The sequence below is a fragment of the Haemorhous mexicanus genome, chromosome Z, assembly GCF_027477595.1.
Source record: "Haemorhous mexicanus isolate bHaeMex1 chromosome Z, bHaeMex1.pri, whole genome shotgun sequence".
NCBI lineage: Eukaryota > Metazoa > Chordata > Aves > Passeriformes > Fringillidae > Haemorhous > Haemorhous mexicanus.
The window spans coordinates 55,443,929-55,588,107 of NC_082381.1; the positions used below are offsets into that span (position 1 = coordinate 55,443,929).

General features: G+C 39.2%; 2 protein-coding genes across 3 annotated transcripts in view; one reads left to right on the forward strand and one right to left on the reverse strand.

The window, feature by feature from the left end:
* The first annotated feature begins 9,081 nt into the window (after window positions 1–9,081).
* SLC24A2 (solute carrier family 24 member 2) lies at window positions 9,082–117,664 on the forward strand. 2 transcript variants are annotated; one of them, XM_059836555.1, is made up of 10 exons: window positions 9,082–10,151; window positions 62,730–62,768; window positions 63,583–63,691; window positions 78,613–78,663; window positions 85,989–86,084; window positions 87,715–87,800; window positions 100,993–101,124; window positions 107,983–108,072; window positions 108,492–108,658; window positions 110,707–117,664. In XM_059836555.1, the coding sequence occupies exons 1-10, from the start codon at window positions 9,219–9,221 to the stop codon at window positions 110,954–110,956; spliced, it is 1,953 nt and encodes a 650-aa protein (XP_059692538.1). In that variant the 5' UTR covers window positions 9,082–9,218; the 3' UTR covers window positions 110,957–117,664. The 2 variants fall into 2 exon arrangements, with proteins under 2 accessions (XP_059692538.1, XP_059692537.1); XM_059836554.1 differs by lacking the exon at window positions 78,613–78,663.
* Window positions 117,665–143,265: 25,601 nt separating this feature from the next.
* ACER2 (alkaline ceramidase 2) overlaps window positions 143,266–144,179 on the reverse strand; it is a 19,206-nt gene continuing 18,292 nt past the window's right edge. Inside the window, exon 6 of the mRNA XM_059873871.1 lies at window positions 143,266–144,179. This exon is cut by the window's right edge and continues 2,613 nt beyond it. The gene's annotated coding sequence lies outside the window, so the exon portion shown is untranslated.

Here is a 144,179-nt window from a genome sequence, read left to right on the forward strand (position 1 = left end):
CTGGTTCCAGATCCCACTGTTAGTTTGACAGGTCTGGTTTTTTTCTTTTCATGGCACTGATTCCTTTGTGCTGGTTTAAATCATTCTTTCACCTTACTCTAAAATTCAATATAGCGCAACTCAGCGCTTTGACCACTACCAAATACAAAGCCCACTGTGTCAGCTGTTCTTTGAAAGATTTTTGTTCCTTTTGCAACCAGAGCAAATTCTGAAATTCTGTCGATAGATGGGGTTCTCTTGTCTACTGACCTGGGCATGTCCATGATATAAGCACTTTCAGTGCATGTGTGCAGGACTCTTTAACTGAGCAATACTAATTGGTGCTACGCATGCAAAGACCTAACAATGTAAGAGGGAAATGACTCATTAATTTCTTTTCTTTTCATAGGCAATGTCAAGGGGTTAGCATTGACTTCAGCCATAAAAAGATTTTCTTATCTCTTTCATTTTGCTTCCTCTGTATTCCAACTCTGCGCATAGTTAAGCATTGTTCATAAATTCTCACTGTTTCAAACCTCACTATTTGAGGACAAATTTTACTTCATATTTACTTCCCTGAAATAAATCCAAAAGAGTGTAAGAATTTACCTGAAAACTTGATTACTGCAGAGATGAAGACAAATAACCTGTAATTCACTGAGTGCAAGGATTATGAGAATATAAGTATAGAGAAATGGTAGAAAAAAGGAATTTCTGTGTGATGATACAGCAACAAAGACAATTTAGTTTGTGAGAGGAATATGGTCAGTAGGAGACCTTCCCTTCCTCTGGCCAGCTCTTTCTGGCCAATGGCCTAGCCATAAATATATTGTGTGAGAAACCAAGAATTGTAGCTAGTATCAAGTTTGACCTCTGCTCCTGAGGCACTCCTCAGTATTAGAAGTCACTGGGAACTGAGACTTTAAGCAATGTGGAACTGCTGGGCAATTGGCAAGGATGCTGGAGTTTATCCACCAAACCAACCAACATCCATTCCTAACTCTGCTGACTTGCCACCTTGCAGGTGTTCTTATAAATGGGGCTGGTAGTCCACAGATTATAGTGAAATAAACATTCTTGTTGATTTCAGGGCAGCTCACTGGGGTTGCATTAGATCCAAGGCACTTCAGAGGAGCAATTTATATCATCTGAAAGAGAATATAATGTGAAAGCTAAAGACATGTTGCTCCATGCTGCTGTGGTTTTTTTGGAATTACCCTATAATTAAAAATAATCATCTGTGTATAATATACCCAGATTCTTTTAGGGGAATTCAATAATGATATCCCACAGAGTATTTTCTTCTTTAATAGCGCTATTAGGCTGTTGTGGCTCTCTCTGAGATGGTCCTCTCAAGCCTAGGTAAAGAGATTTATACTTTCACTGAATTAGACAGTCCCTTAAGGAGACTGGCATGTTATAATGACAACATTTACAATTGCCTTATGTCTAAGTAGTAATTTAAATATTATATTAAAAAACCCATGTTATTCAGTGTTCTGAAAACATGGCCAAAAATCTTTTGCATTTAAAGTTTATATATTCTCAGTTTATATATTCTTGTCACTTTATTCACTAGCAAAAACTGGCATTTAAAAAAAAGCAGTTAGATTTAGCCTCCTTAATAAAGTTGTTCATGGTGCTCATTGTAACTATAGAGTAAAAAGGTACAGTCCCCAGATTTCTTATTTATTTCTAAAAACAAATTAATAAAATAGACTAAAAAAACCACAATAATACACCCAAACCAACGAACCAAAGAAACAAACAAAAAAACCCCAAACAACCCAACTGGAAACAAACAAAAAACCTCCTCAAAAACTCTCAAAGCCTTTTAAATTAGTTATTTATTATTAAATGTATGTTTTCATTACAACTGATTGTGATATATAATAATAGTACCAAGGCTATTTCAAAACAGACGTGGTAGCAAGTAATATTTTACCCACTGCAAGTTAAACAGAAATCTCAGATGATCTTTGAGGCTTAATAGAAAGCCAATACTAACAGTTGAAGGTAAAGCACATATTTTGCATCGTTTACAGTTAAATCCCAAAGTCAGGCTAGTTGGTGGTATGACAGCAAACTACAATAGTTACAGAGTGATACCAGTCTACATGCCATTTTAGCTTGTGGTATTGACTCTAGTGAAAAATATGTACAATTATGTATATGCTCATATTTTGTTCCCGAATATCCTGATTGCCAATAAGTAACACACCTGACTTAAGGCACTTGTAACATTTTGCTAGGAATTTTGCTTTCTGTATATTAACCTTAGATGTCCTCTTTAATATTGGCTACTGGAAACTTGTTACTGCAGGTAATTTAAAGAAGTTGGATTAATTTTGCTCAAAATATTCCTCAAGAACATATTAATCAGGTAATATAAACAGTTTCTGCTCTTTAAACACTATGGTTTATAAGCAGTGTGTTTGCTTATTATCACTAACAATTAAATTATTCAACATACTAATAATGAAGACCATATCCACATGTTCTAGTTTTTGTCTGGGATAAAGTTATCTAAAAGGGCTGTCTTTCGAACTTGTGTTGGAAACAGTGTTGATGACACAGGGATGCTTTCATTACTGCTGAGCAGGGCTGAAGCAGTGTCAGGCCTTTTCTGCTCCTCACAGCATCCTACCAGTGTGTGGGCTGGGGATACACAAGGAGCTGGGAGAGGACACAGTTGGGACAGCTGGCCCCAAATGACCAAAGGGATATTCCAGACCATATGGCATCATGCTCAGCACATAGAGCAGGGGGAAGGAGAAGGCAGGATTCCTCACCCACAGCTACCATCCTTTCAGGAGCAAACTGCTCCAACATAGCCTTACCCTTGGCTAAATACTGCCTCGTGGGGCATACCTTCTCTCCCTGGCTACACACATTGAGGTGCTCCAACATGACCTCATGCACCCTTCAAGGTGTTCTTGCTGCAGCATGGATTAATCCCTGGGCTACAGTCCTCTCAAAGGTGTACCTGCAGTGGTACACACAACCATGGCCACAGATGCTTCAAGATGTACCTACTGTGGCCACAGATACTTTGGGGTGCCCTGCTCCCTCCTGTGTGTACATACTCACAGGTCACAGCTGATTTCACAGTGGAGCTCCAGCCTGCACAGTACAGTAGCACAGAATGAGCAGTGATGCCCTGGCCATCTGCCAGCCCACGCACATCACCATGGCTGTTATCAGAATCCCAGGCAGAATAACATGATCAGCAGCACAGCCCTATGGTAAGCAGTGAAAAAAAGCAAAAAAGCAAAAAAAAAAAAAAAAAGAAAAAAAAAAAAAAAAAAAAAAAAAAAAAAAGCAGCCACTGACAAGCACTAGACTCTAATAGACTCTAATACACAGCCAGGCAACTCAGCCCCACGGCAAGCACAGGAGCCTGTTGATTAATAGCTAAGCAGCATAACTGCTAAAAATTCAATCTAGCATTTTCCAATCAAACATTATCTTGCATCCTTTAATACTCATGCTGGGTGACAAAAAGACTATTATGGTTTAACCCCAGCCATCAACTAGGCCCCACACAGCTACTGGCTTACTACCCTACATCAGGATTGGGGGCAGAAGCCGAACTATAAAAGTGAGAAAACTCCTGGGTTTGCAATAACAATGATTTAAACAATAAAGCAGAAGCTGCACATGCAGGCAAAGCAAAACAAGGAGTTCAATTGTCACCTCCCATGGGTAGGAAAGAGCTCATCCATCCCCAAGAAAGCAGGCCTCCATCATAAGTGATGGTGACTAGGGAAAACAAAGACACTAAGAACATTTCTTGCTTGTTCACCCCCCCAGCTCTATATGCTAAGCATGACACATATGATCTGGGATATCTTTTGGGTCAATGACATGCAGCTGTCTGAATGTTTTCCCTTCCAGCTCCTTGTGCACCCCTCAGCCTTCTTGCTGGTGGGGTGAGGAACAGTAAAGGCCTTGAGGCTGTGTAATAAAACCAGTAATAAAGCATCCTTGACTTATCAACATTGTTTCCACCACAAATCCAAAATATAACCCCATCGTGGCTGTTAGAAAGAAAATTAACTCTATCCCTGCTAAAACCAGAACCGGGGTTTATACTAACTCTAAGTTGTCACCTTTTTATCCTGTTTCACTTGTTAAAAATGGCAAAGTGTGAAATAATTTTGATATTTCAAATGTCACCTGTTCCCAACTGCAATTAGCATTTAAAAGCTTAACATCCATTTTCATTCAAATATGCCGCCTCTGTAGTCATGGTAACTTCCTCATCAGCTTTATCTTCCAGCTTTAGAAGGTACTGCTGGGGTACTTAGAGATGTTGTTATTTAGGATTTTTCATTTGACTCCCTCCTCCTTTCCTTTCCAGCGCAAAAACCACTTCTGTGCTTGCTTTCACCAAGTCTAAGGTTTACAACAGCAACAAAACAAAAATCCTGTTCCAAAAGAAAAACCAAAAACTACAAACAAACAAACAAACAAACAAACAAACAAAAGTTTTACTTCTTGCAGCTTCCTGGAAATAGGAATTGGTAAAGAAGAGTGGCTTATGAATTCAGATGACTCCTCACACATGATGCAGTAAATTACAGATAAGGTATTAAAAAGTATATATTCAGCAGAAATATAAATAAAAATGAAAACCTAGTCACACCCTCAAATGTGTAGGAATAGAATCCAAATACTTAGCAGAGGTGCCCTCTTTCCTCTTTTTAAAGCAAAAACACTGAACAGCTGTGAGGCGAATGCTGTTCCACGCAAATAATTTAGTTACTCTGTATTTAACCAGGATATACTCTGGTGTTTAATTTTGTGAGAAAAAAAAAAAAAGGATTTCTTTTATTGTTATTATCCTTCTTATACTAATGTAACTGTGCTTATTTAATTCTCTCCTGATTAATAGGCAGCATTTATATGACGATGGGTCAGCTGATTCAAAATGCCTAAGTCATTGGTAGAGATACCCATCTGTGAGCCACATAATTTTTGTTACAGATATTATTGTCCCTGGCTTGCATTTTTATTGTTGGGAGAAAAATCTTTGCAACTACAGAGAAACAGATGGATATTAGAATTCAGATACACGGACTTTCAGATAGTAGATAATATCATTACAGGGAATATAATAGCATAATTATATGGGATTTTCTACATATTCTCCCTGTGGTCATTTGTAAAAGTCACCTACAATTTTTAATTCATACATTGATAAAATCGGGATACTACACATATATCTCAGCTTGCCTCTGGACCATCTGTGAAGCTGTAAAACCATTTTTCATATTTTTCAAGTGTCCACTTCTCATAGACTGCACGCCAACAATCCAGCAGTCACAAGAAATTTTATAGGCATATCTACCCTTAATCCCTGTCTCACTGTATAGCAGGCACAGGTTGAACGTTTAGAGGCAGCTACTTCATTTAGGTCTTGCATATGTGGATACAGAAGTAAATCTACATTTTAATTAATTCCTATCTATGTGGGGTCTCTAGAAGCATTGTTAAAAGCAATCTCCACATGCGTCCTTGCATCATCCTGAGACTCAACAAAGGCAAGTTGTGATAATCAACAGGCCCCTCCATCAACTGTCAGCCACTAATGACCACCTCCCAATATGAAACATGAAATAAATGTACACTGCATGAGCAGACTCTGGCCTTAAAGTGCTTTGCGTGTGTGACTCAGCTGTGGCTCTCACTAGAAACTATTGAAATTTTGGCAATAACTTTGAAACCCTTTACATCTCTTTTGTGGCCACATGGTTTCTAAGATGCCTGCTGCACTTTGGTGTATCCCATTTTGCCATCTCCTAAGTCTTTAGAACTTATGAGTTCTAAATTAATTAAATTAATGCCAAGGGCAAACTAAACAGCCCAACTAGCCCAAACAGTCCTACAAAATGCCAGTGTGGAAATATAAACACACTGTGCATGCCAGGCTTACCCTAACAGCCCTTATTTTTCAAGTGATTCCTAATAATACCTATAATGTCCGTGTATTATCACTTAAGATAAACTCTTACATTTTTGTATTCTTTGTGAAGAACCAATTAACAGTTATTTTCTGTTTGCCAAAGGATGAAATCAGAGTTCAAAATGAAGAAAGTAGAAACTGTAAGAGGTTATTATTTACCCCAAAGAGACTGAGAGTTCACCTCTTACAGTAGGGCTTTTCAGAACATGCAAAGTATGCCACTGAAAGCAGAGAAGTGTTAGTGAGCTGTTTACCAAACTTTTCCCAGATCTCAATGGTTGTTCTTACCCAACCAACTCAAATATCCTTGCTCCTGTCTGGGCACTGCATTTTTCAAGGACTTCCACGTGAGGCTCTTCTTAAACTGCCCTGAACCAATCAGGGTCTTCCTGGGATGTTGACCCGCCTGCACTGGATTACTTTGGTTTATCCATGGATTACCAAATAGGTTTTTTTAACAATGGTGTAGAGGAGGAGCGCAACCGGTATTGCAAAAGAGCATCACCTGTGGACTCTAATAGATCACCAGCATGCAGCACAGGAAATTAGCTATGGCAGAGCTGCATAGTAACTGTTTCAATGTTTGAAGCCTTTGCTTAATGCAACACAGCTTTTTGGGGAACTACTAATGTTGAAAACAGAAGATCAAAATAGAAGGGGACAAATCTGGCTAAGGAATTCTCCTGTTTTCTCGTGTGTACAGGGCATCTTTCTCATTATCTTTGGCAACTTTGAAATGCAGTTTGAAGAAATTTCTGTTCAGCAGTAAATTAATCATGACAAATAACTTAATCATGGATATGTTGTCTTCCTTAAATCAAAACCAAAATGAAACGTCCTTATCTTTCATTTCCTGATTTCCCTTCATTTGGCATAAAGGATATTTTGAACAGAAGGCCTCACCTTTTTAAAAGAGCCCCGCTCTTCGAGGCTTATTACCTTTGCTAGATGCGCTGAATTTTACCTCGCTTGAAACGGCGCCAGCTAACCCAGGATGAAGGGGAAAGAGAAAAAAAAAAATTCCTCTCCCCCCTCGCTTGGCCGGTCACCCAACTCCCGTGGGAGCGCGGCGGGCGGGGGCGGGGCGCCGCCTGCCCCGCCTGCGCGGGGCGGATCCCGCTGCCGCCGCCCGCCGCAGTCGGTGCCGCGGGGCTGTGCTCGGGCCGCCCGTCCCCGTCCCCATCCCGCTCCTTGCCGTGCCCCTGCCGAGCGGCCGCGGGCCGGCGCGCAGCGCAGCGCAGCTCCGGGTGAGCGCCGGCGGAGGGCGCGGGCGGGGCTTGGGCTGCGGCGGTGCGGGGACTCCCATCCGCAAATTCCCGCCTCCATGGGCGGTACCGGCTGCCGAGGGGCGACCGGTGCCCCGAGCCCCCGGTCGGTGCCTCCGCGGCTCTCCGCTCTTGGGGCTGGACCCGCTCCCCTTTCGGAGGTGGAAAAAGTTTGTGCGGCGTGGAGCGGAGCTCGGCGGAGCGGTGCGAACTTGGGCTGAGTTAGGCGAGGCTCTGCGGCATCTCCGTGCGGGGACGGGGAAGAAGGCGGGGCGGCAGGGGGCTGCGCTGCGCTCCGTCGGGGTCTGGGGTCCGCCGTGTCGGGAGCGGTCTGGCTGAGCTGTGCCGTGCGAGTGCCAGGGTAGGGGACAGCAGGAGCGCTTCTCCTGTATCCCATTCGCGTAATGGTCAAGGGAGCGCGGACACCGGCCCGTCGCCGCCGGCTGTGCACGGCAGCGGTGGTGGTGCCGTTCCGGTGTCTTTACTGCTAAATGTTTTTGTGGCAGTCCGTCGAGTGGTAACTCTGGGGTGGAAAATAAATATCTCTGCTGTGCTGCTGCATCTTGCGGATGAAGTATGTCTCTATGACATCTTAGTGTGGAAACTGTTTGAAAAAATCAGGGGAAACTGAGAATGACTTAATAACTTCTAGGGAGATAACTGCATGTAATAGCTGTAATCCTGTATTTGGGAATACGAAGTCAGTTATTCTGCTGATTGATAGAATGTTCAGAATTCAGCACCTGCTACAAATGACTCGAATAAGAGATGTAACAAAGTATTTTTGAGCAGTAATTGTAAAGACTAAAATTCAGTTTTATTCAGAAAGTATCTTATATTTTGTTTCATATAAAATACGACTAACTGTGAAAGACAGATATGTAACTAACTTCTACATTACAAACGTTCTTCGAATTCCTTAAGTAAAACACCTGTTATTATCTAGAGATTTTTTTTCCTGTGTTAAGAGTGATGTTAGTCAAGAACGCTCATATCTGGCATATATGAATTGTCATTCTTGCATAATTCCTTACCATTTAATTTGTTTCAGGAACAAGTCTTGTGTAAATTCAAACAATTTTCTTAAGTATTAGTAAGAGGAGCACTTTTAAAAGGTATTCATAGGTATTCTTAGTAACATCCTACATTTATTTCTGAATGCATGACATAGATCAAAACAAAATGAGAGGAGACTGGAAATTTTGTCTTGACTCATCCAAGACAGTGTCCTAGCTCTGATCAGAAGGAAACCGAGTTCTCTCTGTAAACTTGAGTCGATTTTACAGTGGAGCTAAAGAAACTCCCATTTCAATCCTGTTCCAGCATCAGAGTGTTCTACTTACACGTCAATGACTGTTGCTCTGTGCACACGTAACATTTCAATTAATGCTGCCTCAGCTGTCTAAAGGTCTGATGAGATGCTTGTTAGCACTTTGATTGCTTTTCCTGGCACTATTGTCCCTGCATTTGGGATTTGGACATTACATCTTCATAGTGGAAAGTAATTACAGCAGGTAATAATCTTTGGTGTATCCACTAAAATAATAGTTTCTTCATTTTTGTACAACATCTGGAGACAGTTTTTACCTTCCACTAGGATTTTTTTTTTTTTTTTTTTTTTTTTTGTCGGCAACTTTGGAGAGCAGTGGCTCAGGGGCATATGAGAGGCATAAAATGAGTATTGGTAAATTTGTTATCCATGGGGTTACTACTTAAACATATAATTGCTGTGTCTGGGGGGATGTGACAGAGGTTTATGTTACATATTCTGCTTCAAATTTTAAATGTAACCCAGTCTGTAAAATGCTTTCATAAGTTTCTAACCACTTCCTGTTTCACTAATATCAATGTTTGTCCTTTTAAGACGAATGAAGAAAATACGTCCTGTGAAGAGTAAAAGTCCTTGATTCTGGGAAGACTCTTGCAGCACTTCTAACTTCAAAGCTGGAGAAAAGTATGAAGGAACAGTCCATCTGACTCCCTCAGCATCTCACACAGAACACAAAATGGCTCTGCAGAAAAAAACTGTTGTTGGTGTCTTGGAGGAGTGGTGTTTGGCGGAACCACTGTTCGGTTGCAGGTGGCACCAGAATGTCAGGAAAAAACTGAGACTGATACGAATTGTAGGGCTCCTTGTCAGTGTAGTGGCCATTAGTACTTTCTCACTTTCAATGAGTGCCTTTTTCAAGATGGAGCCACATAGCATGGCGCTCGTCAGCAGCCTAGATAGCCAAAAGCTGGTGCGTGGGCACCAAAGAACTCTCTTGGATTTCACAGAACAGAATGAAAATGGCACTCCAGATCCACATGCTTCTATGAAATATGAAGCTGGGCACGACAATGAAACAGATGATCATGCGAAGGGAGAGTACCCCGAGGACCTTTTCTCTCTTGAGGAGAGAAGACAGGGAGCAGTGATCCTCCATATAATTGGAATGATTTACATGTTTATAGCCTTAGCCATAGTCTGTGATGAGTTCTTTGTTCCTTCCTTGACTGTCATCACTGAAAAACTGGCCATTTCTGATGATGTGGCAGGGGCAACCTTCATGGCTGCTGGTGGGTCAGCCCCAGAACTCTTCACTTCTTTGATAGGAGTGTTTATATCCCACAGCAACGTTGGCATTGGTACAATAGTGGGATCTGCTGTGTTCAATATCCTATTTGTTATTGGAATGTGTGCTTTATTTTCTAAAGAGATCTTGAACCTTACTTGGTGGCCACTCTTTCGCGATATGTCCTTTTACATCATTGACTTGATCTTGCTAATCATCTTTTTTCTGGATAACTTCATAATGTGGTGGGAAAGCATAACACTCCTGACAGCATATTTTTTCTATGTGACATTTATGAAGTTCAATGTCCAAGTAGAAGAATTGGTGAAGAAATTTTTAAACAGGAACAAGGTTGAGAAGGTAACAACCGATGCTGAAGGAAAGGTTGGTCAATTTTTAGTTGAATTATATGTACTAATGTCCTTATAAGTGCTAAGTCCTTCTATAGCATAAGGTTTCTAATACAGCACAGTACTCAATATAGAAAAGTTCCATGTTTTGCTCAAATGTCTTTTTCTTTAATCAAACCAGTATTATTGAAAATAAAAAAAAACAAGTGGCCTTCTAGTAAATCAATAGCTTTTAACTCCAGAATTATCCTGATCACATAGAAAGCAAGAAACAAAGCGACAGCAAAAAGACATAAACCTTTACTCAGCATTTTGGCACATTGATGAGGTCTGAGCTATTTTTTCCCTCAGCTTTTGGATTAAGCAGTGACAATATCTGGGGAGGATCTTGTGACAAAATTTGGCTTTCTAAAGACTTTCAATGCACTTTTTTTCTTCAGAGAAGATGCAAATAATTCAAAAGGTATTTTTATACGTGCTTTTAATCTACCGATGCTGATAATGCAACATTAACTTTGTGTTGTAATTAGTGGCGCTTACATGAAAAAAATTCATGAAAAGAGTGAACACAGTGGCAAAAGTCATAAGTTCTCTGTTTAAGGAGGATGGTTTCCCATATGCTATTTGCAACTATACAAACTAATTTTTGTCCACAAGTAGATAATGAAATCTATGCACAGAGGTCTTGTTTAGTCTTCAGCAATTATGATAGTCTTTTAAACAGCTTTCTTCTTAAAGCAAGCAATATTTAAGGGACCTATGAAGCTGAGCTGGTTAATACTTATGCATGTAAGCAATGTGTTGCTTGGAATGTCTGGTTTTATATAACTTTGGGTATATTCATCAGATAAGGTTTTATTATGCAGTAATTATTCAAATAATCAGGGACCTAGCTGCTCACTGTTTTGTTTCTTTTGTTTAGCAGCCATATATGAAATTGTTCAGAAGAGGCACAGTCCACCAATATTAGTGCACAGGCATATAAGCAGGAGGAGAGAGACATAACAGAGCTGGATATTTTAAAAGTTGTGACAGGCACATTCAGTTTTAGGGCAAGCCAGAAACTACTAAAATTAAAACCCAAACACTCTCATTTTTTTTCCTTGTATTCTCTAACCAGGTTTAACAATTGTACACTTACTTGTAACCTTATCTTTTCCTTTTTGTTTTTTTTTTCCCCCAAATCAGCATGCTCACCTTTGTCTTTCTCAAAATGCATTATTGGGATTTTATAAGTAAATGAAAAGAAGGGTCCACACCAATGAAATGCTCACCTAATTAGGAAGGGGCTTCTTTAACTACATTAGTTGGTTTCTAAATAATCTGAGAGTTCATAAAGCACTGTAAATTCTTTGACAGTTAGTGCTAAAAATATGTGATGATAGAAAGACTATGGTATACAAAGCAAACTTCATCTGTCCAAAATTGGACAAAAAAAAAAAATTAATCTGTAAATCTGGGTCTGAAGCAATTATCAATCTGAAAAGCAACTGCCATGTGTTGTCCAGACTACAAGGTAAGGGAGAGTAGCTGTATATCACAGTGTTTAATTATTTTCAGCTGAGCAGGAGAACAAATCATTTGCGAGCCATATTGAACATTATTTATACTTGAAGTACTCTAGATGGACTTGATTTTAAAAGGATGCCATTAGGACCACTCATTTATTGTTTAATATTTTAATTACTTACAGTTTCTTTATAATACAGGTACACAGATTTCAGATGGGGTGAAAAAAAATCAAAAATTGGCTACTGTTCCTAAAACCACAAGCTTTGTGTTTTATGTTTCATGAAAATAGTTTTCCTGAATTAAATTTAATTAAAATGATAAAATAATGTATTCATAAATCATTGAGGGATGAAGAAAGATGAAAGATGTTCTAATTTTGTTGCAATTAAGCAAATACATATTTTGTACTTCCTGGCAAAAATAGCTTCTCAAGGTGTCAGACCATGTTTTTACTCTGTGAGCTATGCTGTAAAGACATATTTTTGAATATTCCACTTACACTTTGAAATGATAAGTCATTATGAATTATTTTATTCTTCAGTTGAACAGCATTAAGCAGGATGAATGAAATTTTTTTCTTATAGCAAGGATGTCACAGATTATGTTTGTTGGATAAAATCGCAGTGAAGTTCTCTCTTAATTTATTTGCTATTATTAGACTGCTTTTTAAATTAAAAAATAGAAAAAACCCTCAAAAAAGCAACAAAAAACCTCCCAAAACTATTATATATAGTCCTAAGCCTGATAGAGATGCTTAGGACTTTCAGCTTGAAGTTGTTGTCCAAAGCAAAGAATAAAGTGCTTTTACAGTCTGAGGTCTGGTGCCTCGTAGTGAATACAGTGCATATGGATGTTTATTTCCTAAACGCTGAGGTTTATAAGTATCACAGAAGTGATAGTCTTGTCTTTTGGTGGCAAAAAAAATTTCATTCCTACAGTGTTAACTGTTAGCCTAGATTGCTTCCACTCATCAAGAGTGTGTATGTACAATTGTATGTGTCAAATCAGTGTACTGAACACAAAATTTGCAATCTCAGTTGCTTCTGATGGAAACTTTTTCACTCTTTTCCCCCATTGAGCCAGCGAATTGCTAGGCAGCTATTTGGAACTGGGTGAGTTAAAATCTCTTGAAATATTTTAATTTCAGGAGAGTAGAGAAAATTCTCTTTCCTCTAACCAAAACTCCCTCTGCCTATCTGTTGTTGATTCAGCTGCTGCCAAACTGGGAAGTATTCTGCTAAAAAAACGTGTGTGTCGTATTTACCTTTAAGGCTGTTGTAATCTGAAAGCAGCTCAACAAATTTGAGAAGTCTAAATAAGGCATCATAAAGCTGGATAGTGAAGGGTTAGGTGGCTTATTAGCAAACAAGTACCAAAGAGTAGAAAACTGATCAGATGAGAGACCTCTTGAGATACTAAAATGCGTTTTAATGTTAATTTCAGTGCTTTTGTTTGCAGTCGTCTTGAGAGGTTGAAGAAAGTTTTATGTTCTCAAGGACAGTATTTCCCATGAGGAAAGATATGATCTGCTTTTTTTGTCTAGCTTTCATTTGCTCTAGGTGTATTCATCAGGCTGCTGGAATGCATCCATATCTCTGTAAATGCCTTTTAGATTCCTGTCTCCATTCTGAAAAATTAAAGTACATCTTTTTGTACTAGAAGACTGTGACTATTTGAACTTCCAATCTTATTTTCTTTAGTGTGTTGGTTGCTTGTACAAATGTGAATGCAGACAGAGTACTCTGTATGAATTTCATTGTGCTCACTATTTTCTTTCACATGCTTTCAAACATATACAGTCTGGATTATTAAAGTGTCAGGTTGAGAAAATCTGGTAGCTTCAGTTTTTGGAACAATTTTGTGGCACTGGTGAGAACAGACTGCAAATCTTTTTGCATTTAGAGTTCATAGGGTTCATTGGCAAGGCTCTCTTTGAACTGTGGATAGTTCTGTGCCTCATGCCACCCCCTAGGAAGCCTGATGGCAGTCTGATACTGATGAACTCCAGAGATCACTGTGAAAAGGATGAAAAAAAGGAGGATAGATGAAAAAGCAGGACAGCATTAAAAGACAAGATAAAAACCAGATGGCTGAGTTCCACAGTGTAGGATGGCATATGGAATATGCAGATCAAGATGGGTCCCTAACAAGTCTCACTGAATGGGACCTACAGTAGTAGGTGCCAACCTGCCACTGGATATCCCCAGAAGCCCCTTCCAGCTTAACCTATTCTGTGGTATGATTTTCAGATTTTAGGTAGCTATCCTGTGAAGAACAGATAGGTAAGAACTGAGGTGGAGGCTTTGGTATTAATTTGGTATCTTCCTCAGCTGAACAAAGATATTTAAAAACATAAACCTGAAATTTATTATAATAGACAGGAAGAGGAAAACAGAAGAAACTGATGGACAAACATCTTAAAAATAAGACTTTTTAAAATTTTCTGGTAAGATTTCAGTCTATTCTTCATCATCTATGTTGGTGAAGATATGTTGAATGTATTAAGTCAGGTTAAAACATCATGTGGAACTACATGTCAGTTTTAAGTACTTTTTTCCTTTAATGTAGCATGGAGATCATTGCAGAAATGCTTGAGTCTGATTGTTCAGTAAATAATTCAAAACAGTTCTGTTTGGCAACTAGGAGAACAGAATGTGGGTGGTGCAGGGATATTGTGCAATGACATCTGTTTCACTGACAGTACCATTTTAGATGAATAGCTTATGGTATATACAAGACAGTTGCAGTTTTTCTACATTTACAGAGAACTGCATTTGGAAAATGAGCTATTTTTACCAACACAGCGTAACTATTATTTTATTGCCAATTTTGTTGTCTTAAGAAACTTGAATAGTTTGTGTGTGATATTTTAGGATCCACAATGATCTCAACTGTTGCCACGGTGTATTTAATGACAGTATTTGCATTCTAAAGGAAAGTAACAGTTTTTTAGGTACTTTTTTGCTTGGTGGTTGTGTTAGCACCACACATGCACATTCACTATTATCATGTCTGATCTAATATGTGTTCAAGGTGCAACACAAATTATCTGCATGCACACAAGAAGAACTGAAACTTCCTTTTTCAGGGCTTCTTCATTTTGGATCCACAGACCCAGTAACTGTAACTCTATCCATAGAATAACCTTTCTTTTCTTTCTTTCTTTTCACTACCAAGAGAAGATTTTTTTTCATAGTTTTCGTTGTTCTTAGTGTTTCACTGTTCTTAGGAAGATTTGACTTTTATTCTAGAGACATTTCTCAGTTGGTCTACTTGTGCAAGCATGTGTATGGATACAGAGCTATGAGTATCTGGATCTTGCAAGATAGCTGCATTGTTTTAAGTACGTGTTTGAAGCAAAAACCTCAGCACTGACATTGAACCATCTCTTGTTTAGATAAATGTCTGGTTTTGTTTTGTCATGTTTTATCTGCTTTTATTCTCTCAGAAGCTTTCAATCTACTTCTGTTTTAATTTACTGCTACTCCAGTAGCAGTAACTATGAGTTAATTAGCCTTGAGTTTTTAGCATTGTTGTTTCAATTTAGGATTATTAACTAACATAACCATACGCTGATACTTTATATATGGAACCGTTAGTACAGTGAAATAGATACTATTCTCAGTTTCTTTTAGTGCTTCTCATAATTTATTGACCACAAAGCAACAATTATAGTTTTCACCCCTGAAGCATCTTGTTTTTTTATGTACGTACTTTGCTAACGAGCAAAAAGTGACAGCATGCAAATGTAGTGTAGATTAAATGCTCTTAACACACGGCCATCCACTAAGATGCCACCCTTGTTAAGTATGATGGGAAAAAGAAGTCTAGAACTGTGCTACCATTAATAAATAGCAAGGGGACAAAATATCCATCAATATATTTAAAAATAAAAAGCATTTGTAATTAAAAAGAAGTCAAATGGTGCAGCTTAGAGGCTGTGCAAAACCAGCTGTGCTGGCAAATGTTCACCATGCTGTGTTTCAGAAGAACTCCAGACATGGTTAAATTTGTTGTACCAGAAGCTATACAAAGAGAAGAAATCAGGGGACTTCATAAATGCTTTTCCCTCCATCATCTCAGTTTTGGATACTTTGTTCCAGATCCTCCACAGAATGTGAGAGGTAGACTGTAGGTGGAATTTCCCCCTTATCGGTATACCAGACCTCAAAATATTAGCCAGCTTTGGCATGCCTAATCTCTGGAGGAGCTTTAAAATAAAGTCAAAAAGAGGTTCAGAAGTCTGTTTTTTGCTTAGAGGCTTGCTCAGAAATGCCGGACACAGGTGCAGCAGTACGGTACTGCTTTTCTATCAGACCCATATTCCTCTACTTTCCCCCCCAGTATAGTTCTCCAGATTTACCTCTCAGATAAATATTTAACAAAATCCAAAAGCTTTTACGGAGTCTCAGGATTTTGGGGATAAGAGTGCTCAACTTTTATGAAATTACATACAGATCTCCCACATTCACTGCCCATTTTAAGTTGGTGCCGCACTCATCATGTAGAATTTTTGAGAGGCAAGGCACAGTTGGCTCCCCTGCTTTTCTGGTCTTGTTTAAAAGGCGATAGTGACCACTCCACAATATACATTCTAGATGTGGATGTGGTATGTGGGTGGTGGAAGCTGCCCAGGGCAGTGCTTGTTGCAGTGTTGAGGGTGCCACATTTGCAGTGTGTGATGCTCTGAGCACTGCTGACTTCAGAGTGACCTTGGCCTTTCTGAGTAGTGACATTCCCCAGGCAGCCAGCACTACACTGCCAGGGCCACAGGCCAAAAAATTAGGTTTGATGATGTGCTTCTTTCCTACTAATGATCTGTAGTTTTGTTCGTTGTATTAGCAGGAGTCAGTTCTCCACTGCCAGCTGTAGAGGTGTGAAAATAGGCTTTAGTGTGTCCTTTCTCCTCTGATTTTTTTCCCCCAAGAATTCATGGATTTTGCTTTTGTAACTATGGGATAAGATTATAACAAATTAGAATTTTTTTGTGGTAAGGGATAGTGTGTTCACAACAAAGAGAGCCCTGCAATAAAAGTGATAAAGAAGTGGAGATCAGGAAAGTTGTTAAAAATAAGGTACATGCCCATGCTTCTCTTGAAAAGATCTGTGTGGGATGAATGAGTATTAAAAGTGTTTTATACATGGCATGTAGAACAGATGGGAAGATGTGTCGGAGATGAGTGTAAATGAGCAGCTGTAAAACCTGTAACTCTTAAGACATTCTATCTAACAACCACTTTTTTACTGTTTATAAAATAAACTTCAATATAAAAAATAAGACATCCTTACTTCTCCCCAGGCATGTACCAAGTTTTGTCTAACCTGCAAAAGGTGACTAGTCTGATGTTAATAACTCTGCAAAATAAATGGTATTTCCTTCACCTTGACCTAAATCAGCCATGTTCTGTTGTTTTTCAGCCAGCTTTTATTTAAACATCACTTTTTATTATTTAACTTAATGGCTGCTTCCATTAATCTTTGCAGTTGTGTGTGTGCTATTGGCACAAACCAGAGATTCAAATGCTTTCTTGGCACTGACAAGTTTTTTTAGAACCTACAATGACAAGATTGACCAAATACCGGGTAATTATAATTAGTTTATCGTGCAGAAATATGTATAATGAGATTTAGGTGGCTTAGAAAAAGAAAGGTGACTGGTTTTGTGATTTTATTTTTTTTTTAATTCAAAACTGCTCATTACGTACTCCTGAATATCACTATCTTTCTGTATCAGTGGAAACCAAATATCTTAATAATACTTAGCTGTGCATTTCAAAATGCTGGAAATTTGTTCTCTCAAGTAGAATGCCTTACAGAATGCTCCCGACACTTTATTGTTCTGAGCCAGGCACATATTTTTTTACTATTTTTAATTTTCCTACCACAGTAATGAGATGATAACCTGGTCTCCCCTAGACTAGGCACTTGGATAACTGTATGAAATCACTGTTTCCTTCCTCGGGGAAAGAAATTCCTCATGGGAAAAAGATAAATGTGATTCACGGTACCTGATAGGAAGAATATGATTTGTCATGTATACAACTTTATGTACAGTTATCATACCATCAGTCTTTTCCTCCTCACCCAAGCTGTCATTGAGTTGCTGATTATTTATTAAATATAGATGTCCAAGAAGTGATTTAAAGTAGTAGCTTATTTCTCTGTATATCTTGCAATAGATCTTCGCAAGTGTCATCAATGAAATACCTGGTAGAAGGCAGCACCTTTTTGTATTGCAGGACCTAAGTCAAAACAGTACTGTTCATGCTCTATTTTGCTTTTGGGGAAAATAGTCGGATCAGGTGGTTTGAATTTAGTTTGGTCTTGTTGTAAAGTTGAGTATTTGAAATTGCAATTGTATTGTTAAGTGCAGGTCAGTGTCAGAGGCAAACTGAAAATCCTAAGTTAGAGCAGCCTTAGGGCATACTTTTGGCAAACAAATTGCATCTGACAGAATATATATTGTAGTACATTACCACATTTTGTTATTTTGCAGGCAATACCTGTACCTTTGAGGAAATTATTTATTTGCTCTCATTGGTGGTTTGTTCATTTACCTGTGTTCTGATCTGAAAAAAAAGAAAATGAAAAAAAAATGCTTTGTTGGAACAGCAGCCACTGTCTTGCTGGTAACAGAAGTGGGCCTCAGGGCTGGGGAGAGCAATGAGAATTCAGTGTGTTGATCATGTATTTGTTTCTGCAGCAGGTGGGGGTTTCAGAGCTCACGTTGCCTCTGAAGCAGCTTTATCTAGTGGTATAGCTACTGCCCTGCCCTAACCACTCACTCACTTCGGGTGGTTTGGGTGTCCCTGTCAGGTACAATTTCATTAGGGCAGCTCAAAGAACAATTACTGTGAAGTTACTGTGTTTTGCACTATTCCATAACCATTCCCTTGTCGTCCATATTGTGATTTACATGAACAGCCATAAATAGCTGTGATCTTGGATGACTTCCTTTAAGGTGAGTGTGCGAAAACAGGCCTAAAGGTGTGTCTGTGCAATGGTATTAAAACTATGAGGTCCTACTCTTAAGGGAATAACAGATTGGTGCAAAATGTTCTCCTGTATGAGGAAGAATAAAGGTAGCAGGGAATTTGTACTACAAACTATGCTGACAAATTAATAAAAAAAATTTCCTCAGGAATTAATCCTGCTTTATCACCTCTTAACCGCTTAATGCTGAGAGTCTAGTCTGAAGTCAGCAGTAATACCAGTGACATTTATTGCATAACCAGCTAGTGTAAACTCTTCACCCTCTCACATTGCTGTAAAACAGCTCTAGCTGATATAGATCACTGAGGAAAAAGCACGTCTGCAGTCACAGCCTGTGCTTGGTGACCTTCAGAGCATCATTTGAGCCCTGTCTAGTTATGTAGACTTTTACCCAAGGGAGAAAGTTGAAGTTTGCAGGGTTTGTAACATTAGAGGATGAGCTCCTCTTTGGGGATTAATCAGATGTTAATTTTGTTGTTTGTTTGTGCTGCAAGCTTTTATCAAATTGCTAATTAAAAAGTCCTTCTTTTGCTACTAGGCACAATCTTAAAGTTATCATCTAACTAAAATTTATGGCAATCAAATGTTTGAGTGGAAAACCCTCAGATTTTAAAACCCCAAAAATTTCTTTGACCAGGAGTTGTTTGAAATAATTCATATTATTAGTTACTTATGGATTTTTAAAGTCAACTGAAATAATTTGAAAGCATCATGCTGTCTTACAGCTAATTTTGTTTCCATATATTTTTATTTCAATATTCCTGTTTTTCTGCTTTATTCCTAGTATTAATTGTATTTATTTACTACAGTTTCTTTTCATTTAGAATGTTTCTGGGTAGAAGCATATTCTGTTTGAAGTCTTCATCTTGGCTGGATTTTTAAATACTGCAGTGATATAAATGTTATCAAATACTCTGCAAAGTCTGAGTTAAGAAGTAGTTAGTGTTTCCTCTTTATATTGCAAGTCCTGGAAAGCGGTTAAGTTTTCCAGATCTGAATGAATTTTTTGGAAGCAGATACAGCAATGCTAGTTTCTCTCCAGAAGTCACAGGCAGAATACCTGAGTCTCCTCTCAAAACCCTTGGAAAAAGTCCTTTGAAGTTTAGTCCCAGAATGATCCTGGGACTACATTGCAGAGGAATATTGCTGTTGTTTTTTGTGTTCCATTCCTGAAATAAAATCACTACTTGCTGCAGCTCCGAACCCTACTCTGGACATTATAATGAAGTGATTTTGTAGCCTTTTGATTGTCTCATTGTCAGTGTGTACCAGAGCCATCTCCCGTCCGTGTGTGTGCGTGGGCACAGCCACGTGTGCGTGTGTGCACACTGCGTCAGTCTGGAAGGCGCCGCGTGCGCCGTGCAGGAGGTGAATCAGAAATGGTGCTGCTCTCTAGGATGGTCATTCGCCTGCTTCCTACACCATCTCACCTGTCTTCTGCCTTGTAACCCTTTTCCGTAAGACTCATTCAAATACTTAGAGTTTGTGAGCAGCACATTCCTCGTAGGATTGTTCCAGATTAGTTATTCAGAGAAAAATGTCTGTGTTTTCTTCTTAAATATGGATTCTTTCCAAGCAACAAACAACAATCCTGCCTGAGGCTGAGCACACAATGTACTGAACTATGGACATATTTTACTGTACCTAATGTATCACATTAATGATTCTTGATCCTGTACCTCTACAGAGATAGAAGCAGGAGGTCTACATCACTGTACTGGGATGATTTCTTGCTTTACAGTGAGGTAATCATGATTTGATTCTATCATGGGAATGGCCTATGGTGCTATTCTTTGCTACATGACATTTCCTGCAGAGAAAAGGCATTTCTTATTCCGGTGAAAGGCCAACAGCTGTAATTACAGTAACTAAAATTTGTTACATAAGTAAGAAACTGTGCAGAAAGTTGGGGTGAGGATTTATTACTTTCTTCTTTTAAAGTTGCCTGTAAGGTGTAAGTCCTTTTAAGCAAAGTAATAGAAATGTTTCTGCACCCATTCCTAATTATCTCGTACAATACATTTGCAAATATATTATTAACTATTTACAAATATCAACCTAAAAATCGGTATTTTTCAAATAGATTAGTATTGAAATTACTTACTGAATTTTTTGGATAACTTCCTGTGTCCTTAGCGTTATGGAAACACTATAAGTGTTTCCATAAAATATAGTGTTTGTATATTTAGCATTTTAAAAAACCCCACCAAACCCAAAACAAAACATGCAGCCTCTTCTTTTAGGGCTGTGGGAAATAATTGTTGATTTATAATCTCATACATAGACATGTGTGAAGAAATACAGACTCTCATCTTAAAATAACAGCAATAGGCTTAGTAACAGGCTGGACTGAATTGCAAACTCATGCCTTAGCTTTGGATTTAAGGGTCAAGATGTGGTTCTCTCATTTAATTGTCTTAGAAACCTGTGGTTTTCAGGCATCATAGAGCATTGTACGGTGTGCTGAAGGAAAGTTTTATTTCTGGTTGCTTGATTGGATTACAGCACGCAAGAAAAAAAGATCTGCATATTGATGGCAGAATGGTCTTGAGGCAAAGCAAGAACATGGTGGCATCTGAGAAAAAGGTGGTCAGCCTTGGTGTAAAGAAGCCAGATAGCATAGGCTCTCATTTTGTATCATCCTGGTTTTCGAGCATCTTGGTAAGCATATCCTCTTTGCCAAAGCTTTAAATAAATGTTAGTACATTTTCTGCTTAAGGATTCTTCCCATCATTAGCATTTCTGTCCTTCTTTAAAATGTTAGGAAGGATAGTAGGGAAAAAAGTCAAATGGAACTTGAATAAATCCTATATGTACAGATTTTTATAATTTCAATAATTATTTTTTCTTCTTTTGTGAGGGAAAGGACTAAACTCAATGAAAGGTGGCTTTGAAGCTGATGACAAGTTTTCCTGTTGATTTTGATGAAAGTGAAATTGAGCCCAAAAGTCAGGACATTGAGATTTATGATCTGGATGCTTCTCTGATCTCTGTGTGCCACTGTATGATTCCAAGCTTCTGAACTGCTCTCCCTCCATATTAAATCACCTCTAGCAAACAAAGAAAGCAATTTCTTTTGTACTTGTAGCAAGCAAACAGGCTTTATAAGCTTTTTTTGCCCTTGGACTCAAACTGGAAAAGGGCACTCAGTGTTTCACAGCATGATCTGTCCTGTCATGTGGATTATTGATAAATATCAAAGCAATTATTATGTGGTGGGATCACAATTGTCTTTTTCCAGACCACTGCTAAAAACCACTGCTGGTTTCATCCTTCTCAAGGGGTGTGTCTGTTAAAGGAAAGAGTGGGCATGGGAAAAGTTAGTTAATTCCTTTCTGAAAGGTAGGAAAAGCTATTAGCTATTTCATTAATTAAGTACACATACAGGGACATTTTTGTGAGTGATCTAGTGGAAGAAAACTTTCCTCTGTGAATGACGTACTCTTCATATAGAAAACTACTCTGCAAAAATACAAAGACTAATTTTCAGATTTAGTTGATCTACATTCAGAATTAGCAATGAGAAGCTCAAGATGGAGACAATTGCAGAATCCAGCTCTCGGCTGCAGATTCACCTGGCTTAGCTCTGACCTATGAATATAGTCTCCTCATGTTACTTATGAAATCACTACAGAGAAATGGGCATTTCTGTAATGTCATAGATTCACTGAGGTTGAAAAAAGTGCTTAAGATTACTGAGTCCAGCTGTTAACATAACGTCATCTGCTCTAGCACTAAACCATGTCCCTAAGCACCACATCTACACTGTTTTCAAATATCTCCAGGGATGATGGAGACTTTCCTGGGCATCCTGTTCCAATGTCGGACCACCCTTTCAGTGAAGAAATTTTTCTTAGTACGCAGGTGCAACTCGAGTCCGTTTCCTATTGGCCTATCCACTGTTATTTGGGAGAATAAAATGGTGCCCACCTGGCTACACCCTCCTTTCAGGCTGTGTAGTGAGTGATAAGGTCATCCCTGAGCCTCCTTTTCTCCAGACTGAACAACCCCAGCTCTCTCAGCCACTCCTCACAGGACTTGTGCTCCAGACCCTTCCCCAGCTCCATTGCCCTTCTGTGGACACCCTCCAGCATCTCAATGTCTGTCCTGCAGTGAGGGGCCCAGAACTGAGCACAGGATTTGAGGTGTGACCTCACCAGTACTGAGTACAGGGGGACAATCCCTGCCCTGGTCTTGCTGGCCACACTATTGTTGGTACAGGCCAGAATGCCAGGGGCCTTCTTGGCCCCAGGACACACACAATGGCTCATGTTTGCCCAGCTGTGGGCCACTACTCCACCAGTAGGATCATTACTGTAATGTTTGATCCTCTCCTGACCTGGAACTGGGCAAAAATCTGGGCTATCGCTTGCAGCAATAGATGGGTAAAGCCTGAAAAGCCATCTCCTGTGCTTTTATTGCAACACTGTGAGTAATTGCCACAGTGCTGCCTTTTCTACAACCTGGAATTACATCAGGTTGTGTGAGGGTGATATCCTGGTGCCATTTAGCGCAGGGTCACCTTTGAGATAGAGGTAGTTTAAAGTTACTGTTTTTCTATGCTACCGCAGAAGCAAATAAAATATAAGCAAAATACAATGCTTATATTTAAGTGTTAATCTAGTCCGTGAATGTTTAATTTGCTCTCTTTCTATTCAGGTCAGTATGTAGATATTACATACAGTTCCAATCAGGTACTTGGGGCAAATAAGCTATTAAGTGAGTCTTACTGTTATTTATAGAAAAGTTATTGGCACTGCAGCCACAGATACTGTTAATGTACATGTTTCATAGCAGATTGTTCTGGATTATCTTTTTTATAAAATGAGGCATCCTTTTAACTTTGAGAGAATTACAGTATTGGTTAACTACATAATCCATTCTTTAATTGATCAAATTTCTAACCTTCCATGTGGATGACTGAACATTTACAACAAATTAATGAAATTACCTAAAATAGCAAGGAAACCCTTGTTAGGATCCAGCAACTCCAGCTTCCAATGGAAAAAAAAGAGTGGTTAATTATAAAAATTCAGATTACATTGTTCTTGCTCCATCTGCTTATAACTGGTTTTGGGTGTTTTTTCTTCACAATTAAACGGTAATTGTTGTTTTCAAATATTTCACAATTTAGTGTGGGAACAGAGCCTGCTGTAAGGAGGTGTGTACATACAGTCCTTAACAAAAGGAAATCAGTTTGCAGTCATGGCTCTTTCAAGCTTGTTTGTTGAATTTCAGCAAGTAATTGATTTTACAATGTCTCGGATCTCCTCACAGTTGTAAAATCCTATGCCTGCCTTATTCATTTGTGAAAAAGAACCCAAACCCTGAATGTCCTTGGATGTCATCCCATAAAACTAATCAGTGTTACAATTTCTGTGTGAAGCAAGAGGACAGTGGCATTTCACTGATGAAATATAGAGCATCGTCTGTTTCTTCCTGTTGCAGTGGTTCTGACCATCACCCTATTTTGACATTATGAATGCATCGTCAAAGTAATGATTGCCCTGTTGTATCAGTATAAGGGTAAAAGAATAAGGCATAAGTGTAGGAGATTAGTATTGAGAAATGGTATTTTTTAAAAGGTGAAATTCCTTCCATTACAATAAGGATTTCATGCCACATTTCATTGTTATGCCTGTGTTACTTCATCCTCTGATACTGTACCATACGTATCAGCGTCCATTTGTCATGGAAAACCTAAAATTTACTGTCTGCCCTTTGCCAATCCCTCCTTTGAGACATGAGTACCTTCTTTCTAAATATAGAATATGGGGTGTGGAGGATTGGCCAATTGTAAGCTTCAGTCCCTGCTCCCTGACCTCTTCTAGGGCCAATGCTGGCCAATTTGTTCACCAAGCTCTTAGAGCAAGGGAAGAATAAAGAAAACCATCAGGTTCTGGTCAAGGAGCCATTACTCACCTGATTTCCTAATATGTTGGAGCAGCATAAGCTGCTCCAATGTGTCAGCTTTGTCAAGTGCTGTCAGGGACTGAGATTGTTGCATTGCTCTTTCCCAAAGTGTGGGCCAAGAAACGCTTTCTGGCAGCCTGTGAAAGACTGCAATAGCAATAGCAAAGTGCATCTTGACATCAAGAGCAAAAGGATCTGTTCTTTCAACTCCAAATGTCAGCCAGGGATTGTGCACTGCAGAGAGCTAAACAGCTGCATGGGACTGGCTTTCTGCTCACAGTAGATGGATATCAGCATTGTTGGATTTAATAGGTTTGGATAGATTCAAAGTGCTAGAAGGACTTTGTGTAATTGCAGCATATTCTGTGCAGAAAGTGCTGACCATGATGACATTGTTTGGCATCAAATGTTGCTGAAAAAGGAAGCAGTATTTTCTAACTCATAATGATGTCCTGTACCTTTCCGACTTTTTTTGTTGCAGGGAAGCTATACTGGCCAATATTAACCCCTCCAGCAAGGAGAATTTTGATAGAAATACAGTTTTTCTAGGCTTGAACTATTACTATAATTTACAGTGCTCCTGATTTAGAAACTTACCTAAGTTCATGAAAGCATGTGGAATGAATATAAAGCTGAGTGTTGAGCAGAACTGCCAATTTATATGATCTGAAATAACTATGGAATGTATCTGTGTTTATGAATTTTACTTTTGCTAAAATGCAGCACCCATTCAAATAAAAAAAAGTACTTCTGCCTTTTTCAGTTTACTTTCAAAATATGGCACTGCTATATTGTCTGCTGGATGGATTTATTCCTTGTAAAATGAAGGGCTCTCCCAGGCCTGTCATGGCTATTCTGTTGCTTTTTGTTAGTTCCACTTGGGTACTGAATGTCCAGGGAAGCATGAACTCTCCAAACTGGAATTCAGGAGAAAACCTTTTGTTCAGATGACCAGTAATATTAGATACAATACTGAAAAACTAGGCTCCTTATCAGCACAAATAGTCATGCTTCAGGTGTTAGCCAGTGTTTTTCTTCAGCAAGGTTGCTAGCTTCTCCAGTGCAGAATGTATGCCAATAATACACTTGTCATGAAGTAAACTTCTTTCATTAATTCTGCTATCACATGAATCCCATTCAAGATTATGAAAAGGTGATTGCATTTTTTCAGAAAAAATTCAGTCAGCCTTGTGCAGGTCAGGACTTCTTGAAACAGTTGGCCATTTCCGTCCAAAGTTCATGGCCTGGTTTTTTTTCCAGTTTCAACCCTTATGAGTTTGTTGAAGATATAGTTAACCAAAAAAATGTGTTGTGAATGGGATATGTGAAAGCAAAATAATAATTTATTGAGTCTATTTCTTTTCCTGTGAGTCAGGAAAGAACTGTTAAGCAGCTTGTATAAGCTTTCAACAAAGCTGTATTTGAATGAAGCTAAAAAACATCCACAACCTTGAAGCATTAGCAAGTCTAAATTACTATTCTAAATTATGCTTTTAACAAGCTATAGAACTAATCATGGCACACATATCAGAGGATCACAGATTAGGAGCCACAGAAATGAGCAAAGGTTTTCTGTTGTAAAATACGCGTATCAGGAATTGTTCAGAACATTTGTACATGCTGAGGCAATTAGGAGTGTTAGGTTAATATTTCTGCTCATGTTGTTAAAAGATGAGCTGAGGACAATCAAGAGAGGTTCAAATGCCAGCTTTCACAGTGTGCAGTATTTTTCTGATAGGTGCGCAGATGCATTTTAATTTGGTCCAAGATGCACCTTGGATATGCTGGCTGTCTGTTAGTATAATAGAAAAAAGTAAGTATTACAAGTACGCCTAGGGCTTTTGATCTCTCTGCAATGACAGCAGAGGGTTTCTGCTTAGCAAAGAGGAAAAATCAGCATAGGCAAATGTGTGTGCGTTCCTGCTGTGATGTGCTCCCATTACATGCTAGTCCTTGAGCAGAGAAATACCTAAATAACAGAACAGTCCGTACCTTTCCTCTTTTTATGTCTGTATTTAAGCCTGCAAGAGAACATCTAGTTCTCAGAGGACAGTTCCTCTGGAAGAACTTGTTACAGCTGCAGAGATTAAAACAGAGATGCTACTTGTCATACTTGCCCCAAATTGATGTAATGCTACAGTAATAATAACACCAGTTCTTCCACAATTAAAAACTTTCTGTGTGTATTAAGAGACTGAAATCAGGATGACAATGTGTAATAGTGCCATCTGGTGACCTTCTTTCAGATTGTGCAGTGAAAATATGTGATTCAAGAAATTCCACTTAAAAATAAAACAAGCCTTTAGATTTAACTTTTTTTAAAATTCAAATCCCTTTGAAATTCAGAGTTATCAAGAGAAGATATTTTATCAGCTCATTAGAAATAAATGAGGTTATGCTGTTTAAGCATGTGTATAAAAAATTGGAGTGTTTGTTTCTCTAGTGATACTGATATTGAAAAAATACAATTTTAACATACACTGATAGGTATATGTGTCTTCTTACTTCAGCTGAAAACTGTGCCAGCCATTGAGTTTGATGAGGAATTCAGATTATTCCTAATGCTATAATGCCTGTTTCTTCAGCAAGTCAAATGGCACCTCCTGTACAGGCCAGCCTTGCTGTTGCTGATTAGAGCTGATCTGTCATGGCATTTGTCACAGGACTTAATCTCCTGTGGGAGCAGCAGATTCTCCATGCTGCTGCAAGGCGTGTGGCTCTCAGTCTCTTGCTTGATCCTGAGATAATAGGGCTGAAGATCCTTTTCAACTTCTCAACTGCGAAGAGCCACAAAAAAATAAAAATACAGCCCCCTAGCTTTGCAGATGGGTCACCTGGAGATCTCTGTATCCCTGCTGGGCCTACTTAGAGACAAAAGAAGAAATCTGATAATGCGTCAGCTAATTGCTCAGTAGCAGTTGGAAAACAAAAGATCATCTTAAACTTTTTCCTGAATATGTTTCCCATTTTCTCCACCTACTTGTTTCTGGAGCAGGGCAGAGGTAAAGGAGACACGGTTGAGACCTAAAGTAAAAGAAATGATTGCATGTACACTGTTATTACTATAAAATATGGTATCACATTTCCTGCTCTGTAATTACAGTAATTTGTAATAGGGAATGCCATTTACCTGTCTATGCAGATAATTAGTTATCCATGCTTTAGGCCAGAAAGCACAAAGTCCCATCACGGATCAGTCATCTTGTGTACAACAAATAAGTTCACATAAAGGCCCAGATTTTTGTGGGGTGATTTTCAGTAGGTTACCAATGTTGCTAGTATGAACAAAAATCTGCAAATAGATAACAACTTTTAGCAGGCAAGACTATACTCACAAACACTATGATCTTTTTTAATGGCAGTGGTAAAAAAAAGTCCTGCAAGGTACACACCAGCAAAAGTATTTTGTCCTTCAAGTCTTAAAATTCTGGAAGTCAGATGCCTTTGTTAAATTTTATAAGCTTGAAAGACAAAACTGATGTAAGTTCTGCTTTTAGCTTTCTCTTGTTATTGAAGGAGTTTGATAGAATATATTGCCCTTCTGAGCACAGAGACTGTAAGCAAGCTTATTGAAATAAACAGCTTTCATTAAAGTATCTCTAATGAGGTTCTCCATTTAGAATCACACCTGGGCTGAGGCTTACCTACCTCTGGAGATTGTCCAGACTCAGCCCACCTCAGGCAGCTCAGCTGCTATAGGTCATGTCAGGGCCATACATTGTTGAACTTAGGAACCTCAAAGGAGAGAGGATCCACACTGCCCTAGGAAATCTGTACCCCTGTTTGGCCACCCTCATAGTTCAAATTAATTTTCTTCCAAAGGTTAAGAAAAAATTTCTTGTATTTCAGTCCGTGCCATTGCCTTCTGTCCTTTCCCTGGGCACTGCTGAGGGGTCTGGCCCCTTTACACCCTCCTGTCAGGTCCTTATGCACATGTGAAAGCTGTGCCTGAACCTGCTCTGCTCCAGACAAATCATGCCCAGCTCACTCAGCCTCTCTTCCTATAACATGATCTGTTCTGCTTACTACCCTGAACATCTAGAATGGAAGCAGGCAATTATTTTTTCTTTCCTATGGGCAAATTTGAGAGTTCAGCCTCTTTCCTGAGGCTAAAAACTGTCAGTATTTTAAGGAGTTATTTTAATGTCTGGGTATTCTTTTTTTTTTTTTTTTTTTTTTTTTGATCCCACTAATAACTTCATACAGAATGCCCTCATATTTGCTTTATATTTGAAATTAAAAGGAAGCAAGAAGGGAGATTAGGCTGAGTTACGTACGCTGCATCAAAGTAACTAATTATGTATCAAGCAGAATTCTTGGTGGTAACCTCCCAGTCCAAAACCTCTATGTTTTCAGCCAGGGCAACATCTGTTTACATATTGTGGATTAAGTGTTATAATTGCTCTTGCTCTAGATCAATGTTTTAGAATTTGCAGAAAAAACTCATTCCAGTGTATTTCAGCTTAAATAACTGTTTGGGAAGGGCCAACTTGCTCTGCACAGCATGAGGTTTGGGGGAATGATCTGGAGAGTTAATGGTGATCTGGACTTCTTGCTGCCTGTTTGTGGTATCCTAGCAAAAGCATCAAAAAATGTGTCTATGGAGAGTCGATAAAAGAACTCATTAACTGATGTCCGTGAAGAGCATGGTATAAGCCAGAGGTGAACAGGTTGTCCTTCTAGTGCAGATGGAATGTGGATGAGTAGGGAATGCTGTACTTTTCTTACAGGGCCAATAAGTAAAAGATGTTTGTTGAAAATGCTTGAGATATGCTACTTTTTAATAGCACAAACCTATTCCTGCAGGTCACTTTGTCTGTCTTGCTTGGCACAGCCTCATGGCTTTCTCTTGCTGAAGAAACCTTGAGTAGTGCAGAGATGAGGTGCTGAAAGAGATTGAGTTGAGATTGAGAGATTGATTTTTTGAACAAAAAACAAGGTGCCCTAAGGCACCACTAATACCAAATTCTAGAACAGCTGATGTCCATTATGGAAATCGTTTTATATCTCTGATTTCTGTTGTTTCATGAGCCTGGTATGAGATATCCTTGCAATTATGACAAAAAAAGTTTAACTGAGACTAAACCTACTTATATTTTTTTGCGTGGTAGTATTTTAAACCAGTCAGCCTAATGGCAGTGTTGTGAAATTTTGCCTTTTTTAATTGTAGACATTTATATGAAATGGCAACAGTTAACATTTTGCTTGCAGAGTCATACCTTGGTACCTGGCCAGCCATAGGAGAAAACTGATGAAACAATGATGTGACTGTGTTCTGTAAGCAATTTTTTTACCTGCTCTCAAATCTTGTAGAAAAATGTACCAATCCCTGATGAACTTTTCTTCAGGCACAACATAAAGAAGAACTAAATGAGTTGTTTGATTATTTTGTACTGTCATGATAGGTGTCACAGAGGAAACCAAACAGTTTCTCTGTGAGCAATCTGAAGTATTAACTAGGACTAACTCAGTGGGTCTGTTTTCCATGGAAATGACATCTCATTGAAAACTTGGACTTCCAAGCAGCTTTTAACAGCATTAAAATTCAGAGGTTTACCCAACCTACCCCCATTTTATTTTTGGTAGAAATTACTTGTAACAGAGCTTATTCCTGAGAAGCTAATATTTTTGTTATGATATAAAAATAATTTTATTATCACATTTATTTTATCAACTGTTTCTTCCTATTTATCCTCTGAGCCTCACAGATTAAAATACTTTATACTGTATATATTGAAATACTTCATATACATTTATAATGCATTATATTTACTCACAGTTTCAGCAGCAGTTTATTTTGGAAGGCAATAAAAATACATAGAAAGCCACATGTGCTTGCTTTCATGTACACTAAGATGAGATTTATCTGGCATAAGACTCTTCTAGTATGGATACTATGACCTGACTCTATAGTCCACGAATAGAAGTAATGAATCTGCAGTGTATACCTAAGACAAAAATTCCTGTGTCACACCAAGGAAGTGTTTTTTTATTCTGTGATGTGCAAGGAAATGATAAAGGTCCATCAGAGTTATATTACTACATTTAAACTACCTCAGTGACCTGAGCAAAGTTTGTCTTTAGTTATGTACTCTCTGCAAGGAATGAAATGTCAATCAATTTCAGGGCTAACTTCAATTCATTCATAGTATCAGCTGATTTCCTTCCAGTTACTGGACATTTAGGGTCTTTCGGTCCCTAAATGTCCCTAAACATCCTTTGAAAGAGACAAATAATCAAGCAGGTATGTGAGACGTGAAGTGAGGAGCAATGGGGTGCTGCACTCCGCCTTTTTAAGGCCCACCTTATTGCCCAGGAAGGCTCTTCAGACATGGCTTCAGAAAGAGTCCTCAGAAGAGTGATCCAGGCTGCTAATACAGGATTGACCTGTGTCTGAGATCCTTTTAGCTAGCAGCCATGATGGGCAGGTAGGACACGGTTTTCTGGCTAATGTGTGGCAGGTGTTAGAATCACATTGCCATGAACTCTTCAATCAGACTGAATTTCAGCTATTGCAAGAAAGTGGCGAGTACCTTCAGCATCTAAATCACAGAGCCACAAGGGATACAAGAATTCACAAAGATTTACCATCCCCTTTGTTCCCCAGCAGAAAGCACATCACATCAGAAGGAGTAGAAAGGATTAAAATAATTGACTAGCAATGAGTGACTGCCAAATACAAACTGTAAATTATCAAGAGGTGGAAGAGGGAGTACAAAAATCATCTGGTAGATTGTTGTGGCATTGCCATGTTCTATCTTCTGTATGCTGACAACAGAAAAATGTCCTCAATCTTTGTGAAAATAGAACTAGTTTACTGGAGAGTTAAGCAAGATGAATGGCAGCTGTCAAGCAAAAGGGTTAATTTCAGTTTTAATGAGTTATTTAGAAATGGGCAGGATTTATGCCTATGTCCTAAATACAGAAACATTTATAAGAAATCCTCTGTAGATATGCCAGTGCTTAAACTTCCGTAGATATGAGAGCACATTATAAGCACTAGGGCATGATACTGAGAGCAGTGGAAACTGGTTTGCTCCTGTCTATCTCACCAATATTCAGTACACTGTAGTGGTTTCAGCTGTCTGCAGCAGCTTGCTGTGGCCTCGCAGTGTTCTTTGCATTCACTAATCAAGGGGCAATTTTAAAGCAGTTGCCTTGTTCAAATGAGGTAGAATTTAAATTGTTCTAGCAGGGAGATTTCTCTGTGTAGGAGGCCTCACTGAATTAGAGCTAACTAGGCATGCTGCATAAATCACAGTGGGACCACGTAATTTAGTAAAGGTCTCTATGGGGCTGTTTTCAGCAAGGGTGGCAGAAATGTATCTGTTCCACCAGGCACCGTTGTAGTTCTGTGAAGCAAGAACACTTTGTGACAAGACATACTTGCTGTTTGTAAGACCAGGTCCTTCTCTGGTAGCTTGTGCAGCCAGGGGCAGGGTGCCTCATGCTGATGGGCAGTGTGCAGTCACTCAAACTTGATGTAAATGGGAGTATTGTTGTAAAAGCCTGCCCAAAAGCAGCTGTGCATCTGAGGATGCTTTGGCATTTTATCTTTATGTATTACTATAAGATAAAGGCAATGGATGAAGGTAATGGTGAGCTAAGACTATATGATACCTGACTGAAAATGTTTGGGGAAAATTAATTCTTGGACAAGACCTAAGTACTGCTGGATCCTATGTTTATTTCTTCTTTCATGGAAATGTGCAAAATATCTGTGAAGTAGGTTCTTCCAAATACAAATAGGTATTTGGTGGTTCTCTGGGTAGAAGATAATCTTTCTGTCCTCACAGGTGTTTCACCCTGTATAAAGAACACGATGTAAAAACGGAGACTTTCAAAGTAATAGTACCTTCCATTTGTGACCCCTACTAGATTTAATCTTTTTAGGCTCCTATGGGAGGTTATTAAGACTTGTGTATGATAGCTGAGGCATAGAATGAAGAGAATATAGAGGAGAAGACAACTTTGTTATAAGGGTCCTTAAAGAGTCCTCATCTCTTGGTTCAGGAAAGAAGTCCTCAGACCGTGCATCATCATATTCTTTGCAAAAATCTGTGGAACATTGGTGAATAATAGGTAATTAATTTTAAGGAAGCTAGCCAGCAAGGATAATGATCCCTCTGTCATATTAAACATATAAAAAGCCTAGTAATTACTTCAAGTGAGTATCTACATGACATCTAGAAATTCAAAGCTGAATTGCTTTATTAACCAGCAGGTATCCACATACCTATCAGGTTAACCTACGCTGGGTAACAAAACTGGGAAGGGAGGCAAAATCATGTTTCACAGAATATGCAGTTCTGAAAAGGTCAGTATGTCCTGGTGATTCAAAGCAAAGCTGTCTTTTAACATGCCCTTGTCTTTCTGAAGAAGCATCATTTATTCCAGCCATCCAGCAGGAAGCAGAAATACTTGATTTAGTATCATTTTAATCTCTTCCTACTTTAGGCACTGCTCTGCACCTTACACAGACTTAGCATTCATCAGCGCTGTTATGTAAACTGAATTATACACCACTTTGTTGAGTGGAGCTTAGCAGAGCAGCTTGCAGCCACAGTTCTGGTACCTGAACAAACACCACACTCTGTAGGTTTAGCTTGGAATGGAATTGTTGACACTATGAGGAGCTGTTACTTGTTTTTTAATTAAAGTCTATATTTGGCAACACTGCCAATTTGGAAGGGTGATTCTTTCACAAAGTCAAACAGCTGCTTGAGTCTCTCAATAGAAGGAATAGAAACTACAGAATCTGTCAATAGAAACTATGAAATTTTAAATTAATTTTTAATTAAACTGCTTCATTACAGCATCTGTTATCTCATTTAGGTATTGTGCTGATTCTAACCATCAGATAAGCCGACAACAGCGCTATGATTCCTTATATTCATGAGTTGATTTTTCTGGAAACTTCAATATTATTTGGTCACTTGTAGGTGACTGACGTTAGCCAAGAGCAAATTTCTGAATTACAGTGAATATTGTTAAGAGACTTATTTATGTAGAAGTGTCTGTACCCCATCCTTTTTTAATCCTCCATTAATCCTTCATTAATCCTTCATTGCTCTGTTTGCGGGCAAGGGAGAGGCAGAGGATGCGGAGAACCAGTGAAGTGATCCCAAGGTCAGGGGGGCTGTCCTGCTGTAGTGCTACTGCTTTTCCTGGGCACCTTGGCAGCAGTGGCAGTGGTGGCTGCATGGTGCCTGCAAACCTGAACTGGATTGCTGCACCGTAGTGCTTCTGAGTGCTTCTGAAATGTGGGCAGCAGGAACAGAAGTGGCTCTTTGGCAGGCAGGAGCTTTCTCAGAGCCAGGGCTGACATTCAGGATCCAGCCATTAGCTGGGGCACAGAAGCAGAAAAGTGCATCTTCCTGGCAGGAAGGGTGAGGTACCAAAACTTTCTTCTGACTGTGTCACCACACTCACCATGTCCTACTGTCCGTCCCAGTAGGTTCCCCGCTCATGAACATGGACTGAGCAGGACTTCATTTAGATGCGCTTGTTCCGTGCACTGAATGGGAAGCCTGTAGGCCTCAGTTAGGAATTTGGTTCTGGGTTTCTGTCCCTAAGATCCTCCACTCTTGTGAGACCCCACCTGGAGTCTTGTGCTCAGCTCTGGAGTCCTCAGCAGAGGGAGGATATGGACCAGAGGAAACCACCAGGACACCAGGATGCTCAGAGGGCTGGAGCACCTCTTCCCTGTGGAAAAGCTGAGAGAGCTGGGATTGTTCATCCTGGAGATGAGAAGGCTTTGGGGTGACTTACTTGTAGCCTGCCAGAACCTGAAGGGAGCCTGTAAGAGGAATGAGGAGAGACTTTTTAGCAGGGCCTGTTGTAATAGAACCAGGGGTAATGGTTTTGAACTAAAAGAGGGTAGATTTGGATTAGATATTAGAAGGATTTTTTACAGTGAGGGTGGTGAAACCCTTGAACAGGATGCCCAGAGAAATTGTGCATGCCCCATCCCTGGAAACATTCAAGGCCAGATTGGATGGGGCTCTGAGCAATGTGGAAGATGTCCCTGCTTGTTGCAGGAATGTTCAACTCGACGACCTTTTAAAAGCCCCTTACTACCCAGACTGTTTGATAACTCTAAAATATGCTCACAGGCCTGAAGACTTTTGGAGCTGTCCACAAGTCTGTGTAGTCTCAAGTATGCTTTTGCTCAGTGTTTATTGCAATACAGCTTGTTTGCTGTGCTCTGCATGATAGTAAGGGAAGCTGTGGAAAGAGAGGTTATTGAAGGTGACATTACTTTCAGGAATTGATAAGTCTGCAGAGGAAAAGCCAAACAGATTTTTTTTTTCCCCCTCATTCATTTAAAATAGGATGGTTTAATCAGGCCTCAAATAGCTCACAATGGCAGTTTTTGCTACAGTGTGACTTGCAAGATAGATTAAATGAATGCTCCTGTTCCAAGAAAACGAGGCAACATGTTTAACTCCTGAAGTTCTTGGCTCACTTAGAGGCAATATTTTTAACTGAGGATTTTCCAAATTCTGCAAAGAATTATTGGTATGCATCTTTATGAGTAACTCCTGTATGTCCAAAGTACAAGCAGAAGTTTTTGTAAGATAGGAAAAAAAGCCTCTGCTTATATTGCTTTTATTGTTACAATGTATCTGATTTTATGATATTTATTTTATTTCCTGAGTCTTTTAAGTTTCCACTTATCATTAATGAACTGAGTTTGCAAATGAAGTTTTCTGTTATTTAATATTATTGTTTGAATACTCACTTCATATATAAAGAATATTGTAGATGTTAAGTAAAATTATTTCATGGTAAAATAATTTTTCCATAATATGATACAGTGCTTCATGTGATTTTCCAATTTATATTAAGTGCCTGTAGTAGATTTATGCAAGTAATTAACTGGCTGCTCCTATTGAAACATTGGCCATAAAATATTCTTCTATTAGTAAGATTACAATCTATTTTACTAGACAATAGGCTGCAATAATACAGTTGGTTAGAGTTTGACTGCTTTTATAAATTACATATTCAACAAAATATTTTGATATCATTGTATAAAACTGATTTGAAGTTAGTCAGCTGTTGTGGAAGTATTTAATTTTTAAAGATTAATTTATTATTTTTTTAATTAAGTGGAATCCGTTGGAATCTGTTAAAAATAGGATTAGTTTAAAAATAATTAAAATTTAAAAACTTACTTTAAAATGGTAATGCAGCAGACCCACAATGATCCGCATATTTCTAATTCACACAAAAATTGTCAGTGTCTCTCCTGTTCTCAGGAAAAGAGGAGAAAGACTTCCCATCAGGTTTCTGTGGCCAGGTTTGCTAAGCCATTGCTTTTTGCAATGTCTGTTTCATACAGCTAGTGCATTCTGATGTGTTACCATAAATAATTGCTGAACAGCATGTAATTCCTTGTGCCAGTGCTCTTTGTGGCACCACAGTGCACCTGTGGAGGTACTGAGCTACAGTTCCTTACAGAGCTCCCCGTTACCAGCTCTGATGTTGAACTGGTTCATTTATTCTTCTTGAAATGTGAAATCCCATTTTTGCCAGCAAGTGGAATAAATTTCGAGTATCCACATGAAAGGATTTCTCCCCTTTCTGCTCAGATTTTTAGGCCTCAGGCATTGCAGAAAAAACTTAAAATCACAGAATGGTTTGGTTTGAGAGGGATCCTAAAGATCATGGCATTCCAACCCCACTGACAATGGGCAGGGATGCTATTCTCTCTCTCACTCACTCACTCACTCACTCACTCACTCACTCACTCACTCACTCACTCACTCACTCACTCACTCCCTCACGCTGCTCAGGGCCCCATCCAACCTGCTCATGATGGGGCATCCACAGTTCCTCTGGGGAACCTGTTCCAGTGTCTCACTTACTGTTTGTAAATAATTTCTTCCTAACATGTTATCAAAATTTCTCTGTTTTTTAGTTAAAAACCATTGCCCCATGTCCTATTGCTCTCTGCCTGTGTGAAAAGTCCTTCTGCCTCTTTTTTATGAAATCTACAAGTTTATAAAATATTGATGCTATTGATGTTAAAATCACAGGAAGGGAAATTATTTCCAATAATGATAAGACTAAGGTGTGTCTGTTCAGTATCAGATAGTGCTTGGAAGTGGTTGTGTTTTATCTCACTTCATGCATTCTTACATTCAGGTGCAATAATGTGCACCAGTTTTATTAGCACATCTTATACCCCCTGTTTTAAAATAACACTAATGAATTTTTTGTTCACGTGATGCAATGTTCTGGGGGTTTAATAATATTGGAGGTTGCTACATGTGATACTGTGTCAGCAAAATGTCTCTGCTTGATTCGATGGGAGGTCCTCGGGGAAGGGTATCATCAGAAAGCTGTTGCACAATGGCTAATTGTGTCTGAAGCTCACTGTAAAAGTCATGAAATATAAATCAGGCTCTCTCACCAGACCTTGAAAAAGAAAAATAGGCATTCTAAACCATTCTTTTTCTAAAGAAACATTCATAGGTCATAATTTCTGATTTAATTCCTTCCTTCTCCTTGCTCCAGAGACATAACTGTTCACTGCTACAATCTATTCTAGCTTCCCCCACACACACTACCCCATCTCTGTAATAGCTTTATACATGCTTTTTGAATTTTGAAATATTAAATCAAAGGTCACAGTTTTCTAGAAGTCCATGTCTCTGTCTTAGCCAAAAACTTACCACCATGCCACGTGATCACATTGCAATACTATTGCTGGCAAAAGAATATAAAGGCAGAAGTAGTGAAAGAAGTAGATTGGCTATGCATTTTTCCCAGGACTATATATGTACATTTATAACAGAGATTTAGCTGCTATTCTTGCTTAAATTGATTTTCAGTCAAGGATTAAAAAGAAATCAATTATACATTTAAATAACTCTGTAGGAATGCTATGAAAATGTGAGTAGATGCCATCATCAAAAAAGCTTTTTTTGCAGTAACTCCCTGCTTAAACAATAGACAGATAAAACAGCTGGAAAAAGGGATAGACACTGCTACACAGTGAAGCCTTGCAGCAAGTAATCTCTGAGCTGCAGGGACTGAACTTCTGCTCCTTTCTGAAAAGAGGAGGAATAGAAAAAAGAGAGAATGGGGGGAGGAAAATTTTAGACATAGTTAACATTTTTCATGATAAAATTTAACGTTTACTTTTTTATGCCTGAGAGATAAAACCTAAGAGAACAGTCTCTTAAGAAGTGGATTGGGACAGAAGAACATTTGACCACTGGGAAAAGCAATATTCTCTTCTGGAATTTTGTATCACATGTGCAGTTTTTCCCAAAGACGCATCTGCTTGAACTTTCGTTGATCCCATTTCTAAAGGTTTAAAATTCTGCCTTATCAGAAGTTTTGGGGAAAAGTGAATGAGGGTTTTTGGAGAAAGTGGCAGAGATAGGAAGGTTTCTGAATCAGTTTCCTTGCCTGTCTGCTTATAAATTCTTAGCATCATGGATGAGACTGCAAAAGTGTTGGTGAAGACTTTTAAGGTACCTGCTGTGCAAGGCAAAATGGGACTATCTTAAAGGTGTCTTCAGCCACCCAGACTCCTTAAGGAGCCTGAGCTTTTGTAGTTTTAGATGTCATCTGGTTTCCACAGTTTGATGCCTGCCAGACCCCAGTGGTATGACTCAGAACAGTACACTGAATACTTGCTTTAAAACAGAAATTGAAGTTGGGGGTGATGGTGGGATTTTTAAATGGAAAAACAAAATTGAGAAATGGTGACATCTTCATCTTTTAGCACTCTTTTGAGGTACACTTTCTCAGCATCACTTGGACTTAAATCTAAGCATTTAGGTATTCGGTGCTTGCACACTTTTGCACTAGTGGTTTTGATGTTTTATAAAATTAGATAGAACTGACTTATTAGAATTAAATGGGGGTTTATGAGTTGGGGTTTTTTGGCTTTGCTAACTCTTTTTGAAACCATGGACAGTGCACCAGTGCCCGTGTATAACACCAGGAATAAGGTGTTGTGACATTAGACTTTCAATTGAAGGGTTACTTAAATATTCTCATGTTCAAATAAGAGTTTTCAAGGCAGTTGAATACTCCTGTTGTACAATGTTTTATTTCTTTTTAGTATTTGAAGGTCATTATTTCATATGAAAGCATATTATATCAGTATGGCCATAATTGCATTCTTCTTAAGTATCATATCAACTAATTTTCTCTATTAAACCCAAATTAAATAATATGTTTCTTATTGAAGCACTCCATTAATATTTTTTTGGGCGTCTTGTCATAATTTTTAGTTTGGCCGTGTGGGTTTATTTCACAAAATGTGCTAGGTGAACTTTTCATTTGAACACAACAATTCAAAGTATATTGTCAAGATATAAATTTTTAAGTAAATCATGTTTGTCTTTTAATTTTTGTTGTGACTTTTTAGTAATCTGTCAATATGGCTAAATGTTTTAGTGGGCATACGTTGTCATAAATTAAATACAATATTGCATTTATACACTTGACAAAGTCATCCAAATTATTTCCAAGGAAATATTTCCTGTTGCAACATATCTACATATGTACTGCCCTTAATTCTAAGTGCTAGTATAACACAGTAAAGATGGCCTTTTTCAATTGCTGTGACGGAAGGATTTAAAAGGCAATATGTGTATAGTCCCCTGCTGAGTCCTTGAAATAGTCACTGTCTTCCATGGCTTAAGCACAAAATATCCCACCTTGGTAGACATGAAATTACATATCATCTTAAATTAATGCTGATTGTCACTTCTCATCTAATTCTGGTTTGCCCGTAGTAATTCTGACTATAGTAAAAACCTGCAGAGGTGTTGGTTTCAAAATTACAATTTGGTGCACACAGAGAAAGCAACTATATGAACCGTATTGCTCTTCCATCATGAAAATAAGCAGATTTCTCAAAGTGACACATGAGCATCACTGAGATGCAAAAATGTACTCACTTTCTGTCACTGAGATTTATTTTTGTAGATGTCTACAAAGCTTTCTAAAATATCCTTTCTGTCCAGAGTTCCTTCCTGGGAAATAATTTACCCCATTTTTTCAATCTTCTCTTCCCCATTACCATACTCTAAATGGGGAACAGTGACAAGATCCCATCCTACCAGGAGTCTGCAGAAGTCTAAAAACTGTTGAGGTGATGAATCATCAGTGAATTGTGTTGACTAGAAGACAATTCAGAAAAAGAAGGTTTTGCTTATTAAAATAAAATGTTGTTGTAGTAATAATATTAGCAAAAAAAGAAAAAAAAAAAAAAAGAACAACAACAATAACCTCCAAATCAAACCCACAAATTTTGCTTCAATCAAAATGTTGTGTTTTGGAGGTTGGAGGGGGAGTGTCTACTTACATGTTTTGAATTTGCTTTTATGAATATCACCTGTTAAAATTAACAAGAATTCTGTTACTTGCATGTCACCAAGTAGATGAAGTGCTCTTTTGATAAATCCTAGTAAAATTCAAATCTCCTCCTGGTTTTTCATCAGGATGTGCTGCACATATTCATTGCAGAACCTGACAACATAGCACTGGTGTGGACTTGTCCTGGTGCAATCAGAGGCAATTATTTTATGCTATCCTTTGTAAACACTTCTCAAAGCCACAGGAAAAATGCAGATTCAATGTGAGCACTCAGAATTTGGCCATTCCCATATGCCAATCTTCTCCTTTCAAGATTGTTACTACGACGAGCTTACAACCTTTTGTTCTGTCCTTGTTTCACTGATAAATTTTGAAAATTTTTGTGTTCTCATTCTCCCATTTTTCCTACATAGAGAAATAAAGCTTTGAAGTCTTTTCTCCTGTTCACTGGCGCCCTTCCCAGCACGTGCCCTAGTCAGAACCCATATTTCCTCTAGGCATAAGACTAGAGCTGTTCACCATCTTGCAGTTGAGCCTTTGTCAGTGCCTTTTTGAAGGGCTGCCAGTCTCTGCTGGAAACACTTTTATTGGCACAACCTAGCATTTAGCTTTTCCACAGTGAAAATGTACATGGCTCATCATCATCCTCTGACAGAGACCTTTCTCCTTTTCTGTAATTTCTTACTGATAGCTCCTTGCAACGGTTATGTTGCTACTTAATGAACTGTGATTCCCTAGGTTTTGATCAGTTATGCCTGACTGAAGTAATGGAATGTCTTTATAAAACCCTTTCTCTATATGGGCATAATTGTAGAGACCTATCCAAAATATGCAATCTATTATTTACTTATCAATTTAATTTCAGTGATTTTCACTGCTCACTTACTGTAGGTGAATTCCAAAATTAGATGGCAATCCTTATTTTAACAGCAAGCTGCTGAAGCCAATGAAGTTTTTCTGTGCACCAAAACATCATTAGAAAACATGCTAAAGAATTCCATCATAATTTTGCTGAATTTTAACAATGTTAAAAAAAAACCCCAAGACTACTGAGTTCACAGATCTTATTTTAATCAGATTTGTCTTCATCAGTACTGAAGGGCATGAAAGTGCTTAGGCAGTGAGACAGGGACAATATATCTTGATTTGCAGCTTTCTGCCCCAGTAAGTGTCTAAGGACAGACAGCATGAACAGACTTTCATTTTCCAATGTCTTCTCATAGGTGTTGTTGCTGCTGTGTATTTTGTCACCAACATGTACTTTTTATAAGGTTGTAAATTAGGTTCTGTGAAATTATCAAAAGCTTTACAAATAATAAAAAAGTCTAACTCTTCTCTCATACACTCCCTTTTTCAGTGTCACAAAACAATTCAAGTGAAAAACAGTAATATCTGAATATAACTGAGTATTTCAAGGCAACATTCAGTCTCTGACCTTTTCCTGTCCATTGGGAAACATCTGTGCTGCTTTAATCAAACAAGGACAGACTTTGTTCAGTGTTGTCAGCCTTATCTCACAGCAAGAGCCATATTATAACACATGCAGGGAACAACAGGGACTGATTTCCATCACATCATTGGTACAAAGAAGTCATCAAATAACTGATAACATACCAAATGCATTACTTAAGCTTCAGTATTCTTCATGAAGTCCAACACACCAAAAAATGATAAAAGACAGATTTATCAGAAAAAAGCTGTAACATTGTTTTGGGAGAATGAATAAAGTATCTACTTAAACAAAATAAACAAAAACAAAAATAAAGAACCTCCTAGTTTTGAGTTTTCTTAGCCTTAAATCAGTAAGTTAAGCCAAAAAACCACTCAAACAATTGAAAGATGCACTCTGCATGAACCTGTGAATATTGTAATTTCTGCAGAGCAAGAAATAGCTATGATCATGCACATACATTTTAGTGATCGAAAAGTATACATATAAACTTATGGAAAATGTGAAAAGAATGTTATACATATTTATTTCAACAGTCTGGTGATGATTCTGCTTACATTGATTTTGTCCTTGCTTATAACAGGTTAACACATTGGTACATGTTTGCTGCTGGTCTGACTTATATTACGGTATAGAAAGGAATGTTTGTTTGGCAAATTTCATACCATGAAAAATAAATATTTCTGAAAATATTTCTAAGATGCATTGAATCTCTTCTTTAAATTTATACAAGCATTGCAGCAATAAAAATCATTCTAGGCATCGCACAGAAACAGTAGTTCTTCAAATGTTTGTTTTCATCACCGACCAAAAAACACTGTCCAAGATGCATGGGATCAAGCTAGAAGCAGATGGAATTAAAAATATCTATTAGCAAGGGAGTAGTGAAGATGCTGGGTGATTCATCCAATATTTAGTTCATTCTTTGCAGTTTTTGTGTGTGATTGGCAAAGCTCTTCACAAAAAGTCCATATTATTATCTTAAATTTGCAGATGGGGAAACAAACAGCAATACAGTACCTCAAAGCCCTTTGGTGTCAGTAAGTAGTGCTAGTTTATAGAAATGCAAAACTCTGTAGTTTGTTCTAAATCTGCAGCAATGGTGCAACACTCTCCAGGGGGAAAATCATTACAGAGGAGACAATTTTATCTCTTGGCAGGTTTCTCTTGTTCTTGTAATATTTTCTGTGGTTAATAAAAAAGCTGCATATTCATTGAGGACCTGTTTCACAAAGGTTCTTAAACACACATTTTAGTGGGATCAGAGATACACTTAATAAGATTTTCAGTTTCAAAGTAGGCCTCTCAGTTTCCAGCATTTTGAGTAAGCATTCTGTGGGGCTGCAGAGCCTGAACACGGGAAACAGAATTTGCCAGGTATAGGGAGAGGCAGATTTGGTTTTCGGGTTCAACTAACACTGTATGGCCTCAGTGTTTTACTGTATTCTGTTAGATATATCACACAAAACACTTGTAAATACCTCTGTTCTCCATCTCTCTAGGACTGCCAAGGTCATCCAAGTCCTACCTACCTTAATAAACAATAAAGCTCTCAAAAAAGCCAGGATTCTCCTACTTTAGGTCACCATTGTCCTTGCAAGACAAGAAAAAGTGGCTAGAGAATATTTTTAAACCTTCCATTTATTGGCAAATGAAGAAGAGCTTAGATCAGCTTCCGCCTTAGAGGAATATAACCATATTGCCTCATATAGTAATGCTCATATTTGAATCAATAGTGGTTTTCATTTTCCATTTTAATGAATTAAATAAATCCTTATACAAATTCTGCATAAGTGCCTGCTTAGATACTTTCAAACTGTAAAATGAAAGCTTTCAGTAGCTTGTATGACCATTTTCTGCCTTCAGAATTGTAGAAACTCTGTCCCTGCTTTTGCTTATAAAGGTTGAGAAATGATAGGACATACAAGATTCAGCAGCACTAACTGGTGCTGTGTGGATCTGTTCTATTTAAACCAAGAATTTAGCCACAGCATAAAAAATGTAATTCCATTTTCTGCCTAGAAACAGGAAAATAAAATCTAAATCTAGATCAAGAAGTTGACACGGTTTTCGTTAGGTTTCACTTTTCTTTATAGCTCTTTCTTATTGGGCATATTTGAGACCATTTACCCGCCCAAAATGAAGGAAATGCTAAAATGCAAAACCTATAAAGCACTGGTATGAAGCACTGTTGCTGCACTCCTTGCAGCTGCTTTAGTGCTTTGTCTGACCACTCCCCCAGCTCTGTGACTCTTCCTTCACTTGTAAACAGCTCTGACCATAATGTATAGGCTGGCAGGAGCCTATACATTTTTTTTCTTTTTAAAGAAAATGTTAGTAAGATACAGTGTACTGAGCCATGTTCTGTAACTGTTGTGGGAAATCTGAGGCTGCTTTACCTGAGCTGAATGAGGTTCCTCTGTGCGCAGTTGTCTGGCATCTAAGTAAAATTGTGAATTAACATTGTTTAAATAAAAATTTGGTTACATTGAGGGGAAGAGACCTTTCTTATTATGGAGCTAGCATTAGGCTCCCTTATCTCCCAGCAGACCAGAAATGTAGATACATAATGCTGTAAGAATTTGTGGTGTGGGAGTAACTTTTGTCTTTAAAAAGTAAATGAATGAGTTTGGAGGCTTTTAAGAGAAAAGTGCTGTAGTACCCAAAGATCTGTGCTAGTGCACTCAGGAGATGTCCAAGTATAAATACATTCTTGTTCTAATAGAAGAAATGAAAGAAAGGTCTTGTTCTCTCCCATCTGCCAGGCAAAGTTATGCCCCAACTCTGTCCCAGCAAATCTCAGGGAGAAAAGAGATGTCACAAATTTGTCTGGTCAAATGCCAGATCCTGATTATCCTTTCCATTTGCATAAGGGACAGCACAGCTGATCTAAGCTGACTGTAAAGCACCTATGGTAAGAGTGATTTGGATAGCCTAAGGATCTTATATTTAAATGCGACTTAAGTCCACTACTAATTTTATTCCATTTGAAGGAAAGATATTTATGCAAAATTACTTAGAATTTATCTAACTTGTCTGGCACAGCAAAATCCACATACCAAGGCAAGTGATATTTCATCTTACATCATCATTACTTCTGTGGTTCCTTCGAAGTACTGTAGAAACAGTTTGCAGTTTTCTTCACTAACCCTGCTATTCCCCTTCAGTGCTCATCATCTGTGTGGGAGAAGCAGCAGATCAGTGTTTGCTGCAAGTCCAAAGAGGACTACCCTTGGTCTCACTTCAGTGGTTCATAGTCAACCGCAGTAAACGAGTCTTAGCCAGGTTTCTGGTATGTTGGTCTAATCTGGTGATCTGCACAGACATTCATTGTCTTTAGATGTAGGACGGGACACAGCAAGGACAATTATTTGACTCCTGCCTTTGGTTGTGTGCAGCTGTACCAGGGATGCTGTGAAAATCAGTCCACAGCAAGGAAAGAAGCCTCATTAATCACAGTGTGGACGTGGGCTTCCACTGAGATTTGGCTTAGTCTTCTTGGGACTTACATAAAAGTCTTTTAATAAAATATTGGAAGGCGCAATTCATGTTATCCAGAAAAAGATTCAGTATGAGGAGCACTGTAAAATAGATGTGGAGTACCTCACAAGCCACTTAACAGATGGGCAAAATTCAGGTGAAGCACAGCAGCCATGTGACAACATACTACAGCAGTGTGTGAAAATGTAAATAAAGATGAAGAAAACTGTCACACTCTTCAATACATTTTTAATATAGATGAAATAACTCTGGTTTTCTCAAGCAGTTTTTTATCCTCTCTCTGTCTCAAATTACTGTGTTGTTTTACAGTGAACTGTAGCTGTCTTTCAGAGAGAAGGAAAGGGATTTTCTTTGATAGAGAAGTAAAGGTGTCAAAGTCAGTAGAAGTTTAACTTCATGAGCAGGCTTAGTGGTTTTCAGTCCGCTCTTTCAAAAATGCTTTGTAAAATAAACACAATCATTACCTTACTTACATAAGGAAGAAAACAAAATTACTGAAATTTCAATGTTGCAGTCTCTTCTCCTGCAAACTCTCTGACTGAACAAATCAAAGGCTTGGTGTTGGGATGTGGGTACTTTATTTTACCTTGCAATGTAAAAATTTTTATTAATTTTGTGTGGTTGATACCAAACCTGGAGTATCTATATCTGAAAAGTATGAAAACCATCTAATAGTACACTTAATAAGTGCTTATAATATATCCTCAAGAAATCCAAACTCAACATGCTCAGTTTTTCTGAATACTACTCAAATGTGCAGATGGTGAGCACTATTTAGTGACAATAAAAATTATAAATATGGTAAAGGAATTATTTTTGTGTCTGCTAAGCTCATTTTCCAAACAAATAGTCTGAACCACTAGTCTTTGTCCTCTAAGACTTTCTGACACATACTGTCATTTGACATGGTGTGTTGTCACAATATCAGCTGGCATTAAAAAAGTAAAGAGGAAAAATAATAAAACCATTGTTACTTGAGAAGATCAGCCCTGGCCTGTTGTTGGAGTCAGGCAAAAGATGACTTAGGTGCAGGCTTTGTTTATGGCTGCAGTACCCATGTCTAATGTGGTAGTTACATTTTACCATGGAAACAGACTCATCTTTTTATTTCCAATCATAATCAGTATAGTATTGTTTGGTTTACTTATCTGTAAAGCATTTCTAATTGTTATTTTTGGATTATAATTGCACATGGTCTTGAAAGTTAAACTTTCCCAGAGCTGGGAAAGGAAAGGAAGTTAAAATTGAAGAAAATGTAAAGAAATAGTTTGCCAAAATGGGCACTTCACAATTAAGTGAGAAACAGTATATAATTTTACTGAATGGCTTCATTTTAACCACATTTACTAAAAGGACAAAAGAATGGCATTTCCGTGGCTCTGGAATAATAAAGTTTTAGAGATGAGAAATACCAAACTTATTTCTGCCATGATTGCTGCAGAAATTAATGAGTGGCAATGCAGTGATGAATACATTACCATTTTTCCTGTCATTTGATTATGATTATTTTGAGATATGTGTATGAAATCTCAAGTCTGAGAATACAATTTCACATTTATAAAACCAGTGCTGTAAACCATTTTCATTCAGAGGCATAAAAGTTGGGTTTTCAATATAAATTAATTGACTGCCAGTGAGGGTAGCAAATATCCACCTATTTGCTAATAGCAGAAAAGCTAGGATTATAGCTTGTGATGTTAGCACATGACACTCAATTAAAAATGATAAGAAATGTATTCTAAGATAGCCTAACCTCTGTGATTGGCCCAACTTGATGTACCAAAAGAAAACAAAGGCTGAGGACATTAACATTTCACTGAGTAAAAACAAAATAGCTAGGATGCAAAATGGCAACCTCCAAAGAACATTAGCTAAAAAGTTCCTTTTAATTAAGTTTTGTTGAACTTGCTGGTTATGATGAGCGCTGAAATTTGCCTTTAAGCAGATTCTGAATGAACGTGAGAAGAATAAAAAGGAAACAAATGCTTGTGGAGAACATCCAGAAAAGAGTGTGGAGCAGTAGTCACAAGTAGTAAGTGGAGCAGAGTTGGCCGTGGAAGTAGCGTGTCTGATGCATTTTGCACTGAAATAGTGCAAACAAGTAAAAATGTAAATAGGCTAAAGGAAGTAGTGTATTTTATCATCTGGCTTAATAAATGAAACATCATTTTAACAGAGAAGGCATTTTGAAATATTTAAAGTATGACACTGATATAACATGTAAGAACAGAAGAAGTTTATGGGATTTATATTCTTTTCTAACAGAAGCTGAAACATGAAAAATTGTCTTGTGAGAATGATTTCTTCAGTCTTCTTTATATCACTAAGGAGGCTTCATGCTGAGCATTTAGATTGGAGACAGATCAAAATGCAGATGCTTTATTTGGTTACCTTAATAGCTTAATAGGCTTTATGGATTATTAGTCTCACAAGCCTTTTTGAGCTTATAAAGTCCTAATGTATTTGCTATTAGAAATTATGAGCTCAGTCCCAAAAACTCTTACTTGTATGAGCCCCTTGGTGACTTTCCTGATCTTTAAGGGTCTGCAAGATGGCCATTCTGTGGTTACAAAAATACTGCAGAAGACAGAAAGTGCAAGAAATTCCCAAGGGGAACCAATTAGCCTATAAAACTACCTTATTCCACTCCACTCAGTCCCTTGCTAAGGATTTTTGCTCCATTTGCATTCATACTAACCAAAAAACAAATGGATTTGTGTGGTGGATGTTCATCAAAACTGTATTTATTTAAAAACTGTGGGTTTCAGTGACACTGATGAGGAAGAGGAGTAATCACCTAGAGTAGGAATATCAGGCTACAAAGTCTGTTCAATGGCATTAGAATTCTGACATCCAGCTCTTCACATGCAGGTGCAAATCTACTCTGCAATGCATCCCCCCCAGTCTTGCCATGGTTTTCCCAGGGATAAAGTTACGCTGCTGTTATCCCCTGCACTGCTGGGTGACCTTCTGTTTGTGTATTCTAGCCTTGCTGTTTGTTTGAAGTTGATATTAAGTCCCTTTATATTATCATCCTTGGTTCAAAATTGATGTTCACGAGAGTTTTGACATATGACTACACTTCTGGCTGGGGCTACTACAGCAAAAGCCTTAAAATATCTTGGATTGGAGTTACATGGAAAGGTGTAATGAAGAATTAGTTACGAAAACTAGTTATGAAACTTGAGGATTCTTCAGTATTCAGGGCTCTCTAGTTGACAGGCTGCTTTTTTGGTTTAACACTGACAACTGTTTGTTCTTTGGGTATTTTTACAGGGTTTTTTTCCCATATGTTTCTTTCACTCAGTGGTGTAGTTCAGTGAGGAGAGAATGACCAACCATCGCTGCAGGATGTTCTAGCTCAAGTAGCATGAATGTGTACATTTTAGGGTGAACCAACAGGGGTTATAATTGCATCTCTCCATGATGCCTATTCAAATCAAATTCAGCAGACAAATTTACTGCCAACAGAGTTGTTAAGTCAATCTCTTTTGAAGACGTGAGATTTGCACTGCATGGCTTTTCCCACCCAGTTATGTAAAGTTCTGCCACATATTTCTGACCACAGCAATGGTCATATGTAACTTTTAGTCTTAAAATCAGTTACAGACCTTGCAGAAAATCCAGCAATTTTACAGAGAAATACAAGACAAGACAGTGAATATGTTAGTGCCATAAAACTTACAAATGAAAAAGTAAGAAAGAAGTAAGATTGATTCACAAGGTGTTGAGGGAAAAAATAACACAATTAATTGGTCCTTCTGAGAGTGTCAGACTGAACACCAAAACAGAACTAGACTAAGAATCCTGAATGAAACCTTTTCTGCAGGTGATTCTGAAACCTTTTTCATTAAGCATGTGGAATGGGATTATTTATGTTTAAGACCCTAAAATTGTAATTCTCTTTAAAGAACTTTAAAAAGGCATAGTAAAATGTGCAGGAGTGAGTCACGTACTACTGAGAGCTGAAGTTTCCCTTAGAAGAACCTAAGAAATTAAGAAAAAGTAGCCATGGAGAAGCCAATACGTTTTACCCATAACCTTTTAAGGAACCGTTGCTCTTGGTGCGCAGTCATTGCTGAAAAGTTTTGCTAATACTTTGGGGGAGATAAATACAAAAATATGGGATAAAATATATAAGAAGAAGGTTTCCTTTCAGTGTATACTAGACTAGGTCTTGCATGTTGCCACACCACCATGCTCAGCCCTTTAATGTAGAAATGAAATTTGCTTGCTTTAACTTGTTTAATCCTAATAAGTGGTTTATGGCTATCTACATTTAGAAGGTTATCCTCACAAGGATAAAGCAGCAAAAATAGAATTTTATAAGTGAAACTGAGACTCACCTTCATAGTTTCTGAAATCAGAAGAATTTGTAGGTATTAGACAGTAGGCATGACTTTGATAAGTGATAAAGGCAAATTTAAAGGATGAAAATGACCTAGATACTTTTTTTTTTTTTCCTCTCCTCCAGGAGAAAACAGTTCATAAAATTTAGATCACAGAGCAAGTTTTCTCTCCAGCTAATGAAAGAAGGGAACAAGTAAATTAAGTCAATCTAATGTATTTTTTCCCACAAATGTCAGGCATGCAGACACCACAATAAGCTGTGAGGTCCTACATGGCAAAAACAAAGTGCAGAAATTATTCCTATTCTCCTTTCTGTAGAGGGCTACACATTCTGAGAGACAAAATGCCTGAACTAATTAAACAAAACAGTGCTCCAATTATCTGTTGGAAGAATTACATGAAAATTGATAATAAAAGACTTGCTGCGAAGGCTTTAAATCTCTCTATTTCAATTAAATAGCAAGCAGGGTATGATTATAGGAAATTCATAGTGCTGTGATGCCAGTGAAAAAAATTCTCTTTCTAAACAAACTTTATGTAAGTATAATCCACACTGCTACATCAAATTTTTACAACTCTGTGTGTAATATGACTTCTTTTTTTTGCAGAATATGTGATGGAAGTGATTAGGTTTTGTTTGTTTGCATCATTTCTACTTCTGGTTCCATTGGTCTTCTGATATACTTAATTGTCTTTAGCTACAAGAATGCAGTGTCTTTCTTATTAGGTTTTCACGGTACCTTCATCAGAGACATACACATGCCCCTTTGTTGGGTATTCTTCCATGTCCCCAGAAAGCATAATTATAATTAAGTTGTGCCACAAATTTTTAGTGACGACTATGGTTTTCATGGAAAAAGATGCAATCATAGATCTCAGGATTAGTCTTCCTTGGGAGGTCATGGTTGAAAAGATGTAGCTAACAGGTCTACATTTCTCTGGAAGATTTCTGTCCTGTGTTTCTGAGAGATAAATAACATAAAAAAGTTCCTTCCCCCCAAAAAATCAGTGTTTAGAATTTAGTCTGCCCCTGGGTCTGTGATTGCTTCTCAGGCAGAAAAGAAACACTTACATACAAAAGAATATAGGCAGTCATTTGATCTTTTATTTAATAAGAAGATAGGTAAGAGAAAAACACCACTGATTCTGTGGATAGCACATTTTCTACAGGCACACAAGCATTTGTACTTTCTGTGTCTTGGAAGCACTTCTGTCTGTTTTAGTTTTCCGTCTCTTGACTTGTTTTCATCCAAGATACCATGTCATTTTTTGTGGCCTAAACCAAGGAATGCATTCTTCTGTATTCTGTACAATTGCTGGCCTAAACCAAAGAATGCATTCTTCTGTGTTATATACAATTGCAAATTAAGCTGGTATAGTTGTATTAGCCAATTAATTTCCACCAGTGGAATTAATATATGTAGCTTCTCCACAGAACTAATGAGAATCTGGAGACCAGTTTTCCAAAGGGTGTACCAAAACTTCCATTCTATGTTGGCTTTTAGGTCCAAAGTCTTTGGTGAAATGACCAGTCCGTCCCAATGAAATCTGTCCTTTGCTGTTCTCTAGCTGTACCCAAAAGATTGGTAGGGGTTGGAAATGCTGTGATAGATTCTGTTAATACAACAAAATCACTCAGGTCGGTTCTCCAGTCCTTTTTTCACAGATGGCATTACTAATCCAGCAGACAGGAGCAGCTCTTGTTTATACCCAACCAGAACAAGCCTTCAGCTAGAAATGAGACATGAAAAGGTTGGAATCCTGTTATAGTTCTTGCTTTGCCATCCTTTAATGAGCTCAGAGAGTAGTTTATAAGGTTGTCCTTACTTGCCTGTGACTCTGACTGCGGCGGAGGCCAGGAGTGAAAGCAGTGAGTGGTGGGGCACGTGGCTGAGCCACAGCGTGACTGCTTGGTGCTGTGTGAAGCTGCTCTGGATGCTGCCTTTGGGAGTGGCCAGGCATTCCTTCATCTGGGAGAAACACCAACACAACTCAATTTGCTATAGCCTTAGGAGAGCAATTTTTGTTGTGTATTGTTTTTTTAAACAGCCATTGCTGCAAAAGCTGACTAGCATAGTTAGGATATGAAGTGATTTAAATGATTTTTTCAGAAATATTTAGGCAGTTGGCCTTGTTGGAGCAGATCATCAGTGCAGTTTGATCTGGCTTGTCAGGGTAAGTAACTCGACCTTGAGCCCTCCATTTTCCCAGCTCTCAGTGTTTAAAGTTAGTCTCAATTACAAGTGTCAAACACTTGTAACTTTAAACTACACCAAAGTCTTCAAATTTTTGCATCTGGCTATCTGCTGAGAGAGGCTCCAGGCTGAGCTGACAATATCCCCACAATCTGCAGGGTGAAAGTAGAGCCTGACTGTATGACTTCAAAAGTCCTTGTCAGGAAAGGTCTGGGAAAAGGTTTGAAATAGGAGCACATCCTACAGATAAACTCTATTATAAACATAATAAAACCATAATTTGCATTGCGAAATGTGTCCTTTATTTTCACTGTAGTTTTCTTTTATATCTAACAAACTATGAGATGGACACCTTCTTTCAGCTATGGAATAAATATCACCTCTTTTCCTGCATGCATAATCAGAGCCTGCTCTCAATTAATTTAGTTTTATGCTAATGCCATGAAATTAATTCCAAGTGGTGTGAAATCAGTCTTTGATCCAGGGTTTTTTTTGTTGTTTTGATCTGTTGGGCATATGCCAGTGTCCCCTGTAATTTTTATTTTTTTATTAAGAATATGATTTTACCTGATCTTTTTACTTTTTGTCATATAATCTCTGTGAACCAGAATGCAGAGATTTTGATAATTAAGATTTAACTAGAATACTGAAAACTATTGAAGGCCATGATTGTTTTAAGAGAAGATTTCTGTGATTGCAAATAGGAAACTTCAGTTTGCAAACAAAACACTGTTAGCAGGAATTGAACAGTGACAAATCTGATGATTCTGTCTCTTTCAATAAGGATGGTTTTGAACCAAAAATAAAAAATATTTAATAATAAAAAATTATTTAATAATAAGTAAATAAAATAAACCAAGCACACTTCAGGTATCACCATTGATATCCACAGCACACAGCACACTAACTGCATACCTTTTATGAAGCATATTAAAAACTTACATACACAGAGATGTCTACTGTAAAACTGCCAGCAAAGCTACTGTAAAGCAAACAGGAGGCAGACTTTGGGAGTTCTAATCAGTGTTTCTCCTCATTCTGTCCACACTCTGTTTTAGAAATGGAAATATGTCTCTGCAAGATTCAAATACATTTGTTGGTTTGACTCTCTTAATCAGCATTACAAGCACAAAAGGTTAATAGAAAAGACCATGTATATAAAAAATATGAAGACCATATAATAAATTAAAGACCATATAATAAAAAATAACTTAAATTCATAAAATCCTGATTGGATGCTCACAAACTCCCCTGTGAAAGAACCATGTTTACTGACAATTTAGCTTGAAACAGACTGCAATTGTCCAAATCTCAGGTGAATATTACTTCCAGATGGATTAACACTGCTCAGCATATAGTGATTTCTGTTTTACCTTAACTAAAAGTTTTCTTTTTATGACTAATTTAATTTTATAAAAATTGTATCCTAGGAAACTAGATTGTTCCCTCCTGGAGCAACCAGATTTTTGTAGATCCAACAGTATGTGAACTACCTGGACACAGATTTATTTTGGGATGTTAAAACCAAAAACATGCTAACCTAGAACACAGCCACAGGAACTGGCTATTAAATAATCACCAAATGTATATACTAAGGCTCAGAACATGGTTTTATTTGTCGTAATAGAATTCTTACCCAGTGTATTTTATTAGGAGGGTCCAGCTTCACTGTGCAAGTTCAGCTCTTAGTTTCAAATCCCCTCTGTCTTGGGTGGCTTCGCTCAATGCAAGGGTGTAGTTTTTGTTAAAAACTCTCCCCAGACCTTCCATTTGGTGTACCTTTTACACTGAAGAAGGACTGTTTGGGCTGGGCAGTATTGAAAATAGTGGGATGTAATAGCCCTCTTGTTGGTAAGAGCAGATAGTTATGACCACACTTCTTATTGAAAGCAGATAGCTGAAACAGTGGGAACATCCCTCTCAGGTACAGAGGTGTGCCATTCCCTGAAACAGAAGTGTTCCTGATGGGCTGGGTTTCCATGAGCAGTGTGATGTGCCTGCCAATGAGATAGGAGAAAAGAAAAGGCACCAGGAAAGTCTAAGATACAATGAAAGAAGCACAGGTTCTGGAGGAAAAATCATGAGAGGAAAAGACCTCCTCATCACTGTCTACTACTTCCTCTCAGGAGGAGGAAGCAGAGGGCCGGGCAATGATCTCATCTCTCTGGTGACCAGTGACAGGATCTGAGGAACATCCTGAAGCTGTGACAGGGAAGGTTTAGTTTGGAAAAGGTTCTTCACTCTGAGCATGGTTGGGCACTGGAACAGGTCCCCAGGGAGATGGTCACAGCACCAGTCTGACAGTTCCAGAAGGATTTGGACAGTGCTCTCAGGCACATGGTGTGATTCTTGGAGCTATCCTGGGCTGAGCAGGATTTGGGCTTGATGATCCTTGTGGGTGCCTTCCAACTCAGCATATCCTGTGATTCTGTGATTTTATGATAGAGACAGACTGCATTTAGAGAGTAACTGATGGCTAAAAGGATGCTTAGAGCTAGGAGTAATGGCATGGTCTTGTGCTTGTGACTTCCGCAGTTGGAGACTGCAGACTTAGAGATCCCAGACTTTAATTTTTATTGTAGTGGAATGGAATTACGTAAAAGATGGATGGAGTTGCTGTGAGTTTCTCTTTTCTTGCTAATTGAAAGACCTTGCAGATTCTGATTTTGGCTGGTGTCCAAAATAGCATTTCTCAGCAAAAGTCTCAGAGAAACTTCATGTTTTGCAGTGAAGCTCATCCAGCAGCTTACAGGTAAAGAAATGCTTTTTCCATAGGCTGTAAATGGGATAAAGGGGTGAAACACAGTTAAGAACTGTACCTCAGTAGCGCCAGTACTACCACCCTCACTACTTCAGCATGAACTCTCTCTTGCTCTCCTGTAGCTATGGCCTCCTATTACATCCATGTAAGTCCTTCCTAATTCCAGCACATTTGCTTTCCTGAATACCTTATTCTCTTCCATTGTGTGGGGACTTATCCTTGGAGCTGTGTGTTTAACTTAAATATTAATTGGAAGCTGTTTTGGGAGGACCAGACTTTACAGGGAAGAGAAACAGAGACACTAGCAATGATTTCCCTGCAGGCATCTGGTTCATAGTTGTAGGGACAAATCAGTAGTGTGAAAGGCAGTGTGAAATAGCACTGATGAAGGAAGGTGAGCTCGAAGAATCTCTGTCTATCCTCAGTTATGTCATAAAGGACACAATTTCTTTAATGATCTTGACACTGAGAGCCAGAATGGGGGAGGTCTGCTTTAAGGTCTGAATGTTGTAACCCTTAATTTAGGAAGAACAGTGTCATTTAGGTCTTTCTGCCTCAGTTTTATCTCTTAGCTCTAAAAGTATTAAAAGTAACCTGGCAGGTGCCTACTGCAGATTGTCCAGAACACGTCTGTTGGTCTCTAGAATCCCAGAACATGTCTGTTGGTCTCTAGAATCCCAGAACATGTCTGTTGGTCTCTAGAATCCCAGCACACAGGGATGCTCTTGATTTCAGAGTCACAAATCTTAGATCTCTTTCATCTTAATGCCAAGCAGAACAGTGTAGAAAAATAGTTAAAAGCAGGTGTAATCAGAGTAAGACAGAAGCTAATGTAGTCCTCTTTTTTCTTCTCCTAATCTGAAGAAGACTCTTTATTTTATGGTTGTAGATGAAATTTGGAAATCTGACTTGCTTTTCTGCCCACAGCTCCATCAGGCACACTTGCAGTACAGTGCTGGTTTCTTATCTGCAGGTTCTTTTGTAAAATTTCTTCTCTGTTTCTTCATAAAATATTTTCTCCCTACCATTTCTTACTGCTGCACCAGGTATAAGACAAACCCTTAGATGGCATTTCCATGTTTCATTTGATAAGAAGGACCTAAGAGGCAGTGATGGAAAAGCTGAAAAGAGTTATCTGAAGGATTAATATAGAGGCAAATGGTATTCAGTGTCTGTTAGGAGAATAGTGAGCCTGAAATACTGTTGAGTCAAATAGGTAAAATTAGGGTACTTTCTTTTAGTAATACTCTGTCTTTGAACTAGACATGATGTCTAGTTTCACATTGTAAAACTGAGAACATGTAACATAATCCAGTTGATGGATGAATAAAAAAAATTAATCCATCATATTTTCATTTGTTTCCCTTTTACAATGCTGAGGAATTACTCTAACATCCTAGAGGATGTAAAAAGCACTTCTACATCCTATGGGATGTGCAAGTGTTATGTGTGCTTTGATTACACGAATTCTCATATAAACTTGTAAACCCTAATCTGGGTTCAGACTCGCTAGAGACATAAATAGTGCTAAAAATTTTAAAATTTTAGATGTTTATAAGAAAAAAAAAGTTCTACAAGATACATATTGATCCTTTACCTATAGCTGTTGGAGACGTTGCTCTGAAAGAAGATTTGCTTTGTAGCTTATTGAAATTCACCTCTATGTTGTGCTCAGCAGGAGATACAAAACCCAAATGAGCACAGTTAATTTCTGTAGAGAGGGCAGTCGAGCCCAGGAACCTGCCCCTAAAGCAATCAGCCTTCTCCATAAGAAAAAAGTTTGAAAGTTCTTTACAAGTGTCTATTCCTACTTAACTAATGAGGGACTGGAGGAACAGAAGCTGACTGCTAGATTTTGCCTGTTTCACTGGTGTAAAACTGATACCCATGTTCCTGCAGCCCACAGCTGCCATCATGCTCCCAGGGATGATGATTTTACATTTTGAACCACAGTTATTTGGAATGTTTGTACCTCAATACTAACTGTGTTGGTGATGCTTTTCTTTAGACCTGCTCTTTCTTCTTTTTTTTTTTTAATGTGTGAGTTAGACCACTTTTAATGTTATTACTGTTTCATGGAAAAGGTAGTTCCACAGGATAGCCAAGACTTTCCCTTGGGCCAGTGTTCTGTGTTCTAATCTCTGTCCCTTTCCAACTCTGTGGGAAACATCCACTGTTAGCAATACTCAGCTAGTTTTCCCAATTTCATTCATTGTTGTACATGCCCCTCACACATTTGCTTGTCCAGAGAGCTCGACCAGGCATTTCTGCCCACTGACAATAAAGTCGGCAGAGATCCTGGTAACAAAAAAGTCACATGGAGGGAAGGGCAGATGTGCAATAAGATGAGAGAAGTGAGCAGATCCTGGTGGAACAGGGACATGACCAGGGCAGCTGAGGATGTGTTGATTCAGCATTTCCTCCCTATGGGCTGTGCAGGCTGGTTTCTTCTCTGCAGCTGGAGCTGTCCTTCAGGATCTCCATGGTGCTTGAGGTGGAAAGGCAGTGGAACTGCAGCCTTTTTGCCCATGTGATGAATCCTCTGCAATATACGGCCAATTGACTGCAGTGAAATTTATTCAGAAGCTGCAAATCAGTGTAGCAACAGCCACAGTTGAGATTTGTCAAACAGTTTCCCCTCTGGGAATTATTGTGACCACTTCTAAGGCAAACTCTGAAACCTCCATTGTCTGTAGCAGATCCTTTGTGTATTTAGGCAAGGAGAAGTACCAGGAAATGCTTTCTTTGCTGGCTTCTTACTAAGCCGCTCAGGTTTGATTGAGTTACAAGAAATAAAGAGCAAGCATTTCCTGTCAGTGGTCTCTATGGTGTAGTTGCAGTTCAGATTAAAACTTTCCCAGTCCCCTCTTTACATTTTGCTTCTTGTTTTTTAAGTTATTTTACTTCCAAAATTTCTCAAGTTTCAAGAACTTATACTAATGCACTCACTTATGCTTTCTCATGTAATGTTGATGCAGTAGCAGCATATTAAAGACTTTAAATCCAGGTATTTTGAAGTTATACACATAAATCCATACTGAAGTACATAAACTATCACTTGTGAACACATATTATGTGCATGTGTATCTAATGACTGCTAAGTACATTTATTTATTTATTTATTTATTTATGGATTCTTTTGCCCTCCTGAAAGTTACATAGCCATACAGAGCTGTGGTGCTAAATTATTTGACTCAAAAAATAGCAAAAGGTGACTTCATTAGTAAGTCTTGAAATGAGGATAAGAGGGACAACTTAAAACTGCATAATTACTTTTGACGCTAAGGTGATTAAAAACTCATGAAGTCTTTAAGCCTGAGCTATTACATTGCCACTCTAAGCCAAAGATACCTGACTTTAAGCAAGTTCAGAGAAGGTAAGAGACATGGGGCAGACTCTTCCTTACACATGAGTGACTAAATACCATATAATTGGTTATACAGTCTGACTAAAAGAGCCTTATTTCACACAGTGGGATGCACAGATATCTGGAATTAAATCAGTTGACCTAACCTTAGCATGTGATTTAGCAACTGATGGCTTACACCATCTATTTGTCACTGCTCAAATCAAGTAAGATGCATCTCTCCTGAACATTTATGAGGATTCACAATGTGTATGCACATTGGGTAATTGCATGAATAGACGGGCATAAAAGAGACAACTGATCTGGAATAACAAAGCCATTTCGCTCGTTCCAGAGCTACAGCTATCACACTTGGTGCCTCTAAACAAGCAGTTATAAATGTAGCCAGATATTCCATTTTGGTGGTCCAGGTTAATGTCTTTGGAAGTTCAACCTCTAATTTAATAAATTCTTCATTTTGATGAGTAAAGCAGCTTTAAAACCTCAGGTTAATTTTGGATGTGGTTTTGTGAATCATATTTACTTCAACAATACAGAAATCTCTTTCTTTAGGTAAAACTCCTTGTTTCATTTTACTTTTAGAAAAGGGAAAGGTGAAAAGAAGAAAGAAGACAAAGTTAAAAATAACTTTAGCTTATTTTTCTACAGTGTAGTTACTAAGGCATTTTCTTCCTCTGTTTTAAGTAAGATCCAGGGTCCTGTATGCAGTGTTAATTCACAATCTGGATACAGATACTGACGTCTAAGCAGTAACATACAAGTTAAAATCTTTACCATCAGTTTACTATAGAGGTATTCCCTTGCAGCTACTTACAGCCTTTCTACAGAAATAACCTAGAGAGCGGGTGTGTCACCTTCAGTCTAAAGTTGTACTGGCCCCACTGCAGCACCTCACAGAGGTTCTGCAGGTCGTGATGGTCAATTTTTATTTCCATGGATACCTAGAATTTTAGTGTAAGTATATTGACTCCCCTAGGAGTTGATCTTTTGAGCATCAAGGCAGCAAAGGTTATAGCTTTGGATTGTTTTGGAATATTCACAGAAAGGAGATCTAAGGGATTCTAATCTGGTAAAATTCAAAGATGTATGTATTAAGAGAACTAGATAAAGTACTAACTTTGTTTTTTGGTTCCCTCACTAAGCCTATTAGCTTATTCCTGAAATCTGCCTAGCTGAATTTATGGCTAGGATTTTAGTTATGTCTTAACTTGACTTACCATATAATTTCAAAGAAATACAGAACAGTTCTAGTCCAAGTGCATTACTAACACTCCTTAGGATACTGGTTTTTACAAATTAACTAAACTGTCTTAGGTTAACTAGATTGGCTTCAGTGGCTGGCTTTGAAATCTATCTCATTTTTCTGTGGTTCAGTCTAACAAAATACCCTGCAGACCTTAAGTGTAAGATTAGACAAACCTAGACAAATGCTCCAACAAAGCTTATCTTCTATAATTTACTTGAGAACTTGCAAGTGGTGACTCACTGCCTGCTGTAAAGTTGCTGCGTCCAGATGCCACAAAGCAGGCATACAAGAGAGCAGCAGAAGTCCTGGGCTGGAAAGCATCTTGAGGCAATTATGCAAGTTTCTGTCTGGGCTCATATAATACAATAGCTGGAGACACCATATTGCATTCAGCACCACACTGCGAACCAACAAATATCACTAAATTCCATTATTCCCAAAAAAGCTGATTGATTGATTGATTGATTGACTGATTTTTAACAGCTTTTCATTATCATATTTGTAAAATGTTTATCAAGCAGAAGAGAGATGTGAACCCACACTGCAGAAGACGTGTTGAAATCCCATTACATTTTAACTTGCTTTTGTTTGACAACTTGCTTTTCTCATGTTAGGAGAGGAGAATGTGCAGTCCAGTTCACTGATTGTTCCTGGCTACTGAACCTTTAACATGGAAGCTTAAATTAGGGCAGCAACTGCTCGAGCTGCAGACAGTCAGCTTTCTGATTCTGGCTGAGGGCTGCACACCCTAACAGATGATTCTAGTTACTAGCCATCTTTTGTTAACAGGGATGCTCTGTGTGAAATACCTAGAGCTTTTTATAGATTCTGCTCCTCCTTTGACTGTCATGATGCCCTTTATGTCAAAGGAGAGCACTGGGAGACTCACCAGGCATTTAGTGAGCCGTCACCTCTTGCATGAATTACTCAGAAGCCTGGTTTTCAACAACATATGTTCCCAAGCAAGGCAAGGAAGTTGTCAGGTTCAATCACTGATGAACCTAGTTCACTGAGGAAGAGAGAGGTACAAAAAGAATTCCAGAAACCATTTCTCCATAGCAAATAGACATTTTTAATGCATCCTTCCTGAAACAAAATGTTTTAAGACTTTTAGCTCACCTGAAGCAAGCTTGAATACATGATAATTGGCATTAAGAGGATGGACAAATTCTTATGTCCTGCCATGTGGAATGGGAGAACTAACAAATACTCCATTGAATTCTCTAAAAAAATGAGTGATCTGTCTAATGATTAATCGTTTTATAATTCTGATTAAAAAATGGATAATGGATTGTGCCCCAAATATTTTGAATAAGAAGGTATGCTAGAAGGCTTTTTTTTCACTTTGCAGAATCATAATAGATTCATGGTTTTAAAGAAATTAAAACATGCAATTGCAAAAAATAATTTTTACTAGTAAAATCTTCAGATAGGTTTGTAATTTATATTTGTAATTTATATTTATTAATAGAAATTACAAATATAAATTACATATTAAACCTATCTTCAGATAGGTTTGTAATTTATATTTGTAATTTATATTTATTAATCTACAAACTGTTGCATGTTAGTTCCCTTAGGATCTCTTTCTGATCCTAAGGGAACTAACATGCAACAGTTGCCGTGATTTAAGAACAAACCTATCTTTACAAAAACCATGTATTTTCTTTTAAATATCATTGCTGAATTTGTCCCCAAATGCAGTATTTGCTCCCAGTGCAAAGAAACACCACCAACTGGACCAGTTTTTAAGTGTTGCCTCAAATTAAGATGGCATAAAATTCCTGAATACTCATACTGTGTTTCTGCAAGGGAAAAATTATACTTTAAGATGCTTTCCCATGCAGTGTATGATACCAAAACTAAATAGCAAAGACCATGTTAAAAACTTGCTGTGAACAATAGTAAAATAGTTTAATTTTCCATCCTGGTTTGGACAAAGTGCCATCCAATACTGTAAACATCAACACAGCTGAATTTTTCACTACCATAGCTTAAGACACTATTTAAAGGTGGGTTTTTTTATTGTTTCTCCAGGATAGAATCCAGGAAATGTAAGTATTTAGTGTCACCAGAATGTCAAACAATTGTTTACATTCCGATTTTTGAAATTGCCCTGAATATTTCTGCTAGAATATAATTTGACTGGCAAGTTAAACTCGGAAACCATTGCATGTCAAATCATGTGTGGAAAAAATAATTTTAAAAATCCATTTCATGGTGTATACCCCAATTTGTATTGGCAAATAATTAAATTATTTCACACTTCTGTTTCCTTAATGCATATGGAAAATGTGTTTCATTATTCTTTCTCTGTTTTATATCATTATCTTTTACTAATTGAATTATGTGGTGCAAATTATCAACTAGCTGGTTTTATGCATTCATTTAGCTTCACCTCATTCTTTTTCAAATAAATAGGAAGTGTTTCATTCAACATGAAATTTTGAAAAGTGGTGGTCTTCAGACCTTTGTCAGGTAGAAAGTCCAATTTACTCAGTTTCATCAATTATACATTCCCATATCTTTCAATATTAAAAATAAAAAATGGATTTCCTATCTTCAGAAAATCAAAGTTCCAAATAATACATTTTTTAAACTTCTAATCAAGTTCCTGTTCTGCACATTCATCCATCTATCACAGGCTTTACTTCTGTAACTATAGCCACTGATCCTTAGGACTCAACTACCCTAAACTCCTTTTTTTGGGAGAAAATAAAAGCTCTCCCCAGCTTGTCCTTTCTGCCTTCTTTCAAATTTTGCTGTGAGATGGATTTTTTTCCATGAAGGGTCCTCAAAATACTCACATATAAATTGTGGATTTGCTCATTTTTGTGTGCTTGTATCTGAAACACATGAATACGTAAAATATATAACCATACATACGTACACATTAGGCCAACATTTTCTGAGATGCATCTTCTTTTAAAATAACATTTTTGAACACAGATTTTATGTTTTCTTTTTATTCCTTTTAAAGTTCTTTTTGTGATAGTTTTCTTCAATAGAGCACAAAACTTTTTTCCTATTATTTTCTTATACAAGGATAGATTTAATTTAGAGGTGACAGGTAGTTCCTTTATTAGAACAAAGGTGTTTTTGTTGTCTGATTATCTTTTCTTTGAGTTAATAGTCAGAGCTGTAGCAGTACATTTTTGACAAAGAATTTGGTTCTCATTATCCTTGTATTTATTGTGGAACATAAAGGGTTTGCTCTGTCATCAGTATTTGTTCATGGTTGCTTGCCTTCCATTTAACCTTCAAAGTTAGTTAACCCAAAAGGCTTGCCCAAAAAATCACTGTTGATGTGTGTCCAAAAACGGTGTTTCACTAATGGGAGAGATTGTTCTGTGGAACTGTTGTGATGTAATTTGTTTTCTGTGTATTACATAGCACTAAAGAGCCTTTGAGATGGAGAAAATAATTTAAGTCCCATTCAGAGTCTCATTTTCCTTCATGGCAGGGCAGTGCCATGCTGCTTGCCCTTAATCAGAGCTAAATGATAATTTTTAGGGAGTTGTTAAACTGAAACAGATTTTTTAATTTCCTTGCTTAGTCTCTTCCTGCAAAATACAAAGGTTACTCCTTTTTAGGCTTTTTGTGGAACAGCTGGTCAATCCTGAGTTTCCTGTTGCCCTTCATCTTCTATCTTCACTCTCTCAAACTGGTTTCTGTACAGGGAGTTTACCTCCCTGGGTAATTTGTATGAAGTGAACATTGTGATCTGCCACCCAGCTGCTGTGCCAGGCCCGAAATGACAACAGTTCCTGTCCAAGAAACTGACAAGAGTAAAAGGCGCTTGCACATTGCAGTGTGACTTTACTCTGATTTACTTGATCAGTAGGATGCCTTGAGTGGTTCAAAAATCTATCACAACAGAATTCATAGGATTAGACATGTGTGATGTTCTACTGCCTTTCCATTCCCTGTGTGCTCTATCTGACACTTCTTTTTGTTCTTTTTCCCATTCATGCAGTCACCTAATGCTGGAGACAAGGATGACCAGACGTTGACGGTAGGCAGCAATTATGCATCTGAGCATTTGTTTCTCAGGAGGGTGGTGAGGCAAGCCTTACATTAGTTTGGCTCTCACTATCCTTTTTATTGAAATAAACAGCCACAAAGCAGTCTTACTCTGTGAAATATATACAGTGCAATGATTACTGTACTAGACAATTGCATGGGGAACAGAATCTCAGAGTATGTTTTGTATTTCATTACAAGCATGCAAAAGATGCTTTGTGCATTAGAGTCATTGCTGTAGATGTCTGTACTGCCTTACCATGCTTTCAGTCTTTTTGCCATAAGACATCAGTGGATGCAGCCAAAGCAAGGAGCATGTTTCTGACTGAAAGTTGGAAGCACTGAAGCTGAGTTCCATTAAAAAAGAGTACTGCTCTCTGCTCTTTTTCTCCATAGTTTTGATCATACACATATTTGCAATGTACTGAAGTAATGAAAAATTATAACTTACTTCAGGGATTCAAGCAAAAGGTTCTACAAAGAAACAAATTGTTAGTTCTTCCTGATGCAAGTGTGAGGTTTTAATTTTCTTAACACTTTATGAGTTTTCACAAGGAAGGATTCTTTTTGCCATGTTTTTTCCCTGAGTCCCAGGAGACTAATGGCTGTTCTAACAATCCATCTCCTCCAGAGAAATTATCTATAGTGATGGCAATGGGTGATAAAGTCTGTAGCTTAACATAACCTGCAAAAGTTGATAGTTCAAAATGTGCAGTGAGGTGTGAGATTAATTCATATTGTTTCAGACATCTTTCCACACAAAAAACAAAAAGGCCCTAAATTCTTCATCCTATGTTTTACCCTAGACCAAGCCACGTCTCCAGCGGGGAGGAAGCTCCGCATCTCTCCACAACAGTCTGATGAGGAACAGCATCTTCCAGCTCATGATTCACACACTTGACCCACTTGCCGAAGGTATGCCTATTAATTTTTTTTTTTTTTTTTTTTTTTTTTTTTTTTTTTTTTGCTTTCCTGGTGCAAAAGCAAACAAATGCTTTATTTTTCCTCTCTCTCTCCATGAAACTGTGTTTTGCATTTCTCTTGCTTTCATCAGTCTTTTCTGAAAGTGTCTGGATTTTCTGAGAGAGTTACACACTGTTATGGTGTGATATACATACTCCTACCAGGACTTTCAACTTAGGAAATGTGTTCATTACAGTAAAACTAAAACTGGTCACTTGGTCAGCACATAAATACTGATTCTCGTCTCTCCTGGCTTCAGCAGCAACGTAAAAGCTACACAAACTGCATTGTCCTGTACTTTCATAAGGATTTTTGTTTGTTTTCCTCCCTGGTTTTGATTTTATTTAAAAATAAAAAGTCACAATGACAGATAATTTGTCATGTGCACTGTAGAAAAGAATGAGAATCTGTTGATTTGACTTCAGGTTGTTTAATACTGACATTAATAAAAATGCAGCCAACATACCACTGTGTTACACGTATATAAACAGTTTACTTGCTTTATCCAAGTGTGCTGTAATTTATTGTTTCTTTGACAAATTAGCAAGAAGACCACTGCTTTGATCTGAGAAGCTGGCAGGAAAACCATATTGGCTTTGTAATGATGGGGTGATCAGACTCTCAGATTCTAGTAGAAGAACAAAAAAAATTCAAGGCCATGTGTTATCTGATGTCTGTGCGTGTGTAGGACACCTCTTGCTGCAGCAATAGTTGTCTTGAGCAATAGCACTTGTGAAGGAATAGGGATGTTCTAAAGAGACCTAAAATATTACTGACAGACCTTTCAAACTTCAGTGACCGAAAAATACGTACAGCACTTCACATGAGCATACATGGCAGATTGAAGACTACAATAAAGCTAGAATTGTTGACTGGAGCACAATTTGAAGCTAATGTAAATTGAGAATAAGATCATCTCTCAGGTACTTTTCCATTGCTCAGGCTTATTTCACTTGTTTCCCATACATAGCTTGTTCAGTGTTCAGACCTGTCTACTTTTCTGCTGTACTAAGCTTGCACTGTGTAGTGTGATCCAGAGGCTTCCCCCTTCATGACAGTGAAGGACAAAAGGGGTTTGAAATCTGAAATTCATCTTGAGAGAGACAAAAGCCCTACATTTCTGACAAACAGGTATTACCTATAATTAAGTTTGTCAAGTAACTCAATTCTGGTTTTCATTATGTCAGTAAAATGATTGAAACAATTGAAACAATGGATTGATTGTGGATTGATAGAGATGTTTGCAATGCATAAATCTTACTTAAATTAATCAAGTAACATTTTCTTCGGGGTTTTCTCACACATAGTACTTCACTGCTTACAGATTTTTTCCTTTCCAAAGTTTTACATTTGTCCTGGAAGTAATACTCTTTAAAAAAACTGGGAATAGAAAAATATTCCAACCTTGAATGAAGTGCAAGGCAGTAGCCATTTCATTATCTTGACTTTTCATTAAAACTAACACAATGAGTTAAATTTACAAAGGAGAAAAAGAATCTAATTACATTTACAGTAAACTCTATATTTTAATGCAAAACTTCCATGAAGAAATGGCCAAAAGCTGCTGGAAAATAGCCTATGTATGTGCAGATATTTAAGTTGGTATAGATAAAGAAGCCAGTATTTCTAGCTTTTGCTGACTTTCAGAATTCAAATTTTAGTTCATGGGAGCATGAAAGTGCAATTCATTCAATCACTTGTTTTTGCATATGGAACTCTGGTTTTAGCTTTTTATAAACAGACTTTTGGCTGTAGGAAAAATCTGAGAAAATGCATCCATGTTTCTGTCACACAAAATAATAACCTTTTCTGAGACATCACCTCATTTGTACACAGATTCAGCTTTCAAAATCTTTTGCACAGCAGGCAGTTTGGAGGACAAACACGAGGAGTACTGGATGTCTCCACTGAACACACTCCTGTTGTTTTCTGAGATTTTAAGCTTTTGAGTGTCTGAATTAATTACTCTGTATTCAGCATATTCTGCAAACTTCCATGAAAAAAAAAATTTCATTTTATGTAACTACTGTGTCAGGTTGAGGCAGGTAATGCTAGTTAATACATTTGGATGTCGTATTTTAATCTTACATTCACTTAAAAAGTATGTGTGAAAATGGATGTGGGTACCTACTGTATACAATATTAATTATCTACTTGGATCTGTATGAATTTTACTGACCAAAATTTCTCCCGATCTTTTTGTGTTTTAATCTGCGTACAAGACATTGAAGAACCAAAATGGTGCATCATCTTTATTTTAAAAGTCTTTTAACATGCCAGCTAAGTAATTTTTTAAGCTGATAGCATTTCATTATTACAAATTGAAAGAAATAGTGCTTATTAAGTGTCTGGGAAATCGGTCCTTTCTTCTATAAACCCATTATCTGGGGAGATGTAGAAAGGTAAAGGAGTAGCTGGTGCCTTTCTCTGGCCCATGTGGCTTTCTCCAATTTACATGTCCTTTCCTCTACGAAAAAAAATCAACAGTTTTGTGTTTTGGGGAAGCAAAGAAAATAAGCTCTGCTTCACTCATGTAATGAATGTCAGTGGACCTGCTGCATGACCTATGAGGCTAAAGGGTTTCTTCCAAATCATTTGATGCAAGTATGGATCAGACTCAAAGGAATAGCAGAAAGATGTTATAAAAATTTTTCATTCTTGCTTTAGTCAGCTTAAATTTCCTCAGTACTTCTGCCAGATGATGACTTAGATCAATAGGTCAAAAAACATTGCATCATTTGCTGAATCTGTTGGACTTGCAGAAGAAGAACAGTTTATGAGAGCATTAAAAAGTGCCACTGTCAAATAAAACAAAAGTTTGAAAGGTGTCTATCCAAGCTGCCATATACACAGGGACTCTGGCAGCCCCTGCACTTGGGCATACTCCTGACATCTTCCTCCTTCTTGTCTCTTTTCCTTTTTCTGCCTTTCTCTAGCATTTACTTCTTGGCCTTTCTCATACTGGATCTCACTCACCTGCTCCCGCCTTCTTTCAGCCTTTTCCCATAAGATGGCTTCTTCAGCGGCTGCTGTCTTTCTGGGCTGCTGGGTCCGTCAGTCAGATCGCTTCCCGACCAGACACCAGCAACACTGCAGCTGTCACAGCCAAGTGAACTGTGTTTTCAGTAGCTGGAAAAGTGTGGCTTAAGTCTGGGAGCTCTGTGCTTGATTCTGGAGGGCTTCTAGATCAAATATTGCCTTTAGAAGTTACATTTCTAATTTTTGCACTGCTGCTGAGAGATCCAGATTTTCTTTCTCTTTAAGTCAGTAATAAAATTCACCATTACATTCCCTTGAACAATTGCAAGGGAAATGGGGGCATCAGAAGACACACTGCACTGTCATTTGGAGTTATGTGGATTTTGCAAGGGTGACAGAGAAGAAGTCCCATCTGTATCCTCTTTGTAGCAAAAGCTGTATAGAGGGTATAAACAGGCCATGTGACTGTTAAAAATCAGCTTGACCTACACGCCATTATTACTCCATTAACATTCAGTATATTTATAGAAAGCCAGCTCATCAAATTTACTTCTGAATAATTCATTTGTGAAGTCAGAACCAACCTCGACTGCAATTGAAAGCATATTAAAAATGCACTTGATTGCAAGTAGGATAACATGAAATGAGAGAGTAAGATTTACTTTCCAAAAATGTTGATAAACAGAGCAGTCCCTATGTACTACTACACACTTATGAACCTGTCCTTCCTTTTCCTTTTTCACATAAATGTGGCTTTGTATGGCTTGTGGCTGTCCTGTAAAAGCCAACTTGCAAACTCTCCAGAATCAGCAGGCTTGCAAGGTGTTCAGCCCACCTCTGACAGATGAGTAATATCTGAGAACAGTGGGAGCTGCTGGATATTTGGCTCTTTATATCCAGGCAGGTGTGCAGTCATGCCGTGGATTTACAGTCTAGACAAGGAAGGCTTCTCCTCTTCAAAATCCTGGTCTCAGCATAAAGCTCATAAGAAGATAAGAGTTCAGCCACTCTAGCAGGTGAATGTGTAGGATGTTTGCTAATGGGACATGAACTTTACATTACAGCTGAGACATCATTATTCATTAAAAATATAAATATCTATATGGCATTAGGTATTTGTTTTCTTTTATCTTACTACAGAAATAATGACCTTCATAGACATCATTTCCTGAGGATTAAGAATAATGACTGCCTGTGTTTCTGGCTATCATCAACTCTCAGCCAGTCATTAATCCCCAGGAAATCCTATGCCATATTTGCTTCTGCTTAAGTGCTAGTCTTGCAATCCAGCTGGTCTGTTCATAACATTACCCGTATGAATAAGGATGCCATCATCTGACCTGCTGTGTTGGTCAGGCCCAGTCCAAAATCCAAGCAACCTGAACATAAATCATGACAATCACTGATCACTTGTAGCTGTTTTCTTCTGAATCCTCTACCTCAGATACCTTTGTCCTAGTTTTGAAAGGGATATTCCTGGGTTATGAAAATATAGGTTTTACAAAGATCTCTTTACATTTTTTAATAGAAGATGGCTGTTGTTTTGGAGTTGGAGCAGGGCAAGAGTAAGATGGTTAAGTATTTTTTGCAAAAGTGTACCATGAATAGTAATCCTACCGTCTCCTTATAAACTGAGGTTGATGTAGAGATGATTGCTCCAGAAGTGTGGAGGGAGCATTTTCTCTCTGGAGGCTTCTACAGGTACTCTGTTGAACAAGGAAGATTCCAGCACTGAAGTGAGGATTTAGAGCACCAGTGCTACGTTGTTTTTGCGCAAGCTTTATCAAGATACAGGAAGAATGAGATCTTTTCATTATCATAGCACCCCTTTGCTGCCTGCTGATAAGGTGCCACAGGCCAGCAAAACGTCTCCTACAAGTGAGGATTTAGGTGGTTGCTGACTTTCTTGCTCTGTGTGACAAGGCTATAACTCATATGCAAATGACATCCTCTGCATGAAAATGGGTGTGATATAAATCTCTGTCATGGCTTAGTCCCCAGTGAGAAGTAGGTATCTTTGGCAATTTTCTCCTATTCCCATCTTGACTCCTGTTTCCAAAATGGAAAACTACAGGATGTACTTCTGCAGAAAATGAATTGTTTATCTTATAACCTGTACTTTTTTTTTGAAGATATAAATATGGTGCATGTTATTGGTGAGAGAAGTAACCTTCTGTTACATAAAGCTGAGCTTACAATTCTCTCACTTCCTTCACTGAACACAGAAAAATACAGTACTGTCACTGTTCTGTCAAAAAAAAGAAAAAAAAAAAAAGAAAACCTGTGATCATACTTCTCAGGAAAATAAAGAAGAATACTCAACATTTTTGACATAGTAGTGAATTATTTATAATGGCTTGGTAGATGCTGTTGTGTTCCTACATATTAGTCTTAAGAATTTTCCAACTTTTCCATTCACTGCAAACTGTTCTGCTTCATTTGCTCCTGCTGCTTGGGTACTTTTCTTAGATGTCATGGAATCTGTCAGCTCACCCAAAAGACATCTGGCAGAGGTTGGGTAGCCTTTGCCTGAACAGTTACTCAGCAGCCTCCTAGTTTTTGACCCATTTTGCAAAAAACTCGTTTTCTTACCCTTCCCATGGCCTAGGTGAGATGCACCATCATGTCTGTGCTCTCTACCATTGGTGCCATTGGAAACCTTGTTTGCCTGAAGCTATTTATTTGCTATATGCCCAGAGGAGTAACGCCAGGCAGCTCAGCTTACACCAACTCATGGGTAATGCTCTGCTCTTGCATGGCTGGAGTAGCCTGAGCACTTCCACTTTCCTCATCTCCAGAACATGGATCTCAGAAATCTTTTTCAACCTTAACCATTCTTTGATTCTGTTATGCAGCAGGGCTTGAGTGCACTTCACAGAAGAGCAGAATCAGAGATTCACAGAATGAACTAGGTTGGAAAATACCTTTGAGATAATAGAGTCCAACCTATCACCTAATACCTCCTTATCAACTAAACCACAGCACCAAGTGCCACTTCCAGCCTTTTTTAAATAACTCCATCAACAGTGACTCCACCATCTCCCTGGGCAGACAATTCCAGTGCTCAATCATGCTTTCAGTGAAAAATTGTTTTTTGACATCCAACCTAAACTTCCCCTAGCACAGCTTAAGACTGTGACCTCTCATTCTGTCAGTGGTTGCCTGGGAGAAGAGACCAGCCCCCACCTGACTACAAGCACCTTTTAGAAAGTTGTAGAGAGTGATAAGGTCACTTCTGAGTGTCCTTTTCTCCAGGCTGAGCCACCCCAGCTCCCTCAGTTGTTCCTCACAGGGTTTGTGTCCCAAGCCTCTCACCAGCTTCATTGCCCTCCCCTGGATGCACTTGAGTGTCTCAATGTCCTTCCCAAACTGAGGGCCCAGAACTGGACAAAGCACTCCAGATGTGGCCTCACCACTTCTTAGCACCATGCCAGAGAAGACAGAAATGCATCTTCAGAACTGTATAGGCACAAAAGTATTTTGTTTAACATGAAGAACTATGGAAATCTAGGCAAAATCTCTAGAAGTAATTTTGTATGTTATTAACTATCTCTGCTTTAAATCCTTCATCATTCTTGGGCATCCTTTAGGCATACCCATAGGCCTGTAAAGAAGCTGAGCATCCTTCTTCTTGTACCTTTGTTCTTACCCAGCTTGTCCTTGGCTCTTCTTCTGTTCTATCCAAGAAAAACAGTCTTCTGAACACAGTCCTCAGACCATTCTGGCTCTCATCTCAGCTGCAGACCAAAATGTTTGCAAGAGATTTCTGCCAGAGAAGATGGGGGCTCCCTGCCAGGCTTGGATACATATTAGTAGCTATTAATTATAATACAGTGATTTCTCTTTAATTCCTTCCTATGGTATTTCAGTCTGATATGATGAAATATGATTTCATCATATCAGACTGAAATACCATAGGATTGAAAAGGACAATGAAAAGGACAATTAGGCTAACCTTCAAAGTGTAGTGTCATGTCAGGCAGATACTCATACTCTTTTTATGTGTCTAACTTTCACAAAAGTGATGTGGTTTTTCTCATTTAGGTTGAAAGGGACTTTTTGCATTACAGAATCCAGCTAGTCCAATCCCCTGCTCCAGCAGGATCAGCTTCAGCAGGTTGACCATGACAGCTTCCAGTCATGATTTGAAATTGTTCATAAATGGAGACTCCACAGTCTTTATGGGGGAGGCATTTCAGTGTTTGCTCATCATCCTAATACGTGTCTGGATGGATTTTTCTGGTTTTTAGTTCATCTCCATTGACTCTTCCCCTGTCAATGGGCTCTTCTGAGGGAAGTGTTGTTCCCTTTTGTTCTTTCTGTCCCACCACGTATATATATATTTATGCCAGGCTGAACGGTCCCTAGCTCTCAGCCTCTCCTCTGATGAGAAGTGTTCCGATCCCCTCATAATCTTTGTGGCCCAGTGCTGGTCTGGTTCTGGTATGTCTATAACTGCCCTGTGCTGGTGAGCCTGGGACTAGTCCCAGCACCCACCTCTGTCTCATGAGCCCTGGTGGAAACAAAATACCACCTCCTTGACCCGGTGGCAGTGCTCTCCCTGGTGGAGCACCCTAAGGCTGCTTGCTGCTGGTCACCATTGCTGCAGTGGCACTCTTCTTGCTTTTGGTGGTGTGACTCTCCACACAGTCATTTGCAAGAAGAAAGCTTTTTCCTGGGGAAGTTTTCAAACAGCTAAATGAGATAGGTGGAGCAGTGAAGCCCACCTATCAGCTCTGGTAGAGACCACCAAAACTGTGCTCCTAACTTAGATACCTGCCTGACGTTGTGTGATAATGGAGATGAGATGAGTATTTTAAAAGTATCTCCAACATCAAACACCCCTTAATGCCAGAGTCAGCAACAGCGTAGGTAGAGTGGAAACCCATATGGGTTACATGCAGCTAAGGGCACATCTATTTAAATAGGCAGAGACAGTATTTTAGATAGCCTCATTCATATCTGTCAGAGAGGGAGAGAAATTAGGACTTCAAGGCCAAGAATGGATTGCAGTTGTATTACAAACTTCTATGTAACACACAGAAGACATAAACGTCACTGTAACAGCTGTGGAACCTGAGCTGTCTGTAAAAATGTGTGATTTTGGCATAGAGAAAAATGATGTCTTGGGCTAGTGAAGAGAGTTTTATTACGAGGTTTTGGTTCCACTGACTTTTTTATATGTCAATCATAAATATATAGTGACAATATATAGTGACAATCAAAGAAGTAGACATTCAAAGTCTAAATTATTTTATTGAGTGGATCTATTTAGCTTACATACAGGAACCATTTCATTCTTGTCATACTTTGGGCATGTAGGTCTTGCTTTTTCTAGGTAACAGTCTGCACTTCCATGACTATAGGATGAGTGGGCTTGCAACTTTTATCTTACTTACAGATATTAAAAACTCACCGTGTTTTTGTTATACATAACTTTGTGGGCAATGAAAGCCTTGCAGATTTCTCTCAGAAAGGACAGTTTGGTGTTAATGCTCTTTGTTAATGCTCTCCAACTCTGTAGCTGTAAGTGTCAGATGTGGTTATCTTCAGAGGTTCTCGAGACTCAGAGAGAAGGCACAACTCGTTGTTGAAATCTTCATTGAGAAGATTTCTACTTACATAAAATTGAAGCATAGGTCTCCCTTTAAAATCCATATTGATCTTTGTAGGTGGAAAAAGTTAAATAATGAAAATTGTATGATGCCTTTTTAATTTAGTTTTGACTCTGAAATGTAATCTTGTTTTGGTTTTGTTGTCAGTTTTCACAACAATTTACTTCTGCATGACCTCTTTTCTTGTTTTAACTTTAATCTACTCAAGCTGTACACTGCACACAGAATTCTTGTTTCTCTTCTCCATAATTTGTTCCAGTGTTGCCCTATTCTTCAGACAGTGTATTCTTCTTGGGGTTTCCTACAGAGAATGCAAGGAAGACATGAATGTTTAAATACAAGCATGATCCCAGCCAAGTACCCGAAAGACTTCATTTTTATTATTTTCTGTGTTTGTTTAGGACTATTAATAAAGCAGTTCTGGTAGTAGTATAAGCAAAAAAAGATGTAATTCTGAAATTCAATGCAATTTTAAACTGCATTACTTATATCCAAAAGGGACCTTTTTGTATTTTCCACTGAAATATCTCAATGGCAAAGCCTCCATTTTTAAAGAACTGGCAGCTGGAAGATCCACAAGTGAAAATGTAGGGGACAGCATCTGAATATCCAGATGTAATAGGAGAATAAGTATTTTGCTTTTTAAAGGAATATTTGTTTTCTCTACTCTGCATTGTGCAATGATAGTACCTACAAACTCCCACAGCAGTCCCACTTTTCAGCAGATGGGATATAATTACTCAGGGAGAAAGCTAAGAGGTTTAGGAAGTTTGTAAATGATAGGAGTCAGAATAAGATGAGATTTGCTGAAAAAAAAATAATTTCAAATAATTCTTTCTTTTTAAAATTCACAATTCCCAGTAACCTTCAGTTGATGGGAATTTTTTGTGTGTTTTTCCTCTAATAGTGTAAGTAAAAAGGCATTTTCTTTTGTTAAAGATCTCTTAGAGGTTAGGACTCTAATTTTAAAATTGTAACATTTAGCAGTTTTAATCTTCACTAGATCTTTCACAAGTTCTTTGCATCACGAGTTCTTTGTTCCTAATCTAACATCATTGCTAAAACCAAATCCAACTTTGATTCCAGTTTAGTTTGGATAGTCACTAAAACTTATCTATAAAAGTTTTAAAGTGGCCTCTTTTTTCTGTTTTTGGATGAGACTGATCATCTAATTAAATTTTCTCAAAACCTTGACGTCTAGCAGAAAAAACAGTAAAGACATCCTTGTGCTCCTTGGTATTATCATATGAATTCCTCTAATTCCTTTGACCAGTTTTTTGGCCTTCTTTTTTAAATATGCAAATTTAAAAAGCCTTGACACTTTCATGACTATAGAAGTCAAACAAAAGGAGTGTCTAGTAAATACATTTGTGTAATTGTGCTAAAAATTATGGGGTTGCCATCAGCAATTTCTCTTTACCAGTTTTGTTTTAAATAATAGCTATATCAACTTTGAAGCTTTTAATGAACTTGGGGGAGTGTGTCATCAATTCTCATACAAATACATTTTTTATGCAAAGTGAAAGTCTCATGCTTGTTGAAGAAATACACAATTAGTCTCTTTAATTTGAGAGTCTGACTTTACATGAAGGGATAAATTTCTGACAAAAGTCAGAGTCTGACTTTTCCATGAAGGGATACGTACCTTTAATAATGCAAGTTGCTGTCTCTAAAATAGCTGTATGGCTTATGAGTAGCTCTAGAAACTCTGAGACAGGCTCATTTCAGCCTTACTTGGGTCAGCTGCAGTCTGTATCTGAGATCTTAGTCGCAGGAGAGTGAAGAGAAATATTGGTTCTGCTTTTCTTCTATGGCAGCCTGGGGCTGTATGCTTAAAAGACAGAAATTATTATTTCATCACAGACAGTATGTACTATAGTTCATAAGAGTAAAATAAATTGAGTTATTAGCTATCTTATTTAATAGAATCATAGAAGAGTTTGGTTGCAGTGGATGTTTAAAGATCATCTAGTACAATCTCCCTGCAACGAGAAGGGACATGTTCAAACAGTCAGGTTGCTCAGAGCCCTGTACATCTTGACTCTGAATATATCCAGACATGGGGCATTTACCTCATCTCTCTGAACAACCTTGGGCCATTGTTTCAACATCCTCCATATAAAAAAATACAATCATTATGTCTAGTGTGAATCTACTTTCTTTCTACCACCGTAAGTCCTACTAAAAAGTTTGTCCCGATTTTTTTGCAGTTCCACTTTAAGTGACAGGCTTCTCTATGGTCTTCTCAGAGCCTTTCCTTCTGTATGCTGAACAACTCAAATGTTCTGTCTTCATAGGAGAGGTGCCCCATCCCTCTAATCATCTTGGTGGCCCTTCTGTTGACTCTCTCCATCAGTTCCATGTCCTTCCTGTGCTGGGACCCCAGAGCTGGATGCAGCCCTGCAGGTGGGGTCTCAGCAGAGCAGAGCAGAGCAGAGCAGAAGGGCAGAATCCCCTCCCTGGCCCTGCTGCCCACACTGCTCTGGATGCAGCCCAGGACATGTTTGGCTTTCTGGGCTGGGAGTGCCCATGGCTAGGTCAGGTCCAGCCTCTCATCCCCCAGCACCACATGTTCTTCTCCCCAGGGCTGCTCTCCATCTGATCATCCCTCAGCCTGTGTTGGAACCAGGGATTGCCCCAGTCCAGCTTCAGTGCCTTGCCCTTGGTCTTGTTGAACCTTATGAAATTCCCATTCCCATTTGTCCAGGTCCCTCTGAAGGATATCCTGTCCTTCGGATGTGGCAACTGCATCAGTTAGCTTGGTGTTGTTTTCAAACTTTCTGAGAATGTGCTTGATCTCCCCTTGTCAATGTACTTGATGAAGATATTAAATAAGACTGATCTCAGAGGGACACCACTCATTGCCAGCATCCATAGGCCTCTGAGCAGTTGACCACTACACTCTGGATGCAACCATCCAGCCAATTATTTTCCACTAACACAGATGCATTTCTCTCCAATTCAGTGAGAGGCGGCATGAGGAGTTCTTACAGAAGTCCAGATAAGTGACATCTGTAGCTCTTCCCTTGTCCTCTGATGTAGTCACTCCATCATAGAAGGTCACTAAGTTGGTCAGGCAGGACTTTTCTCTTGGTGAAGCCATGCTTCACCAAGCCGTGTCTTGAATGTAATTTGAAATCACAAATAACATAGCCCCATTAACCAGCAATATTTTTTTGTTTGCTTTGATGTGGTGTGACACCTACAAACACAGTAGAGAACAGTACATAGTAAGACAAATGTTGCTGTAATCATTCAGGAATGTCAGTCAGGATTACTAGGAACCTTCTGTTCTTTTCTAGTGTAAAAATACGCAGAAGGGAACAAATTAATTCAGTGACTCTGTTACTGCTGGGGATCAGCTGTTAAGCTGCATCTCTGCATCCTCTTTGTTTCATGTGACAGCAGGGATGCAGGTACTGGCTGCCATCCAGTCTATCTACTATGACCTCACCATAGGAATTGCATAGCATGTTCACAAAAATGGAATTGTCAAATTTTAATTGTATTGGATTTGGGGGATAATTTTTCAAGTACCCTTTTCAATTCCATGTCAAACAAGTTTTCTTCTAAAGCTGAGAAATTTTTCCAATACAGTATTTTTTTTTTTCTGAAAAGTACTTCATTTTCTGTTTACTCAAAGTTATATTAAACAGGGTATAACAGGAGAAATCAAAAACAAAAGGAGATTTAGTCCAAATTTTCCAGCGGAAGTAACCATATATTGGGGGCAGACTGTGTAGAGGCAGATCTGTCATGCTGCCAAGCAGCACTGACCTAAGTAATCTTAAACCCTCAAATATAATACATGTGAATACATGCAGCTGATGTTTTCTGGGTAGTGCATTGCAGTCAGTGGGCTGATGATTGTATAAAGAGTTCCACTCTGAGTATAGGACTATAAGCTTTGGAGAACATAATCTCACCAGCAAGATTGGAGTTTTCCTGGAAATAATTTTGCTTGCTAACTGCAGGAATTAACCTGGTATAATCCTTGGTGTGTTGAATTGCTGAACTTCCCAGAACATGATTATCATCAGCATCATTCACTGTCATGCATCACCTTGTTTCTCATCTTTTTTGGTCCCTGTAAGGACAGATTGACCCTTTTTTTTCTTTACTGTTTGTCTTTTATCTCTCCCTTCAGATAGAAGTAAATAGATTTAAATGGGATTGTCAGTGTGGGAAACATCCTGCCTTTCTGCCACCCAATTTTTTTGTTTTTTTGTTTTGAGATTTAGAATTCACAGTTGTTGGTTTCCTCTGAAATCTCTTCTGCTTCATCTGCTGAGTCAGAAGCTTCATGCTATTCTGTTTATTCTGAAGTTTGTTGCTGTGGTGCAATGTTCTTCTCAACTTCATTCATGCAGTCCCTCTCTGCCAATATTCTGTTCTCCACATGCCTCCATTTCTTTATTTACTTTTACCTTCCTTTTGGCAGACTCTTTCTGGCATGTGTGTTCCAGTCCTGTCCTCAACCCCCAGTGAATGCCTCAGCCCAGGTTCTAGCTAAGCAGACCCCAGACACGTGAAGGCAAAGATCAGTGAGGATAAGTACAAGCAAAGGTGCTGCCCATAGAATCAGCAAATACTGAGCCCTAATTAAATAGGACAAGTAGTTCCAAATGCTGTATATAGGGACACCTATTGGGAGCTCTTTCCAGGTGAGGACTAAAATTAGGATGGTAGGAAAATACCTTCTTATATGTCCTAGCAGCTGCAAAGATTTTGTTGCAAGACTAAGACAGTTTTAAATAACAGTATATACATTCTTTCTTGCTGTAAAACAATATATTAAATTCTGTCTTTAAATTAGATTTTTCTTTGCTTTAAGAGAGACTTAATGTCCTATTCTATTTGGCTTACTTATGGGCAAGTAAGACACTACATTTTACTAGCAAGAGTATATGAATACTTATAAGTTTCTTTATAATATGCTATGAAAAGTCATTAATATCCAATCATACTTACTAAAAAAAACCAATGATAATATCCTGTATATTTTAGTTACATGGCATAAGGCATTCTCTGTCTCTGCAAATGATATAAGATTTCTTTTTTTTTTTTAATGTATCTCTCAAAGTGTCAGATTTTATATCATCACAGTTTTTTACAGTTAAAAACTAATAGTCATGTCTATACTGAAATTCACCTTTGTGAAAAATTGTTGAAAAATCATCATGCATCATTGAAAAACAAAATAATTGGATATCAGTTTTACATTTAATTGCTTAAGGTGTTTCATAAATATGAAAGAGAATATTTACAAAGAAAAAAGCATCATCAAACTGTTAAGTATCCACTTTTTAATGGTTACATTCTGTCAAAGGTCAGATGCTCAGAAACTCAGTTGCAAAACTTTTCATAAAAATGATGAGTGGTCATCCACAAATTCCTCAGCCAGGCCATTTGCAAATTCCTCCTTGAGACTAATTTTTCATTGTCCTGTTTTGTAGGTTTATGTTAATAATTGTGTTTATACATACAATAACATGTATGCCAAATGTTAAGAAAAAAGCACTTCAAGAAAAGTAGTGTAAAGCCACATCTGGAGGAAAAAGGTGATTTAATGCAAGATTTTATCACACAGAAACAAATACTGGTAGCCCTACGGACCTGGAGACCTCTGCATTCCATTCCTTTTTCTGCCCTGATAGAATCTAGTAATGCCATATTTTCAGATAGATTGAATGATTTAATTAATTTAGGTGTCATATCACCTGATGAGGCAAATAACTTTTTTCCTGATTTCACAAGTGACAAGAGAGTGGTTAAATTAAGTAGCCCCTCTAAAGCCAGTCAAAATCAGCACTGGTATCAAAACAGTGTTTGGGAGACAGTATTATAAACAGTTCCTAAAATTATGTGTTTTGAAACTTTTTTGTTTAATTTGAATACAGACGTATTTGAATGTCTGACCTAGGGAATGATAAATGAGCTTAGTTTGCAAAATTGCTGCTGTTTAGGCACTCTCAAGTTTTATTATCTTTTCCCAAATGTAAAGGCACCAAATTTGCAAGAAACTTGAAAAGGCTAAATTTTAGATTTCAGTGCTTCTCCTACATCTCACTTTAGCAAGTTTAACACCTTAGCTAAAGTCAATGACTTGTGAAATTTTGGAGGGGGAAAGCAGTGCCATTTCTGTAATCTGTGTTTCACTGTCCTGGAAAATGTTTTGCATAATCACTGTTCCAGTTTATGAAGCACATGCAAAAACATGTACATTTCTTTAATGTCTGCTGGTTCCTTATCTCTGTGTCTTTTACTGTGATGTTATAGAGCTTGGATCATATGGAAACCTAAAATATTATGACACAATGACTGAAGAAGGTAAGAAATATTTTAGAATTGTTTGTATGAGCTTTTTTTGAAGCCCTCTGAGTGCCTTTTTTGTGTTTACATTTTCCTTTGTTTTTCTTGGTCCTATTTTCATTTTCTCCATTTTTGAATAACTCATTTTTGCATGTGTTTATTGGTGGCTCAGTCAGTTACAACTCTTTTTTCAAGTCTTTGTTTTCAACATTTCAGTTCTGCTATTTCAGGTAAGAAAATACAATGGGCTGCTTTTAGCAAAGAACATATGCAAAACCATACTTGCAAGTTCTATGGCGCAGTATAACATAGATTGTAGATGCTTATTTGATGCCATGTTTTACAATGCATTCAAGAAGAAAAATTAATTTATGGATTTTCAAATCACTCAGAACAATTGCTAAGTGACTTCAGTTTACTGTATTATTGAAAAGCCATGAATAACCTTTAAAAACTAGGCATGTTTATTCCTGGAGTATTAATTGTGTGCTTGATTGCAATGCAAAAAAATTTGCAGTTTGAAATCCTCATTCTAGCAATATAAGAAGGAAGTAATTAGAGCCTGAATCAGGGCTCAGTGAAATCTCAGGAAATTTTTCTGCTGATTCAAAAGCACTGCAGTTCTATCATACTAATTCAGGAAAGCAGTTAACTCCATACTAAATTTCCAACTCATGCTTTTTGTCCTAGTGCGATCAGCATTTCTACAATTTGGAATTATCCCTGAACTGAGACCTGATTGTCTGTAGGATCAAGGCCTCTTGTCCATCCTTCTGATTAAAATTCCAGACAGATATTTTCATTATGTTAAATTTGGAGATTAGCAGCATGTTTGGGGATGGGGAAAATCTTGAGGCCTGTAGAAAAGTTAGCCACCTATTCATACTTAATGTTTTTAATCTTAGGAATTTAAGACAAATACTGTAATTCTCTCTTTATAAAAACACAGTTGCTTTCCAGTGTTGAGCAATCTTGAAGGTTTTAAGAGAATCTTCATTGCATGACTTACTCAAGATCATTCCTCAGGGAAGATGGAGAGTGATAATGCCTGTTTCCCTCTTTCTGTATCTGCTGTTGATACACCAATAGAACCCTCTGGTTCTGGGGCTGGCTGTGGGAGGTGGTTCCATGTACCTTTGCACCAGGTGTTGGCAGATGCTGTTTTCATCTGTGGCAGGCCTGAGCTCATAGAATGGTCTTGCCTCACTCTGCTCTGTTGCCCAGATTAGGCATCTGGTTCACAGGGGTGGTACCAAAATAAGAAAAGATGCCTGAAAGTAGATTTTAACAGGCAAACAGTGGTGTCTATCTTGTTTAAACACACTCTTAAGAACCTGTAAGGAACCATTAACCTGGGCCACTCAGATATGGCTACCAGTGATAAAGCTTTTGCAATATGTTTTACTTCAGTCTTCATTACAGTCAAGATAAAAATGTAATTTCTTATCGTAGCCTTAAATGTGGGTATGTTAAGGTTTTTATTTTTTATGGTGAAGTATCATATCTATTGTTTCAAAAGAAGCCTTCTGAGATTCATAAATACTCTATTGGCATCTAAATGTAGTTATTTGTAGGGAAACACCTGTTGCAGTGTGTGTATAGATGTATATTATTCCTGTGCCTATGCAGAAGTAATGCTTTTAATATTCAATGTCACCTCAGAATGTATTTCTCATGAATAAGTATTTCAGAATCATACTGCAGCAACAGGAAAAATCCAGTAGCAGTTTACCTTCTCAAGTACAACCACCATAATTTTCACTTGTCTTTCACAAGGCAAGTAATGATTAGTGTATCTTACAAGTCATATTTTGATCAAAGTGTACTATATTTTCAGCTTTCTGTTTCAATTTTCAGAAGTTTAGTTGCTACCACTCTGCATCACTTATTTGCATTACCCACTTACTTCTTTCTCTTCCTTTTTATGACTGAGGGTTTTGTACCTTTTGCACAGCAACTTAGTCACAGGAATACATAAATCCAGTTACAAATCCATTGATTTTTTATTTTTTTTTTTGTGACATCCTTATGCCCAGTCCTCAAGCCTGGAGTGGAGATACAGAATATTCTTTCAGTTCTCTGGCAAAGAAACTCAGGTGCATTTTTTCTTCCTGCTGCATCAGAACAATCAGGAACAAGAATTAATGGATGAGTTATAACACACAATCAGATTCAGCCAAATGGCCAGAGATCCATTGTGTTCCAAATATTAGAACCTGATTTCTACTGTTTTGATCATTTCTCTTTGGTCTGAAAGTGACTTTAAATTAATTTTAGATTAATCAGGTCAAACTGAGAGAGTAAATGTGCCCCACTAGATGAGAAGAGACCCTCACTGTTATCTTGTGCTCCACCAGTAATCTACAACATGACAAAACTGCGTGTTTTCATTTGATACTTCTGCTTGATCTTAAAGGAGAAAGCATGTAAGGTGGATTTCTGGATTTAGATCAGTAATCACGCACTAGTTATCTTCCACAGCAGGTCTTAAGCAGAATTAGTAAGTACAGTTCAGAGTGCTCAACAGCCACAGATTTGACATGTTCAGACTCATGAAAGCTTGGTTATAGCTAGATAGATGCAGTATGTTTCCTTTGATCACAGACTGAAAACAAGGCAAGTGATAGAGTCTTGAATTTTTTTAATGAGTGAATTTCTGAAGAACTGTTTTCACATCAAATCAGATATTTTTCTGACCCAGGGGAGCCTGTAGACTGCAATTTAGTTTGTAGATAAAGGATTGGCTTTTTAATATATCCTTTATCAGGAGGAGAATCTCTGCCAACTGATGCCAGCTGGAGTTACTCATGCAGATCAACCCATATCTACATTATACAATACTGATTTGTTTCTATCTTTTCAAACAAAAAACAGTGTAGTTTTAAGCTACCTTCTTTGGTAATCATCTGGCCTTGATCACCTCTTCCTTCTACTTCATTCTTTGCAAACTAAAATAAGCTGCCAAATCTGTTGGAGTTTAGTGAACCTAGATTAACTAAGAATTTTCTATAGTGATCTGTCCTATTGTAGGTCCATGGAAGCATGCACTGTCATTCATCTAAACTCTCATTTTACCACCTGTGGTGAAAAGCTCTGTTACATAGTCAAACCATAGTACATAGGACTGCTCCAGAGGAAACATAGGGACCTACCTTCTGGAAATAAGAACAGTGACATAAGATGCTTGCTTTATTTAATGACCCCACCTAAAGATAAGAAAAAAGACACAAGAGGAGATCTGTGCCTAAGATTGACCTCAGTGGCTTTCTGAAAATTGGAATGACTTAGATCCATCCTCAGCTGGTCCTTTTTCTTGGTGGCTCCGTGCTTCCCCTTCAGTGAGCAAGTTTTGGTTTGGTTTAAAGGAGGAAAATGGTAGAGAATGGAGGAAAATGGTAGAGAAAGGGTGGGAGGGAGGGAGGGTGATTGCTCTGCTGTCTTTTCTACATTTCAGTGTCTTCATGCAGGCCAGTACTACTGCTGTTGACAGTTTCATGTTTTTGATAGTTAATAATGGTTTTTAATCATTTCCTTGCACTTTTGTTACCTACATTGAGTGAATCTAATCAAAGGTAATGATGTAAAACAATGTAAACCGAATCGTGCATCTATTGGGAAATAAAAATAAAACCAAACACATTTTCCATTTCAAATGTCGATTTTAGCTTCCATGACAGTGACTTACAACTGTGGAGCAGTCTCCTAAATGAAATGGTGTAACTTAAAATTGCTAAAAGTAAGTGTCAGAAATTCTTTCCAGAGATGCTGGGAGGTTTTTGTAAATGTGAAAAAAATGGATGTCACATTCAATTAAACTAATCTAAACCAATGTGAATCTCTGCAAAGACATTTTCTTTTCAGTTCAATAGTGGCCATGTTTCTCTGTTAAAAAAACCTACATTTTCACACAGTCTCAAAAAAAATACTAGAATATCCTTAGGTTCTTCATCATTTTAATTAACCTCTAAAACTGGACCTTTAATTGAAAGATCCTACACCATCTTGGAATAGGTGGGGACATGGATGGCTTCACAGATATTTTTCAGAAATGTGTCAGCCGCATCATTTTCATTGCTTGCATAAAATTCATTTCTATATATGTGGCATGAAACATATAAAGCTGAGTTGGAATCTGAAAGCTAGCAGAATCCTTTAGGAGACTGAAATTATATCAGACACCTTTTAATATCTACTCACTCTTCTGGATAAGCAGTTTTAAATGCCCCTGCTCTTTCAAAAAGAAAATAAGGAACCACCATGACTCAGCATTTCGGCCTAAAATATTTGGGGATATGATTTGTATTTTTTCTGGGTTTTTTCTCTTTTATCTGCTATCCAAGAAAAATCCTGTTCTTTATCTGACTCTCTCTTTCTTTAACTCTTTGTTACTTCTTCCCTTCTAACTGGAATCTCTGTCTCTTACCCCTGTGCAGTGAAATAATGAGATGCCTTGTTATTTATGATTGTGTTCTTTACTTAAATACTATTCTGCAGGCGTTCAACTCTGGGTGCCAAAAAAAGATAATATTTGCAAAATATTTTGAATTGCTAATTTTGGGTTTGGTGGGTTTTTTTTTTTTTCTTTTTGAGCATGATGTATTTGTGAAAAGGTAGAGACTGCAGAAAAGACAGTATGGTTTATAAAATATTTGAGCTATTTTTATTACTTTCCAAGTGGTTTGCTGTTGAGAAATTAGTTCCACTTCACAAATGATAGCTGCTAGTCCCTGTGAGCTGCTCATATGCTTCTCCACGTACAAAAGTGTGGGTACAGGGGTGTGAAGCTTCCATTTTAAGGAGGGAAGAGAGAATTTCTTTCCTGACTAATGATTTATCCTTGTATGCTTGGAATTTCTCCAAGTTTTTAGCTTGGCAAGAAGTGACTGTTACCCAAATAACTGAATTAATTAATGGCTTCTTACTTTTACTTTCTGCTATTAGTCTTTTATATAATTCCATTGAAATATCTTCTGGTCTTAAGTCTGTGTTGGTTTTGCTGTAGGGACACCAACAGTTTTCAATAGAATTTTTTGAGTGGAGGTGAAGAATTAAAAGAGCTACAGACCCTTTTAATAGTATTTTTAATTAGAAAATGTGGTGTAAAATAGCCACCAGTTAAACTTCTTAAAATATTTTGAAATGCCTAAAGTGCAATTACAATCAGGAAAAGTCAGTAAAGGCAGATACATCAACTTTCTACACATCATAGACTGTTATAAGATGTCCAAAGAGTCCTTACATAGAAAGATCTATGAAGGCAGAAAAAGTTTTAGTTTCACCTAATATTGATATCTTTGACATTACCTTGTTTTAGCTTATCATTTGGACACAGTGGTCAATAAAGAGTGACAAAAACTGGGACTTCTGGTGAGTGTGTTGCCCTAGGGATTGTAAAGGTTGACCTGCATGGTTAACTTCATGGGAGACAAAAAAAGCCCCAACCTGGCAGGTTTAGAAGAAAAATTACCTTTAAGAATCTGATATGAAAATCATGTTTTCTGGAGACTTCTTGTTCCCCTTCTGAATCACAGAATCACAGGATATGCTGAGTTGGAAGGCACCCACAAGGATCATCAAGTTCAACTCCTGGCCCTACACAGGGCAGCCCCAAAAGTCACAGTCTCAGTGCCTGAGAGCACTGTCCAAATGCTTCTTGAACACTGTCAGGCTGGTGCTGCGACCACCTCCCAGGGGAGCTGTTCCAGTGCCCAGCCACCCTCTGGGTCAAGAACTTTTATCTAACAGCCAATATCCAACATAAACCTCCCCTGACACAGCTTCAGGCCATTCTCTTGGGTCCTGTCACTGGTCACCACAGAGAAGAGATCAGTGCCTGCCCCTCCTCTTCCTCTCACAAGGAAGTTGTAACTGCAGTGAGGTCTCCCTTCAAGTCTCCTCTCCTCCAGGCTGAACAGACCAAGTCACCTCAGCTGCTCCTCATACACCTCCCCCTCAAGTAGTCCTCCTTTGGACATTCTCTAACAGTTTAGTATCTTTCTCATGACACTCCAAACCAGCCCCAGCACTCGAGGTGAGGCTGCCCCAGCTCAGAGCAGAGCAGGACAATCCCCTCCCTTGCCCAGCTGGCCATGCTGTGCCTGATGCCCCCCAGGACACACCTGGCCCTCCTGGCTGCCAGGGCACTGCTGACCCACGTTCAACTTGCCACTGACCAGGACCCCCCAGGTCCCTTTCCATGGCACTGCTTACAGCATTTCATTCCCAGTCCATCCTTACATCCAGGGTTGCACCATCCCAGATGCAGAATCCAGCACTTTCTCTTGTTCAATTTGATGTGGTTGGTGATTGCTCAGACCCGTGATTTGTTGACCTCTTTCTGCAGGGTCTCCCTGTCTTTGAGGGAAACAGCAGCTCCTCTCTTTTTGGGAACTTGCTGAGTATTCCTTCCAGTTCTACATCCAAGTCATTTATGAAGAGGTTGAAGAGCAGAGGGCTGAGGATGGGGCCCTGTGGAACCCTATGGAACCCCACTAATGACAGGTTCCCAGTCTGATGTCACCCCATTCACTGTAACCCTCTGTGTCTGACCTGTGACCCAGCTGCTCACCCATCCCATGATGTGTTTATCCAGCTGTGGGCTGCTCATTTTGTTCAGAAGGATCCTGTGAGAGACAGTGTTGGAAGATTTACTGAAATCCAAAAAGATCACATAAATTAGTTGCTGTTTATCAACAGGATGTGTTACCTTATCATAAAAGGAAATCAGGTTTGGTAAGCAGGACTTTCCGCTCATGAAGCCATGCTGGCTGTGATAAGTGATAGTGTTATCTTTCAGAAGTTTTTCAGTAAATTCCAGAATAATCTTCTTCATAATTTTACCAAGCAGTGAAGTGAGTAGAAGTCACAGACACAAAAATAAGTCCAAAGTGACAAAACTGACCACACTCCCTCTAATGCAATATATGTGTTAATATGAAATTCTGTTCTATGGTACTACTAATTGAGAACCGAAACTGTTTGTTTTTATTTATGGTATCTTGATTCATCTGTATTCATCTTCTGCTTCAGCTGAAATCTTACACCAGCATATTTTTAGGTGAAACTTTACTGACTTCTTCCAAAGAAAAATCAATTTCTTGTTCTATTCATTGGTGAGTTCTCAAAAAAAAAAAATTACATTTTTATTTCTACAAAAAAAAGAAAGAAAGAAAAAACTCCCAACCCTGTATATGGGAACGTGAGATAATGTTTAATAGCATATTTGCTGTTTGAGGAGGAATTGAAATGGATTATCACCAGTGATCTGTGGAGACTAAGCTATGGCAAATAAACCTTGTGTCTCAAAATGGCTGCATTGTAATAATGACAATGTTTTCTTTTAGGAAAGTTCAAGGAAAGGGCCTCAATTCTGCATAAGATTGCCAAAAAAAAGTGCCAGGTGGAAGACAGTGAAAGGCAGAATGGAGCGGCTAATCATGGTGAGTGCAGCATTGCAGATTTATCACCTGTGCCTGAGAGTCTGTTTCACTGTTTTATTTTAATTTAAAAATTGTTAATTATTTTCTCCTACATTACATGTGCTATTTTAGTAAAAATACTCTGATTCTCTGTACCAAAGGATATGAAATTTATGGTTGGGACAGAAGTTAAATGCAAGAATAGAAAGCCAGGCAAGGCATATAGAAAGCTTTCTAGGCAGGTTGAAAAGAAAAAAGCAAAGCTAATTTTGGTGTTGAAGTGACAGAGAGGCAAATTTTTTCCTTGCAGTATACTTGGAAAAATGTAATTAATTTATTGAAATGCTCTAGTAGAATATGTGTTTTATATGGTACCACCCTCGTCACAAAAAACACCAGCTTCATATTTAAGATTTGGTTTGTCTGTATAGTACATTCTGGGAGTCATTGAGGCCCATCTATGCTAATTGTGGAAAGTTAACTTACTAGAGTTTGCCATTAAGGCAAGAATTTTTATTTTAGTTATAAATTTCTTATGCTAAATTAAAATCTGTGCCATGACCTGTCTTCTCTACTTTACCTCATCATATTATCTGCATTAGAAAACCAGATTCAAATGTGTCCAATAAAATCTGAATAAATTTTTTTACTTGACACTTTTTCTGACCTTGTGTTATGTTTACATAGTATTTGCTTCCAAAATCAGGCAGTTGGCTGGGATGGTCTGTTAATAACCCATAATGCTGACTGCAGGGTTAAGAGACAACACACATACACTGAAATTATTACAGATAGTCTGGCACTCTGCTGTGGCTGTGATCTCAGATTTTTAATTTAGAAGAATCTCAGGATAGCAGTAATGTAACTAGACAGCTGTATTTACTTCTATGCACAAGAGCATACCATAAGGCATGTTGAACTTGAGTAAGGCATTTCATATTGCTATTCCCCCTTACTTTGTATTGTCCAAGAGATTTTGGGCCATTGACACATTTATGTACCACATAGTTATAGAAGTAATTACAGCTTAGAGATTTCCAAGATAGTCAAAGTAAGAATGAGTTTTAATAAATTTGGCATCAGAAACCTAAGGCCTATCTTTATCCCTTTAACTCCTGTGGAAGTTTAGCACAAGGACTTGCAGGATTCTGATTTATATATCATTCTCTATTATTAGATGTTGTTACACCATATGTTTACTCTTTCCCACATTTTTGCATGGAAGACAGCAGAATTACATCCTGGAAGCAGCTTTACTAATTGCAGGGGTTGGTGTGTTATAAAACTTATCGCTGAATGTATCCCCTCCCTTGTATTCAGCACGGTGCATTCTATAAAGTCAGGGGTGAATGCTGCATGTCACTTTTTACCTGAAGTATTAGGCTCAGTGCATTTAGCATAAACAAAGAGCACTGAATATTGCAATGAACTTAAATATTTCTCAAAATGCTAGCTCACTGCTTCTAAGATTTTTATTGAAAATGGGTACTAGGCAAATTCTTTTCTTTCTCTTTTAACACAGATGTTGACTAAACATTAGTATTTGATAATTTTCTCAGACTGAATATATGACAGCTATTTCACTAGTATATTTGTAATTTAATATTCTGATCTGTTGTTTTCCCTCTCTTATCTATGGATGGTGCCACAGAGAAAGGTGCAAAAGTGGAAGTTGCAGTAACACCACCAAGTGATTCAGGACCAGTGCAGAATGGAATCGCCCATAATGTTGACGAGGTTAATGACTTTTTTATTCTTCTTTTTATTCTTGTGCTAGCAAATACATTGCATGTTTGATTGTGCTTTTCACTGAAAGCAAACATCCTAAAAGAAAGAAGCTGACAGTATGAACTGTCTACATAATATGATGAAATTTAGTTTCATTTACAGCTGAATCCAGTGTACAGTTTGCCATATGTAAAAGATCTTGCCTTCTGTCCCTGCCCTTTAGTGTAAGGTAAGGTAGGAGTCTGGAATCTATTCTTTTGGGAAATGTATTTTTACTTTACAGATAAGATGACTGAAGCTGTAAATATAGCTAATAGAAATTGCTTGTCACATTGCACAAAACCTGTTATCTTAAGAGAACCTGTCATGATATGCATCATGAAATAGTCAAAATTCATTATGAAAGAGGACCTGTACACAAACTTCTGCATCCTGCCTTCTGTTATCTTGCTTCATAAGATTTTTTTCCCACTGAGTATTTTCAGTGGAAACAATGAAGAAAAAACGATCTTAAGCAATCACTTACCACAGCAATGTCCACATGCTTTTAATTTGCATTGTAATAATGCATTTCCTAGGCTTCAGAAATCTGCAAGGTCAAGGAGCTTTATCATTTGAGATAATGTTTTCAGTCTCAAGCCACTGCAGGGGAAGAAGGGAAAATTATTGCAGGAGTACATTACTCAGCAATGTGCAATTCCTTTCATCTCCCTTTGGACAGTTTAAATTTGCAGTTATGCAGGCTTTGTAACTTTTATGTTAATTTCAGCAAGTATTAGGACATTCTGAACAATGATTCTGAGGTATTAGACGTGGGATACATTATTTATCCTTATCCAAATGGCACAATAGAGCAAAGCAGGGCAGTTTGTTCCTCCTCTGGTAGAGGAATGAGTCTGCAGATTTAGCTCCATCAATCTGAATGAAAGGATTTCAGGTATCTGCTGTCAAAATAAAAATTAGCAGTCTGCTAACAGCATTTTGAGATGGTCCATGCTGGATTCCTCCTCAATTTTGTCTTCTTCCAGTGGTAACCTGGCAGCTTTCTTAAGCTGCTTGAGTATTGCTGAATCATATTTTGTAATTAAAAAGTACATACTGGAATTTTTGAGAAGTTGCAATACAAATAGTCTACTCATCCATGGAACAAGTAAATAGGCTTCCATAGTACTTAGGACCCTACTTCATTGCCAGGATCTCTGCCAACTCGGTAGTGTACCAGAGGCTCTCCTCAATGTATTGCCTGGCTTTTTGTACACAGCTTCCTTAAACACCTTTCCAAACCTCTAGCATCACTCTGAAGCTAACACTGGTGGTTCAGTTTCCTTCTGCTCTTATATTGACTTAATGGACCCTAATAAGATTACTCTCGGTTTATAGAAGACAACAAAATTTGCAGGCAACAACAGAAGGCCACTCACAGCATTTCTGTGACCATTTCCATTGATGAATATTGAAATTTGAGGAAAGGAACTTGGTCATTGCCCTCCTAAGCCTTCTTTTTAGCTTTTCAAAACTTGACCTACATATGGTTTTGAATTTTGATCTTTTTGTAACCAAGTGTTCTCCATTGCATATTGATACCATTTGCTTCTGTTTCTAAATAGAATTCAATCAAGTTGCTTGAAATTTAGATTATTTTTCCTTACTCTAATGCAAAAGGAATTGCTGTAGTGCCAGAATTTGGAAAGACAGTATAAAATTGCTTGTCTCTGGTTTTCAGCTTGTAGAGTCTAAGGATAAGGTTTTGTGATCCCTAAGTGCTGCTTAGAAAAGTCCCTCAAAAAAACTGTTAGTGCCTCCATGTTGTGGTAGTGATAATTTAGACTGAGAAAACTAGAGACACTGTCAGTCTGGACTGAAAAAGCTTCAAGTGTGCCTTTGGGGGGAAAAAAATGCTATCCTGAAAATGCAGGATGTGAAATGGCTCTAGTCACATAGCAGGTCATGGTGAAGCCTGTTTGCCATGCTGATACAGAAGACCTGCATAGGCATCTAATTCTTTCTCCTCCGTGGTCAAGTTCCACTATGGTCTTCATGCTTTCCCCTCTTGTAAAACAAGCATATTTCTGGGGTTTTTCTTACCTTTCGCTGATGCAGATTATAGTGTCTGAGTCTAAATCCCTGGAAACAAGCATTTTAGGATATCGTCTCTATATTGGAGCTAGAATTGTCTGAAAATAAGTACATTAAATATTCTATGTTCTTCTGGTAAAAACAGAATATGCGCATAAGTCCCATTTACTTATAAATTCCCCATTATTTTAAAATTACAAAGGTGAGGCAAAAACCCTTGTGAAAAGATGGTCTCAGGCTAAGACAGAAAAAAAACAGGTTTCATATTGTATTTTGATTTTCATATACTTTTAAAATAATTTTTTTAAGGATAATACACCCAATTGCCATGATTTAGTTTTCCATATACCTCTCCTGGTTTTTTTAGAGGCTTTTAAGGAACCTCTTTATATTTTCTCCCAAATTCTTTTTCTTTCCTCCTTTCCTTCTTTTTCAAGAAAGAAGGAAAGGCTTACACAGAGCTGAAACACCACACAAGACAGATGCTAGGACACTGTCAAGTTAATGGCTTCTGCAAGGAAATCATGACTAGATGGATTTCACCTAATTTATTTGGGGTTTGTTTTGTTTTGTTTTGTTTTGAATTTCTTCATTTCTCTCTTCCAAACTCCACTGTCTTGCTTTTCCCTTCCCCTTTTCCCTAGGACTTTAACTCCTATTTTTCTTACTCCACTGTCCTCTAGGGAAATTCAGCTGTTCTCTTTCTAGCTCAAGCCCTTGAGCAACAAGAAAAACTCTCTCCTAATGCTGCTTGCAGAAATTCAAAAAGGGTGTCCAGAAAATGTACCCCAACATTTGTGCCAGATAGCGAGACTCTTATCACCCCACTGGAATCATCAGCTAAGAAGGACAGACAGCTGTGGTCTCCTTCCTATTTCTTAGCCAGCACAGGAGGGAACAATACCTCCTCCCACCATACCATCTGTAAGAGATTACTGCTTTATTTGAAGTCAAAAATTGCCTTCCTTTCTCCTGGATATTGCAGCTTCCTTGGGGATTTTGTTCTACTTACAGCATTCTGTCTCTTAACCTTTAGCAGGTTGCCACAGAGGAGAAGACTCTGTTATATAATACTGCTTCGTAGAGTGGTACCAAACATGTACAAGAAAATGAAGGAAGGCTGAAAGAACACTTACTAGCTCATTAAATGTTTTATAAAGTGCCCTTCAGATTGCGATCCTTCTGAGAAGTCCAGTTCCACCCCTACCACCTTCTTAACTAGCATTTGGTAGCTGTTTTAACCTGTGGCTTACCTAAAAATAGTTTCCAATCTGAAGATAACACCTTTTCCTCCCACCCACACACACATGCACACACACACACACACACACACACACACACACACGCGCGCACACACACACGCGCACACACACACACACACACACACACACATTGTTTTTCCTGTTTCCGTGGAAACCCCACCAGAAAGTATTTACATGCCAACCATGACTGAGATAACTTTTCCATGAAAATATAAGGCAATTTTTATGTCATAGGAGAGTGGTGCAAGGGCTTCATTGCTTGCATTGGTTTAATCTGCTTACCTGAGCAACAGTCTGGCAAAGCGTGTTCTGCCTTCCCCACTGAAGAGCAGCAGCACCACTTCAGGACAGAGCATTGACTGGGACATATCTTCCCTTCCATGGATACTCATTCCATTCACATCAAATTAGCTTGGTGAGAATGTGAGGAGCATTGCATTCTCTGTCTCAGGGTGTTAATCTGAGCTATGCTAAACATTACTGTTTCATGGAGAGAGAGCATAGACAAGATTAGGGCCACCTTTGTTGTAAGGCTGTGATATATTCCAGCATTCCTGGTAGTTGTTTGATTCATCATAAAAAGGTTATTTTCCAAAGCCCAAATACTTTTTCAGTTGCCACACTTGGTCTAAAGGAAATGTCTGCATCTTGTTTGCTCATTGTAACTTAAAGAGTAGGCGCTGCTATTAAAAGGGAGTTGATCTTTATTTTCACAATGCTACTCAGTTGCCTACTCCACATTTTTTGCTGCTGTTTGACTTACTTGAAAATTAGGACTGTGCAAAATGGCATGAAGTCTTATTCTTCAGAAGTATCTCCATGATACCATAGCTGCTTTTTCTCCAGGTGAGCTCACTGCAGTTTTGTGTGTTACATTCTGAGAATTTCTTCTCAGATTCCCCAAAGAGTGCTGGCAATAACATAGCATAAAAACTAGCATATAGGTTTTTGAAGCTGTAATTTTACTTATTTCTTCAAGTGCCCAAGAGGACATAAGCAGCAGGAGGAGAATCTGAATCAAACACCTACCTGATCTTACTCCTTCCTGTAGGGTCCACTCTAAAGGTTGCTCTTTTCGCTCTTTTCACTGATGCATTAGCACAAATTAGCTGTCCTAAGAAGAGTATACACATATACAGAATGCATTCTGAAAGAATGGATTTAATATTATTGCCTGCTTGAATTTTACTCAAGAATTTGTGAGGAAAGATCTTGCTTTCTTAGTCACCCCATAGAAATTGCATACTCCTGTACTAGCTTACTATCTCACCTTCTCTCACTTTTTTCTTTAATTACTTGTAGGAGAAGATAAATGAGTGATGTGGCTTACAGATAAGAAGCAGAAGGCAGAGACTTGAGGCTTTTCATAGAGTATTGCCTATACTCTCTGCCTTTCTAGTGAAATAGATTAATGTGAGATGTGCCCTTCTAAAGAAAAAAATAAACCTCAATTTTGAACATCACTATATACCTCTGGGACAGAGAACATTTGAGATGACAATCACATCTGTTTTCCTTGACTTACTCATTGGCTTCTACAGAGCTCATTTCCAAAAAAAACCCTTTGGTTTTGTTCCAAAACAAACAAGCAAACAAACAAACAAAAACTCACCCCAAAACAGAAGAACACCTGAGCAGTCCTTTGCAGCAAAGAACAGAATTGCCTCTTCATAGGTGGTACATTATCCATACTGTAGCATAAGCAAATGGAACTGCGCATAATTCCTGTCTTAAGTTTCCTTTCTTCTGAAGACCTCATTCTAATTCCTCATTGATTAATTGTAACAGCATTCAAAATGCACAAGAAATGTACAAGTATGTGAATTTATAGCTTAGCTCTTCATTTTAGGTGGACTAGGGTTAATCCTCAGAATATGGTATTTATAGTTCATATGTTATTGCTGTTATACAATATGATTAGTTGGTGAACAGTGGCAGATTCAGTATTTCTGGTAAGTTTGAGGTACTTCTTTGTACTTGTTTTCCATTTCCTCCTAATGTGTGGAAAAAAAGGTGTAAAATTCTGTTTCATGTTGTGCCAGAAAAGCAACTGTTTTTCCTAGTGTAATATGACTGTAAGCCTCTATAGAGACAGTGATTTTGTGATGTTTGCTAGGAGTGACTACCTTGTGACTTTGGCAGATGGAGTTTGCTATAAGCTGTTGTTTTCAAACAAAATAATTGTGGATGAAATGTCACAGTACGTTTGTATGGTTTACATAATGTGAACACACCATCATTTCCTCAGTTTGGAAAAATTTTACTGGGAAAATTGGATAGGTTTAGATTAGATACTAGGAAGAAATTTTTACTATGAGGGTGGTGAGGTGCAGGAACAGGTGGAACAGGCTGCCCAGAGAAGTTGTGAATGCCCCAGCTAGAGCTGTGGAAGTGGTCAAGGCCAGGCTGGGTGGGGCTTTGAACAATTTGGTCTAGTGGTAGAGGTCTCTGTCCATGGCAGGGGGTTGGAATAAGGTGATCTTTAAGGTCCCTTCTAAGCCACACCACCCCATGTTTCTAAAACAGTTCTGAGCAAACCAGTAAGTGCTTTCTTCCCTGGAATTACAGGAAAGTATTTGATAGATGCTCTTGCATAAAGAACTGTGAAATATGGAACATTGATAGATTTTGTACCCTTTTATTTGTTTTTAATGTTTTAAGTAAAAGAAGAGCTGAAGTAGCAAGAATAGAGTTTTGAATGATTGTAGATTCGTTTAAAAGAGTATTTGTAACGGATGTATGAAAGAGAACACCGAGCAAAATAACACTTCTAATCTCATTTCTTAAGATACAAAGAGGGCATTTTCCTAATAGAGGATTCATTTCCTTATTGTCATTAATAATAATAATAACAACAATAAAATATATGTCAGGGAACCACAATTATCCCATCTAGGCATTAGTATACACTGCAGATGTCTCTGTAACAAAAAAGGCAGTCTCAAACATCAGCAAGAAGAAATGAGGATCCTATGCATAAAGAGTAAAAAGAATTACAACAGAATTAGTAAGAATTTCATAGAAACACAATAATGACTATTATATGTGAAGATCTAATGCAGCTATGCCTAAATCTTTAATGACTGGTTAAGAGATGAGGGGCACAATTATGTCATTCTGTATTCTTCCAGTTGCAGAACATGATGCTGGAAGAAACAGGAAGACTCAGAAGGTCAATAAATTGCCCCAGGAATTGTATCACCAGCAGAATTTTAGGGGTTTTTTCATGGCTTGGCTAAAACAAGTCTGCTGATGACAGACAGGGTACACCTGTCTCAAAGGGGCAAAGGGTTAGCAGGGCTTAGTGGAAGAGCCTTAAACTAGATTTGAAAGAAGAAAGGGATGAAACCAGGCAAGCTAGAGATGAGCCTAGGAGTGGCACACCAAGGTTTGAGGAGCAGCATGCTATTGCAGTCCTTCAGTCTGCTCCATCGTGTGCTGAGTACACCAAAGCACATTTGAAATGTCCCTTTACTAATTCACATTGCACCTTCGCCATCTCAGTGGAGGTGCTAGGTCAAGTTCCATATGCAGCTGCAAAGACCTAATCATCATCAATCCTTTAGAAACAACAGAAGCACCTGAGAACAGGCACACATTAATTAAGGCTCCTTCCCACCCAACATATGACAGGACTGATAGCCCACCTAGAGTGCATCTACACCACTGTACGCAGCATGCACAACGAACAGGAGGGACTGGAAGCCATTGAGCAGATGGAAAACTATGATGTAATTGCAGTAACATAAACATGGTGGGATTACTTACACAACTGGAGTGATGCAATAGATGGCTATAAACTCTTCAGAAGGGATAGGCAAGGAAGTGTGGTAGCCCTTTATGTTATGAAGTATTTGGCTTTCTAGAGCTTGATGATGGTGATAAAAGGGTTGAGTTTGTATGGGTAAGACCAACAAAATCAATATCCTGGTGGGAGTCTAGTACTGACCATCCAACCAGTTCAAAGAGGAAGACAGAAATATACTCTAAGCAGTGGAGGAAGTCTTACAATTACTGGACCCTTTTCTTCTGGGACACTTCAGCATACCAGATACCTGCTGGAAATACAACATAGCAGAAAGGGAGCAGGAGGTTTCTGAACTGTGGGAAACACGCCTTGGTACTTCTCTCAGAGTGGGTGAGGAAGCCAGCCAGGGAAGGTGCCCAGCTGGATCTGCTGCTTGTGAACAGAGGATTAGAGGGAGCTGTGGTGGAGAGCTGCCAGAGCTGCCTGGGACTTCCAGGGGGCAGACTTTGGCCTGTTGACAGGACTGGCTGATAGCATTCCTTGGGATGTGGTCCCAAGAGGACAAGGGAATGCACAAAGGCTGAACATTGAGAAAGCAATCTCAAAGGTGCAGGAGCAGGCTGCCTTTATGTGCTGAAAGAGGAACTGTCTGGGAAGAAGACTGGCATGGCTGAATGGAGGTCAGGCTGAACTCAGAAGAAAAAGGAGAGTTTATGACCTTTGGAAGAAGGCACAGGCAGCTCAGGAGGACTGTAAGGATATTGTGAGGTAATGCAGAGAGAAAATTGGATGGCGCAAAGCCCATCTAGGACTTGATTTGGCTTCTGCAGTTAAAGACAATGAAAGGTGTTTCTAGAAATGAAAGGTGTTCTAGAAAGACATCAGCAGCAGAAGGAGGGCTAAAGACATTCTCCATCCTTTCTTGGATACAATAGCAAACATTGCAACAAGGAATAAGGGGAAAGCAGAGGTATGGAATGTCCTTTTTTGCCTTATTCTTTAACAGCAAGATTGGCTGTCATCGGGGTCAATCAGACCCCTGGGCTGGAAGACAAGGATGGGGAGTAGAATGAAGCTCCCATAATCAAAGGGGAAATGGTCAGTGACTTGCTTAACACACATGAATCTCTGAGGCTGGATGGGATCCACTCAGGAGTACTGAGGGTGCTGATGGAAGTGCTCACAAGCTACTTTTGCATCATTTACCAGCAGTCCTGGCTAACTAGGGAGGTCCCACTTGACTGGAGTTGCCAAATGCGATGCCCAGCTACAGGAAGGGTGGGAAGGAGGATCTAGAGAACTACAGGCCTGTCAGTCTGACCTCAATGCCAGGGATGGACATGAAGCAGGTCACCCTGAGTGCCATCACAACAGCATGTGCAGGACATCAAGGGCGTGGTGCCCACCAGCCTGGGTTTGTCAAACTTGGATCTCCTTCTATGACAAATTGACTCATGTAGTGAATGTGGGAAAGGCTATGGATGTTAGTAAAGCATTTGACAGCATTTGCCTCATCATTCCCCTGGAGATACTGGCTTTCCATGGTGTGGATGGGTGCACTGGGTATATACAGCAGGGCTCAAAGAGTGGGGGTGAATGGAGGTAGATCCAGCTGTCAGTCACTGATGGTGTTCTCCAGGGCTCTGTACTGGGGCCAGTCCTGCTTAATGTCTATACTGATAATTTGGATGAGGGGATCAAATACATCATGTCATTTTGCAGAGTATGTAATTTGGGTGGGAGTGTTGATTTTCCAGGAAGTAGGAAGGCTCTTCAGAGGGGTTGGATAGGCTGGATCCATGGGCTGAGGCCAGTGGTATGAGGTAGAGTAAGGCCAGATGTTGTGGCCTGCCCTTGGCTCACAACAACCCTATGCACCAATGCTACAGGCTGGGGAATTAAAAACTTCATGGTGGGAAAGAAGGGGTGCTCATCCTAGCAATAGTGTACCCAGCAGGACCAGGGCAGTGATTTTCCTGCTGTACCCCTGGCACTGGTAAGGCCACATCTCAAATCCTTTGTTGGCTTTTGTGCCCCTCACTGCAAGAAAGACATTGAATTGCTGCAGTGTGTCCAAGAAGGACAATGGAGCTGGTGATGGGTCTGGAGCACAAGTCCTGTGGGAAGCAGCTGAGGGAGGTGGGTTTTTCAGCCTGGAGAAAATGAAGCTCAGTGGAGACCTTATCACTCTCTACAACTGCCTGAAAGGAGGGTGTAGCCAGGTAGGGGTCAGCCTCTTGTCCCAAGCAGCAGGTGACAGGACAAGAGGAAATAGTCTCAAGATGTGTCAGAGAAGGTTAGATCAGAGATTACAGCAATTGCTTCATGGAAAGGGTTATCAAGCATTGAAACAATTATCAAGCATAAAAGTGGTTGTCACCATTCATGGAAGTATTTAGAGTATGTGTAGTATGGTGGCTGGGGACATGATTTTGTGATGGAGCTGGCAGTGCTAGGTTTATGATTGGACTTGATGATATAAAATGTCTTTCCCAGCCTAAATATTGCTATGATTCTATGAATTTGTGGAAGATTAAAAATGTGCCGTATATCAATACTTAGCCTCTGAATGCCCATGTCTGACCATTGCAAGGTACTGCAGTAAGTTGGCTTTTGTTATGACCTAATGCAGCAGTTTCTTTCTAATAGATTATCATCAGAGTTCATCATATCAGGTGATGCAGCTTGCCCATATGTCTAGTCCAGTATCATTGAAGTTAATTACCCACTGAGTCGTAGCTGGGAATGAGTTTTGGAGTGGAGATGGGTAGGTAGTAGCACTTTGGCTGCCCTAAATATTGAGATCTTTGCACAGTGGTGGCAGGTTTGTCATAAAGTGAGCAGAATATCCTTCACTTCTGTTAGAGCATGTGGAGGTCAAGGCAGATAGCAGAAGGTATCTAAAGCAGTACCATCATATGTGTTTAGGCAATTGAATTCCTCAGGATATATCACGTAATAATTGCATTTTCTTTTTAGCATTGCAAAATATAATCCTACTGAGCATTGCAAGTACAGAGTTTTCATCATACAGACTGAAATTAAACTATATTCTCAGGATTAGTTTCTACAAACTGTGATAGTGCATATTCAGCATGTACGTGGCTGGAGCCACAGACAGTGCATGCAATCTCTGCCATAAATCTGTGCTGAGTCATTTTCTGTCACTGCTGCTTAGTCCACAGCATGACATTCGCATTTGTGTGGTTTTAGAGCTGCCGAAATTATTTCCCATTCTTTTCTTCAACATCAGTGGATAATTTAGTATTGCTTTGAAATTCATGGAAGATAGATCTACAAATACCTTGAACTTCATTGCTTCCACTGATTTCTGGAAGGTCAGTGTTGAAAATCAGATGCCAAATCCAATTTTCAAAATGGCAAAAGATTATCTATTCTGCAACATCTGTAATGTATCCTCGAGTTAAACTAGCAAGAAAAAGTGTTTTGCCTGCACTGTGATCTTGTGGTTGACATTATAATTTGAGGATAGTTATCTTAGGGAAAGGGATGATGGAGGACAACTGGAAGGGGAAAAGATCTCGAACAGATAGATCGAGGTTTCTCAGGAAACATCTGGCAATGTCCAAAAGCAATTCTTTATGGTTCTTTGCTACAGCCACTCATGTTGCCTCTGTGCTTATGCACACCCAGAGGTGTTTGACACAGACATGAGAATAGAACAAGTGTTGAGCCATATGTATGTACTGCACAGTGTTGCATGAACCAAAATAGGGATTACTGTCTAGATATTTTTAAGACTTATGTGCAAACTCAGACTAATGTAAAGTTTTGTTGTGATTAACTATAATTGTTAATCATGGCTAATCTCTAAAGATGGCAATTCAGGAAGTACTTTGCCACTCAGTGCTGTTTATGCAGCAGTCAGTTAGAAAGCTTTATTCCAGCTGAGCTGGCTGATTGAATTACACAGAGGCCATTCAGAAGGAGTTACCTAGGCAACCCTTCAACTGGTCCTTTTGTGCTCAAATTTTATCTCAGTCATCATAATTCAAAGCTGAGCTTGTGTCTCAGGTTGATTTTCCCACCCCAAAAGCATCAACCAGAATGGAAAGCTAATGGATTTGGGTTTGGGAAGTAGCCTCAATAAACTTCTCCAGCACAGTTCCTCTAAAGTCAGGTTTCAGTAGATTTCCAGCAAGGAAGCATAGTATGTCCATTTCAGTGAGGAGCTGAAAGCTAAAAGCAAAAGCTAGCCTCTTAAGCAGCTCAGGAGCCTCTGAAGTACTGAGTTGAGTGCTTCAAATTGTGGTTATACATTTTTAAGATGTTTTTAATGATTATAACCATTATGACCTGTTTAATTTATGCTGTCATACAACCCTGCAGCTTGGGAGTTTCACAGAGTATAGGGGTTAGCAAAATATTGCCCTCTGTTAACATTAACATGCAACTGAAAAGCAGCTGCAACTTGTCAGTGTGTCAAGAGGTAAACAGGAGTTTGCTTCCAGACCACTGATGTCAGGTGATACCTTCATAGTGAAAAATCCCAAGCTAAGAGCTGAGCTTGCTTTTGTAGGTACTGATCAGTTCAGGTAGTTCAACAATTCGGAAGTTCACAGTCGTGGAATAATCAAGATCTGCTCTTCAAAATTAGCAGTAAGTAGAATGTTATTAACAGTATCAACATATGGTGACATTTCATCAATAACTCTTTTGCTTAGAAAAGAACAACTGGTGTTAAAATTTAAATGATTGCTTTATATAGCATTGTCACAAGATCTATGTAAGCAATCTTAATACAGGGCAATAACTGAAAAGAAACTGATTATAAATCTATAGGAGGAATAACATGCATATTGTGGACATGTCTCAATTATTATCTTTTTTTCAAAATTGAAACCCAAAACACTACCTAAAGTCATCATATATCACTCATGTTGTCAAACAGCTATCACTCTTTTTCAGACTTTTTTTAGCTTTTCCCTAGGAATCTTTCCAAGTTTAAACAGCATTTGTATTAAACACATCCGTGTGAAAGTATTATTCAGGCCATTTCTTCAGCTGCCTGATTCTGCAATTTATTTGCAGTTCTGGAGACATCACCTACCTATGTTAACAACTTAAAAGTTATTTTAATACCTGCGTGCAAAGACTGAGTCATGTCCACTCTACTTGCTCCATTTTGTTAGAAAAGCAGTCTAAGGAAAGAGAAGTGTGTGGAAGCCAAATGTTTGCTGTCATAGGAGAGGGTTCCTATACACCTACTCTATAACAAGGATGACAGGTGGGCAGCTTACACATAAATGGAAAAAGGGACTGATGTAAAAATTAGTGACACAGATTGGAGAGGAGTGTCTTCAGTTTTAGCACCAAGTTGTTAGGAACACTGCTGTGTTGTGACTGGTGTGAACATGGGTCTTTGGGCAGAGACAAGGAGAAGCCCTTTCCTTGTGTGGACAACCTGACAACAGTGTTGGGGCCCAGAGAAGCTGGGCCATCACCATCTTTGTTGGTTTCACAGTTTGAATGGGCAGAGCCCTGAGCAGCCCAGTCTGACCCCAGCAGCTTGGCACTAGAGCTCCAGGTGCCTGAACTACCCTATCTCCCTGTGGAGAAGACAACACATACCAGCATATGTATACATGTATATTTAATAGCAAGGTTTCAAGTTACTCTCAAAGGCTTAAGAAGTTAGGTACACGTACACATCTATATGCACGCATAAAGGTGCGAGCTCGTGTGTGTGTGCGCGCGCACACCAGCACGTATGTGCACACGTGCTCTCTCTCTTGTCTGTGTGGCCAGTCTTGATGCAGCCCAGACAACTCTTAACCCATGACTAGACTAGCCCACATCCCAAGGGAGGGCCACGGGAACACTTGTCAGAGACATCCTGTGCATCCCGAGGGACTACCCACATTGTCAACAAATGGACATCCTCAGGCAGCCTGTGCTGTAGGGATGTCTCGCAGTCTGGCCAAAGTCTCTTTTGGTGTGTCCTGGCTTATGTGGCTAGGTAGGTGTGGTGTTAATGCAATGTTTTCAGACACCATAGTTTTCCCTGAAACACAAGTCCTTGAACTCCTTTTGGAAGAATCCCTAACTTTCTTCATCCACTTCGATAATCTGCTCACTGGAGCTTTTCTTGCAGAATGAAGAGGATGAGGAGGAACAGCCTCTCAGCCTGGCCTGGCCCGAAACCCCACGCAAGCAGGTCACCTATCTTCTGGTGTTACCCATTGTTTTTCCACTGTGGGCTACTCTGCCAGACGTCAGAAAACCTGTAAGTAACTGTTGCTGTAAGTCAGTGTGTACTGCCCGAAAGGGTGGCTCTCTAGTTAATTGCCAAAAAAGAACTTAGAGCTATTAGGTTTTTCTAATTGTTTCTTCTTTGGAGAAGGGGTCACAACCTTAATATTAAAATATTCAAATGGCAAATGGGTGTTTATGAGCAGCTGGTAGTTAATAGCTCTATAAAGATTATAATTTGTATTCACATGTACTTTATAATATAAAGTGAATGGTCTGAAAAATTCTTTGGGGCCTTTGCATTTGTATTTTTGAATCTCTGCAGAACACATGAGTCCTGAGTATCCGTCTATCTGCAATGGAAGGCTTTTAGACTGTCTAAATCTTTTCTGTAGTTCAAACATAATTTATGGTCTATTGGACCTTATTTTTCCATCCATTTTCTTGTAATTTTCATACTAGGATGAGATTTTTAAGTCCTTTCATGTACTTGCTGGTTTTGTCCTAAACACAGCTTGAAGTAATGTAAGACTGACAGGTTACCAAGGCTTACCACTTTTATACTTACATATACAAATAGACCTGACTGGGAAAGCTCATGGAAAGTAAAAGAGAGAGCATCAAGACCTGAAAAAAAAAAAAAATTAGTGGTGTTTTAAACTCTTTTTCTTTCTGGATCAAAACCAGGTTTAAAACTGGTGCAAGAGAGGCATGCACCGCATGTAAGTTTATAAATCAACACCCTGAATTTTTCTTTCCTCCTTACACACAGTGAAAAACCTTCCTCCCATCCCACACACTGAAAAACTGCAATTCAGTGCAAGAAAGAAGCTAAAATAGGATCTCTTGACTTTTTTTTAGATAAAAGGTTCCAAAGGCTATAAAGTGACATTTACCCTTTTTTCTCTTCTCATGCTTTTTCCCTTTCCAATTTTTAAGCTCTCTTTTTCTTAAAGATTCCCGAATACTCTGAAAATCACTTTTCTTACATAACACACAGAACATACTGCATGAATTTCAAGATTATTTATTTCTGAATTTATACCCTCCTTTCATCATTCAAAACCATCCTTGTAATTTTTTTCATAGTTTGATATAAAATTAGCGAGAAGTATTTGTGGGCATTATTTTGAATTTTGAAAATCTAAGCTAATATAAGTAGACTGTAGCTTTATCCAATATTCTGTACTGTACAAATGAGAACATTATGTCAATAATTGTTTTGGGAAGTGAATATATTGACAAGTTGCCTGCAACTATGGGATGCTTGTAATTATTAACATAGTAGCATTCACAACAGAACTCCATGCTGACATCCAGCAGCTGGAACACCTTGCCATACCACAAAAGATAAACATGGATGTATGTTCCAGATAGGCAAGTTTTAAAAACAAAGTTTTAAAGGAAGGAGTAGTTTATACAGGAAAAAAAATGTAGTTTGTAATTACACGTAGATTAACAGAAGAGGTGATGGGCTCTATCAATATGACAAGCTGCTTACTTTGAAGATTGCTGTCAAAGAATTACCCAGATAGTTTATGCAACTATCTAACATTTTAAGTATGCTTCATTAATATATCTTCAAAATATTCTCACTTATTTCTGTGTGCCATCCCCACTAATCCCTGCCTAACAAAAACTATGCCAGAAAACAATTTTCAATGAAATCTGTGCGATAAAAGTTAAAGCAAAGCTAAAATAATACTCAGCTAGACTTTTCAGACAAGTCTGCCATCAGGGGCTCGATTTGCAAGTGTGATAATTTTAGTCAGAAACCCAAATTCTGCATCAGGATGCTCAGATTAGCATATGCATATATAAAGTGAATGCTTGTGTGCTATATACTGATTTGAAAGACCATATGGAGCCTTTGGCATCCTCCGTGGGTGTCCACTTTTCAATAAGTTCTTCCTTCTATCTAGAGTCTTTTTTCTAGTGTATTTTTTCTCCACACAAATGAGATGGATTCCCTGCATTTATTTGTACTATTCTGAGATACATTTAGTTCCGTGAAACCCAGAAGCTCTAGAAAAATTATTTTGTAGACAAGGTCTCTGGTTCTAAAGTTAGCAAAATCCTGCTGCCTTATTAAGCTGTGGTGCACACATATGCAGATTTTTATATACTTAAAGTGGATTATGCATTAGTTCAGCTAACTGTCAGCTGATTGACTAGCTGTTTTAATGTGTTTAGTGCCTTAATAACACCTGCTCACATCAAGCCACTATATATCAAAATCCTTACTATAGCATCAATAATGTTGTTGGCATGTCCCAGAGGTAGGTGTGCCCTTAGGGAGCTTTTTTCCTGAGTTCTTGCTCAGGTGTTTTGAACCCCAATGGCTATTTTTCCTGTACTAAAGCTTGTTTCCCCAGTGGCTCTGTAAAGGCCACATGTGTAACTACACATCTCCTGAAGTAACAGGTACTGAAGGACTGAAAGAAAAATTATGAGACCAAGGTGCCCCAAGTAGGTCAGGAGCAGATACTGAACACCACCTCTTTTATTATAACCTTTCTCCATTGTGCATCCCTTTGCATTACAGGCCAGAAAAATGGCTCTTGGGGCTCCAGTCCTGCCATCACTGGACCCATATGGGGGAGTTCCTTCTCTCTCTGCAAATTCCCATTATAAACGAAGAGCTACAACTTGCATGAACTCTTGTTGCCATACAGAGATGCACTGTTACCAAGGGGACAAGGACAACATGTTCCTGTACAGATCCAGTTAGAAGAGCAGATTCTGAGTAATCAGAGTTAAGCACTGTTAAGTGTGAGAGAAAGATCAAACTTTGCAATGCAGATACATTTATGAACAAGACAAACATGTGAATCATTCAGGTTAAAGATGTTAGTAATAATGCTGGCGAAAATTAAAAGAGTAACCTTCCACATTATTCAGCACACACTACCTTCCAGGATCAAGCTCTTAGAAGAAATGCCTTCATATCTAGGTTATTTTTGCTACTTATAGCCCTGTTTTTCAGACACTGACATTAAATAAATATATAGAAATGTATCAAGAAAAATGTTCTTAAGGTTTCTGATAGACAGGAACAGTACCAATCCATCTAATCTACAGTGGAACTACAAAATCCTTTTGCTTTTGTTAAAGGAAAATAGCATATGAACTGAATGGGCCATGGCTTCCCTCCTTTTGTGGTTACTTGAATCACAAAAGAGCCAATTGCTAATAAACTCTGCACTCTGTCTTTACAAGACAGCCACCACAACAACTACTGAAAAAGATGGAGAGAAGTATTGCTGTCTGCTGTCTCTGACTAATTCTTCTAGGAAAATGCTTGGAATTGGCAGCTTTCTGTATTTCAAAGAGCTAAAATCTCAAAAGAATGCTGAAACTACTTACAAAACAAACATTATTATCGTTACAGTCTGGAATAAAATCCAGCATACAGAAAAGAATCAGCATTCTGGTTATGGCTTTTTCAAATTTTCATCTATATGCATATTATAGAGCAGTGTCTGTGGACGCCATTTTTTATTTTATCTCCTGGAAAATGCACAAGCTTTAAATTTTGCCCTTTCTGAATTTAAACGCTCCCCATTTTAAAATAGGTAATTTAAGTGTTAAGCCTATTAAAGTATCTTGGACTGCTGCTTATCAGTTAATTTTAGTGCAAGAGGATTAGCTAAGACAGGCAAGGAGTACACATGCTGCAAAGTTACTGACTCGTAATTCTTAGCCATCCAAATTCTGTGGGTGTCTGACTCAGATAGGCAGTGTCTCCTTGTTTTGCAAGAACCATTTGATGTATATAATCACACCATCAGAGAGCTATTACTGACCAGCATGTATTGTATTAGTTTTGCTTAAGACAGTGTATACTTAAATCTTGAGTATTGTGCAGCGATCATTCAAATTGTGTTGCTGCAAGGTGCTCTGTGCAGATTTTGTGACCAGTTCCAACAAGCTTATTGCTTCATTGTCTCGTTAACCATATATCTTGCCAAAAGATCGGAGCTTTCACAAGGAAGGTGAAAAATGTTGGAAGTTGGAAAAGTTGACTACAAGGAATGGTGAAAAAACAGTGCTATCTGCTTGGTTTTAATAGAGAAATGGCCATTTAGATTCATTTATTTCTACCAGTCTTAACTCTGCTCCCACTGGTGTCAGATCATTATAACAGCCATTGATATGTTTTTTTTTTAATTGTGTTCCTTTTTGCATTCAGGTCTTCTGTCCCCCAATGCATATAAAATTTTGATTTTAAACTTAAAATTCCATCTGAGTAGGTTTTAAATATCATAAGCTCATTATCATATTTTCTGGTTTGACAGAAATTTTGAACTCTCTTTTGAAAAAGTAACTCTCTAATGAGTTGAGAAGCAATTTAGAAATAGATCGACCAAAATACCCTGAGTACTTCTAGGAACAATGCTTTTGACAGTATGGAATTTATATGAAAAGGATGTTTCCAGGTGTTGTGGTGGTTACTTAAGGGTAATCTGTTTAAAACACCTACTGGACCACTTTTACTCCAACAGATGTTCAGTTCTTTGTATTATGAGAGAGTTTAGAATCAGAGATTCATAAAATGGTTTGGGTTGGATGGGAAATTTAGAGATCATCTAGTTCCAACCCCCATGATGTGGGCAGAGACACATTTCACTAGTCCAGGTTGCTCAAAGCCTGGTCCAACCTGGCCTTGAACACTGCCAGGGATGAGGCGTTTGCAACTTCTCTGGGCAGCCTGTTCCAGTGTCTCACCGTCCTCATACTAAAGGCTTCTTCTTAATGTCCAATCTAAACCTTCTTTTATTCTACTTTTCTAGTCCTCTTGTCCTGTCATTACATGCTCTTGTGAATAGTCTCTCTCCATCTTTCTCAGAGGCTCCCTTTAGGTACTGAAAGACTGCAATTAGATCTCCCCAAAGCCTTTTCTTCTCCAGGCTGTACAATCCAAATTCCCTTAGCCTTTCCTCACAGAAGAGGTGTTCCATCCCTCTGGTAGTGTTGTTAAATCTGTACCATTTTTAATGCGTGTTCCTGTGTATGTTCAGTTGTGAAATTGTCATTAGTCAACATGCTCAGTTTTCAGGAGGATATTTAGCATTATGCAGAGTACACACAGGGAGTGAGTTAGTGCTCTGTAGCACAGCCAGCAGCTGCACCTGCTGCTGGAGCAGATATGGACTTACCTTCTATTTGTCCCATGCTGTAGATGAGTGTGCACAACTGGCATTGCTGACTTTACCCTTTCTACATCAGTTAATGTCCCGTGCTCATTCCAGTTACATCGGCAGAAAGTCTGCACAGTCTCATTGAGCTACAGACCAGCCTCATTGTTTCCAGGTTCAGCTGGCAAAACACAGTGACATTCCTGCCTGACCAGCTCTAATGGCCAGCCCAATACACTGATCATCTTTTACAGCCACCCTATCATTCTGCGCTAATCAGTTCCTAAATGTGAAACTGTTTCAAACAAATGTCTGTTGAGTTTGTTATATAAGGAAAGCTGACTGTGCAGCTCTGTAAACTCCCTAAAAAAAGAAGTGTTTATTATGTCTTGAAGAATCTGAATCAGAACAAATGGTATTTTGGACACACTGAGGGAAAGCCCTGCAATCCCATATACTTCCACAACACCTAGGAATGATCCACAGTCTTAATGAGCCCCCTGATGCAGCAGGGGCATGACCTGCAATGAAAGGGAGCACAAAAATTCTGGAGTGGAAGTGGATTTAGTGAGGACCAAATGGTAAGAAGTACTGCAGGACTGAACAGCAGCTGCAAGAGGCATTCCGAGTGGTATAACTTACTTCCACAGGCAGTCCTATTGGTTATTCGTGCAAATTTGCAGGCTGCTGCTAGTCACATGTCAGAAATCATCTGGGGTAAGATCTGCATTCAGAAGGTCAATGACCATAAAGAAAGACTGGTAGAATTCATTCACAGGACAAATTGAATTTTGAGTACTAATATGATTTAGATAGTGTTTGCCTGGTGCAGTACTGCAATTTTATTTCCTTCTTTTAATAGTTAACTTGACCACTTTTTGTACCATAAATTGTTACTCAATAGGTAATATGGAAAATGCATAAGACTGGAAAGAACAGAAACCAAAATAAATCATTAATCTGAATAGAGCCCGTTTGTTGGCTGCAAGAACACTGTCTGTTCAAAGTCTGACACTAGTAAGGGAGACAGTAAAAATTAAATTTACGTTCCTTCGATCTTACACAGAGTTTTTAATTCATCTGAGGGCCTGACAGTATGTTTTGCGTGGTTTTATGATATTATAACATTAAATTTCTCTACAAACTGAAGCATGGAAAATATGTGCTTAACATATCTTCTATTGAGAAAGTGAGTAGTTTTTACAAGCAGAGTAAATGCTGTAATAAATTTTAGGTGTACATGTTTTTAGCTCTGCCATACGGCAGTCTTTTTTATACTGACTGTGAAATTTGTTTCAAAAAGTTACTAATGTAGGAAGGAAAGATAAGGGCACCTGTTGAAGCAATTTGAAAACATTAATTCTGAAGAAACCTGAAATTATTAATAAATGTAGAAGTCAAACCACTATTGGCCTAAACACATATGCAAACTGCGTCATAACAAATAATGGTAAAAATGACAACCCAGAACTTGCCATTCATCATACAAGTTCTTAGGAAATCTTATTTTATGACTGAAGCAATTGGAAGAATTAGGTACATATAATGTAGGTAAGAATGAGGTACAATGTCAGGGCATCTGTTTCTTACCTTTCTTGACAGGTATTTTGATCATCTGATGATGATCAGAACAGTTGCTTAAAACAGGCCATCAGAAAAAATGAGAAGCCACTCTTATATTGAGAAGGAATTAAGAATATGGAATGTCACCCTTCAATATAGGTTTTCACTGTTTCTCCTTGTTTCTGTTTCAGACATCAAGAAAATTTTTTCCTATCACATTTTTTGGCTCTATCAGCTGGATTGCCTTCTTTTCTTACTTGATGGTCTGGTGGGCGCACCAGGTAAGGAGGTGATACTGGTACAAAATAAAAGCCCTGCGTTATGCTTTGCACTGTAAAAGACCATTTCTATTCAGAGTCCATCTATCTCATGCTGGGCGCTGCTTTTAGCTGTAACCATGGATAAAGTAAATCAGTACCCACTAAATGGAAAGTAGTTCAGAGAGCTGTGGTTGGCCTGACCACAGGACTTGATCATCAGAACCATCTTGTAACATCAGAACCATCAGCAGCTGCCTGTCAATACCGTGTGCTTCTATTTGAAAGCCTTACCTTTCTCCTGATACATGGGAAAATCCATGAAAACTAGTATTTCTCTGACCTTTCCTGGTATTCTCCAAGCTAGTGGGAAAGTCCAGGACAGTTGAAAACATTTCTTCACTGCAGGACACTTTTTTCTGGTTTTATTTAAACCCTTCCAGGTTGGAGAGACCATTGGTATTACTGAAGAAATCATGGGATTGACTATTCTAGCTGCCGGCACATCCATTCCTGACCTTATTACCAGTGTTATTGTAGCACGCAAAGGTCTGGGGGACATGGCTGTATCCAGTTCTGTTGGAAGCAACATATTTGACATCACAGTGGGGTAAGTTCTACACCAAGAAAATTGTGTCTATTTTAAACAAATCTTTTGCTCTTAGCACATTGCTGTGGTATTGCCCACAAGCAGCAATCTTTAAAAAGCAGAGTAATGCAAATACAAAGGGAATGTTACTGTGGCAAGTGCTCTGAAGTTTATAGATGTCTGCATGAAAAAATGTTATAAATTTGTTGCCTGATCCTTGCTTTGTTATGTTACAGAGAGACCTAGGCAAGTGAATTGCACTTTAAAATTGTGCCAGGGCCTTGTTCTGAAAAGGAATTTCAAAGCTTTTTATACTTTTGTGAGGTTGCTGTTTGCTTTCTGCTACCACTCATTGTGCTTATACTAGAGCTTTCTTTATAAATGATGATCAAGACCAATTCATTGCCTCGGCAGTATTCAACATGTTTGCTGTAATAACAAGAGAAAGTCATTGTCTTGTGTAACTGGTTTAGGCTGCTGTTGACATGTGATTATTTTTTTTTTCTACACCTGACAAGTCCCAAATTACAAACCAATTCTCTGTTAACAAAAAAGGACTTTTTTTATAGCTCTGACAATGTGAAGCTACATGAGATTGTGCAGAAGTTTTCTGTTTACACTTCACTGCTTCATGGCAGCTCTAGGGTAATGATTTGTGGCATAATGTTGTAATTCAAATTATTTTTTGATCTTTTGAGACCAAGGTAGATCAGGTTCAGAAATAGTGTAATCTATGCCTCAGTATTTCAAACATGTGCAGGAAACACACAGATAAATTCTGTCTTTGTTCCCACATTCCCATCGTCAACACAGGAGGAGGTACTGAGAATCATGTCCATACTTCCAACTTCTCCATCTTTGGTTGTTTCTTGTTATCACACACAAACAGAAGAACAGGTCTAGTCACAGTTACAGTGCCAGACAGCCTGGTTGTAGAAGAAATCCTGGTTTTCACAGCTGAAAATATACCAGCAACTGCACAAAGATACAAAAAAGAATCCTGAAGTTAGAATGTATAGTAAATATATTTTTTACTTTATCTGTTAGCTAATGGCAGTACTTTAGATATAGTAGGAAAACTTGGCCAATTTTCTATTAATACAGAAGCATTAAGTCTTTGAAATATCTATATGCAGCAAACATGTAAAATGCATGAAAACCATGTCCTCCAACTTGGAGTACAGAACATGCATTACAAAATTATTTTTCTTTTGCAGTGCTTTCTTACTTTTAAAAAAATTTTTAATCTTCCTGCCAAAGGAAATGGTTTTGTCCTGCACCAGTCTGCTACATTTACAACAGAGATGGCACAGTTGAGCTGTACGCTGGTGTAGTTAGTACTGCAGCTGTAATAAATTATTCTCTCCTGAGCTGCTTATTCAAAGTTTTAATGTTGTGAGCTTCTGACAACTCACTTCATGCTTTCTAAGCCTGCTAAGCTCCAGTCAGTGTCTTAAATATTTATTTCAGCTTGACATCTTGCAGAGGGATATTGTCTCCTTCTGTGGCGTGAGAGATGAGAAATGCAATGACAGCAAACACAGAAATAGAAGTTAAGCTGAAGTTCAATTGAAGTTCAAAGTGTAATAGAGGTTTATACAGTAAATGTGGACAAAGATATTTAAGGGTGAAATTTTGCAGGCAGTGCCTTGCAGAGTGCTGGTTCTTCGTGGCAAGGACATGTTTCTTTCCAACCCACCCTCCTGCCAGGCAGGCTCTTGGAAAGAGTGTGCAAATAGCTTCTGCAGTAAGTGTGAAATCTAGAAACAAATGAAAGGGGTTTTCCTCTTCACAGACAGGATGCTACGTGATCTGCCAGTCAAGGGAAATATAATTCACTAGTATAATTGGCAGAAGAGTGGGGGGCAAAAAATCCCATGTGTTCTCCCCAGAAACCATGAGAAAGCATACAATTTATATTTATGCAATTATTAGCAGAGTTGAACCTCTTCCTGCATCACTTTATGCAGGAAGCCTTTGGTTGTGTTTTGATTTGTCACCAGAAACTTTCTAGCCCTCCTTTCTGGACTTCTGCAATGTTTTAAATTAATTTTTCTGTTTCTTAACAGCCTTCCTCTTCCATGGCTCCTGTATGCTGTGGTTAACGGCTTTGCCCCAGTGACAGTCAGCAGCAATGGTCTGTTCTGTGCGATTGTCCTCCTCTTCATCATGCTGCTCTTTGTCATCCTCTCCATTGCTTCCTGCAAGTGGAGGATGAATAAAATCCTGGGTTTCCTCATGTTTGGGCTTTATTTTGTGTTCCTGATTGTCAGTGTCCTTCTGGAGGACAAAGTGATCCAGTGTCCTGTCTCCATCTAGTGGAAAGTTGAAAGTTTTTTTTCTCGACAGAAGAAAAAAAAAAAAAGAAAAAGCAAAAACATATATATTTATTTAAGAAAAGATACATAGGTCAAAACAAAACCGTGGAAAAAAACCCACAGTGGAAAATTGCAGCAGGAATTACCCATGTGTCTGTAAATTTCCTCTTCCTCAATTTCAAAAGAATGAAAGAAAGAAAAGGACACAAAGGGTCAGTCTCAGAGCTGGAGAATGGCTGCTGCTGGACAGTGCAGTAATGCCTGAAGGGCTGAGTCTGGGTGCACCGAGGGCTCCTCTGCTGCTGAACATCCTCGCTGCTCAGCACGGGACACGCGACAGGCTCACGGCAACAGTGAAAGTTACTGCTTCTCCTCTGCCTACGGTACCTACCCACAGACTGCTCCTTCTCTGTAGTGGTATACACAGACACACAGTGAGCTCAGTTCTTAAAGCTCTCCTCTTCCAAGGGGAATGCTAATATTAACTTTGTGGAGGCACCACCCCCCACACACCCTGGTACAGGATTTTTCCGATAACCTGCTGAAACTCCTGAGTGGAAAGCATACACCAAGCGATGAGTCACAAACAGGGAAGGGCTTGAATGTGTCTCCATGTAAGTGGATTTATGTGATGTGATTTCAGCAAAGCCAGGGAATTCATCAGTGTTTTGATCATCTGCATCACAGGTCCATAAAGGCAATCAGCAGGATGTTAATGGTGGTTTTTTACATCTTGCAAAACTCTTCAGGTTCCAGAAACTCTGGCACTGAAGGAGCCATGATGCCTGACCATTTTGTAACTGGTGCAGATTTTCATTGCATTCTCATGCAAAGACCAGAATGGGGATAATCTTTCTTCTCTAATAGCAACGCAGCATGCAGTGACATCATACAGCTATGTAAACACACCATTTTTTCTAATGCAGCAATATCAACAGTACCAATGGCTTTCAGATGCTGTTATGAGTTTGCCTTTTCATGCCAGAATAAAAAGGCTAATTTGCTTATGCATAGTATTTCATACAGAAAATAGAAGTAGTTATAAAGTGGCAGCCTAATTGCTAAGTGAATATATACTTCATAGGCTTTCACTATTACTTGGAGTGTAAGGACCTTCACAGCTACATATAGTTATTGCTGGAAGAGATCTCCAGCTGTTGTATAAAGCTGGGGAAGTTCACATTTGCTGTTATAAATCTTGAAACTAGGTAGGAGAAACACAATTTAAATACAGTGGAGCTACAGGAAACTTACATGAAAATTCTTCGATATTGCTGGAAGTGTACATGTCTAAAGAAAGGAAGGAGTGAAAATGGAACATCCTTTTTCTGAGATACTGAGAGAATGAGAAGGTCCAAACCTAGAGCAGAAAAAAACAAGAAGGGAGAGATCAACTTACTTTCTGTAGTTTGGCTGGTTTTTTTAAGAATGAGAGGACTGGAATGAATGTTAAGAAATTATTTCAGATAATCATCATTTGTTTGTTCAAGTCTTTTGTGAAATTAAGAGTTCACAAAGTTTGAGTGCATTTCTGTGACCTGTTTCAGCATTGTTTTATATGTGTATTGTGCTCACAACAGCAATGCCATTCTCACATCTGTGTAACAGAAGTCTCAGCACAGTTTGTCTTGGCTGTTTTTCTCTGCTCCACACTGTTCGTTTCTCACTCATCCCCTTTGTCCTTTACTGTTCTCCTGTAATATGTGTTTTTATGTAACAGTGTATGATTAGAAAATAAGGACTTGACAGAAAACAGTGGTAGAGAAAACAGTACAAAATTCGTATTAGGAATATTAATATTATGTGATATCATGAAGAAAAAAGTGAGATGTTAATGAAATAAAGGAAGGATACTAGGAGTTGCAATGTCGGCTACTCATATATTCTCCTAAGTCCTAGCTACATGCAGAATCAGTATTTGATCTTAACCATAAAACAAGCAACATCTTCTTAGTGCTTTTTAGAATGAGCTTCTCACATCGAGAGCAAAAACTTGTCTTTGTATTTAAGATCCTTCACTGGTGCAGAATCCTTACTTGTCTTAACGATAGTGCTGCCCATCTCTAACATTTGTTCCTATGGGTGTGCGCGATGGAAAGGTGGGTGGATGTACATAACTGTGGTGCCCTCTGCTGACAGAACAGCAGCCTGAAGCAATTGTGACCCAAATTCTGACCTCAACCAAAACGGGTGTCCCAAAATACAGAGCTGACTCCGCAGTACAATCTATTCCAGAGGAGTCACCAAATGCTTTTGTTTCTGATGACAGTGCTCAAAACAGGCAATCCTTTACCAAGTAAGCAGAATCATACATAGGAGTGATCTAAAGGAAGGGTTGTGTATGCAGGCAAAATACTGCAATGCCCAGATTTCACTGATCTGACATTTCAAATCAGGAAGACAGACCAGAGTCCAATCTCTATTTAGTACACTACTTTTTTTTTTTTTCACTTCAAACCCACACTGAAAAAGGAAGACTCCTACCTGACCTTCTAAGAGCACTCTGGTGCACTCAGGGCATCAGCAGCAGAGGCTGCTGCCCTGCTGAGGGCAGGTAGGGAGTAGAGAGTAACTGGCATCAACAGCTTATAGGAAGACCTTTATGTACACCATTAAGGACTGATTTCCTGTAATGGCATTTCTATATTGTCTTAAAATGTGTCTCATGTTTCCCATGTCTGTTTGTCCCTAATACATCTCTATCTAAGAAGGTATTACAAACAACTTCTCCTTCTCCAGAATAAGACACCTCATGGCTCCCACTGCCTTGTATCTATTGGGCAGATCATTTTTCAATAGGCTGAATAACTGTGCCAGTGGTACCTCAGATCCAGAGGTAATAGGACAGATTTCAATTGTGTGGTGCTTTCTGTGAACAATGTTTGTACTTGCCAAGGCACCTTTCTACTGCTGGGGTAAACTGTTTGTGGATACTTGGATGCTGATGTGCTCTTTGATTACAAGACAACAGGTCTGCTGGCTAGTAGAGAAAAAGAGGAGTGGGATGGAGGGAGAAGCTTAGTCCCTTATCCTGTACAGAAGGAATTCAATCTTAAACTAGAATGCAGTCTAACAGAATGAGAAAACAGTCAAAAGCTCCTCCAACCCAGTGACTGGATGTCAGTGAGTTGTCCAGACTCAATGCTGCCAGAAACACACACACTTGTTGAAACATTCCTATTTTACAATTTCAACAAATTTCCCAGCATAAAGTATTTCTCATTGTTCGTAATTATTTCAGGGTAGGATCACGAACTCTTCTCAACACTGCACACCTAGAAGTCAAAGTTCTATTTTGTTCAGCCAAAGTTCTGAATGATTTCACTAGTGATCTGGTCCTTCACACAGCCGAGATTCTATAGTGAGCTGATTGGTGTTGAAGCCTTTTCCACCTGCCTGTATGCCTGTGCTCACTTACTCAATCGCTACTGCTGTCTGCATAATACTTATGAAATATAAATGAATAATTAGGAGAAAAATTTGCATTGATAAAGATCCTGTTCTAGCTGAGCACTTTCAGGACACCAGCTTGAAAACACAGAAGATAAGAATGCTACTTCAGATTAAATAACCAACTCTCTGTGGCCAACCATCATCTCTGAATGGAATCAATGTTGAACATAATTTTTGGAAGGGATTTCTGGTAGCATTTGAATAGGATCATGATTCAGATTGTAGCGAGTTTTAAAGGTCATCTGCACTAACTTCATTGGAATTAAATATGAGATTGGACCCCACTGGTACAAAATACCACTGGAGTTCTACAACTATTCTGTTTTCCCTCTGCATAGGCCACCCTGGTCACAACTTGGTAAAAGCAATAGAAGTGTGATTAAAAGTGTGGTGTGAAGATTCTCTCCTTAAGAACTACATGTAGACATGGAAAATCTTTCAGCAAAGCTCTATGTATTTTAAATTAACTATTTTACTGAAAGCTAGTGCTTTCTTATAGTGCAGACAGGCTCTTGTGTCTGTATGCTTCTGCTTATGTATCCAGTTGATGTGGCTGACTGCATAAACTTCATGAAGCATAAAGCACAGTGGGTGACAAGCAACCTTATCTAGGTGTCATTTGTTTGCAATGGCAGTGAACCCACCATATAATTTCAGCATACAGTACTCTGAAGTAGTTTATGGTCACTGTCACTCATGGTACTGTTGTGTGTGGATATGAAGGTCCACAAAGTGGTAAGTTAAACATGTAGTTAATCCAAGTACAGTGAAAAAATAGATGCTTAGAAATATTATTAATGTTTGGGTGTTTTTTAAGGGATTATTTCTCTGGTTGTCTTTTACTTCATTACATATTTTGCAAAAAAGGGGATATTCAATGTTTTTTAATTATTATTCTTTCAGCAGTAATTCCTTAAAATAGCATCTCGTGGTCCATATAACTTATGTTCTGAGTCAAGTATGAGTCTGTATCAGATGGTTTTCTTTATTTATAACAAGGAAATAATCCCTTCTCTAAGAACTGGCCCAATGAAATACAGAAGAATTCTGCCATTAACCTGGACAAGATAGAGACTTTTATCTTAAGTTCCCGTATTTCATAAATGCAGTTACATAACAAGCCTAATTGTCCTGGGAGCCATGTGCAAAGAGATAAATTACATTCACTTGTATTCTTGGAAACAATTTTACCTCTTGTAAATAACAATGACACAACTAACTGAGAAAGAGACACAGTTTGAGCAGGTGTTTCTCTTTTTTTTTTTCTGCTATTCCTGGAAAGTTAAATTGAAGAAAAATACTTGCAGAAAGTGAATTTGAGATTATCAAATGGGATAGTTTGCACTCAACAGTGTGGAGAAGAATCCTTCTCCAGTCCTCCAAAAGCCATGGGTTTCATTCCTGGTTGATGTTAAAATTATCCTTCTTGGGTCTGTTGCCATCAGTTACAGGAATATTTGTATTGAGATATCTGTCATTTCCACTGGAACTGGGAGAGTCACCTCCAAACTGAAGTTCTTCAGTTCAGTGCACCCATCAAATGCAGCAGTCACATGTGGCTCACAGCCCTGTAGCTCAGACAGGCCATCCTGCAGGTCTGCAGTGTGTTGCTGGGTGTCAGTGTGCAGCATTCCAGGACTTGTCTGCCTGGATGGGTGCAGACAGTTTGAGCCTTTCCCTGCCTGTGCTCCTGCCTGACCGGATGCAAGCTGTGTCTTCTCCAGAAGTCATGTTGTCACATTAGCCAGCCAGACACAGGTCAGCCCCAGCCTAGAAGCCATGTAATCCCTTGGAGTGTGGGTAGACCAGGCACATAATTGGCCATATCATTCTTCCATGAGCCATAAGTGAAACAGCCCAGGACAAGAATGAATAATTCAAGATTGGTAAATGAACTGTACATTCATGTAGATTTATTGTAAATTCTCTGCTCATGAAACACAAAACCAATCCCAACAATGAAATTTGTACACATTTTTAAAGATCGTGCACTTTACTATTTTATTTTTATTTTTATGTTATGTCACATAGTTGTCTTAATGCAAAAAGAAGCCATAAAGAACCCAGAAGACTAGTATGGGGTTTCTAAGTAAGGGGATCATTAATTTTAAAGTAAAGAATCAATTCCATGTCTCTGTTTAAGGTATAACATCAAATACTGACAAATAAATGTACAGTACAGCAGGATCTGGTTTCGCCTTAGTGTTGCTGTGAGTAAGCTGGGGGAGTTTGCTCCTCATCCTCTTGAGTTTTCCTGTGGGGCTGTACAAAATGCTGCACACTACCTTTGCAGTAGGGACTGAATCCTGCTACCCTTGTTCACCCCAGGAGAAGGAATAAAATGCTTGCAGAGTCAGGCCCAATAAAGCAATTAAATCATTCTGCTGCTTTGATGTTTTCTCCCACAGAGATCACAGTAAAGGATGCTCCTTATGTTTTAGTAAGTTTATAAGAGATGAGTTGCTTCTGTCAGTTTTTCAAAAAGTTTTCAGCGTCAGATTATCCAGTAGAAATCAATCATTTATTTTAATCCCTCATCAAAATTAAGTAATGCCAAAGGATTTCACTTGGTTTTGTGTTATTTTCCATTATCAAGATCTCTGTTGCAGTTTTAATTTTGCAATCCTGACTCTGGGGAGTTGATTTACATGAATTAAAATTATTTCTGTCACTTAAGACGGCAAGATCAGGACATGGTATTGTGATGTGATAGTAGAGTGTTATAACTGACAATCAGAGGCTATTTTTGTAATAAAGTGTTTCTAGCATGTTTGTTTCACTTTGTAGTTTTCATACTCTTATCATCCATAATTTTCAGCCTATTGTAAGAAAAATCCGAAGTCCCCATCTTTACTCATTTCAAACTTTAAAAGTAAAAATACATTTCCATGTATTTTTTATTTTGCAAGTCCAGGCAACCCCCTGAAAATTCCAATTTTTCTCATGTGTTTAAGTGTATGGATCATTATTCACTAGATGATACTCTTGTACCTCTGAAATCAGTATATTCTCTGTGAATATAAGTTTGTATATAGTATGAAAGTTACCTTTATTTGTACATAGGCTCTTGGAAATAATCCCTTCTATCACGGTCCTACTTCACTATCTACAGAATGTTTCACTGTGGCGTGTACACTTTCTCACCTTATCATATTAATACAGAGTTCTTCATATAAATCACTTAATGTAACTGAGTTGTCTAAGTGTGAATAACAATAACAATAAATACTAATAAAAAGAATGAAGAGTGTGTCAATTTGCTCAATATCTTTTGTCTTAATGGTCTTGGTTTTGCTGTTGCTCTGAAAATACTATTTGAACTACCTTCTCCAGGTTCAGAGATGATCTGCAGCGCTGCTCATCATTACTGGTGTTCAAGCTGTGCTGCTTGTCTCTTGCCATGTACCAGTGCTAACTTCTGTATTTACACAGAGTAAGGAAATTGCCTGTCTTTCAGTGAGCTTAAAATTTTGTTAGACAAGGATTTTTCATCTACAGCTCAATGTGAATCCAAACTACCTGGAGCTGTCTATGTACAGAGCACTGTTGTTCCATTCAGGATCAAGTTCCCTTACATTTCTTTACTGATACATTTGATCACAAGATATTTTGAATGCCATTCTTTACTTTGACACCTTGTTTAATCTCCAGGCTGCACAGTCTATTGTCCTTGCAAGCTAGGCTTCTTTTGGTTTTTTTTCGTTTTTTTTTTAGTCAGTCCTTGGGTGAATAATGCCTTTAAATAAAAGAATGATCTTCAATAAATTACTGTAAAAGAAAGTCAATAATACTAACATTTTCTCATAATCAACCAAAATTTTCATCTTCACAAGTTACCAAATATTGCACATGGACATTGCTATTTAATATTTCTCCCATTGTAGCCCCAGGAAGTCATCCTCCTCCATGATTTCAGGTGGTTTTTGTGAGGCATCATGCCAATGCTGAAGGTGTGAGCTCAGGAGAGTGGTTTTTCATTCATCTTTAACCTTACTAGAGCCTTAAAATTTTAGATTGAAAACAAAAGAAATTTGCCGATAGCTTAGGAGTTGAGAATGATGATTGTCCTGAGACATCCATGCCTGCCAAACAACAAAAAACAACAAGGTCAAACACATCCTAAAAAAACTAAAATTGGTGTAGGCTCCAAGTCATGGAGGCACATGTGGGATGTTTCAAAAGTTAGATTGGAGATAGAGAGTTTGTAAAAAGACATTTAGTCTTTATCTGAGAAGTGAACACGCATACATACACACAGAGGTGTTCACAGCTTTGCTCTATGGGTGTGTGTTTTCTTACCCTACTGCTTGCTAACATTGGATCCCTTCCTCAACTGCAGTGACTTTGGTAAAATTGAGGATTTTAAATGATGCTATATGACTGGGTTGAGCAAGGAGAAAAGAAAAACACATTATATATCCACCACAATCCTGTCTGGGGGAATGAAGGCAAATTGCCTTACTATGTGTCCACAAGCAAGTACTTCACTGCCTTACCTGTAGTGCTGAAAAAAACATTTACTATTACTTTTTTATTTTAGAAGTAATCGCATTTGGAGTGTTCATTGACAAGGAGAAAAGCAATGTGCACATTAAAACTGAGTTCAAACTTTCCTTCCCTGGAAACACTTCAGAATTTCCCTTTAAAACAAAGAATTTCTTTTCTGTCAACACATAACTCAGAGAAATAAATATTTGTGCCAGAAACTTGCAAAGAGTACAGATTTTAGCCCTGAAGAGATGTTCATCCCTCCATCTCTTATTTATGCAAATTTTCACATCACAGTTTGAACAACATATCTATTTTATGGACAAGGGGGTGTTTTTTGGCAGGATGATGAAGTACTAGCAATTAGTTGTAAATCTACAGTATTGCTTCTGAGGCATCAAACCCAAACCCAACCATTTTTTGTTAGCTAAATATGAGGACAGTCAGAGAAGTTACCAGCATCCTGTAAGTTTAAAGCACTCCTAATAGGATGTTTGAAAAACATTTTTACAATTAATGAAACTTCAAATGAATGGGTGTCCCACTTGCAATCACTTTTTGCCTGTCCACCAGCAATGATGAGCAAATACTGGCCCTCTGCTACAACCTTCCACTAACTGCTGCTAAAAATGTGAAACTGCATGTGCTGGCTCTGTGTGTTGGAGGACTTCCTGCAGTGGGGTTGTGCCCGAGCAAAGAGCAGGTCCGGGCTTGCTGACTGGGGCAGAGGGGGCAGAGGAGGAGCTGGGTGGGAGGGTGGGCACTGTCTGGCGTGGGAAAACACGCCGCTTCATTGGACCTTGCATTTGACACTGTGATCCAGAGAGCAGGGCAGGAGGGAGGACCATGAGAAAAACTGACATAAAAATCCGTTACAATTTATGTCTAAAAGGACATGTAACAAATGGTTTTCCCTCCTGGCTCTATGCATCCCAGTTTAATTTTGCTGTAAGGTGAAGGAGTACAACCCCGAGTAACATCCTCTAGGGGACACTGTGTAAGCAGGGAGGATGGACCCGATGAGCCCACCGGTGATGCCTTCCAACCAAATTCAGTGATTCTGTGAAGGGTTTAGAGAAAAAAATGTTCCCACTGCCCGCTCCTCACCCTCACTTATTTCCTATTCTTTGTTACCAGCTAGTATGAGGGAAAAGGGAAACTACTCCCAGAGTTGTTAAATTCCCTGTGAAGATCTGGAGCTGCCCTTGCCATGTACTGCCTGGCTGCTTGCCTGCCTGCCTTGATACCATGCCATAGCACTGGTCAGAATTTGCCTCTCACAGCAGCGACCCACTCTTGACAATTTGGTAGCTGGATTTTCAAGAGATGGTAGTCTGATCTGCTGGAACTAGGACATACTGCTGGCCAAAACTACCTCTAAAGAGTTTCACTGAAGTTCACAAAACACAAGACTGTTGAAGAAATATCAGCTTGAGTGTTGGAAAAATTGCCTTATTCCAGGCTAACACGCTGTAGGATTCAGCATTTGTGCCTCAGTCAAAAGTATTAATAAATCCATTTTCTGTTATATTATCTAATGAACTTTTGAAAAATTATTCTCTAAAATTCACTTTACTTTCCACTCAGAAGAATAAATTTCAGCAAAGCTTTTACCAGAGACTCACTGGAAACAGAAATTGCTAAAGGTTCATGATTGTTAATATGCAATTTTTCCAAAAAGAAATTTCCTGGACAGCTTTTCCCCACCACCTGTCCTGCTAAAAACCTATTTAAAACATGCCAGGGTGTTGTCCTGAGAAGAGCTGGGACAAGCATGGTGAAGCCAAATCTTCCCTGTCCTCAGGCCTGTTTTTACTGCCCTGGCTTCCTCTACTCTCCTGTGCTCTCTGCTCCTCACACTACTCAGCATCCAAAAGAATTCCTGTCACAAATGGTGCCCCAGCAAGTGGAGGCAGGTGGTGCTCAGAGTGAGGAGGTCTCAGGCCAGGCAAGGCCAGTTTGTCCCAGCTGGCACCACAGCTGACACCACTTCTAGCTGTCCGTGGTATCACTTGGCAGCTAAACATGGAGTGGCAAGGTCAGCTCTGCAGACACCAGGCACTGTGGAGAGCACCTGGCAGAAGCAGGGCACCCTCAGTTGTTTCACAGTGGGTTTGCACAAAGTCTGGGTGCCAACAGAAAGGTGATGCCATGTACATGCACCCACTGCCTCACCTGCCCTGGTGAGCTCTACCATGCCTGCCCTACAGAAAGAAGTTTACTGGCATGAAGGTACTTTGGCACCTGTACCAACTTGTCTAGAGCTGCTAAAGTAACATGCATGCCTTGTGAGTGGACACTTCTGGAAAAGGGAAAAAAAAATTAAAATCTCTTAGTCACCAGGTCTGCCACAAAATCAGGAAGAAGTGAGCACAGTAATCTCCCAGAGAAACATTAATCTTGTAGAATGCCGGGGGAGTTAGGTGGACTGAAACACAAACAGGTCATGTCCTCAGTACATGGAAGGTGGCTTATCTGTATTAATAACTTGTGCTGGCATGGTTGCTGAAGCTTTCATTTTCTTGGAATTACCTTAATAGCAAAGTGTCTGGTAGCAGGTGCGCTTGCAGACATTTGCAGGCAATTATCTCTGCTGACAAGGAGATATAATAAAATCCTTAATGCAGGAAGAGAGCAAGGCACAGCTAGGCAAGGACATTAAGCAGGGCAGTACATCTCATCATGTCCTTGTTCCAAATATATATTTAGCAATACAGCAGCTGTTCTCCAGTCAAAACCCCTGCTGGCCTTCACTGCAACAAAAGCATCCTCCTCTGGGCTGATTTCAATGCCGAATGTTAAAGAATAAGGGCAGTGATAGAGATCATAAAGAATGCAAGAGTATTACATTTGCCAATACAGGCCTGGTACCTAAACAAATCTCTAGGTTTCTCTAGGCTCCTGCACCAGCCCAGGTACAATAAAGAGCAGCTGGGCTTGGATGGAAGTTTGCCTTTCGTCAGAGGGACCCACGGAGGGAATGTCTTCCCACTTAACACTCACATGGGGTGAATTTCCTCAGCCCCACCACATGCCTCTGAAGAGCTGTGGATTGTATCTTCCTTCTAGACTGAGATTCAACAGATTTCCTTCTGTTCACTATGTGTTCTGGTTGCCATGCCAAGTAATGGAGTGAATCCCATCATTTCCTGGGGAAGGGATGGTGAAGGTCTCTGCACCCTCCAGGAGGGCTCTGGGTGAAAGCACACATCTGCTCAACATTCCGAGCTACACAAACCCCCTGTGCAACATGCAGACTGCCAGCAGGCTGCAGGGAACAACTTGTCCAGACTGCTTGCATCTGAAGGCCTTGCTGATTTTGATCTGTGTTCTGACCACTGACTCAGCAGCAGAGTAAAAATTTGATGTCTTTGAGAAGCTTGTCAAGCTACACAGAGCTAGAAACTGCAAAATAAGGAGGTTCAATGAACCTCTCTCTTTCTTCTACAGGGCTGTCTGGTTTTAATCTAAGTTAATATGCAGATAATTTGAAAGAAATAAAACCCAGGAAAGTCAAATTCATATAGGAAAAGTAATTTTTTCTACCCTAAACTGTACTTCTTCCTTAATTTCTCATTTACTGGGTGCAGAGTTAGTCTGAGAAGATAACCCTTTCTTTGGCACCAGAAAAAGCAATCTAACCTCAACTAGGTGAAATGAAGTGAGTGTATTTAAACTGGCTTTTCTGTGGAATTGGGAGACAACATCTGGGCATTAATTTCTTGTTTGGCAGTTTGGCTTTGCATGCTAATGTGGAGATATTGCCACCAAAACTGAAACTCTCCAACAGTATCTTTTCACATCCTAGCCTGGATGTGCAACTGAAATCATTCTGTGCTTCTTTACTAGACTTTTCACATACCTATACTGACAAAAGAAATTCTCATACATTTTTCTTAAATTACACAGCTGTTAGTATTCAATCTCCTATGGGTTATTGTTCCCTTCACCTCTGAGGCTGACTTGGTCCTCTTATCAATCTTTTCCCAGACCAGGTGTCTCTGACCTCTCCAGAGGCTGATGTTTGGGGTAATGCTCATTAATATTCATTTCTCTCTTGTGCATCTTCTGGCTACTCCCAATCCACAGATCCTAAACTCATCATGCCTCTCTCTGAGAACAGAGTCTTTTGTAGAGAAACTTCAATTCCCCTGCCTCTGGGCAAAGGAGAACAAACCCTCTACTAAAGCTACAGTAATTTTTATTTTTTTTAAGTTATATACCATTCCAGGCATACAGCTATTTAGAATATTGGAAATAGTGCAAATGTATGTTTGTTTCCACCAGAAATACAAAAGAATTATTAAAAATATATCTGGCTTTTATTGTACTTAGTGTCCCTCACTTTGAATAAGACTTGTCCTCAAATAACAATGTCCCTTTAATTTACCCCCTCCTCTGTCCCTGTCTCTCATGAACCAGAAGATGTTGGAATTACAGGATGTCTGACAACTTGTTTCACATGCACTGCTGGAAAATAGCTTATGCTGCAATTTTCAAGCATTCAGTTGATGCCCTGTTTCTGATAGAAGGGATTGGTGCTAATCTCTTTACAAACGATTCGACAGGTGAGGGTCTTAAGGAGAAATCGGTATTAATGTCTTTGAAATGGATCTTAATGTCTCTATGACCCTCGTGCCACACAAGTTTGTTACAGAACCTAGTTAGTTTGACTCCTGAACTTAGGCTAATAGACAAATGGGTCCTCACAAGGACTACCGCAGAACCCAGATAGACTGAATTTTTAAACATTGGAGGAAAATTACATGTGCAAGGGGGGAATATGTGGTAGGTGGTTTGGGAAGGCTGTACCTTCCTAGTACCTCAGCCAACGTGGAAAGGAAGAGGGCAACATGTGGCTGAGAGTTGAGGATAAAAGGAGGCTGCATCCTCTGAAAGCTCGAGAGAGGGAAATCCCACAGGACCATGCCCCAGTGGATGGGAGCTCTCCCTTTATACAAATAAAGGTGCAGGACTCCTCTGTCTCCTTTATGGACTGACTTTTCATAATGTGATTTTCCACACATTTCCTTTGCACTACCTTCATCAGATTGCTGTAGTAAATGTTTTCCAGGTGTAACTGCTCTTGCCTGCCTATTTTTTGACATGAGGACAGTGGCACAGTGAGTTCCTGAGGTTACAGCTCCTCATCTTCTTCTGGTTTATGAAATGGTTAATCTCTTGTTTTGTTCTATTGAAAGTCATCTTCCAGAGATTCTCATCTTTATGTTTGTAAGCATTTGCTTTAAATAAAACCCTATCCTGGCATAAGGTATCTGCTCTCTGTGGACTATGACAAGAAGAGATAAAGAAATCTGTGTAAGAGGAACACTTGGATCCCTTGCATTGACAGGCCCTGTTGACATCTTTCTGCCCTTACACCCCACCAACTAGGATGTGATAGCACAGGACCTGAAAATCTAGCAGAACAATCATGTTTTTATTAGGCTGATAGTGTTTTTCAACCATAAAAATCAAATGCTGCTGGAAACCACTATATATTTCATTTTTCAGGGCAACATATGGCAAACAAGCTTCCTCTGCCAAAACAGGTTTGAGGTAGGTGACTTTGTTGGAAATGATATGACTTTCAATATTCTTTAATGTAACTTTTGTAAAAGGTTTGTTCTCCTTTGCCCAGAGGCAGGGGAATTGAAGTTTCTCTACAAAAGACTCTGTTCTCAGAGAGAGGCATGATGAGTTTAGGATCTGTGGATTGGGAGTAGCCAGAAGATGCACAAGAGAGAAATGAATATTAATGAGCATTACCCCAAACATCAGCCTCTGGAGAGGTCAGAGACACCTGGTCTGGGAAAAGATTGATAAGAGAACCAAAGAATGAGGACCAAGTCACCCTTGGAGGTGAAGGGAACAATAACCCATAGGAGAATGAATACTAACAGCTGTGTAATTTAAGAAAAATGTATGAGAATTTCTTTGGGTTTTGTCTGTACAGGTATGTGAAAAGTCTAATAAAGAAGCATGGAATGATTTCAGTTGCACATTCTGGCCAGAATAAAGTAATGCCTTGATTCTCTAACACTGAAAAGATGTTGTTGGAGACTTTCTGTTTTTCCCAGTTTTGGTGACAACTTGACTGATAGTATCTGCTATCTGTATTTTTGATATCAGACTTTTCTTTAATCTGATACCACAAGCTCTAACATGCATTTCAGATTGCTGTCCACAGCAGTATGACTGATAACCCACGAGGAATGATGATCTCTGCTTCCTGAGACGCCTACCTGAAGTAATACATAGCACATTTTTGTAATTGAAAATGACTGTCTGAAGGAAGGTATTTCTGCTCTGTATAATCAGTGCTCAGTCCTGGAAGCTGAAGAACTGCTGAGAGTTCTCCTAACTGTAGGATGTTATTTGGGTCAAGGGCAATACTGGGAATCATAGGATTAACAGAAAGGAGGGGGAAATGCTCCTTCAGCAGCTGCAAAGAACAATCTATTCATTTTACCTACAGTGCCTTGGTCAGGAGGACAACTGGGAAAGTTCAGGCAGGAGACCTCAATGACAGAGCACTCTGAAGCCCTCAAATCAAAGTCACAGACAGTACAGCTGTGCTGCCTGAGTGATGATCATCTTATAGTTGCAAATAGGTCAGGGAGAGAATACAAAAGGGAGTTTTCTTCATGACACAGTCCCTTGTCTTGTTTCTCTCAGGTCTACAGTTCTTTGTACCTTTAAACTGTTGTTCCTTTATTAAACTTTGTTCCTTCATTACTCCTACTGGAGTCTGCATTCCCTTAATTTTGTAGTGCAGCCTGAGTTAACCAAGCTAGTTTATTTCACAGTCTGAACAGTGTCTAGGACTGGCCTTGCCCTCAGTTATAGCAAAATCCTCATGGACTTCACAGTGGGAGATGAAATAGATGCATGAAGAGTGAGCCTAAAAGAGTGACTTTGTGTCTTGCTGGACTGTTGCTTTCAGAGATTGCATAAAGAGAACTAAAAGCAAGATAAATCTATTAGTGCCAACAAAAGATTAAAACTACACTCAGATGGGTATAATTTGTGCAGAACTTCTTCATGAAAAAAAGGGCTAGGGAGACAGTACAGAAGTTCAAATTCATTGTGTTGCTGTAGGGGAAAAAAAGACAAAATGCATCCTGTGGAATAGTAATTGCTGATTTTAGACAATTACCTCAGTCTTCCAAAGTATAATGAAGAAATATTCAGAAGGTATGAAGTCTATTGCAGTCAAAACAACAATAGGGGATCAACAGAAACAGATTTCCCAGTATCTCAGTTATCTCTCTTTCCTTTAAAAGTCTGATATGATTTCCTTAGAAAATATGACAGGCTTCCTCTCTCTTCCAGTGGTGACATATTTTTGTATTTTACTCATCGGCTAGTTTCACTCAGATTTGACAGAAAGGTGAAGATCCCAAAGGCAATCCAGTTTCCATGAGGTACCTGGAAGCAGCTACCTTAGAGCAGAGCAAGTAGCTGCTGTCAAGTGCCTCTGTTTAAAAAGAGGTCAATTACCTTCTGCACTTTTAAGCATAGAGAATTCACGGGAGGGAGAGACAGAGACATAAATACCTTAACAACATGAAGGCTTTCAATTTGTAAGGCAGAGAACTGTTCCAAGTTCAACTTCTTCAGCTTGTGGAGCTCCCTATGTTTGCTTTTCCTGCGTGGCTAGCCAGCTGGCTTTCACAGTAACCAAAGTCTTTTCTGTAGCAGCCGTCATGCAAGTGTTGGGGTTAGCAAAACCATGGAGTGTTGGAGGGTATGGTTCTGAAGACACAGATTGCCTGCTACAAGCTCCTACCCAGAGACCCCAGGCTGGGGCTGAGGTAGGCACCAGTCCGGTGACAGTGCCAGCTATAGGCTGGCAGCAGGGGCTGGAGGACTGATTGTTATGCCAGGTGATGGTTCCCCAGCAGGCCTAACAGTTTAGCAGTGCTGCACATACAGTCAGTCTCCTGAGTAGAAGAACTAGATGAATTTTTAAACAACAAGAAAAACCCAACCTGTGTGTCATGCTCCATTGAAATGGGGTAAGTAGATGCCCGAGCCCGTGGGACATGCCCAGAGCCTTGAGAGGATACAGAGGTCAGCAGGAGAGCAACACCAGCAACACCAGACAGAAAGTCAGCCTCATTGGGGGCCCAATTTAAATGTCTCTATGCTTATGCAGAAAACAACATGGGGAATAAACAGGAGGAACAAGAAACATGTGGCCACCTGCAAGGCTATGGCTTTATTGGCATCACACAAACATGGTGAGATGACTCCGATGACTGGAGTGTTGGAATGGAAGGAATAGGCTCTTTTGGAAGGATGGGCAGGGGAGAAAGGGAGGCAGTCTTGCTCTCTATGTCAGTGACCATCTGGAGTGCATGGAGCTCCACCAGGAGCTGGATAAAGAGCTTAGAGCTTATGGGTCAGCAATAAGGGAAGGCAGGAACAGGTGACTTTACAGTGTAAGTCTGCTAAAGGCCACCTGATCAGGAAGACTGGGGCCAATGAGGCCCTCTAAGACAGAGAAGAGCAGCCTCACATTCACAAACCCTGGTCCTCATGGAGAACTTGAACACCCTGACATCTGTCAGAAGGAGCCTTGGTTACCCAGGACATGGAGAGGGCCAAGATACTCAACAGCTTTTTTGCCTCCATCTTCACCAGCAAATGCTCCAGTTGCATAAGGTGAGATCAGACACTGGGAGAATGAAGAACTGCCTGCTCTGGAAGACTCGGTTTGAGACCATTTAAGGAAAATGAAGGTTCACAAGTCCATGGGACCTGATGAGATACATCTACAGGTCTGGATGGAACTGGCCAAGGAAGTGGCTAAGCCATTATTCATCATATTTGAGAAGTCATGGCAGTCTGGTGAAGTTCCCACTGAATGGGGAAAAGGGAAAGAAGGGGGAAAAACACCCCCTCTTTTAAAGGGTAAATAGTCATGCATGACATCCATCTTAGTTGGAAAGACATGGATTTGACATACTGACTACTCAGTAGATAAGGAATTTTCTTATCCACTGAGTTGCAGTCAATGGTTCGATGTCCAAGTGGGGACCAGGGATGAGTGGTGTTCCTCAGGTGTCAGTATTCGTAGCAGCCCTGTTTAACATCTTTATCAGTGTCATGGACAGTGGCATTGAGTGCACTCCCAGCAAGGCTGCTGACAGCACTGAGCTGTGCGGCGCAGTCAACATGCTGGATAGAAGGGATGCCATCCAGAGGGACCTCGACAGGCTTGAGAAGTGGGCCTGTGTGAACCTCATGAAGTTCAAATGAGCAAAGCACAAGGTTCTGCACCTGGGTCAGCACGTTACCAAGTACAAACACTGGCGGGCTGGAGAAGGACTTGGGGTTGGTGATGGATGAGAAGCTCAGTATGACCTGGCACTACTCTACACTACAGTTCTTGCAGCCCAGAGACACATCTGCATCCTGGGCTGCATCCAAAGCAGGGTGGCCAGCAGGGCGAGGGAGAGGATTCTGCCCCTCTGCTCTGCTCTGTGACACACCACCTGGAGTGCTGGACACACATATAAAAAGGGCATGGCCCTACAGTAGCAAGCCCAGAGGAGGGTCACAAAGATAATCATGGGGCTGGGAGAACCTCTCCTATGAGGACAGGCTGAGAGAGTTGGGGCTGTTCAGCCTGGAAAAGAGAAGGCTGCAGGGTGACCTAATTGTGGCCTTCTAGTACCTAAAGGGGCATACAAGAAGGCTGAAGAGAGACTGTTCACAAGGACTGGTAGTGATAGGAGATAGGACAACGGGGAATGATCTTAAACTGAAGGAGTGTAGGTTTAGATTTGATATTAGGAAGAAATTCTTTACTGTGAGTGTTGTGAGGCACTGGAATGGGCTATTCAGAGAAGCTGTGGATGGCCCACTCCTGAAAGTGTTCAAGACCAGGTTGGATGGGGCTCTGAGGAAGATGGAGGGTTCTAACTAGAGGATCTTTAAGGTTGTTTCCAATCTAAACCATTCTATGACTCTACGATGATTCTAATCTTCAATCCATTACTCTGTGTGTATTACACCACATACATCTCTGAGGTGTACCCTGGCTGAATATGTTGGGGGAGAATTTAAACACCATTGAGGGCTTAAGTTTGTCAGAGACCTTAATTTGCCTAATATGGTAGGATTTTTCATCTGGGTACTGAGCAACTTCAGACATTAAATAGCCTGAGAAACGCCTTACATTTTAGAAAGTTTTTCCACAGTCTTTATTAAAAAGACTATCAGGATTATATCAAGAAGGAAATTTGACATCTGTTTTCTCCTGTTGAGGACATATGGAAAGAAACATACAGGAAGACAGCTGACCTTTATATTTGAACTGCAGACTTAATACTGATGGAGAGGAACAGTTTTGTAAAGCCTGCCTTCTCCAATGGTTACCTATTGGATTAACTCCTAGTCTTCTGATTAAAGTTCAACTAAGCATGTTTTGGGGGACAAAATATACACATTTCCTTTCTCTAGTGATAAACTTCAACAGAAACGCGTGGCAATCTCCCACTTCTTGTGGTTTTATCATGGATCTCTAGTGGCTGAGAAGGCACTTCCAGAGGCCTTTCCCCAATGCTGACTGAAAGCAGGAGAATCCTTCCAACCTGTCTTCCTCCTAGTATCCAATTAGCAATGGCCTGAGAAATTTGAAACATAATCCTCACTGACTGAGGTTTTATTTGCTTTTAAAGCCTTCCTTCTTGAAGGTGTCATGATTTGACACTGGCCAAAGGCCAGGCACCTAAGAAAAAATTATTCAGCCATTTGCCTCTGCTACAGTTGAGCAGAGGAGGGGGAAAGAAAAACCAAAGGGCTCATGAGTTGAGATAAAAATCAGGAAGAAACACTCGAAGGGAAAAATGGGCTCAAATTTAAACTGTATAGATAAAATTTATTAATAAAGTTAAAAGAGGTTAATGACAACTAAATTAAACCTTTACAACACCTTTTTCTCCCAGTCCCTCCCTCTTTTTCACCGACAACATAGAGAGATAAAGCATGGGCTTTTAGTCAGTTTGTTATTTCTAGAAATCTTTCTTCAGTTTGCTTAGGGAAAGGAGGGTTTTTTTCTGCTGTGCTCTGGGGTCCTTCTCATGGAAGACAGTTCTCTGTGAGCCTCTCCAGAGTGGTTTTAATTTTCACAAGGAGCAGTCCCACCCAACCTGCTGCAATGTGAGTCCCCACCATGGGCAAAGACTCTTCCCACAACTGTTCTGCATGGGTCATTAGTTCCTTTTCAGGATGAGCTGCTCTAGTTTGGAAGCAAGGGTCCTCTATCTTCTCTCTCAGTTAGAGTTTCCCACTAGATTATAGTTTTTCAGCATCAACTCCCTCTAGCATAAGCATGGCCACAACTCTCTTCACAGAGAGGAGCAGGTGCAACTTTCTCAGAAAAAAATCCTGGGGAAGGCTGTGAGAAAGCTCAGAGAAAGAGGAAAAAACAATTCGCATCTTCACTTGCTGCATCTGTTGTTTGGCACATGTGGAAGGTGTTATGGAGATTGTTTACCAAAGAGGGATTTCTTAATTGCACTCTGGTGACAGCTGTTTGGATTGATTGACCAGGTAGGTCAAAGCTGTGTTGTGACTGTCTGTAAGGGGTCACAGGTTTTTCATTAGCATAGCAGGAGTATGGTGTAATATAGTATAGTTTAATAAAGCATTGAACAGCCTTCTGCAATCATGGAATCAAGGCTCTTTATTTCCCTGCTGGGGTCGCCTTGCAACAATACATAAGCACCTTTACTCACAGGCTGCAGGTGAATTCTGCATCCCTCTATGCACTTCCTGAATTACAGGGGAATAGTTTGTTGTGTTACAGTTCTCATCACAGTTTGCAGAAGAATCTCAGTTCCAATGTTTGGAGCACCTCCTCTCCCTCTTTCCCCTCACTGACCTTAGCGTCACCATGTTGTTCTCCTCATTCCACTTTTTATTTTCTCTGACTTGGGAGGAAATTGTTGTCTGTAAGTTTGTTTATTCTCAAGTTCCATCACCTGAAAAGTTCTCATAGGGTTTTCCAGTGCTGAAAGGCTGATCTCCTCTGGGCTGCATATCAGGGACTTGCTCACCATGCTCCTTTCCGTTGGCCACGTGTTCCCTGCCAGCACCAGATGGGCAGTGCCAGCCATCGCAGCAGTGCCTCTCTTCATGTGGGGCGCTGAAAAGGAGAAGCTGCTGCCACTGCTTCTGGCCTTCTGCTTGCAGCACGGCTGGTTAAAAGTGGCTCAGCAGACAAATTACATCACGAGCCATGGCGGTGGCCACACGACCCCGGATGCGTGGTCCCGGCTGCAACGCCCTGGCCGTGTGGGTCCAGCAGCCATGTGGCTGCTCACGGTACCAGGAGGGCCCGGGCCATGGCACCTCCCCACCCCTCCAAAGGAGAAGAAGGACTGTGCGTGTTTTTTCCTTCTTAAATATGTCATCACAGAGATATTACCAACTTCTCTAACTGGGCTGGCAACATGTCCATTGTCAGAGCCTTCAGAGATTGGCTCTGCTGGACATAGTAGAAGATTTGAGGAGCTTTCTCTCTCAGAAGCTGCTTCCGTGGTGTCCTCCATCCCCACTGAAAGGCAGCCCACAAGGAATGAATAATCTGCCTCACAGAGAACCTATCCCGCATGCTTCTCTAACTTCTCTAACAGCTAGCATGAATTTGGTACTCAGGTACTATGGTGTGTACCGACTGTCTTGACCATTTTTCTTAAAGGTTTGGCCTTATAAAAGCAACGTCCAGGACTGTACAATTTTTCACTTCCACATTTATACAGTCACAAATAATGCCATTTACCTATGCTTTACATGTACAGTATATGCTTTACATTTATGGTTTTCTATTGTATGAGCCACCCTTTTCCTAAAATGAACATTTCGGGTCAGAGAAGGGAGGAGCCATAGGAACAGAGGAAAAAAATGAGGCCACTGCAGAATATTTCAATTTTTTTTTTTTTTGTTAGACTATCCACTTTTTCCTGACAGTGTGGTTATTGCTAGGAACAGTTAAAGGGTCAATCATATATTTCATTATGAATGGAGGAGCAAAGAGCTGGTTTCTCACAGAGAGAGCCTGTCATGAGATCTCCTGGAGCACCTAAGTTGTCATTCAGCTGCAAATCTGTCAGTTATTTCAAAGCTGTTCCACAGTCAAGGCATTTTTTCCTACGCATTTTCTTCACACTATCAAGATGCTATCACCCACATATTCCAGTTAAATGATATAAAAAAATGACAGCTCACACTGCAGTTCTGCCCTTTCCATTTCTGATTCCAGCTGAGATATTAAATGGACTGAAATTCCCAAGGTTGCAGTTACTTCCTAAATGCTGCTTAGGTTCAAGAAATAACACCACTAATACTGCATACAGGGTCTTTTCTATGATGTAATACTTTTTTCTGTCTCAAATGCCACCAGATAAAAAGACTTCTGTGATTTTTCCTGGTCCATCTTTCACCCTATGTTATATTTGCCAATGTCCTGCCTATGCTATAAGTTTGATTGCTGCAGTAATCAGCTACATCACAGAGTGACTTGTATTACTAATACCACATCTACCCTTCCCAAAAAGAAATAGCAATCACAGCAGATCATACTCTTATCTACTGTAAATATGAAAATAAAATGTGTTTAATCAAAATAGTAAGAATTATTGACTTATCTAAATGCTCAAATTCATTAGAAACAGTCAGAGAGCCTTATAGCAAAAACTAACACTTGCATTCAATTGCTGACCAGGATGAAACATGCATTTTTAAGTTATCTTTATTATTATTCATATTGAAGATAATTATCAGCTATTAAACAGCATGCTACAGTCTGAGGACTGACTGATCTTTATTCCTCAGTTTTCCAAGATGTCTTGGTTTAGAGGAAATTTAGGAGGAAACTTCCAAACGGATCCCTCTAGAAAGCAGATTCAAGAAGCCCCCTGCCACTGGTTCAGGAAAATATTTCACCTCATGACACAAGTATAAAAATATTGAATCAAAAAACATTTAGCACTTGTAAAAATGAACAAACTCTCACACTTTACAATTAAATTTGTATATTCATAGTTAAAAGGTATATTTGATTTGAGGTCAGGCATTCATCACCAGTCCTCAGTGGAGGACTAGCTTTTTATATAATTTACTGCAATGTGCAGTATTAAGATAACAGTCTTTAGAGAGCAGCTGATTTTCGCCTTTGCAAGTGATGCAACACCTTTCACTTTAGGCAGAGCACAGCTTGTGGAAAGGTCTTTATACTATGACATACATTAAAATTTATTTTGTATGCTCAGGTCCAATTTATATTATGTATTTAGACATTTCTATGCCGCTGAACACTGCAGCCACAAACTACCACCAGTATCAGCAGGTTAGGAGGTGTCTAACAGCTCTGCTGTCTGTATTAGTTCTCAGTGCTGCAATCACTGGCAGTGGTTGCACAGACAGTGAATTGAAAATTTAAGTAGTCAGTCTAGGAGAGGTATGAATTTGAAAGCCAGGACACAGCAGTTATATTTGCCTTGGTGACTAGGAGAGAAAGAAAAAGAGGAGAACTACAAAGACGCTGAATTGTGAGAGCACACATCAGGTTAACTAGCAAAAGAAGGTAACTAGCAAGGGAAGATTTGAAGAAAAAGTACCAAGAAGTAAGGTCAAAGGATAAGGCTGCTGTGCCACATAGTCTGCGGGTGCAAAACACCATGAAAGTGCTCACCAACATCACTTATGATACTGCAAGGTATTTTCCTTTCCTATGCATTTTGTTCCTGGTAGTGTTTCTCCCTTTCTGCAGTCAAGCTAAAACTGCTATTGGCAATGCACATTGCAGCTCTTTTCTGGCACACTAGGCTTCTTCCCTCCCCAGGGGATTTATTCCTTTCTCTCAGTGGTAAGACATACTGCTACCCATCACAGATGAGGGAGTGACACAAAATTAACACAGAGGATGAAGTAAGAAACAAGTGTTTATTAAACAGATAGCAGATGCAACCTTGCCTTCGGTGGATGCCGCATGTCATGCTCCATGAGGTGTTGCAGTGCCATTAACCCTCTACCCCTCCCTTGTGCCTGTGGAGAACACATGAGTCACTTACCCAGTTTGCTCCTCACGATCTCAACTGAACAGACTTCCTGTGACAGACACCCAATGCAAGGATTTTTGTCTTCAAAAGACCTTTTATAAAGACACCTTAGTTTGACATGGGTACAGCACTACAGTGTGAAAAGAAACAAGCATTAACCATGAATTGATGCCAAGCTACAGTTCAGAGACCAGGAGACCCAAGCAAGAGAAGCTCTGGCTTCTTCATTCATTCTCCTGAATGGGTGAAGGACGAGTCACCCTGACTTCTTAATGGTAGGCCTCACTTCTGCATATGGATTGTGATGTCTGGCTCCACACAAGCAACATGAACTGTTGACTTTAGGCTCAAAGATATAGCTCTTACTTAAAACAAGGTATGGAAACACTGCATGAGTGTGTAAGGTAATACCAGAAAAAAGCCTCACTTGCCTAAGCTTAAAATAGTGTAGTTTCTGACACAAACTTCATGATCCTGGGGAAAGACTCACAATAACCTATCTAGAGCCTGATTGGCCTTGACTTCATACCTGGTCCTCAGATGTCTAAGATATAGGAGGGTGTCACTGACTGGAACGGGAATTTACCTAGTCACCTGCAAGCAGAGTTGGACAGCAGCATATCAGCAGGTCTCTGCAGGTATGGGATATGGGTACAGTAGCATTTAATAGGATTCACACAAACACATATTTGAATATGCCAGGGTGGTCCTATTGTGGTGTGTTTTTAAAGGTATTAGAAACTGATTATGCACTGCCAGAGGAAGGATTTACTTTCAAAGGTAAGACAGCACCTTAACACAGACAAAAAAAAAATCAGTTCAGCAGCCCTTCATAACACTGCAGCTTCATGACTACCAGGAAAACCACAAGTTAGGGCATCTACAGATAAAGAATCCTGCTCACAGGTTTAACATTTCATTCTTCCAGTGGCCCTAATAACTGCCAAGAGTTTACAGTAACCATGATAAACCATTCAATTTATAAAACTAATGCAGTCTCTGGAATCAGATTGCTTCAGTCCAACTTTCAAATTAAACTTTTCTTCACATCACTGCCTCTTTATTTATTTCAAATACCATAATAGTAATACAAAGATAGTTCAAATTATGTACTTCATTTTTCAGGATCAGGGTGTATTCAGATTACGGAAGTGGATTAGTAAAAGTCCTGTTGTGATTACATCTCTCTATTTCTACAGGAAGATATAATAGGCATCGCTAACATATTGACCGACTCCTGCTGTGGCTTTTTTTTGTTGCTGTTTTTTGGGTTTTGGTGGGTTTTTTTGTTTTGGTTTTTTGGTGGGTTTTGTTGTTGTTGTTGTTGTTGTTGTTGTTTTGTTTTGTTTTGTTCTTGTTTTTTTTTTTTTCTTTGTAGTTTGTATTTTTCGGTTGGTTGGTTTTAGGGTTTCTTTTACAGCTAAATTCAGAAGGCAAGCCTAAGTTAGCATCTTCTTACCCTTAGCCTGATCCACTCCTTTCACTGAGGTTCACAAAGGTGGCAAACCAGCTAGCATGTTACCCAGGGGACTTCTGCGCCATCAAAGCCCTGACACAGCCAGACCTGTGAGTGCAGGGCCAGCAGGAAGCCTCCCCCTACGATGTCCTTCTTCCTCATATTGCACAAATGTGCTGGTATTAAGTCTTGCACTCTGTCCACTGGTCCCTTCTGATTGTGTGACTGGAACAAAGGGAAAATGTAGCTACTGCAGCACTGAAATTTTTGAACAACAGGCTAGGGAAAAACCTTCCTGAGGCCTTTTTGAAGGGCTGAGCCTGCTTTTGAGCTGCTGTTGATGTACGTGACTTCCTGAGATGATTTCTAGTCCTATTTTGCCATCATTTCATGACAGCAGACTTTACACATAGGTTTTGCTGTATTGATCAGCTTCTCTCCTTTTGGCAAAGCAGGTTAGCAATTAACAAAGGTAGTCCAGATACTGTGGTTAGTGAGACAGACCACATCACTTTGCTGTGGAGATATTATGTGCAGCTACGACAGTATAATATTGAAACGCTGAATTTTCTGTTTGCCTAGGACACTGCAATCCTTGCTTGGTGCACGGCCAGCAGAGAAGCAGATCACAGTTCTGTAGACAGACTCATAAGGAGTACATCACTCCAAAATGTGTTTATGTGGAGAATCACGTTGCAGTGCTGTATGGGTTTCTACAAAAAACTAGGTAATCTTCCCTCCTCTGCAGTCCTCTTACAACGCCCACATTTTGTTTTAGGTTTTTCCCTTCATAGTCTCTCCCTAGGCAGCTTGTGACTTTCCCCCTCCTGCCTACCAGTAAGCCCATCATTCACAGTTTCCTTCCCACTTCTCTCACAACTTAGCAGTTACCTCTTGTCAGTGGAACATCTTCCCTGAACAGGCAGTCACCTCCATCACAGCCCTCTGCCCCCCACAGATGTCTAGTAAGGCACTTGTTTTGCATCCCAGCTGTTAAGTAATTTCTCCAAGTAGTCATTAATGTCAATAATAGATATCACTTCTATACATGCACAATATCCTGCCTTGTGCAGATTTTGCCCTCAAAATTGTTCATTGTTCAAATATGCACTCTTTTTTATTTCTCTCAAAACAGGTTTTTTCAAGATCATGTCACTTATCACTGTAAACTAGGGGGCTTATAAAAAACTAAACTGCAAGGGCTTGTAACTTCCTTTTTCATGGAGAAATAGTACCTAACACAACATGGTCACAAATGATACATTACAGAGTGAAGTCCCACAGCAAATTACATAAATATTGACTCTATGTGGTGTTTTCAAATAACTTTCATCTTTTGTCATTAAATATATGCTTTTTTATCCAAGTGCTTTTGTTTTTATTTTGTAACTTTGTGGTTGCTGAAGACGTGTCCTTCAATACTTGAACTGTTCATGCTGTGACCATATTGCACCGTTCTTTCCTGTAAAAATATGTTTTACCTTTCATCCAGTTCCATGAAAGTCATCCAGAGAAAACTTCCAGACCTTTTATATTCTTTGAATTCTCCACAGTCCTCATTGATACCAAGGTTATGTGAGTACATGAGAATCAAACTCAGAATTTTGTTCTTGCTTTTGTAGGTTGTTGATATTTTCCTTCTTTAGTATTTATTAAATGGATCACTTTCTAATTCTAAGAATTAGAAAAAGCTACATGAAAAAACAAGTTTTACAGAATTAACTGACTGTGTTGGCTTGGCACAGCCTGGTTTTTGGTAACAGGGGGGCCACTGTGAGGAGCTGCTAGAATCTTCCACCATGTTTGACAGAGCCAATCGCTGATGGCTCTGAAGATGGACATGCTGCTGGCCCAATTAGAAAGGTTGGTAACGCCTCTGTGATGACATATTTAAGAATAAAATCTTAACAGTGTAGGCAGAGTTTTTTTTTCCAGGGGTGGTGAAGCGCCGTCCCTGGGAGCCATCCCCAGCGCGGTGCATGGCAATGCGCTGCTGCAGCCACCACCATCTCACTGCAGCCCGTGGCTTCTCCTTGCCTGCCTGGCTAGCCTAGCCAGCTGTGCTGCAGGTGAAAGGGTGGGGTGGCAATAGCAGCAGCTTCCCCTTCCCGGTGCCCCACATGAAGAGAGGTGTTAAATAGCACCAGCACCACGGCAGCCACCACTGCCTGTGCAACAGTGGTGGGGTCGCCTGGCTGACAGCAGAAGCATGACAAGTGATTCCCCGACACAGAACCTCGACAAAATCAACTTCTTGGCGCTGCAGGATCTTGCCAGAATCTTTGAATTAGGGGAACATGTTGACAATGGTGCCTATAAACAGCAGTTTCTCTTCTAGTCAGAGGAGGAAGTGAGTACATGTGAGGGAAAACAACATGCTGACACCAAGGTCAGCGGAAAAAAAAGAGGAGGAGAAGGTGCTTCAAGTGTCAGGGCCAAGATTCTTCTGCAAGCCATGGTGAGGACTATGGTAAAACAAACTGTCCCCTTGTAATGCACAAAGTCCATGGTCAATGCAGAGATCCACCCACAGCCCATGAGAAAAGCGTTCATGCTGGAATAGGTGGATGTTAAGAGAAAGCTGTGGTCTAGAGGGACACCCAAACAGAGAGAGAGAAATAGAGGGAGAGAGAGAAGGCCTTTGCTTCAAAACTTGAGCAGCCTATTCTTTGAGGACTGCACCCTGTGGACAAGTGATCCACGCCACAACAGTTTTGAGAAGACTGTTTGCCTGTGGAAGGAACCTCGCAGCACAGCAGAGAAATGACTTTGTGAGTGAAAAGCAAAAGATCTTGAGTGATGAACTGCCCAAAACCACCATGCCCTGTCTCCCTGCACTGTCAGTAGGAAAGAGGGATGGCTGGGGGAAAAAAGGTATTTTAAAGGCTTATTTTACTTCTCCTTGTCCTCCTCTGACTCTGTTAATAATAAATATACTTTATACCTTTAAATTTGAACCTGTTTTGCCCTTAGAGTGTTTTTTTCTCCCAATCCTTATCTCAACCCATGAGCCCTTCATTAATCTTTTTTCCCTCTCCTCTGCCCAACTATAACAAAAGAGGGTGACAGAATGACTTTCATGGGTATCTGGTGTTTGGCCAATATCAAGCCACCACACTGACTTAAGAGAACCCTTGCAACACAAAAAAGTGCTGTACTTACTTTGGCATCGAGGTAGGAACCCTGACATAAAAATACTTAAGATAATGGGAATAGAGACAGAGCCACACAACTTCTCAACATGTTATGTAAGAAGCTTTAGAGAATGGCAGATTCATAGAATGGCTAGGGTTGGAAGGCACCTTAAAGATCTCCTAGTTCCAGCCTCCCTGCCCTGGAGAGGGACACCTTCCATTAGACCAGGCTGCTCAGAGCCCATCCAGTCTGGTCTTAAACACTTCCAAAGATGGGGCACCAACAGCTTCTTTGGGAAACCAGTTCCAATGTCTAACTACCCTCACAGTGAAGAATTTCTTGCTAATTTCTTGCTAATCTATGCTAAGTCTCCTTTTTCAGTTCATTCCCCCTTGTCCTGTCACCACATGTTCTTGTATATAGTCCCTCTCCATTTTTATTTTAAGTTCCCTTCAGGAAGGCCACAATTAGGTGACCTCAAAGCCTTTTCTTCTCCAGGCCTAACAATCCCAATTCTCTCAGCCTTTCCTCTTACAACAGGTGTCCCATCCCTCTAATCAACTTGTTGACCCTTCTCTGGACATGCTCCGACAGGTTCATGTCCCCTCCTGTGCTGGGGACCCAAGAGCTGGACACAGAACTCCAGGTGGGTGTCAGAGACTGAAATGTTATAATTCATGGCTCAAACATTGTCATAAAGATTTCTGCCCATTATGGCGAAATTGTATAATGAAGCTGCACCAAAAAGCTCACCCTGAATGGGTCTCCTAACTGAAACCCTGAACTGTGAGTTATAGCCTATAGCTATTCAAGATAAGAAAAGTGACACTATTGTTCAAAGCATCTCATGCCTAGGAAGTAATGGCTAAGGCTGGGAGAGCATTCACAGAAGCACCAAGCCCAGCAGCTTCGGGGTGGAGGCCACAGCTTCAGGATTATCTATTGCTAGGTTTGCACAGACACTCCACCAGGGGGGAGAAGGAGGGTTTTGGCTGCATGAAAACCTCTGGTCAGAGGCAGTGAGCATCCATCCTCTGCTGTGCAGACTAGCTCCCGCACCCCAGGAAAGTCACATACACATGACATTCATGTGAGCGGTATCATGGCCCATCAAAGGCCCTCCTAAAGGGTTCCCCATAGCCTGCACCAGAGCACTGCACTTGTTGCAAAATAATGCAACTGATCCAAAGTCGAACCTGGCCATGGCTCTTCTTGGGAGACAACTCTCCATACTGGATTGACCTATTGATGCTGAGGGAAACCCCTCCGCCACCCCTTCCTCCCCTACACATTCTAAACAGCCTGTAGCCATCCACAGCTGCACTCCAGTCATGGGATTCATCCCACTGAGTTTCAGTAATGGCAACAAGGTCGTAACTTCATAACAGCACAGTGGCTTCCAACTCCTGCTTATTGCCCATGCTGTGAGGATTAGTACAAAGGCACCTCAGTTGGACTGTCAGCAGTGCCATCTTCCTGGAGGTGCACCCCTTAATGCTTTTGAGATATTTCCCTGGTGTTTCTCTGTTGGCTCCTCTTACCTCAGGAGTCTCTGGCTCATCTCTGTAAGACGGCAGGTGCGCTCCAGCACAGTTCAGACTCTGAGGGCTCTTGCCAGCACCCCATCCCTCTAACCTTTGCCTCTCATCTTACAGCTTGCCAGGGACAAGACTGATACTGTCCCCCCTCTTCCATCATGTCTAGTTTAAAGCTCTGCCAGTGAGCCCTGCTAGTTCCCAAGCAGACTCTCCTCCTTTGCTGAGGAAAGTGAATCCCATCTGATGTCAGCATATCCAGTGCTGTGTGGGTTCTTCCATGTTTAAAAATTAGCTCAGTTGGTTAGAGCATAGTGCGGGTAACATTATGGTCAAGGGTTTGATTCCCATGCAGGCCATTTCCCTAAGAGTTGGACTCAATGATACTTCTGAGTGCTTTTCTAGTCAGAATATTCTGTGTGATTTTGTGTATTCTGTGCGATCCAAAGAGACTGGGCTTTGTAAACTATCAGTGTCACAGCAGATTTCTCATAAGCATGATCATGGCTCGACCTTTGTGTTCCTGGGGTCTTCCTAACCTAAGAATCTACACAAATTTCAATGGTAATTACTTTCCAGTAATGCTCACAATTATGCTGTTATGTATAGGTGGTATTTCTCTGCTAGTGCAATCAGCCCAAGTAATCATCTTTACCTCTGCCTACAATCTGTTCTGTCCAGCCCATGGGCACAGCAACAAGAGGAAAAAAAATATCAGTGTCTGAGTCTCCAGACTGGCACCAAATGTGGAATCCTTTGAACCCCTCAGGGAAATCCCCAGAGCCTTGCGCTGGAAGAATATACCATAGAGTCTCCACCTCGGCTGAAAGAAAAGGCTTCCCCATGGAGCCTCGCAACACTAATCCACCCGTTTGCCTTCCCCGTGTTCCAAATTCTCGTAGTTTCTCCTTTCTCTGTTTCCTCATTGGTTATGGTATCCCTAGTAGTCAGCCCTGTCTTCCCTGTAGGCCAATGCCCTTTGCCCTTCCCCTTGTGCTGTCTCCATGCCCTCAGACCACTGGCCACTGACCCTTACTTAACCTTGTGCACACCACATGGCCTAGTCTTTTGTGGCTGATTTCACCTCTGGCATGCTGGAATAAACCTTGGCTGGAATTTATCATACAAAAGGCCCTTCTGCCTCTTCACTGAGCTAGCCATGCTGAGTGTGGTGTGTGGACCAGACTTCTCTGTCTGAATGTCTACCCAAGCGGCTTTTCCACAGGAGATGCTTATTGGGAAATAGGAAGAAGCATCCAACATCTAAATCCCCCCGCTGCTACAACCAACTACTCCATAGCCCTCTCCCAAGGCAGGATCAGCAGAGTCCATGTCCTATACAAACACCTACAGCTTCTCCAATTGCTCCTTAAATATCTGTCTTCATGAAGAGATAGAGATACTGACCCTCCACAGTCTACTCCTGTGTTTCTTGCACCTACCCTCTCCTCATGCCCTGAATCTTTGCAGACTTCCTTCTACATACGTGCATCATGTTCATATCTATCTCACACTGGTTTTTAAGGCTAAGTCTCTTTCTCCATACATGCCTTTTGTTTTTTCCAACTGCTGGTAATCCTCACTGGTACTCTCTGAAGGAAAGGATTTCTTCCTGTCTTACAGGATTTTTTCAGAATTATTTTGGGTTTTATCTTTTTAATGAGGTGATGTCTTATTGTATTATATTTGGCTCCTGATCCACACCAATCCTTCAGTTCTTGTACTATGAACGTCTCCTCTCCTAGCAATTCTGCATTCAGCATTATCAATAATAACTATATATTCAATATATTGTTCTTGTTTTTTGTTCTTGGTTTTTTTCATAATTCAGCCAACCACCTTTGAATTTTAGACTTCTTTCTCAAGGTATCCACAAATCTTCCCAGACTTTATCAGTAACTTTTATGTGTGCACTGATGAGCAATTAAACAGAAGGCAACCCAAGAAGGACTCTGCAGAAGTCCACTTTACACTTTTCCCTTATTTTCTAAAGGATCACCTAGGACAGCTCAGGAACAGCTATTTAAACAATTTTACACAAATCCATAGACAGAACTTCTATCAAAAAGAGATTTTCTAGCACTTTTATAATAATGTCTGTCAAACCATGCTAAAACGCTTATGTGTCAAAATCTAACAGTACAGTTTCTTCTACAGCCACATGGACAGAAAATACCCTGTTTTAGAAGAAAACTAAATTAGGTAGACACAACTTGTTTTTAACCAACACCTACTCACCTCCTCACTACATGCTGGAAGCTTACAAACAGGCTTTTATGGTTCCTGAGTTTGTGACATGGAAGTCACCTCCTCCAAACTGCAGTCTTTCTCAGCTTGCACTGTGCTTAACTGACAGCATGGAGCACAGCAATACAAGATATTGCCAACCAACCTCTCGGGGGAGTTTCTGCCTTATAAGTTTGGAGCAAAATGTTGATCTCTGTGTGTTACACAAGAAAGTAATTCCTCTATCTCTGGAACAGAAGCATGTGAAATTCCTTCCATGTGTAAGGAGCTCCATGTGTAAGATGCTGTAGCTGGTACAAAACATAGGAAAAGCAAATCCAGAACCTGAGCACTGCTTTGATTTCCTTCCTTGGAAAGTTCTCTATTATTTTCACAATAGCTTGTCTCAGCAGCCTGGCTTTTTTACCTGACCATCTTTTGCATAGTTGGTAGAAAATAACTTTCAAGGCTCTTGCCTTTGTCAGATTTGGACAAAATTAGCATGGAGCTCTGAAGCTATCAGGGAAGTGCAGTGGTATGACAATGCTCCTCTCGTCTCCATGGGAAACCATGTCCATAAATTCCACATAAGAGCAGACTGAGTGACACAACAACGTATGAACCAACCCACCAGCTGTTTTTGAATTTTTAGCAGCTACCGACATTAATTCTGAGTGAGTAACATTCTTGAATTACAGCTATGCATTCACACAACAGTTATTTCTAGCTTGATTATAATTGCTTATGAGGATCCATGAACGTCTCAAAAATGGTCTTGTACATGAAGCAAGAGGAACCATGATAAAAGGGAAGCAGGAGGGGAAGGGCAGGTGCAAGGCTACTATGTAGCCACAATCTCACTCCCTTGAGTTTGAAGTGCAATCTTAGGTAACATACACTGAAGATCCCCACTTTGTTCTCCCAGATGTACACACTGACACAGTTATGTCTATTTGTGAAAATACAGGCCACAAATTTTTAACCATTTATTGTTACTTGTCTTTGTTGATTCACAGGCTTGCAGTTTTCAAACATTTGTTTTAGTTGCAAAAAATAGTTTGATACACAAAGTAATCACTATCTAATTAATGATCTTCTATCTAATGCAGTCTTGCTCTTCCTCACCGAGTCAGAATTGCTGATAACTGTGTTAGGAAACAATTATCCTTATAGTTCAAGACATTATACTGGCAGCTGCATTCTCTTCCCCAAACATGATGCCTGAAAAAGCAAACAATATTTGCTCCAAATACAGTTTAATGCTGCAAAGTATTACATGTTTTCCACAAACATTTAGTATACAGACTTAAACGGAGATGGAAAAAACCCCCAACCCTACACCACTCCTTACATAGTACTTCTTGAGTTGTTAATGACTGCAAATTGAGCATTTGCTACCACTGAAAATTAACCATCCTTTCGTAAAAAACTTGAGTTTAACATTAAAGGAATTATGGATATCACATGTCAATATTTACAATACACTCAACACAGTATTGCATCCCACTAAACAGACTAAAATACTAACTGAAGCTAAACACCAGGAACTAATGCACTTCCTGCTAGCAGGGAAATAAAACATTCTGGGGCTTTAAAACCTGCAGGTGCATATAAATCACTTTATACTGCAATGTAATACAGCTCCTTGTGCATACTCTATCAATCTGTATGACCCAGTGCACAAACTCTTCTGTATGTCAATCATATACTTCTGTGAATACTAATATTATTGTGTAGGAACAATCTGTAAAACTGTGAATCTTGAAAAAATTGCATGTTTTTTATTTTTTAAATAAGTGTAGTTATATAGTTTCAGTTATATATGCTAATCCTAATTTAATGTAAAGTGCAATAGCT

Excerpts from the sequence above, each read along its gene's own strand:
- SLC24A2 (XM_059836555.1), top strand. The coding sequence starts at position 9,219 with ATGGCTCTGCAGAAAAAAACTGTTGTTGGTGTCTTGGAGGAGTGGTGT. Across the intron at positions 10,152-62,729 it reads CAACCGATGCTGAAGGAAAG|TCACCTAATGCTGGAGACAA; the intron begins GTTGGTCAATTT and ends CCATTCATGCAG. Across the intron at positions 86,085-87,714 it reads GAATGGAGCGGCTAATCATG|AGAAAGGTGCAAAAGTGGAA; the intron begins GTGAGTGCAGCA and ends ATGGTGCCACAG.